The sequence below is a fragment of the Medicago truncatula genome, chromosome 1 (genome assembly GCF_003473485.1).
Source record: "Medicago truncatula cultivar Jemalong A17 chromosome 1, MtrunA17r5.0-ANR, whole genome shotgun sequence".
Lineage (NCBI taxonomy): Eukaryota > Viridiplantae > Streptophyta > Magnoliopsida > Fabales > Fabaceae > Medicago > Medicago truncatula.
In genome coordinates, this window is record NC_053042.1 from 50,638,569 (window position 1) to 50,755,932 (window position 117,364).

Here is a 117,364-nt window from a genome sequence, read left to right on the forward strand (position 1 = left end):
TGAACTTAGGAATAAGCGTGTGACAATATTACTCTAGCAAACAAATGATCAACATTAGTTGATTATCTAACAATAAAATTTGGTGACAACTAGGGTACCCATGAAAGAATGATGGGTAATTTATCCTAACAAATACATATTAGCCACATAAGCACATTTTTAAGTGGTATCCATGAACTATCTTGACCCCACCAACAAATTGCTCATTTTCATTGGTTGGTGGGTAAATTACCCACCATTCTTCAAAGGTAATCTAGAAAAAACCATAAAAACTTATCTTAAAGTTTTGTGTAGAACTAAGCAAAAATTTACAAAAATTTAAAATGGCGTTAAAATTGAAATTGACATTGAATTTGTTGTCGATGTCTTCAACCACATGCTTTTTTTTAATGATGAATGTTAATTGTTATGTTAGTTTTTTCTCTTTATCAAAACTCGAACCTTAGATTTGACTTAATTGTTATGTTAATTTTTTCTTTGATTTCTAACCTATGAATTTGACAGAATATTTTTTTTAATGTTTATCCAAGAGTTTTTGTCAAAAAAGCGAGTATTTTTTTTAGTATTAATATCATTTTATTGAAAGCAATGCTATATATTAATAATAAAGTGATAATATCAAAATTTTGTCAAAAAAAGTGATAATATCAAAACAAAATAATAAGTGAGTCTTCTTTACAAAAGATAAATCAATAATTCAATAATTCTCAAAGGTCAAAGATACAATTACAATAAACAAATATTTGTTTGTATATGTTATATTTATTATTCAAAGGTATATTCATGATTCACATTTATTATTATTATTGAACAATTATTACTATTATTATTGTTATTATTATTAATTATTATATAATGCTAATGCAATGACTTAGTTACACTCCAATCCAACTCGTAATGTTATTTTATTTTAAAAAGAATCACCGGTCAAATGCAAAATAACTATAGTCTCTATGAACTTATCTCAGTTCTAAGGACATTATATAATATATACAGAGACTGGAGTTCAAACCTCAGACTCCCCACTTACTCACACTAAAATAACAAATTTATAGTTATTATATGTTACTCCCTCCGTCTCATAATAAGGGAGCCTTTTATTAATTATTTTTCTCCAATAATAACTTTAATTAACACTACTTTCATCACTCACATTCAACATATTTTACTTTATATTTATGATAATGATAAATACACTAATACTTAACAATAACATTTAAAACCATTTTTATCTTACATTTTTCTTAATAAATATGAAATGAGCAAAAAGCTCACTTAAATTGGAATGGAGGGAGTACACGGGAAGAAAAAAAAGACAATGACATTTATACATAATTAATTATAGTAATCATTTATCATTTTTATTATGCATGCTTTTTGGTGTGATGCCACAACATCCACAACTTTGCAAGTGTGTAATCCTCGTGACGATACCTTAATGTGGTAGAGAAAGTTTTTTTGTTTGATACTGATACATAATTCTTATGGTTCTATTTATAATAAATATTTACGTAAGTAAAAAATGATGTATTTGATTAAGAATTTGGATCAGATACATTAACTTTTATCGGCTAAAATATTTATTATAAATATGACGGGGGGAGTAGTCCTTCCCACAGTGGAACTTTTATTATAAATACAACAAACATGCTTTGTACTACTTCTTGTAATAACATTATTATTACATAATACACTTTGCTCACCAGCTTTTCGATCACTTCAAGGCTTTCTCTTCTCTTCAAGCGGTAACGATTTGTTTCTCTCTATCTCTATTCTTCTTTAGTTTGTGATTCTCTTACTTTGACTTGTTATTGTTGTAGTTTGTGAATGTTGTTTAAAACTCGGCTTGGTAATTTTAGTTAATTTTTTAGACTAATTGTATAAAGCACAAGAAAAATAGTGTTATACTATACACAGTTTTCTTCTCCACTATTAGATTAATAAATTCCACCATATCTCACTCGATCCAATGGCGGAAATAAATTTGTGAATGGTACAACACTTACTTCACTTATGCACCATATAACTAGCTTATTTTTTCATATTTGAATGTTTGATCAAAAGAAACCGCATACAATGAACCCTTTTAGTTCCTCCTTTGCTTTGCTTTGTTTTGTTTGATTCTTTGTTTCTTTTGATGGTCTAATTATTCTATAACACTATGAGTGTCCAAGTTTCAATTTTTATAACACCCTTTGTGATTTCACTAGGTTATTTATTTCCATAAAAAAAAAAATCATGGCAATTCAACTTTATCGAGTATAGTTGATATTTACTTATAAATGTACAGGTGGATCAAGCAAAACAAGTATTTCTATACAAGGGGCCCATTGATAATATAATGGAACGGCAACATCTTTGTCATCAGTGATGTAGCTAACATTTAAAGAACTTTGAAGCCAAAATTATGTGTTTTTTTGTTTGTGTTTTTGTTTCATTATTTTTTTAAATCAATGTGTATGTTCAGACAAACTTCATATATGTCAAGTTATTGAGCATCTTTGGATCGACTCATTTGACCTTAATTATAGACATAAACAATTGCGTTTTTTTTTTGTTGAAGAACTTATGAAAACAACTATTGATGTGTTCATAAGTTGTTTTTAGCTTATTGCTTATATGTAAACAATTTCATTTTTGTTTTATCTTGCGTAATATAAATAACTTATTCATGGACTCATGTCTTGGATCTTTCAAAATTTGTCTCTAACTTAATATTATTTTCTTAAATTTGCCATTTTTTTATATTTATTTTCTCATTCTTATCATTTGAATAGACACTGGCGAGGAACAAACACATACAAAAGATTAAGATAATCTTGGTTCGTACTTGTGGTTTTAATCATACAATGGAAAAAAATGGGAAAGTATTAATGAATAAGTATGAGTTTGGCAAAAAATTAGGCCAAGGAAACTTCGCAAAAGTTTACCATGCAAGGGACCTGAGAACTGGTGACAATGTTGCAGTAAAGGTTATTGACAAGGAAAAGGTTCTAAAAGTCGGAATGCGAGTCCAAATTATGCGAGAAATTTCGATTATGAGAAAAGTTAAACACCCTAATGTTTTGCGCCTTTACGAGGTTTTGGCCACCAAAACAAAAATTTATTTAGTCTTAGAGTATGCCAAAGGTGGAGATCTTTCAGAAAAAATAGATAAGGTTCAAATCAATGAGAATCAAGCAAGAAAATATTTTCAACAGTTGATCAGTGCTCTAGATTTTTGCCATAACAAGGGTGTATACCATCGAGATTTGAAGCCTGAAAACTTGCTTCTGGATGAGAATGGTGTCCTCAAAATAGCAGATTTCGGATTGGGTACGTTTGTAGAATCCCATCGCCGTAACATAATGTTGCAAACATTGTGTGGAACTCCAGATTATGTAGCTCCAGAGGTTGTTCTTAGAAAAGGTTATTATGGAGAGAAAGCTGATGTTTGGTCTAGTGGATTAATCTTATTTGCTCTTTTGGCAAGAGGGTTGCCTTTTTATGATTTGAGCGAAAGAAAAATGCATAGGAACATCATACACGGAAAATACAATTATCCGAGTTGGTTTTCAATTGACCTAAAAAGACTGTTAACCAAAATTCTTAATCCGAATCTGAGTGCTAGAATATCTACTACTAAAATAATGGAAAATCCTTGGTTTAGAAAAGGATTGCATTTGAAAACCGTTAAAGTCGAAAGAGATGTTCCAGATGCGGCTGCAGATTTTGAGTCTGATAAATCTATTGAGTTGTATGAAAATGAAAGTGTTGTTGTTGATCCAAATCAAGAATCGGTTCAACCGAAATATCTTAATGCTTTTCACATACTTTCTTTATCTGCAAGACTTGATTTGTCTGTCCTTTTTGAGAGGAATGATGATGAAATTGAAGACATCAAGTTTACCTCCGTGAGCTCGGCCTCCTCTATCATATCAACAATAGAGGATATTGCACACATTTTGAAGATGAAGATAGTAAAGAATAATGGAGAGATGTTGAAGTTAGAGAGACTGCAGGATCTTCCAAAAGGGCCGCTTACCATTTCTGCTGAAATATTCGAGTTTGCTCCATCTTTCTTTTTGGTCGAGTTAAAGAAGTCGTGTGGTGATGCATTGGACTACCATAAGATATTGAATGAACACATAAGACCAGCTCTCAAAGATATTGTTTGGATTTGGCATAGTGAGCAACATCATAACATTAGCAAGATGGTGTCTAGTACATAAGACATTCGTTGATTTCGTGTATTTTGAATTATTTTCTTCTGTAATAAATTTTAGTATGATGATTGAACTTATCAATGTTTAAAGCAAAAATTTCAGTAACTCATTTTTCCATGTTATATACATCCTTGATTTTGGTACTTGAATTGTTTTTATTACTAGTTTCAGTCATGAAACATGCAAATTCAAGAAAAGTCTAGCCAAAACTTATCTTATTTCTTTGTTATGAATGTAATTCATTGTTGCTACATATACCATGTATGGCTGGTTATAAAATGTGACCTTTTCATTTTATTATGAATGGATGAATCAATGAACGAATGAAACTTTAAATATTTCACCAATAAGTCAATGCTTGAACAAACATTGCTTTAATTAATACAGACCAATTTGTTGGTGACTGATGGGAGGGGCAGTTCTAGAGGTGTCCAGGACTTTTAGTAGTTCAAGTTGTTGGTGACTGATGCATTTCCGTCCTTCTGTTTTTGTTGTATCATTTTGTGGTTTTTGCTGGTTTCTGTTTTGCTGGCGGTTTAGGCCCGGGTGTTTTTTTGCCTGCTAGTTGGCTGCTGCTATCAGCAGTTTTCTTTTTTGGCAGTGCTGTTTTCTGTTCTGGCGTTATGGCCGACACTTTGTATTTGTACTTCTTGTATATTTCGGTGTTAATAATATAAGCTGTTTCAAAAAAAAAAAAAAATAATACAGACCAATTGTCAATTCAACTTCCATAACTAAATCCAGATCACTAAATTTATTTATTTAGTTTTTGGATTTTCTGTGTAGTATATGGTGCATTCTTTAGAATGTTCAGGAATAGCTTTTCACATAATCACAACAGCATATTTTGTAAAAATTGCAACAGTAGTTATAAAATCCATATTTTTTTGTGTAAGGTTTAGGGTATATTGTATGTTTTGATGATCCACTAAATTTATTTTTCTGGGTATGGTTTGTTCGCTCCGTCTTTTTATTTGGTTGAGATAAAGAAGTCTTGTGGTGATGCATCGAACTAACATAAGATATTGAAGGCACGCATAAGGTGAGCATCGACAACACATCGTTAGCAAGGCGGTGTCTACGGTCTAGCCTTGAAGAGATTAATTGATTTCACATTTTGAATTATTTATGTTTATGGAATAATTTATTTTGTTATTTATACTAAATATTTCAATAAATACACGTTCTTTGGTTTTATTCCTTGAAATTTTCATACCGGTTTTAGTTCTGAAGCATACACATGTGGAAAGTTTAGCCGAAACTTATCTAGTTGTTCAATGATCAATGTTGTTCATTGATATCACATATGCGATATTTATGGTTGATTGTGAAATGCGACCTTGCAATATTGTTATCAATGAATGAAAGTTTAACTAATTTACTAATAAGCCAACACGTGCAAAATGATTGCTTAAATATTTACGGATTGTAGATTCAACTTTTGTTTTCGTTAATAAATGAACTCAATCTTGGTCCTCCATAATTATATTTCAGATTTTGGATTCACAATATGGTGCATTTTGTAAAGCACACAGTGGAATGAGACTATTTATGAATAATGAATTGCTTTTCACATAATCATAAATGCTTGTATTTTGTGAAAATCTCCACTGTTGGAAGTTTCATCAATTGATGCCAACCCCATATTTTTCTTTGTAAAGTTTAGACTTTAGGGTATATAGTATGCATCACAGCCCTCTTTTCAAGTTAGAGGGTAAGCTATTATAGCTTGAAGCTCTAATAAAATTTTGCCCTCAACTTGCAGCCATGCAAAAGGAAACGAGTAGAAACTAGAAATTATTTTAAGTTTTTGGCAAATGTCACGTAACATTGACACCCCAATATCACTCAAGTGACACCCATTAATTAGCCCGCTAATGTTTATACATAGTACGGTAGGAGTAATTGTTAATTTTTGTTTTGGGGTCCAAAGCTGGTTTCTCACTTTCTTGGATTTGGATCCCATACTTGAAGAAAATTGTTGTTGACACATTTCATTAGGCTGAGACACACAAGTAAAATACGATTTTGCCCCCTTGGCAGTTAACTGCCGAGGAATTCAAAAACCGGCTGCAGTTAACTGCCGAGGAAAACCTCATAGTTAACTGCCGAGAATTATGTTTCATCAGATGAAACAGCCACCTGCTCCCCCTACACACTATTTCATCATCAACTTCCATACCACTTTCATACAAACCCCAAATCCAAAAAAAAATTCATCAAATTTTGCTCCAAAATCATTCAAGCATCAAGCATAGGAGGTATCAACACACTTTTGACGTAAAAAAACAAGTATTGAGCATTTTAATTCGTTCATTTTTTGGCTTTGTTATGAGTTTTTACGTCAGTTTACGTAGAACTTCTGTCATGGAAAACCTCGGTAGTTGACTGCCGAGGAAAACCTCGGTAGTAAGGTACCGAGGAATATTTGTGAAAAATTTTCACAACGAAAAAATGGCAGCTACTGCCATTTTTCCAATTTTTTTTTTTTTTTGTTTTAATTCATTATGGCATTGATGTTTATGCAATAGTTAGTTGTTAATTGATATTTTTGTGTTGTTTAATTATAGTAATTGTAGAGAACGCGTAAGATGTTATGGGAGAGACAAAACCAAATTTTTTCGAATTTTCTGGAGATGTCAAACCGCCTAAGGTTGAAGCGAAACCAAACATTAATGGAGCTTCAAAATATGTTGACTCCGGTGTCCTCCCACTTCAAGCCCACGAAGTTGACACAGCTATGTTTTTTTTCAGACGACGTTAAGTTGAAAGATGGAGAAGAATTGCTTGAGTGGGCACGTCGTCAAGCAAATAAGGCGGGATTTACAATTGTTACACAAAGATCAAGCTTGATCAATCCAATGTTCCGCCTAGTGTGTGAACGGAGTGGATCTCACAAAGTGCCGGAAAAAAAAAACCGAAGCATGCGAGAACAGGCTCAAGAAAATGTGGGTGTTTGTTCATGATTAGTGGATATCAAAGTAAGCAAACAAAGGAATGGGGATTGAACATTCTTAATGGAGTTTACAACCATGCGATGGAGCCGACTTTAGAAGGACACATTCTTGCCGGTACATTAAAGGAGGACGACAAGAAGATTGTACGTGACTTGACCAAGAGCAAGATGCTTCCAAGAAATATTTTGATACATTTAAAGAACAAAAGACCACATTGCATGACAAATGTGAAACAAGTGTACAATGAACGTCAACAAATATGGAAGGCAAATAAAGGTGACAAGAAGTCGTTGCAATATCTAATCTCAAAGTTGGAGGAGCACAACTATACTTATTACTCAAGAACACAAAGTGAAAGTACTACAATCGAAGATATCTTTTGGGCTCATCCAACATCCGTTAAGTTGTTTAACAATCTTCCAACGGTTTTGGTTATGGACTCCACCTACAAAACCAACAGGTACAAGATGCCAATGTTTGAGGTAGTTGGGGTCACTTCAATCGATTTGACATATTCGGTTGGGTTTAGATTTGTGACACATGAGAAAGAGAAAAACTTTGTTTGGGTTTTAAAAATGTTGCGCAAACTTCTTACGTCAAAGATGAATATGCCTAAGGTGATTGTGACCGACAGGGATATGTCTTTAATTAAAGTGGTTGCAAATGTTTTCCCCGGAAGTTATGCAATGAATTGTTACTTTCATGTGCAAGCAAATGTTAAACAAAGGTGCGTCTTAGATTGTAAATATCCTTTGGGAAAAAAGGATGGGAAAGAGGTGAAACCTCACGATGTTGTGAAGAAGATAACGAGGGCATGGAAAGTTATGGTTGAAACGCCCACTCAAGAGTTATTTGCAAATGCATTAGTGGAGTTCCAAGATTCATGTAGTGATTTCCCACTTTTCAAAAATTATGCCATGACCACCTTGAATGAAGTGAAGAAGAAAATAGTGAGGGCATGGATAGACCATGTGTTGCATCTTGGTTGCAGAAGGGGTGAGATTTCATAACACAATAACATTAATCAATGTAATTCGAAATCATAAATTAACATCATAATCAGTCTTAAACAACATAGCATCTTTGATAAACAATTATCAAGTAATCGCAGCTTCAATCATAATCAATAACATATACATCTTTAAACTTGACAAATGCGACAATGCAACTTAGACACTTATATGCATGTGGTACCAATCGTCATCATAAGTATGAATATACTTTCATCGTGCGGAGGACAAAGCTCCTAATCGTGGTGAGGACAAAGCTCAATGAATGCTAATGCATGGACTCTAACAACAAAACATCTTAATCAACTTATCACATATACATCCAATAATTTGGAGTTCATCATCAGCTTATTCATAGACGTGCAACTTAGTTAAATAACATTTGCAGCATAATCAAATCACAACAGGTTTAATAACAAATCATTCTCAACAATTTCTTGATCATTCAACAATAATTCAAGTAAAGACAATCAATCCATATTTCATTTCATAATCTCTTAACAGGTCATAAAAACTTCATAGTTCACAGTCATTATCTTTAATAGGTCACATTAGTACCTAAAGTTCATTTCCTAACCAAACCAAACAGCTCAGGTCTCACAATCCTCAAAAGCACTCAGTTCTGGAAGTGCTCGCGAGGCGAGAGCATCTGCTCGCCATGGCGAGTACAAGCCAGAATCCCAACTAAGGTTGTTCCAGGTTCAATCTCGTTCTAAATCATTCACTAATCAATAGTAGGCACCTAAAAGTACTCAAAAGCATCTAAGGTTCAACTCAAAAGTAAAAAACTCAGAAAATGACATGCTCTTTGGTCAAGCTCGCTATGGCAAGTAGGGTTGCTCGCTGTGGCGAGCTACATCTGGTAACTCGCGAGGCAAAGGAAAAGGGGCTCGCGTGGCGAGCGATGAACATTCATCACTCGCGAGGCGAGGATCATTGCTCGCTATGGCGAGCGATGAACTTTGGCTCGGGCAGAATGCAGTTTTCACACGATTATCATCATCTAACATGGTTCTAAGCTTAATTTCACATCCAGAATTCATCCTAAACATATTCTAAGGTTATAGGACGGTTTCTACATCAATCTAAACAACTTTTACCGTTTGATCATCAATTTTAGGGTTTTGACCTAATTTCAAAACTTTTCTAAATCAATCCTAACTTTGTCAATTAATCATCAGAATTACAACAATCAATATTACTGAATTATTAGTCTCACCCTTACCTTGTTTGAAGAAAATCGCAGCACTCTAAGGTGGTTCTCCCTTCTCTTGGCTTTTTCTCCCTTTTTCCAAACTTTGATCGTACGTGCAATTGTTTTCTAAAAGCTAGGTCTATCTCTTATATACTTCTTCCTAATATCTTATCTTATCTCACTTTCTCCCCCAAAACTATCTAAAATCTCAAAACAGCCCTCAACTAAATATTTTTATTTTCTTTTCAAATTTATTTAACAATAAAATAAGTCTCATAATCTTATCAAATCACCAAAACACATCAAATCTTTCAAATCGACTTAAATCATATTAAATCAACAAAACTCACACATATATTATATAAATATAATATAATTGCCTAAACTCGATTAAATAAATAATTAAACGAAATTGGGCGTTACAACCAACAAGGTAGAATCGGCTCATGCTTTATTGAAGAAATATTTGGACAATAGTGTGGGTGATTTGGGTACTTGTTGGGAGAAAATACATGACATGTTGGTGCTTCAGTTCACTGCGATACAAACAACCTTTGGTCAAAGCATTACCGTGTTAGAACATAGATTCAAAAATGTCACTTTGTACTCCGGCTTAGGTGGTCATGTGTCTAGATATGCTTTGGACAACATTGCTTTGGAAGAGACACGTTGTAGGGAAACATTGTGCATGGACAAGGAAATTTGTGGTTGTGTTCAAAGGACATCTTACGGGCTACCATGTGTATGCGAAATTGCTACTAAACTCCTTGAAGAGAAGCCAATTTTATTGGATGAGATACACCACCATTGGCATAGGTTACGTATGGGCGAAGAAAGTAATGAAGTTGGTTTTTCTGTCGATGTTGAGTTGAAGGCTATAGTAGAACGTCTCAAGAAACTCCCTTTCGAAATGAAGCTTGAAGTCAAAGAGGGTTTGCGGCAATTGGCATTTCCTGAAACCACCATGATGTCTCCACCACCACGAAAAGTACCAACCAAGGGAGCCAAGAAAAAAGTGGACATTGCGAGGTCTAAAGGAAAAATTACATCGACTAGTCGGATCCCTTCTTCGTGGGAGGTTGTTGATTCCCAAAATCCGGATAGTCAACCGTCACCATCACCAACAACATCATCATATAAAAGAAAAAAAGGTGCTCGTCTTGGTAAAACATCACTTAACCCACTTCCACCACCTTCTCGGTATCCAAAGCCTAAGGCTATCCCAGTTATGAGGCCTATTGATTATATGTCACGCTTCATGCATCCATTTATTGAAAAAGTGGTGGATGTTATTGGCGATGGACATTGTGGATTCCAGGCTATAGCCGAGTTCATGAGCTTGACCGAACAAAATCATATCATGATTCGTACACTTCTTATTCAAGAGTTGAAAAATCATAGAGATGATTATGTTGAAGTATTTGCAGGTGAGGATCATTATAACTACATTTTAAATGGCTTACATCCTCCCGCAAATACAAAAAGTTGTGCACATCTTGTTGATAAGTGGTTGACTTTTTCGGACATGGGACACATTGTTGTTAATTATTACAAAAGGTGTGTGGTCGTGTTGACAAATCTTGAAGTTGGAAACTCATAATCTTTTTTCCCACTAAGAGGGCCGCCACTGCCGGGTAAACAAAATAGTCCCATCATGTGCCTTGGGGCAATTCCGAATCATTTCGTGCTTATTTATTTGAAAAATGGTTGTCCACTACCTCCATCATCTACGGAGTGGCACAATCACAAGAAAGAAGATGCGGTGACTTGGGAAGATGAGTATTTGGATCAACATGAGTTGTTCTGAAAGCTCATGGCTATTGAAAGTGGAAACAAAACGTCGAAACCACAAAAGTAGTCAAACAAAGCGGCGCCTATTTTGTTGGACACTTCCGAAAAACCAAAGCAACAATTTGAAGTTATTGCGGAAGATGAGGAAGATTCTAATTCACTTGATCTTCCCCAATCACTTGGTCTTTAATGAGTGATTTTTTTGTCGGTGTTAGTCCTTTTTTTTGGTAGAAATTACATCGACGTATATTTTGGGGTCGAAATTGTAACGCAAATTTTTTGTGGCCAATATATAATTAACATTATGTAATTTATATTGATATATATGATAATATGACTTTTATGTGGTGAAACTAGTGCAATACTTATTTATTCGTTATTAATGTTTACACATTTGATTTATTCGTTATTACATTTCATTTAATTTTGTTCTAATCTATGATTCTTTTCTTAAAGCTTTTGTCAAGTGAAACATGTTCGAGGTTGCAAAAATTGAAGGCCGTGTTAGGTACTCCGCTTTTAAAAAGACAATTAAGGTTATGATAATGCCGACGTGCTCTCTTGATGATTTGAAGGCACAACTTAACACTTATTTTGACCATCTTGGTGAAAATCAATATACACGTCACTTGTTTGGTCAAATGTCATGCATAGACCTAGGAGAAGATAGAGATGAATACACATGGAAAACGACAAGCTATATGCCTTGGCTTATTAAAGACGATAGCGACGTCGGATTTATGTTTCGAAATATGGTGGAAAATAATATATTATATATGTATGTTCGTTCCTAATGCAATTGTGATGAATGTAAGTAGGGATTTAATATAATGATGTGTAATGAATTGTAATGTGTTGTTTAATTATGGACACTTAATTATGGACACTTTGTAATGTTTTGATGAATTTCAAACTTTTGTGTAATTTGAATCAAATGTCTGTTTGATTTAATTATGGACAATTGTAAAAGATATTCTATTTTTCTTGTTTATGACCGAGTTTCAATGTTGTATGATTTATATTGCCTTTGGAAATGCTCTGATTTAATTACAAGTAAAAACTGACCGAAAAATAGCTTGAAAATGTTTTAGAATTATGCAGAACCCAGTTACTTTTCAATAATTACGTACAATTATTAATATCATAAACTCGGTTTCATGCCTTGTTATTTTTGGGATCCAGGGCTAGTTTTCATGGATTTGGATTTGGAACCATACTTAGCAATTTTCTCTAAATAAATCAGATGGTCCTCACAACACTGCACCGTGCAACAACGGTAGGAGATCATTTCTAAGCTTCCATCTATACTTGATTCAATGCAATGTTTTTTCATAGGTATTTTTATATTATTTTTTTTTTAAAAAAAAAAAAATCCAATTATTCTGATTTATTTCTCTCTTCTCACTTATCCTTAAAAGAAAAGGTGGTAATCTTAAAAGCTTGCGTGGTTAAGAAAAGTTTTGGGCAATTTTTGTAAAAATTTGGAGTATAGTTTAACCTAACCTGTTTCTTCGGATAAGTGTGTTTTTTCGGAGCCTTCCATTTGCACAGGTAACATTCTCTTCTTCTAAATCTTTGCATTTATTTCCCAAAAGAGGGTTGCGTATATGATTAATTAATGACTGAATAATTGCATGACATGACTCATAAAGTTGAAATTCTCTCTCTAGTTGCTGGTTTGTGGATGTTGGAAATTTATAAAGAAGCATGGCAGCTACTTTTGCAGCTAATATGTTTTCCATCACAAGTTCTGAAGGTATCAAAAGGTTTGACATTGAAGGTATGTCCTTACAACTCTGATAGTTCATACCAAAATAATTTAACTGTAAATTAATCCAAATAGGTTGTATCATTCAATTCAATTGAAAGGAAACAAAATAGAATAAATGTTATCATTCGAGAGTGGACAACATATTTGCACTATGGTATTTTTTTAAGGTTTGTTTGGATTAACTTATTTATGCTTATTATGAGAGAACTATGGAGACAACTTATGAGTCATGTCTATAAGCTTCTTTTTTTTTGCTTATTTCCATAAACTATACATAACAGTTTATGAAAACAATTTATAACTTATATGAAAACAGTTTGTCTTTATTTTATCTTTTGATATAAAAACAACTTATGCATATGCACTTATATGATAAATGGTATGCTATAAGTACTTAATTTAGTTGTTTATCCAAACAGAACCCTTGTGTCATACAATATTTATAACATGGTAAACTCAGTAAGAGTAGGTCCTTCGTTTATTGACAGCTTTTCTACAATTTAACAGATAAACTGCAATCCAGGTCTAATATTGCACAGCTTCCTCTCGAAGCTTCCAGTCGCAGACACCTTTCAATTAGCGTTGGCATTTCATTGGTTACAATAACATGTGGTCACGGTTTATCACCATTAATGGCTTGGGCCGAAGAGAAGTCAGCTAACAAAGAGGAAACCGATGATGGGGTTATTGGGGCCGTCAAATCGTTATTTGATCCCAATGAGAAGACAAAGTCAGGGAAAGTTTTGCCAAAGGCTTACTTAAAGTCAGCAAGAGAGGTAGTGAAGACACTGCGTGAATCTTTAAATGAAGACCCTGATGACAATGCCAAATTTAGACGGACTGCAGATGCAGCAAAGGAGTCGATTCGGGAGTATCTTGGTAGTTGGAGGGGAAACCAAACTGTTGCTCAAGAAGTATGTACTTCTGACTAAACTCAATCAATGAAAATCCAATGCCTTCACTAGCATATACGCATTTTGGTGTATACCAGTCTTTTCTTTTTGCGAATGCAAATATATATAATCATGCTTTGGATTGATCCCTTGCAGGAATCATACTTTGCTCTGGTAAAAGCAGTAAGATCTTTGGCAAACTTTTACTCAAAGGCAGGGCCATCAGCACCACTGCCGAAGGAAGTTAAGTCTGAAATATTAGATTATCTGAATACTGCTGAAGAATTTTTGTAGCAATCTTCCAGAATGTAGAAACCACTATTTCAAACCCCAAAGAACCAGATTGCATGGGAATAGTAAATTCTTTTGTAGCAAAGATACTGATCAAACTTCTGTCTTTCTATTCTTTTGTCATGTGAAATTTATTTACCTAGTTTTGGTTGATAATTACCCCTCACCTCCACCGGATGAAAATAAAAACCCAAGACAGAGAGGACTGCAGAAAATTGAGCCTCGTGTTTTACAGACTCTGCATACCATGTTCCAAATAAGTTTTGGTTCATGATAAACCAACTTCTCATCATCCCTAAGTTGTATAATAGGAATTTGTCTCTGCAGTTCCGTACAAATGATACTCGACTTACACTCTAAAATGTCTTAAGGTTATACAGAATTAGTATATCATGGATCAAAACTCACAATGTTTATACTATATTTAAGAGGAGCATATCAATCATTTAAGGAAGTTGTTTCACTAAGTGATGGGGCATGTAGTGTGAAACAATGAGGGGCAATTTTGCTCAATATATAATGCAGCACAATTCATCTACCAATGGAATGAGTGTATTGCTGTTGCAACACAGTAGCTCCCTTGCATTTTTTTAGCCAAACCATTTGATCGTTTGTTATACTTTTTTTTAATGAAAAAAATTCACTTTTAATATAAAATTAACTTCTTTAAAAAAATTCATCCGCCTGTTAAATAGATTTACTTAAAAAAAAAAAATGAGAAGCTGAAGACAATAAAAAAAAAACCGTTTCAAATCAAAAACATTTTCGAGTAGCTCCTCTATAAGATTCATTTTTATAACTGATTTTATTTTTAAAAAGGTGATATTATAGTAGTAATAAAAAACATAGTAGCTTTTTTTAAGGAAGAGTGGCTTATTTTTTATAAAAGAATCTCTAAATTATTAAATATCGAATAACTTTTTTATTATCTTTAACAAACAAGACCCACTAAAATCTGATTGAGAGGGAACTAATGATACTTTTTTTTTACTAACGAGGGATCTAATGATTTTGAAGTATGAAAATTGTTCTTTAGGCACCTACCTAGCAAAGGTGGAAGCATCAAAATAATCATATCATAGCAAAGACGCCTAAGGTTCCTGAACTGAACAAAGATGCAGGGACAAGAGCAGCATGTATGGGCTAGCAAGCTCCTGAGTTTTAAAATTAACATCAATCTTCCTAATCAAGTTCAAAATATTCTTATTGAAATGTCAAACTGATTCTCATGTGGTCCAAATCCTTATATACAAAGAAAGCTAACAAGAAAAGTAACTTGTAGAATAAATATGATTACAACAATGTCGTTTACAGAGACTAGGAATTTGTCACAAATGCTGACCCACAAGACTGGCATTTATGAGCCACGGCCATCTAAGGACCATTTTGATGCATATGCTTGATGAACTGCTGAGATCCGCTTACATAAGTTATAGCTCGACGCCTCGATCCAATTATGGATAGCAGCTGAAGATATTAACTACGCGACAGAACCCCTTTTGAACTGCATATTTGAGGAAATTTACAGTGTTAACAAAAAAAATTATAAATGTGAACGCAAAAGCATAAACAAAACCCTGATTTTCTAACTTACAATTATCAGCTAACTAGTATTAGTTAATACGATGATTGATATTCCTTAATTTATATTGGTGAGGGTATTCTACAAGTTGAACCAGTGATGTCTAGTGTAACGAAATTTAAACAAATCGTTACTGTTCTGCGATATGCTATAGTGTTGACAAATAGCGGTTATAGTGACACTACAACACTATAGCATAGCAAAATTTGAACAAACTGCTATTTTCCGCGATCCTTGATTGACAACTTATTTGAACATAACAGTCTCAGCAGATAATTTTATTTAAACTTGACTGTGGGAGTATTATTATTTTTCTTTCAAGTAAAATCGATTATTCAATCCGCAGAGTATAAACAAGGAATTGAATATTCAATACAGGAGCACCTATATCATCTTGTTGTAATAAAGTAACGAGGAGGAAAAATGTAAATAATTTTTACGTAACACGAACAGCATAGTGCATATAATCTAATTACAATCATCTTCATACAAAATTTACTAAAAAATACAAAAAATTGGTTTGAGAGATACTAGACCTTGGTATTGTTCCACGGCGGCGTGTATCATACTCCGTCGCTTGCCGAAGAGCCCTAGCAAATGCTTTGAAGGTTGCCTCAATAATATGATGGGAATTTGTTCCAGAAAACTGCACAAATGAATTCAAAATTGGAATAAAATATATATTAAAAAAGCATGGTCTCTGAAAACTGAGGCTTGAATATGCAATCAGTGCATGAAGAATGTAGAAAGAGCAGACCCTGGTAAAACATCCATAGCATTCAGCATATTTCTTTCATATGAAAGGCACATATATACTCATAAAAAATGCAATGACTATAACCGACTCTGACCTATATTCTTATTCTATGTATCAGTACATGTTGCTTAAAAAAAAATGTATCAGTACCTGTCGAATGTGAAGAGTCATGCCAGACGTGTTCACCAATGATTGGAAAAAATGCTCCACCAACTATAGACAAGGATATGCAGAGGACGCATGAGAAAGCAAAAATAATGAAGGGTAAAGGTGAAAGGAACAAGTAACAAGATAAATTATACACATCATTAAAATATATGAGCTATCCGTTTGAATATCAATAGTCAAAAGCTATATAAACAAAATTCAAAACTGAACCATGAAGTATATTTAAACAGACGTGTACTACCTGAGTGTCATACTTCCCGACCCTCTGAGTAGGTATGTTTAAATCATAACCAAGATGCGGTCGGCCGGACAAATCCTGGACAAGGTCAGGGAGGAAAGCTATAATGAAGCACAAAATACTGCTAGAGTGAACGAGAAAGCTATAATGTGATCAAGACGGTCGTTAAAACTTCCGAATTTCAATTCAGAAACCTTGTGAACAAATACTGCTAGAGTGAACGAGAAAGCCATGACACAAGGCAACAAGCTCGCAGGCTCGCCATTGATAACTGAACTTTCTGAGTCGCAAAATTTATTGATGTGGATAATCAACATGATAATGTATGGTTCTTAAATCGCACATGCAAAATCCATTACATAGTTTCAAAGTTTCTTCAACCATTTACAGATTTACTATATTTGTAAGCAAGGACAAATCATGCATTTCCCAACCCACGTTAACTTAAATCTTTAACAGAGAGTTAATGATTATAGCTATAAATAGTACGCAAATTACCAGAGAAACGTGAACTAATGCTTCATCAAGCGGAGCAGAGAAGTTACCAAACCGGTTAATACCCTTCCTATCACCAAGAGCCTGCAGCAAAGCCTGGAGACGAAGTAACAGAAATCTATGCTTTACTATGATGATAGATAGAGGCTAACACACTAAAAAACAAAGCTCTAAGTTAATTGAAAATTCCCACCGTGATAAGATTATAATCAATGTTAGAGTCGTTATGGTCAATTAGTTAAATTGCATTTTGCATAGAAAGGATGAAGTCCAATGCAAAGATTTAACTTCACACCAATCTTTAAACATGTTTAACATTCCAGGAACAGCTGTAATAAGTAGAGCCAAAAAGAAAAGAAATAAACAGCTCACTTAGCTGTTGGCAGTACCGTTCCAATAGCAAGAGCGACATCTTCATTTGTGTGATGGTCATCGATATGTGTGTCACCTGTAGCCTTTACATGTACATCGAACAGTCCATGTGAAGCAAGTTGCTGAAAAATCACAACCAAGTTTGTTCCCGTAAATGGTGTATCATCCATTCAATAATTTTAACTTTAAAATCCTGACAGCATTAATGACTAATTTTCAAGTTAAAAAGGAGACAAAAATAAAAATAAAAACCCTAATCAGTTATCATTACAATCTGATTCTAACAGTTCAGAACTTCTATTACATCCTAGATATATTCTTTTATAGACAAGTTCACCATTCATCCCATGTGCACCTAGCACTTCATCTAATATCTACATCTACTACATGATTCCCAATTCCCATCCTCAGTATTCTACTATAACAAAAACTCACAATGGAATAATACACATTATGGCCTAACAAGTTACAACGTTAAACGATTCTAAAATTTATTTTTGAATAATACACAATACCGTCGCATATAATCAATCACTTCCATTTATTTTAAATATTTATGGGTGACTAAGTGTCGGTGTTCGGTGTATGTGTTAGTGTTTAATAGATAAAAAATAACAAAAGCATAACATCAATTGAGTTGAAAACACTAACATCAAGCATATGATCAAGAAAGGGAATTCCAGAACTGTTATCAGCAACCCCAGTTCCATCCAAGTTAATTTTGACTGATACATTAGTTTCCTTGGTGACCCTTTTCATCTCTCCAATTCTAGCACCTGAAAACAATCAATCAAATATTCAAATTCCATTACAAAATCCAAAATCCCAGTAAATGAAATCAAATCACCCTCATAACAAGAAAAACCTGAGTCAATTGGGAAAGTTGAAGAAGTGCTGTTGCCGTTGCCATCCACCAAAGCAGCGGTGGAGATGTTTCTGGGATTTCGGGGATTGAGTGAAAAGATTGAAGCTTGAAAAAGTGGGGATGTTGGGACGGGTGTAATTGTATGAAAAACAGAAACCCTAGATGATTTCAGAGACGGAAATGGAAGATATTTTGGGTGCAATTGAGTTTGAGGTAAAGTCAGCTCCATTAAGATTGCGACTGTGAAATCAAAACACAAACCAAGAGAGTGAACAGATGCAAATTGTTATGTTATGGTAGAAGATCTTGTTTGTCAAGTGTCGTGTCGTACTACCACCACTAGAGTACTTTTTGGTCTTACTCTTTTGACAAAATTTACTAATATTAGGTAAAAGTTTTTGTAAAAAAACAAAAGAGTAAAAGTTGATTTAGTAAAAAAAATAAAAATTTACAATAAAAGAGCTCAAGAAGAAAAGAATAGGTAGTTGTAGCAATAAAAAAAATTGGTGAATAGAAAGGAGCCAAAGGCTCAAAATAGACTAAATACCTTTTTTTTTTTTTTTTACAAGACTAAATATCTTTATGAATACAAATTCAATCTTTTATAATTGGAAGAAACAGAAAATTTAGAACAACATAAAAAAATAAATCTAAATGAGTAAATTAATTCATACCAAACTTTGCAAGAGCGCTAGCCATGTAGATATTTGCTAACAGAATTAGTGGATAGAGAACTTAATGTGAGACGAGATGATGAAAAATATTTGAACAAGTAACACTCTCTTCCATCATTCTAATGGTTGAAAGACAATTGTTTTTTACAATGATTCGTTGAAATTTGCTTGATTAAAGAAAGGTGATGGTAAACACTCATAATTTAGTGCATCTTATCGAACACTTAAGAAAGAACATTGTAAAGAAAATCCATGACGATAACGAATAACTCCTTCATGGAAGCTTTACACACAAAATGGGTAACTGGTCCATCACAATTAATCTTAATTTAATTAACAAGAGAAAAGGATTGATCTCACCGATTGAATATGTATCTTCGCAAAATTATGAACTTCAAGGATACAGTTTTAATTGAGAACAAAATTACAACAACGGTGGCTCGATTGACAACCCTTTTGAATGAGATTAAGGGTAGATAGAAAATCAGCTTTAATACAAGTAGAACTAAAACTTTTCGAGATTACCAAATTATGGTTACGAATTTTTTTTCCAAAACTCTGCCATGGTAATTGAACAAATGCCAATATTTATAGAGAAATTTGGATAACTCTTACTCCCATTGTATTCCCTTTTTTTTTTTTAAGGACTCCCATTGTATTCTTATTTTCTTTCTCTACAAAAGAGGCGAGAAGAAGATTGTCCAAAAAAAAAATCACAAAATAATTGTACAAATATGATTAACTACGTAATTTAGAGTTTGCACTGAGTATTAATATGATGTTATATTATTTTCGTTCTTTTGAAAGTAGTTTAGGCTTTGGGTCATGAAGAAGAACAAAGAGAAAACGTGCTGATAGACTTGAAACAAAAAATCTCCCAGTTAGGTTCTAAATAATTATATAATCCACTTAAAATGGAAAATAAACTCATTCTAAGAATTACATTATCAGGAAATAAATATCTTGTATTCATCAACTGGAAGTTCGACCAGGGTCAGAAAACGAACATCCATTATACCACTTCTATCTATGGACTCACCGTCAAAAACAAAAACAAGTGAGACGCGTGATACCCAAACACTCCGAAAATAAGCACGCACCTATAGTTATTACCATGATGACAAAAGTACAAGAATTCATTCAAGATGACAGCAATTGCCGTTTTAATATCAAACATATTACCTTCATTACAAAAAAGTTGAAGAAACAAAAGCAAAAGCTCAACACCCAAATAAACCCTCCACAAAGAAAGGTCTTTACTTCTTACAAGCACGGTAATAGTGCATGCACCACAAATTTGGTTTATGATGTACACAAAAAATACTATTCAAACACATTCAATTTTAACAAGACAAACCTTTGAATGTTGGAGGATGCATTGGCGACCCTGGAAAAGGGAACATCACGACCAATTGGAGAGCTTGAGCAGAAGCGGATAACAATGTGGAGGATCAGAATTGGAGAAACATAGTTTCTTGGTACCATATATGACTCAAAACTAGGAAAGTAACCAAAAATATCATATAAAACAAGTATCTGCCTGCTGATTATATGTAATGAATTACTGTCGTAAAATAGTCAATTGCAAACAGGGCTTGAAAAGGAAGCCAAATTCACTCCACAGATTTTCAGATACAAACAACGAGAAGCATATATCATATATCATATATATAGTACACTCAAAGGATCTGCTTGGGTATGAAACTATGAAGGATGGGTGCACATTACAGGAAAACAGCTTCACCCGATGGACCCATATGGACACAACTTGAACCAAAAGCAACCTAGAAACATTTTGGCAGAAGAAACATTCATATGGAATGAAGTCAACTTAGAACCTTAAGAAATTCATACTTAAACAACAACGCAAGGGACCCGCTACTATTTCCCTTGAAATTTATATAACCTTTTCAGACTATCTAGATTAAAGCATGACATATAAGTTCCAAAGCCTTGAAAAATGGTTGCATATAAGGCATTGAATCTTTAAGTGAAAAATTGTAAAAGTTGCATGAGCCGTAGAACTGAAGACATCAATGATGTTAAACTCAACCATTCAATGCTTGGTCAGTCTCAGCACTATCACCAGAAGGATTTACGCCAGTTTCATCAAAATGCATTTCATTTGAAGCAACTTCTGTGTCCAAATGTGAATTCTTTTCCCTTTCATATGCAAGTTCACCATTCAAATCAGATCTTACCTGCAAGGAACTCTCACCAGCATGATTAAGAACAGAACTAGAGACATCTACATTTTCATCATTCTCTTTGGCATTGTTCCCCTCAGGAAAATTCACTAAAGGACCAGCTTCAAGAACCTCGACATGGGTATCATTCATATCAAACTCTTTACAAGACGCACTTTCCGCCAGTTGAGAATCCACCACAGGATTTTGGTCAAGACCTGGTGAATTACTGTTCATATCAATGGAAGCATGATTAAGAGCTGAACCAGAGACATCTACATTTTTATTATTCTCTTTGGTATTGTTCCCCTCAGATGAATTCACTGAAGGACTGGCTTCAACAACCTCATCACGGACATCATTCATATCAAACTCTTTAAAAGGCAAAGCATTATCCGTCACTTGAGAATCAAGCACAGGATTTCGGTCATGCCCTGGTGAATTATTATTCATATCACTTTCAGTGTGATCAAGAACTGAACCAGAGACATCTACATTTTCATCATTCTCTTTGGCATTGTTCGCCTCGGACAAATTCGCTAAAGGACCAGATTCAAGAACCTCGACATGGGTATCATTCATATCAAATTCTTTACAAGACAAAGCATTATCCACCACTCGAGAATCCGACACAGGATTTTGGTCAAGTCCTGGGGAATCACAATTCATATCAGTGATATCTTGATTAAGAGCTGAACCAGAGACATCTACATTTTCATTATTCTCTTTGGTATTGTTCGCCTGAGATGAATTCCCTAAAGGACCAGCTTCAAGAACCAAACCAAGGGAATCATTCATATCAAACTTTTTTAAAGACAAATCATTATCCACCACTTGAGAGTCCGACACAGGATTTTGGTCAAGCCCTGGTGAATCACAATTCATATCAGTGATAGCATGATTAAGAACAGAACCAGATACATCTACATTTTCATCATTCTCTTTGGCATTGTTCCCTTTGAACGAATTCACTAAAGGACCAGCTTCAACAACCTCAACATGGGCATCATTCATATCAAACTTTTTTAAAGACATATCATTATCCGCCACTCGGGAATCCGACACAGGATTTTGGTCTAGCCCTGGTGAATCACAATTCATATCAGTGATAGCATGATTCAGAACAGAACCAGAGACATCTACATTTTCATTATTCTCTTCGGTATTGTTCGCCTGAGATGAATTCACTAAAGGACCAGCTTCGAGAACCTCAACATGGGCATCATTCATATCAAACTCTTTAAAAGACAAAGCATTATCCACTACTTGAGAATCCGACACAGGATTTTGGTTAAGACCTGGTGAATCACAATTCAAATCAGTGAAAGCATGGGGTTTCCCCTCAGAAGCAGGTTCAACCATGTTCTTTACAGTAGTAGCTAGGTCAGAACATGCAGTTGCTTGACCCAAAGCTCGGATTTCATGACTATCTGAGTGATCCGATGGAAGACCATTTGTAGAAGTATCATTTGGCGAAATGAGTTGACATTTGGGTGATGGATCATTGATGGGAGAAGACATCGATATTTTAATTTTCTTTTTGAGTACCCCATGACTAGAATTAGAAGGAGAAGCACAGTTTTCTGAAACAAAATTAGATATTCTTTCCTCAGAATGAGATTTGGAGCACACAGTTCTGCCAGTTAAACCTTGATTGCTTATATCTTGAGAAGCATCACTACATTCATTGTTAATCTTATTGGCGAGATTGGAACTAGCATCCTCACTTCCATGAGGATCTTGCAAAGCGGGTGAATTGATATCTAATCCATTGACCACAGCAGGCTTAATAGAACCCACGTCTCCATTCTCAAATTGCTCAGCATCTGTTGGAAAAGAAAAGTGAAACAGAGTCAAATAATTTGCTGAAAATTGATAAATAATAAGTAAATAAATAATCAACTCCTTCACCGGTTGTATTACCCTCATGTTTTCCTTGCTCTGCTAGAAGCTTCTGTAACATATCAATGCCAGGGAACACCAACATATTCAATGACCTCATTTCTTGCCTAAGTGGTTCCTCAAGATGTGTGAAACCAAAAACTGTTGTCCATGTATGAACAAGTTCAGAAATTGCAGGAATTACCAGCTTCTCAACCTTCAATGAGCAAAGAGCCTTCCAAGAAGTGGAGATTGAGATAAGAGTGTGTCAGTTTCATAAAAAATTGAGATTGAGATATGAGTGTGTAAGTTTCATAAAAAATATACGCGAAAGGGCATATGCCAACGAAAATTGTATAAAGATATCAGATAAAAGAGCAAAGAAAAGGAAAGTTGTGAAGGTTTACGAGTTCAATGGCAGAAAAAAGCCGGCGGCACATTCCCTGATTCCTATATATGTGGCGAGTTCCAATGAATGGCATCTCTGCTAAATTAGTCCCATGGAACCTAAGACAGGATAATAATGACCAACAAGTAAGTTTACTTTCATTTTGCTCAGTAAGTAAGTGAAACAGAAATAGTTCGTACATTATTGTCCTAATCTCCGTATATAAAAGGGAAAAGGATCCACTGAGTTGGTTAAGTGAGGCTCTCCATAAAGTTTAGCAGAAAGACAAAATAAAATGACGACGGCGGATGCATAATACCTGATAGATGCTGCAGAAATTATTTCATCACCCCGCTCCAAAATAGCGGTATAAAAGCCAGTATAATTCAACCGACTGAAGTTTGACCTACAAAAAATAAACAGAAAATCCATAAAGGTTAAGAAAAATATATATGCATCTTACAGCAAACAATATCAAGAAAGTATTCATGCAGTCAAAATCATGAAATGAACCCCATGAAATGTATTTAATAATATAAGACAAACAAGGAAACAAAATAGTCATTTAAATAATAAAAGCTTGATGACCTAAGCCTCAGAATATATACAAGTACTACAAAAAAATGTGATATCACTGTCTGGAGGATGTATTTAACATATGTTGAACATAGTGCATGTATCAAGCTATCTAGATTTTAGACATACATAAACAGTTACAAGGATGGGCTACACACCCAATAAAAATCTCACTGTTCTATGCTAAAATCACACCCCATTTTCTGCATCATAAGAGACTAAGTCACCCAAGATTTTATCTGGAATACGATTGTTTTTATGGCTTCACAGTGGTGCGACATATGGCTGTTCTGAGGGAGTTTTGCCTATCCGATTTGCAGAGATTGGATAGCCTTGCTGCATCCTAGAACTTTTATGTGTTACCTTGTTTTTAGCATTTATCAGTTATGGACAGTATATTATATTCTCGAGCTAGTTGTACTTTTCCTCCTTTTTTTGAAAAATATTTTTCCTATGACAAAATAGCTGCATTGCATTGCAGACAGAATATAAAGCAATAAGGCATCACATACTGGAGGGGTAACCTTGGTGCAACTGGTAAAGTTGTTGTCATGTGACTGGAAGGTCACGGGTTCAAGTCCTGGAAACAACCTCTTGTGTAAAAAACAGGGTAAGGCTGTGTACAATACACCGAATGGTGGGACCCCTTCCCGGACCCTGCGTATGTGGGAGCTTTAGTGCACCGGGTTGCCCATTTTTAAGGCATCACATACTGATTGTTATAGAGCAAGAGTTAATGATTTAATTTCGAAATTGATAGAAATGGAACATCGAGCCTAATTATGAAGCTCGTGGCAGATCATTCTGCATGTGCTGTTATTTTTTAGCAACAATTAATGTACTTGTTATAATTTTGATAAAATGTTCAATCCCCTTTGAAACTACTTAAATTAGAAAACAGTGTACACGGAAATATTAGAAAGAAAAATGATAAAAAGGAAGCAGACAAACTATTTATACAGTTTTACGAATGCCAAAGAATATAACATGAGGCATTTCATGTACCAAACAGTATATGGTTCAGCCATAATGTGATTACTAGTTCTTACCCGCTATTATATAAACTATTATGGATTAAATTGATCCCACTCCTCCTATCAACAACAGGTAAAAAGCATTCGTCCATCACGGTCAGTGCAACAGCCAGCTTGGAGTTGCACTCCACCCTCTGGGTGACTCCCCTACTAGCTGCTTCCGAATCATCGTTTGTTCTACGAACAAGACACCATGTAAAGCCTGCATCAAGTTCATGCTTGGTACCAAGGTACTTCTTCAAGTTCTCAAAGAGCTGAAAAAGCATAAAGAAAGAAATTCAGTCAGGCCTTAGCTCTACAAAAGTTCACTTCGGTTTTGCTGCTTCTTTTGTCAACTCAGTAATACAAATGAATGCTCTGACATAAACTAGGGCACAAGAACATGCAAAGGGTACCTCTTTGCAGCTTTTTCCACAAAAGGAATGCTCTGACATATTGGAGTTGGCAAGAAGGGCACCCATGTCCTTAGTGCAGCGGTCATGATCTTAAAAAACAGAAGGTTGTGTATTAGACAAAATCAAACCGAAACAACAGAATGGGGCAGGGCAAAGCGCATATTGAATTGAACGAACTTCAAATCTAAACAAGGATAAGTTCAATACATTTTTTCTCGCACAAGTCACAAGTACGTAGAGCATTTACAGTTGCATCATCTTCTTTGTCAGTAGTTGCACTGGCTAGTCCACAAAATTTACAGGTGCAATTTGGACAACGCCATTCCCCAGGAGGGAGCATCTGCAACAGAATAAATGAGTTCCTCAGAATGAAAATAATCCTCACCAATTATGTTGCCAAACTAAGGCATCAATAACATCATTGTCGGTGATAAATTATTATAGTTTGTGGCACACTGGACACTACCTATATGACGGGACTCATTCAACACCCCCAGAAATAAAAATAAGAAATTGAATTATTTACACATCTCCTATTGATCAACCACAAATCCATGATACCATTCCAGGTATAAAAACTACTGGTGATTCTTTCATTAACATCACTTTCTTGACAATGACCATTCCGTTCCAAAATGTCATTAAGCAAAAGGTGCCCCAAAATACCAATTCTGAACATGTCCACTAAGATATATGGCAAAATATTATAATCGAATGAAGGAAAATGTTAGCATGACCCATAAAGAATAGTGCCGGGTTTTCACTCTCCTCCAGCTGTCTGAGCAACAAAGTTTCCAATAATGAGATTTGACCGGCTCTCTTCCACCAAAACAACTATCAACAAGAACTGTCCTAATAAAGCCCAACCCACCAAAGCTTTTTTTTTAAAAAAAAAGGAACCAACAAAAAAAAAACTTACAGAGATCAATAACTTACCCAATTAAAATTTGAAAAACCATAACATGCAGTATGCCCAAAAGCAAAATAAAATGAATACATACCTGTATATCCAAGCAACTCTGATGAAATGTTGATGGACAACCATCACAGCAGATCAAATCTCCTCCATCTCCACATATACCACAGGTATCATCATTTGGATCGTTACCATCAACATCTACTGAATGGAAACTGATTTTCCCAGAATTCTCTTGTTTTTCCCACGCATCTATCTGGCACTGTAGAAGAGAAACTCCAGAATCTAAATATATGTTCTGATATGGCTGAGGCAATTTGCTTCCTGCATGAAGCTCGAACTTTGAAACTGTGAGGATCTTACTACAGCAGCCACAGTGAATGCCTTCTCTGGTGATCCATCCCTCCAGCATTACTTTCTTCCTCCTGCGGTACTGAACCTTCTGACTTACCTGTACTACCCCTGAGTCAACCAACCAGGAAAGCACTGTTCGTTTGCCCGTATATGGAACAAAGTCATCGGATTCTGAATTCAATCCCTTGTTACGAACTAATAAAGTGCACCTTCCATGTTTTCTACTTTTCCTTCCATGTGGGTTCTGAGGGTCATTTTCAGAGAATGGTTTCTCAGTTGTAGCATTCTGGCTTTTAGAGCTACCACCGGTAACAGCATTTTCAGTCAATTTAGCTTTCATCGATTTACTTCCTTGTTGCTTGATAAAGGAGCTTAACTTGTCTTCATTGCTATCACTATCAATGCTATTCATGTGATGCTTTTTGCCAGAAGTTCTTTTAATCTGCCGTTCTTTTCCGCTATCAATGTCATCAATCCTTTGCTTCTTCTTCTTCATCTTCAAATCTTTCTCCATCTTCTTCCGAGTTTTCCTTGTTAATTGACTGAGCACATCATCAGCAATAGGAGCAAAAGAAGAACTCTCCCCTTTGGCCGCTCGCTCATCCTCAATCAATTGCTTTTGAAGTGCATCATAGGCCTTGATGATGGACCAATAAGCTGTTCCCCCAGGATTAATGTAAACTGCATCTAAATAGTCTCTATTCCTCCGTGGGCGATAGTCTATGGTCCAGCCTTTATTCAGAAGCATCTCCCGTATTTGTTCTCGTAGTTTCTGCTTTTCTGTGCCACTACCTCGCCTGATTTTCCCTTCACTTGACTTTGTAGTCGGGAGCTTGTCATGTACAGGAGTCTGTTCATTTTCAGAGGTTATCTTTTTTGATGGTGTGTGAGCTTTAATATTTTTTACTTCCAGATTCATTGATGTGTCATTGTCATCTGAATCCTGCTCCATTCCCTTGCTGTCCTCCTTACTTGACAAGGATTTTCTTGTTGTTATCTGTTTCTTCTCTGGCCTAACAAGTAAACCCTGTTTCTCAGCAGATTTTGTTTCTAAGTGTGATGAAGGATGGATCGGAACACTCCTCTTAGAAGTGCCTTCAGCCCTTAAACTTTGTTTGCTTTCTACTGGTTTACGTTGTTCATAGCGTTCTACTGACCCACCCACCTTCTTCTTGTTAACCATCACCTTCAAAACACCATTTTTTCCCTGAACCCTAATGGACTCGTCAGGTTTAAACTTCTCCTTCAACAAGGGCAGAGGAGGTTGAGTTCCATCCCTTTTCATCTTTATCCTACTATGTTCACCGCCATCTCCGGGATGCAAGCCAATTGCCCTGTTGTAATACGCTTTTTTCCTCTTATCCACAATGTGTCTGCTTGAACCAGTTTCAATTTCCCTATCAACACTACCTCTAGCAGCGTGCATTGTTCCCATAAACCTTCCCCCTCCTAAACCAACCCTGTCATTATCAAACTGCCTCCTCATCCTTTCCTTACCCACTCCATCATACTCATCAAAATCAAATACATCCAATTTAACTTTCTTCTCCCTCCTCTCCAACCCATTCCCCTCAACCATACCATCCCCATTGCGCCGAATCTGCTCCATCCTCTCCCTCTTCCTACTAATCTCCCCGCCACCAACATTACCACCACCACCTCGCTCAAGAGCACTCAAACTATTACAAACTCGGATTGTCTCCGGCCCAAGCCTCCTACCAGACGGCATCACTAACTCCCCACTCGATTCTGAATCACTCGAATCAACCTCCACCTTCACCTTTTTCCTTACTTTCTTCGAATCAAACTGCTTCCGCGAACTTGAACCACCACCACCAACACCGCCACCCAAACCATCTCCTTTCTTCCTAACAATCAAACACCCAGAGGAGCTTCTATTCTTCACCACAACTCCAGAAGGACTACCAATTCTCGTTCCCGGTTCCATCCACCCAACACCGCAACAAAACCTAATTCCGCAAAAATTTCATCACCAGTAATTAACCACAATTAAGCGCAATTGAGCACAAATCCCAAAACCTAATCCAACGCAAAAAAATAAAGCCCTAAATCAAAGTCAACAGAAATTTCCCAGATCTGAAGCAAAAACTAATCGGAGAAGAAATGGAAAGCAAATCGTTTCGATCGAGAATCTTACCTCACCGGAAAAATAAACGCCGATGAGTGAATCAATTCGCCGGAGAAAACAAAACTGATCGAAGAAGAGAAACGCAATTTAGAGAGAGAAGAGAGAGAAGAAAATTGGGATTGAGAATTTTGCTTTATAAAACCATGGTGCACTTTCTCTTTTTTATTAATTTTATTTTAATTTAATTATCTATTTATGCGTTTCTTTTTCGTTTTTTGTTTCTTCCATGGAAAATGAAAATACGGTGGTAGAATTTATTTATTTTCCCTCCGAATAAAGGAATTACTGGTGTTGTGGACGGTGGAGATGGTGACACGTTGTAATGTTTTGAGTTATTGATGACGTGGCGAGATCTAAAGAGTTGTAAAGTGGAGTTGGTGGCTGTCTCTACAGTTTTGGTCGTACTGGGTTTGATTGAGAAATCAGGAAAACCGAGGGAGGGAACTGTTTCTACAACTTGTGACGATGCTCATGTCTCACGAGGATTCATGCATGATGCGTGTCTCATGGAAGCATTTGTGTATTCTTAAATTGGTTTTTTTTATCCATTGTTACAATTTTGATAAAATATATATATATATATATATATATATATATATATATATATATATATATATATATATATATACATTTTTTTGGGTCAACATAAAATATATTATTATTACTAGCGAAAATGCGGGCAGTGCCCCATCTTTCCGCTATTTTCATTACGTTAACGTTTTAAAATTATTAATAATATTTTTTATGAAATTTTGATTCGAATTAAAACTTATAATTTAAATGTTTTTTGCTTTCAAGTTATAACAAACCAAGGTAATCATGATTATTTATTTCAATGACACCAACAATATGACAAAAAATTGTTTAAAAAAAAATAATATGACAAAAAATATAATCTAAATTCTTTTTTTTAATAACACCAACAACGACCTTATTATAGAAAAAAGTGTTTAAGGATATGATTGGAATAATGAAAAAGTAAGTATAAATATATTCATCTAGTTTCTTACACTTTTTAAATGATATGTGAAAAATAAACCATATATATATATTCATATCGTGTTTGTTATATTTTTAATATTTAAATTTATTCTTATCTATTTATTGGGGTTGTTCCTGTTATCAAAAAAAAGGGTTAGGATTTTTTTACTGATGCAAGGAAAATATGCGTGGGAATTTATTGTATTCGTGGAAAATAGTTAATATACAAAACAAATTAATGTTTTAAAAGTATTTCAAAGACTTATTAATTTTACATTAAAAAACAAATATGTGTGGGAATTTTCTTCAAAAAATAAAAATAAAAATATGCGTGGGAATTTGTTGTATCGGTGGACAGTTCTATATTTATTTGTTTTCAAGTCATTTTTTTTAAGAAAACAAATAAATTGATTTCATAGTTATCCGTAAAAATATATTAGACTTTTATCCATAATTTTTTTAAAAAATTAATTAATTTCATAGTTATCCGTGAATTTTTTTACTTGTGATGAGCATTATTCATAATTTTTTTTAATTTTTTTTTAAACAATTAAATTAAATTTTGTAAAATGACAATTATGCACATAAAATTAATGAGATCATGAGTTTTAAAAAAGACGATTATGAAATATTAAACTAGCCAACTTTTACAGCCCGATCTCATGCTAATTTGGCCTTTTATAAATAACCAATTTTGTCCATCAAGGATATCCCAATATAATACGTAATGCGAGTACCAAAATAAATAACTGGTTTTCTTACTAAAAACCAGTATTCAATAAAACATGATTTAAAACTGAACCGAACCATGAATTTGGCCATGACAGCATGACATGAAATAGGGATGGGAATAGGCAAACAAGGCCTGCCAAATTTTTTGAAGGCCTGCGGCCTGTGATATGCTTACTTTTTAGGCATGAGCATGTCCTGCTGAAAGCCTGCTAAGGCATGTTAGCCTGTTTAAAAGCTCGTTTCATATGAACATCTTTTAATAAGCAATGTGATCTAAGTTTAAATAGACCAACAAATTAATATATTAATTAGATTAAACTCTCTTTTACTAATAAATATGAGTTTTTTTTAGAGAATTTTACTATATATTGTATCATATTTCAATTCTAGATAATACATTTAAATATGCAAAATAATAATGTATACTAATAAGCTTAAATTATTGAAAAAGTTAACAAATTTTTATTTTTTTTAATTCAAAATACAAAATATAATATAATAATAAATAACATTATTTATATTTACATAGACCGGCCTAATAGACAGCCTTTTTAAATAAATTGGTCTGATCTATCCTGTCGTAAGCTGGGCCTACCTTTGCAATCAGCCTGAACTATTCTCATTCCTAACACAAAACACACGTTTGAAATAACCAAAATTTTCTTTCTTCTTTCAAATTGACAATACTTTGGAACATTTTCCTTCAAAAAAAAAAAAAAAACTTTAGAACATTTGACGCCACTTTCACCCATGTCAGTGTTGATGGAAACCCCAAAATCCGACACATTCGTCTATCTTCTACAATCCGCTATCAAATCCAGAGACACTGTCACAGGAAGATTCATTCACGCTCGAATCATCAAACACGGTCTTCACCTCAGCGTTTTCTTGATGAACAATCTTCTAAATTTCTACTCAAAAACCGCCTCTTTCAACGATGCACACCGTCTATTCTCTGAAATGCCACAAAGAACTACATTCTCTTGGAACACCCTTCTCTCATCCTATGCTAAAGGGGGGAACATAGAAACTGCACGCCGTTTGTTTGATGATATTCCTGAACCAGATTCTGTTTCCTGGACTACCATGATAGTTGGATATAACCAAATGGGTCGTTTTAATACCGCCATTCACACGTTTCAACAAATGATTTCTGATGGAATTTTGCCGACCCAGTTCACGTTTACTAATGTTCTTGCATCATGTGTTGCAACTGGAAGTTTGGATATTGGTAAAAAGGTTCATTCTTTCGTTGTGAAACTCGGGTTATCTGGTGTTGTTCCTGTTGCAAATTCGTTGCTTAATATGTATGTAAAGTCTGGTGATTCGTTAAGGGTGAAAGCTGTTTTTGATCGTATGAGGCTTAGAGATAAATCAACTTGGAATATTATGATTTCAATGCATATGCAGTCTGGTCGATTTGATGTTGCTCTTGCCCTCTTTGATCAAATGACTGATCGAGATATTATCTCGTGGAATTCAATCATCGCAGGTTACTGTCATCAGGGATATGACAGCAAAGCTTTGGAAACGTTTTCTGATATGTTTAGGAGTTCGTCTTTAAAACCAGATAAGTTCACGTTGGGCAGTGTTTTGTCAGCTTGCGCTAATCTTGAAAGCTTGAAACTTGGGAAGCAAATCCATGCATATATTGTAAGAGCTGATATTGATATCTCTGGGGCAGTGGGGAATGCCCTTATCTCAATGTATGCAAAATCGGGCGCAGTTGAAGTTGCTCGAACAATTGTAGAATTAAGAGGTACTTCTAACATTAACGTTATAGCATTCACATCACTTTTGAATGGCTATGTCAAAATCGGGGATGTAAACCCAGCGAGAGAGATATTTGATTCGTTGAAATGTCGCGATGTAGTTGCGTGGACTGCCATGATTGTAGGTTATGCACAGAATAGCTTACTCAAGGATGCTTTGGAGCTATTCAGATTGATGATTTCAGAAGGCCCAAGGCCAAACAGTTATACCCTAGCAGCGGTATTGAGTGTCTTTTCAAGCTTGGCTTCTTTGGATCATGGTAAGCAGCTTCATGCAATTGCAATAAGATTGAAAGAAGTATCATCAGTTTCTGTCGGTAATGCTTTAATTACCATGTACTCAAAATCTGGATGTATCAAAGATGCAAGGAAAGTATTCAATCAAATATGCACTGAAAGGGATACATTGACTTGGACTTCCATGATTATAGCTCTAGCTCAACATGGTCTGGGAAACGAGGCGATAGAATTGTTTGAAGACATGCTGAAATTTAACTTAAAGCCTGATCATATTACTTATGTTGGCGTATTGTCTGCCTGTACGCATGTGGGATTGGTAGAGCAGGGTAAGCGTTACTTTAATTTGATGAAAAATGTTCATCACATTGAACCCACCCATAGCCACTATGCATGCATGATTGATCTGTTTGGACGTGCTGGATTGATCGAAGAAGCATATAATTTTATAAAAACTATGCCTATTGAACCGGATGGTATAGCCTGGGGTTCGCTTTTGTCTGCTTGCAGGGTTCATAAAAATGTAGACTTGGCTAAAGTGGCAGCTGAAAAGCTGCTTCTTATTGATCCCAACAATAGTGGGGCTTACTCCGCGCTTGCTAATACTCATTCAGCCTGTGGTGAATGGGAGGAGGCTGCTAAGGTTAGGAAGTTAATGAGGGACAGGGAAGTGAAGAAAGAACAAGGGTTCAGTTGGGTTCAAATTCAGAACAAAGTACATATTTTTGGGGTTGAAGATGCACTTCATCCACAAAGAGATGCAATATACAGAATGATTTCAAAAATATGGAAGGAGATAAAGAAAATCGGCTTTAATCCGGACACTGATTCTGTATTACATGACCTAGACCAAGAAGTGAAGGAACAGATCCTCAGTCATCATAGTGAAAAACTAGCTATTGCATTTGCATTAATAAATAGTCCAGGGTATACTACACTGAGGATCATGAAGAACCTTAGAGTTTGTAATGACTGCCATTCTGCCATAAAATATATCTCTATGCTCGTCGGAAGAGAAATTATAGTAAGAGATGCCACACGTTTTCATCATTTTAAGGACGGTTCTTGTTCCTGTCGGGATTACTGGTAGAAGAAACAGTAGAATTTCATTTAGAATCTAGCCACATATTGATACAAGTAATTTACAAACGTATTGACCAGACAATAACAGAAACGTTAACAGGAGCATTAATTGGTTTCAAGTGAATGAATGCAAGAATATTAGAGTCCAGATGAAATCTCATATTTCAGAGTACCCTCTTAAGTTAGTCTGCAAAGGTTCTAACATTTAAGTGTTTCATATTGATTGTTGTTGAGTTAATATGGAATTAGTATTTGCTGATAGTCACCCAGTTTAGTTGGTAGGTTTGAGGTATTTTCTCTATAAGAGGCTTTAGAGCATTTTGATGAGCATTAAACAAGTATTGGTGTCGGGTTGGTGGTTCTATTTGTAAAGCATACAGAGTAATGAGATGGAAAGTTACTAGAAAAATAAAGGTTCAGTTACTGAATCCTGACTTTACAAGCAGTCTTTTACAAAATATTACTTGCAATTTTTATTTTTTTATCTAATAGCTTGCAAATGAAAAGAGCATACAAGTGCTGGAGCATATGCAACATAGCCGAGGTGCTCCCCCAACTATGCTGGTGTAGGACACCCTGCCCTTAGCTCACTTGAGGATCTTCTCTCGGGTGAATTATAACAGTATGATGTATATCATGTCTTCATCACCCATTGGAATGGATTATCAAAAAGAAAAAAGAATCGGTAAAGATGTTTGATTTACAAGTTTTTTTTTTTGGTATGACAAACCTAAAGAGCTACAACATGGACTCTAAGTGGCAGGTACATTGGACTCTACTTTCTACCTAAAGTACTAGTTTTTGGCTACCTTCTTTCCAGGAAAAAAGGATTACTTTGTGAAAGGTCTTGGTGCTATTTATGTGAAAGTAAGGCCTTGTGACAGTCACACAAATGGACTTAAAGGCTTTGGTGCAACCAATGCAACTTGAAAATGTCACGCTGAGCATGAATTCAAAGTCCTATTTACTGAGAATTGTTAAATATATCAATAATTTGTAGTGTATCTTGACATTTTCCTATTTTGAACAAAAATATCCTTTTGTATTTTCTTTTCCCTCACAGCCCTACCTTTCTATTTTCAATTTTATAATATACTTTTTTTCAAGGAATATTTTTGTCCAGAATGGAAAAATGTTGTGGGTAAACTCCAAATTGTAGGGGTGTGTTTAACAATCATCTATTTAGAACATGAAAATGTTGCCCAACATTAGAGGCCGTAAAGCTGAGGTTTCACTAGCTTGACCTTGGATTAGGAGTGTGCAAAATGTTTGGTTAACTTCACCAAATTAGTGAACTAGACCTTATCACATCAAAAAAGAAAAAAGGCAAAACTTACTAGCTCATAACTTGCCTAGATTTGAAAAGGATAAGTTTAGTTTAGGATACTTTAATTATTAATATTAGAGAGATACAAAGATGATACACGGCTGTCTGTAGTTGGTAAAATTATGGGTTGCTTTCAGTATTCATAATTGAAGTTTACTTGTAAAGTGTCACAATATGATTAATAACAAAGCAAGCACTTTACTATGATGACATTCATTGAATTTGTAATTTTGTATGGCCTATCCTTTCCCACGTTTCTTTTTCATTGATGCCACGTAGGAGTTTGTTGGCACTAAAAAATGTGGACCCATCCCTGCTTTATAGAGTAACTATTAATGGAGATATTGAACAGAGATAACAATATCTACAATCTCATTTATTTTGCCAATATCTACCACTCTCTTGAAGATATCTATCAAGTAGGAGATATTTCTATGAAGCAGCAAAACCACATGGCTCTGCCGCTAGCTGTTATTTCCAAGTGTTTACCCTTTGCAGAACACTGAACATTGTCACAGCAAAATCTGGATGATGTTATCCATTAAAATGGACAATAGTTATCTACGGAGTTGACTTATTTTAGCTTATCTTGTGACACAAGACATTGTGAAATTGTTTGGAAAGGTTATGAAAACAACTTATGACATGTCCATAAACTCTACATGATAGCTTATGAAAACAATTTCTAACTTGTATAAAAACAATTTAACTTTATTTTATCTTTTATTATCGAAATAATTTATGCATAAACACTTATACTATAGATGCTTAATTAAATTGTTTATCCGGCTCCCAAGGAACAATGTGTTGCTTCCTTTCTATAGACATTCCAAATTGCACAAGTATCTGATTACATGGTACATATATTAATAGGTGCATATACCTCCATTTTTTTTCTTTTCTGATATGACTTAGCTCAATACTCAGTTGGTAAGTGGGTAAAGTTAAGATAAATAATGGATAAAATCTTCTATATTCCAAAGAAGTCTATCAAGTTTTACATATATCAAATAAAGCACGATATCATCAACCAAGTCTAGCTACTTGAAAACATAACACTGTATAGTAGACGGATCTGCAATTCAGAAATTCAAGGGAAAACTTTGGTTAAATTTATGTTATAGTGTTAGTCTACTATGATTTACACATCTGACATTTTCTCATACCATGGGACATGGTATGAGAAAAAGGGTGCCAATAAACTAAATTACATCTATGGTAGTTCCAAAAACTTCCATCGCATCTGGAACATATTTCTTTATTGTAAACTCAAGCTATAAACAAAGAGACCCTTTCAAGTACAGTTACATTGGCACTCTCTTGTAATGAGAAAATGTATTTCCAGATTCTGTCTAGAGATCAATTGCATCAACCGGAAGCGAGGTCGCCCTTTGAAGCGAGTTTGGAAGCAAAGCTCTTGCAAAGAAATCCTTGGCTGTGACCATTTGCTCAGAATTGTTAGGCTGACTCATTTCATAAACATAATTCGGAATCATTTGGTCAGCCAAAGTGTTGCATTTCTCAGCATCAACTGAATAATGCTTCTTATAAGCCATAGACCTTAATAATGTGTTATTGTGTTGTATCTTCATGTGTGATACCTTAGCTGGTGGCCTCATAAATCCATCTTTTCCATGCTCTAATTGATGGTCTCTAAGCTCTCTTAACTGCATTTGGTACCTTACTTTGAGCCATCTCAATTCTTGCCTTATATCATTTTCATAGCCCAAGAGTAATAAATTTTCTGATGCTGCAGGGCTAGAAGGAGGCTTTTTGGTATTAACATCAATTTGGTCATCCACATTAACACTTCTCTCCTCTTCCTCCTCCTTTATGGTTGATATTTTTGATATGTCATGAGATTCATCGCAGTGTATATCTTTCAATCCTTCATGACGTGATTCATGTTCGTCTCGCTGAGCACAAATATCTGCATAATGAATGCCATTGGATTGACTTGGTGGTGCACCTTCTGTAGCAGTGTTGGCAGACCCTTCATATTGGTATGTGATCTCCTCGAATCGGCCGTGAATCGCGGCACATCCATTTTTAGAACAATGAAAGAATTGAAGATTCTTGGCACATGGATTATTTGACGATACATAATCAACCAAGGTATTATTTGCAGCACAATTAAGGCAGAAACTTGCACTTGAATCTTCCGGAATTTCGTCTATTATTGGTCCCCTTTTCCATCCTGGTACCAAAGTTGCAATTTCATTATCTATCATATTTGCTAATTTTGTTACATCTTGGTCAGTTATGTCAAGCTCAGCTACCATTTCAGATGCAACACTCAATGCGGTATCAGTCTCTGTGTCGAACGGGAAGTAGATGTTTCGAACTCGGCCTATTTAGAGGGATGAAATTGTTAAGTTGGTTTATGTAGCAAGTACAAAACCAAATGAGAAGAACAAAACAACACAATATGGAATAATCAAAGACTGAAACAAATGCAGTGGGAAAGTAAGAAAGAGAAATGCCATTACTAACCTTCCTTATCTGGTATTCTGATTCTCAGAAAGATGCCATCATCTCTTCTCCTACCTTTGATTGACGTGTCAACTTCATCCAAATTATCATCCTCTTCACAATCAAAGAGATCAATTTCACTTGTTTCAAAATCATCTTCGTAACCACCAAGATTATCAGTGTACACATTCATTAAAGCATTTCTAATGCTATAATTTCCATTCATAGGTTGCTGTCTAATTGTTGGTGTTACTTCATAGCAATCTCTTTGATACTGCAATTCTTTGAAGTTATATTCATAATCATCAATTTGGAGAAAAGGGTCCTTTAAGAGTTCCTTAGCTGAAAGTCTAAGGGATACAGTTGCTAAGCATTTCTCTACAAACTGCTTGACCTCTGGATCATTGACTTTGTAAAGAGATTCTGGCATCTTTCCCTACATAATAGGTATGCTGTTGGATTAGAGCCAAAAATTAACATAATTATATGTATAATCAATTATGGCCACTAACTGATTGTAACAGAATGTAGCAACCTATAACAGACTCTCAGATGCCGCAGCATCTATATGCTGTCTAAATGCTACATTATTTTGTTTGTATCAAAATGAAAAAAATACAAAGAGAAAAGTAAATCAAAATGAAAGAAAATGTTTTAGGGTCTTACAGAGACAACTTTTTTGTAAATTTGAGCAGGATGGTTGCATTCACTATAAGGATATTCAAAGGTGACCATCTCCAAAATGCACATTCCAAAAGAGTATATGTCAACCAATTCATTGTAATCCTCTTCATACACTTCTGGTGCCATAAACTCAGGTGTTCCTGAAGTGAAACAAGTTAGAAAAATAAGGAAATCTAGTGAAATAAACTGATATATTTGGCAGATAACAAATTGAAAAAAAAGGTAACATGTTATATTCATAGCTTGTGTTAAAACTAAAGCCTTTCATTTTGCTTTACGCACCAACACAGTGAACAGTCGATTTGCGGAGAATTGCAGCAAGGCCGAGATCGCCAATTTTGACTTCTCCTTGGTTACCATTGACGAAAATATTATCACACTTGAGATCTCTATGGATCACAGGAGGGTCATGGCTGTGGAGATAGACAAGACCTTCCAAAATCTGCCTGCACCAATGCTTAACTGCTCTGATGTTAACTCTTTTATGTTTAAGTCTATACCTGTTTAGACAAGACAATGAATATGAGCACACTCACATTACAAGCCAAAAACAAGGAGCTAAAATAACTTGAATATAAAGTCTGTTTGGATCGAAAGAGCTTATGAAAACAATTTATAACTTCTAGTTTATAACTTCTATGAAAATAATTTGGCTTCATAGAAATATCTTACATATAACCACTCATGTGATAAGCGTTAATTAAACTGTTTATCTAAACAGTTCCGAAAACATTGAAGAAAATTATACTGATGAAAAAAAAGGAGGATTAAACTAACTGTCTAAGAGTCCCAGATGTGAACATCTCAGTGACAAAGTTAATGTTTCTGTTGGTACTATCAACCCATGAAGTGTAGAACTTCATGATATTCTTGTGCTTCAATGTCTCAAGAAGATGAATTTCACAGTATAACCTCTCAAGGTCTTCAGAATTTTGCAAAAAATCATAAAGCTTTACTTGATTCCATGCTACTTCTATTCCTTCATACTCATCAAATGCTCTAAATCTGCACCAAATGAATATGGCCTCATGTCAAAATAATAATAATAATAATAATAATTAGTGAACACAAAATCTATACACTGTCTTGGAAAATACTAATAAAATGCAACAAATGAAGATTTTGTTTTGGAAAATACTAAGGTGAAAACCAAGAGATTAAGGATATGATACATACACTGTCTTGCAAGCTCCTTTGCCAAGAATTTCATTGTACTGTTAAAATGGAATTCAAAACACAGAATCAAAACAAAGAACATGTGATGAGAGTTTATTAAAGAAGTAAACAAAGGTGAAGAGTAAAAAGTGAGATATGTACTCTTCCATATCTTCCAGTAGGATCAACTTCTATAAACTCAGAGTCCTCTGCCTCAACACTTGCAGCAACATTCATGTTTTTCTTCTTATTATCTGTTATTTTTTTGCACTGAGGTTTTCACTTGCTCTTCTGTTAGTACAAGAGAGATAAAGAAAACTAGAAAAGAGAAAGAAGTAGATTTTTCAAAGTAAATAGAAGAGAAATTAGAGAAGACTTTTGATAACCAATCGCTCATGTTTTAAAATAAGTGTCGCTTTTAGATAGAAAAAATAAAAGCAGGGTTGTTTAAGTTTTTTCAGGCAAATTTAGAAAAAAAACAAAATGATTTAAAAAATAAAATAAAATGAATGGATATAACGGTTTTACAAAATTGACGTCATTAACATGACTACTTTCTCCGTCTCATATTATACATCTCATTATATTTTCATTTCAAATATTTTTTGTTATCAAATTATTTGTCATTTTATAACTACAAACTTTATGCACATAATATTAATTAATGGATAAAATTGAACTAAATTAATCAACGTGACTTTGAAAGAATGAACAATACCTATTTTTTTTTATTTTTTTAAAAGAATCTTTCTCTTTTTGAAAGATTTTAAAAATCTTCCTTGAAACACAATTTGTATGGACGGAGTATTTGGTTTTATGTGGAGGTAAGAGAGTGAGAGAACCTTAAGAAGGTCCATGAAAAGGACAAGTATAATTGCAAAGTGGAAAGTACCCTATACAACAAGGCAAAGATTTCACAAGGTAGGAGAGTGATAACTCATGCATGCATCCCCACCACGCTTGCCAGACAAAACCTGACTCTCTTTTTACATCTCATCACGAGCTGTAAAACCATTATTAATCTCTAAATGCAACAGCTTGAATTACATGAACCAACCATAGTTATTACTTTCCTATTTAACAAACATTTTATGTGGTGTTCTACCACATGAGGGGAATTTGGGTTCTTTGCATTTATGGAAAGATTATAGCTTTGCATCATTAAAATATGATAAAGAGTGAACACTAATAACAAGACACTCTTGATCATATTCTTTTTTGTTGTAACTTTTAAGAAATGGTTTAAAAGTTCACTCTTAAAATTAATTTTAGTATAATAGATTTATCTGATTTTGGTTTAGGTGAATCTGATTTTAGTATAATAGATTAATCTGATTTTGGTCACCTAAAGATGATCAAATTGATTATCCTTTTATTAATCATACATACATTTGAGTGAGAAAAAAAAAAGATGGTTTTTGCGAAAGAAAATAAAATCATCATGTTATCAAATCTTTATTTTACTAAAATTGACAAAAAGGTAAATTTTGTTATTGTATTGTAGGATTGCTGGTAGTGGGGGTCTACTACATGAGTCAGACGATAGTTGGATCAAAGCTTGCATCAAAAAGTTGGAGCGTGCGATGCTCTCCATGCGAAGATGTGGTGTTTGTACCTTGGTCTAAGAAAAGTATGGAGGGATAAGATTTCTCATCTTGTTGTGGAAAATGATTTCTTGATAATTTCAATCAGAGTGAAGTTTCTCCTACTTTGATTCGTCACATTTGTAAGATGATGACCTTAAGTTAACGAGTTAAAATTAATCATACTTGACAAGAGGGTAACCGAAGTGTGGTTTGGCCAACGAATTTCAACAATTTTAAAAATTATGTCAACTTTTACGTTATTGAGACCCCTCCTTGTGAATTCAAAGTCTCTTTTTTAAATGATATCTCCAGAGCTTCACTTCCTCGAAAATGTTTGTTTAGTTGTTTAATTTTCTTATCTTCTAAGCTTTGACCCTGTTTTGTACAATTTTTTTTTTTGTTAAATATGTTTTTGGTCCCTATAAAATTGGGAACTTCTAAGTTCAATCCTTACTTAATTTTAATAGGTTTTTTAGTCCCTACAAAAAAGAATTACTTCTAATTTTAGTCCATGTTACAACAAAGTTTGAAGGTTTTTTTTTTAGACAAGTTTAGAACACTATGAAAGGTTTATTTACTAAAATTTAGAATTTTTAACATAAAACGAATTAAATATGAATTTTTTAAAACGACAAAAGTTAAAGATAAAATTAACAAAATGTGGACGTAGAAATTAAATTTTGCAACAATTTTTTGCAGAGGAACTTTTAGTAATGTTCTTAACACGTCTGTAAAAAATTGTTCAAAAACTCAAGAGTTTAAACATATTTGAATTGAGGAGGGACTAAAGTGCAGAAATTTTTTTTTAGGACTAAAAGAACTATTAAAAGTAAGTAAGGACAAAACTTAAAAGGTCCTAATTTTATAGGGACCAAAAACATATTTAAGTTTTTTTTTTTTTTAATATAATGGTATTAATTGAAAACTTAAACAAGATCTAATCTGAATTAAAAAAAAAATCCAAAATTGTACGTAATAAACTTAAGGGTTAATAATGTTTTTTACCCTTATAATATAGGCTATTTTCACGCCCCTATAAAATTTTCGGTTTGATTTGCATTCTTGTAAACTTTTTTTCTTCCAAAAATAACATATATTATAGGGGTAAAAAAACACTATTAACCCTAAACTTAATTATGTCAAATCATGTTTGCACTAGGATATTTTTTTTCTTCACTAGTTTAGTAATTTTGATTTATTTACTTGTTTATTACGAGTTCTGTCTTTTTAGGGTTTTCCACCGTGTAGGACAAGTAGTCTACAGTATTAAGGAGTTTGGACCAATGATGTGAGGCGAGTGTAAATAATTGACTAAAATTCAGGTGAATTGCTGGCTGGCCCCATGTTCCCTTGCCTCAGCCACTGAGAGAGATAGAGTGGGGACCACTTCCAGAGAGATGCTCTGAAAACCGTTTATTTTGTTTGTGTTTTTTTTTTTCCTCTCTAATTTTGCCACAGCAACTTCTATAGAGATTTTTTGCAGGGAAAACTTGTATTGAGATTTAAAACAAATTTTTAATGAAATCTCCCTTCTCATGTTTCTTCGGTTCGAGCCGTGTTTGTCATCTTGAACTAAAAAAGATTTAACTAACTCATCTTCTGCGGTTCATAGTTCGATTGATCTCTCATTCGTTTATTTAAGCATCAATTCACCTTTGATTCGATAATAGTCCGTTTTGGCTAACAACTATATATATATTTTTTTTGGATTACAACTTATATTATTTTTAAGTGCGACGAAACTAACATTTTTTTTGTTCTTAGGTTTCCGAGAAGTGGCTTTGATAATACGAAGTTCAACCTAAAAGTAGATAAAGCTTTAAAAAGATATTTTCAAAAGGGAAATGCTAATCGGTGCATCCGGAGCACTGGTTAAGGATATGAAAAAGGAAATTATATAGTAGTTAATGTATTGAAATTGTGTAATTAATTTATAATAAATTCAAAAACAGTTTCCTTTTATGGTAATAATTCTCTTTTATGGTATGCTTAACCAGTGCTCCAGGGGCACCGGTTAGCAGGACCCTTTTCAAAATACTCAGAACATACATTTGCAATTTAAAACTGATATTTTAAATCTATCTGAAGTAAGCAAATCTTTCTTTTATGAAGTATTTAAATTATGTAATGAAGTGTCTTAAATTGATCAGGTCTCAGGATACAAACAAAACCAAGTGACTTGGACATTTAAGTGCATCCTATGTAGGCCTATGCACATGCCTGGTGCCCCTAAACAGGGTTTAGTGCCTAACATTGTGTAAGTGGACGGTGGCAGATTAGGCTAAAAGGATTATGAATTAAGAAATTAGCAGCTTAAAACCGGAATCTTCCATCATGTATGGCAAGCAATTTTGTAACTTTAAATACACTTTAGTTAAATAAAAACATCAAAAGAATACGAAATTAAAAAACTGAAAAAAGCATTTTTTTTTTTATTTTTATCATACAATAAAAATTGTATGGAATACTTCATCAAATAAAGTTCACGTGGATAACTTGGCAACATGGATGAGCAGAGTGGTTTTTGGCTGTATTGAATTTCTTTATGATTTCTCCAAAAAAAATGGTGCTTTATGTACAGCATATGATAATAATATGGGTTTGCCTCTTATAATATCATTGATTAATATTTTAACCATCAATAGTTTAATATCATGTGCATGGGTTAGAGCTCATTTCTACTAATTTGATCAATGTTCAGATCCCTTCACAGTTTTGTCAATATAAAAGACGTCTTTTTATGTTGAAGACTAATGGATCATTCACTTTAACGGATTCATATCCAAACTAATATTAGAGTAATGGTGTAATCTTATTAGTACCACCTCTTCGTTCTAGTTTCTTGCTTTTGGCTTTTGAAAGGGTATCAAAAGAAATTTCGGTGAAAGCAAGAAATCCCCTTAGAGAAAAAAATGTATTGATTAATTTATTTTCTTTCCGTTTGCTTCCACAAAAATACTATAAACTTGGAAGAGTCTTTGTCTTGAAACTTGTTTATTTTATACTTAAATTAAATATGTTGTTTTTTTAATAAATCAGTAAAAAGTTACTATATTTAGTTACTTTGACATGCACAATATTGTTTGTACTTCATCCGTTTCTAAATATAAACAAATTTTACTTTTTAGGTTCATTCAATTAATGATATATGTGGTCCATATTATAAATCACATACATCATTAATTGAATGAACCTAAAAAGTAAAATTTGCTTATATTTAAAAATGGAGGGAGTACATATTAGACAAACTCTAAAACAAATAATGTAGATCGATGTAATTTGAGAAACATTATTAATATTACGACTAATACCTCAAAATAGTCCTTGAATTTTGAAAAATCGGCCAATTTCGTCCCTGAATTTTTCGAAATATCAAATTAGTCCCTGAATTTACAAAATGTCAATCAAATTAGTCCCTCCGTTAATTTGGTCTGTTAACGGAGGTGACGTGTCACGTTAACCTCTGACAAAGCTTACCACGTCAGATGCCACGCAAGCAGGGACCAAACTGATTGATTTACACAAAATTTCGAAGGACGAAATTGATGGATTTACACAAAATTCCAAGGATCAAATTGATGGATTTTCAGAAAATTGGCAACGGCTCTTTTTCTTCTTTGTGAGTAACGGCTCTTTCTCCACTTCCTCATTAAGGACTATTTCTTCCCCAAATATATAAATTTGGAACCCTAATGTTATAATTCCTTACATAGAGTTCAAAATCCCCAAAATTTCTTCCATAAATTGATGTAAAATTTCTTCCCCAATTCAAAAAACTTAGAACCCTAATTTTTTTGATTAAATTCGAAATTTCTTCCCCACTTGTAGATTCAGTGTTTAGAATTGATGGGTGGTGCGCGGATGGACAAAAACAACTACAACAACCGGTATTCATCTTCAAGCTCTATGTACAATGATGATGTGAGAGAGCTTCAATGTTGGTGTCCTAGAACTTGTGTTGTAAGAAGAGCAAACACTGTCAATAACCCAGGAAGACCTTTCTATGCTTGCCCTCTGCATAAGGTTTGTTTAACAATGGTTATTTGATGTCAAAAAAAATTCAATCACATTGGTCCTTGAATTATAATCATATCCATCATTTCGATCCTCAAATTAATGAAAATACCATCAAATTGGTCCTTGAATTATCATAACAGAGATCAATGTGATCCTCTGCAATGTTTCGCCATCTTCTCAATGTCCCACAGGCATAACTGATCAACATCCATTTTCTCCCAAACACAAAACTCACCATCGACGTATTGTAGCCTCCGGTACTCATCTCGCTCTAAACAACCACCGTGATGCAAAATTACCATAACAGAGTCTTCCATCCTGCGAATTATGCCAACATCGTCAAAATCAAAAGCAAAACAACATAAAAAATGCAAATCAGACTTCAATACGAACCTCAACAAACCCTTTTTATAATTTGTTTAAATCAGGACGTGATTTCGTTCAAAAACGCAATCAAACACACAACAATCACAAACAAACAGCAACGAAACATGATATGAAGTTAAAAGTTGAAAAATAATGGCTAAAACTAAAACCAAAAATCACAAAAAAAACGGACACAAAATAGGGTCAAACGAACAAGAGTGAATGGAAAACAAAGTTGAATGGCTATACCTTGACAAACCACAAAATCTGACTTCAAAACCGAATCTTTTCCAAGGATGATCGCCGGTGATGATGATGATTTTGGTGAAGTGAAGAGGGTGACAGTTTAGGCGGGAAGGTGAAAGGTTAGGGACTTGTTTGATGCTTCTGAGTGAAAATGTGAGGATGAAAGTGAATGGTAATAGAAGGGTATAATTGAAAACACAGGAAAAAAGAGACTGAAATGTTAAATATCAAATTTTGACAATTTCCATCAGTTTAGTCCCTGTACACGTGGCTGACACATCATCACTGTTAACGGACATTTTGGACGGAGGGACTGATTTGATGGACGTTTGCAAAATTCAGGGACTAATTTGATATTTCGAAAAATTCAGGGACGAAATTGTCCGATTTTTCAAAATTCAAGGACTATTTTGAGGTATTAGTCTTAATATTACTATTGTTATTTTTATGTAAAAACAAAAAATATTATGACAGTTACATTTGTCTCTATTTTCACATACATATTTGGACATAAATTCTGGTGGAGAGTGATCCAATAGGATTTCTCCAGATGCCATGCCTAACTGTCTAAAACAAGATATTTAAAACTTCAAGAAAAATCCGATTTAAATACTCCATTTTTTGGACGATAAAATTAAATTTTCCATTTAATAATTGAATTTTTGCAGGAAAAATCTCGTGTTTTCCTAGGTTCATTTTCGTCGCTTGGCTTAACAGCCTTAAACACAACAGACAATACTGCTGCTGCCATGTTCGCGTATGTTTCACTGTTTTTTTGCGGACATTGTTTTTGTTATCCATGGATTAAAACCTGACTTATCTAGCGGAAGTGTTGCTTTCAATTTTAGGGGTCAGTCTAATTTCAGAAAACATTTTGTCTTTTATATGCTGGCTTTACTAACAAAATTATCATATATTTTCGGTTTTTATATAACTGTATACGAAGCACTATTATTTTTTAAAATTTATGTGAAAAATTGAAAATAAACTGACAATTATGTACCGATGAGTGTCAGATTTAGTCGTATGTATGAGTTAGCTGAAACTCGGGAGATGATGGTTACTAGTATGTTTTTCTTACAGTGGGAAGAGGGTGGGGAGACATGAGAGTGGCGAAGGAGGTTGTTTGCATAGTGAGAAGAGATGGTCGGAAAGTGTTGCACATTGCTTCGGCGTATTGTTTTGCAGGTCGAAGAGGCGGACCGATGACAATGGCTTTTGGATCCATCCAAAACTTATTCAAACAGTTTATCATATGCTAACAACTGCGGAGTTACCACTTACCCCTATTGCATCAAACTCTATTTGGCACAAATCAGCTCCTTTGAAGGTCTGTTTTATTGTTCGACGGCTTTTTCATAACCACATTCCGACAAACGACAATTTACTTAGACGCGACATAATTCAGCAAGATTTTGTGCTTTGCGTGAGTGGTTGTGAAGCGAAGGAATTGATAGATTATTTGTTTTTGAGGTGCAACTTTTTTGGAAGTATATGGCACACAATTCAACGTTGGATTGGTATAGTTTATGTCGATCCGTTATTGTTATCCGACCATTTCCGTCAATTTGGTCAGTTAGGATGATCTTCTAAAACTTTTCGATTCTTTCTATGTTTAATTTGGTTTGCTTGTGCGTAAATGGTTTGGAAAGAAAAAAATAGTACTTTCTCCGTCCCAAATTATAAGCAAAAAAAAAAAAAAAAAAAAACACACTTACTAAGTAAACTAAAACATAAGAATCTGGAGTAGTTTTTTGTGTTTTCGTTGAAAAAAGTTTTATAGGAAAATGTAAAAACAATTTTCATTGACTATTGGTTATGGAAAAAATGAAAGAGAGAGAAAATTGAATGTATTTACATTTAATTTTATGAGAATAAACAAAAGTTTTTCTTGAAAAAGATTTTTTTTTTAAAAAAACAAGATTAAATAGGGTAAAAGATTATATTTTTTGCTTATATTTTGGAGTAAAGAAAATGAGTTTTTTTTGCTTATATTATGGAACGGAGGGAATAAAATTTTTAAGGCTACAAATGAATCTTTACGACAATTGATGGATAGAATTTAACTACTCTTTTTTTCCGGTGGTTGAAAGCAATCAATGTTACTTTTTCTTTCGACTATCATACATGGTGACTTAGTCCTCGGGTCTGTTTGGGATTAGGCTTTTAGCCTTCCTTATTCTCTTGTCTGGGATTTGTAATTGGTTGTAACTTTTTGTATTTCTTCTTTGACTCTCCTTGTGCATGTTAGAATGCATTGTTATAATATATTCCATTTTTCTTATTAAAAAAAAAAGTAAAAAGACAAAAGAAAAAGAAAAAGTTTTTTTTACTAATAAATATATTTTTACTCTAAGTATAATTGCGGATTACTAGGACATTTTCTCCTAAGAAACCGAGGAATAACACAAAAAGAAAAGAGCAGTGTTATTTGAACAACCAAATGAGACAACTTATATGACAATTTTTTTTTCCTCTCTTTTCATTGGTAAAAAACAATAGAGAAAGAAAAAGGAATAGATTAAATAAGAGTATAATGTGAGTATGAGAGAGAAAATTATCAAAAAGTTGTCAGAAATATCATAGAAAATAATCTTGTAAAAAGAACGAAGAAAGAACATTTGGCATATGCATTGTCATTTCTGATACCCATTAAAGTCTCGTGATTATGTGGGGATAGTAGCTCGTGATGGAAACATAGAAAAGTTGATATAAAATAGGTGAATATATAGAAAATAAAAAATTGGTTACATTTGGATTATTTTGTTAGCTTGGTAATAGTGGAGGATTATGAAGTTTTGAATTTGTGCGAGGTTGCTAATTTTGTATGAAATTCATAATGGAATTGGTATTGAATTATATCAAATCTATTGGGTGAAAGTAAAAGAGAAAGTCAATGAATTCATGATGTCCAAGTAAAAAAATAAAATGGATATAGACTGAATAAAAAAGGGTGAATACCTTTTGTAAATTTTGGGAACTAAATTGTCTGATCCACACAGTTTTGAGTATCAAAATATTAATTGACTCTAGGGAATTTTGAGAGCGTATGTGAACAAAATCAGAGAAACTTGGGGTTTGGTTGAGTAACAAAATTTGATGTCAGTCATATTTATATTGATTGTTGTATACATTCATATATTTAAAGAGGATGAAATCATATGCTCTCTACACATGGCTACATTTTTTTATTTTTTTTCTTTTCTTTTTCAATATATAAAAAACCTTGAACACAATTTTGAGACAAGGACCAGGTGCTCGCAACATGCTAACAAGGATCAGTGCTTGTTACAACAGTGCTTGTTAAGTAAAATGGAGATAAGCACATGTTAGAAACCAGTAACCAGTAATGTATTTTGTACTGAATGAAATTGTTTTTTTGAGTTACAATTAACCAGTTTAATAACCATCGGTAAAGCACCTGTTGTTCGAGAGCCTGCCTTCTCCCTAATAACCACTATATGCTTTAAGTTTAATAAACCAAACCATTTTTCACATAAACCAGTTTGAGAGTGTGAACCGGTTCAAAATTGCTTTTCACATAATTGTTTTTGGACAGCAAAGAGACTTCAATATGCCGCGCAATACATGTTTGCAGTGAAGTCTTGCTCCTCCGATGGTGATAAATTGCAGTAATAAATGTATAGCCTCGGTTTTGAGAAAATTCATCAAAGGACTTGTTCCACAAATTTTGTTTTATCCTAATTTATTCAGACACAGATAGCAGTTATAACACAGTTACAAACACACAGTCATAAATCTAGGCAGTTACAGACCAATGAGATAGGACCAGCATCAATGTTTTTTGTGCCTAACATATGTTTGCTTAATTAGAGGCATGTTGCTAACATGGCCTTTTGGAGATGGCCTAAGAAGTTGATTTATCTATATTATTTTGTTTCTGTTTTGGTTCCTGACTTATTTGTTAAGTTGTTCAGACATCATATCGGTAAACTGGACATCTTCCAAGTGATTACATTTCCATTATCTACTCATTGAGAAACTATGGCATTCTCAATGTATACGCCAACTGAAGCGGGGAAGAAAGAGAAGGTCAAGTGCTGTCCATTTCATCCCAGCAAAGGTGTAGGATCTTCACCTTGTACATATGTTACTTATTGGATAACCTTCCAAAATTGCTTTCTCCATAACCTTTTCCTGATTAAAACAAAAGGCATTTTGGTTTTATAATTGCAAATGTTGGGAAATATAACTAGAATTTAGAATCAAGAAAAATCTTGGTCGAGTCAAAGCTTTGAAAACTTTTACTCTTCATGAATGTAATTAGTTAAATTTAACTTCAAATGGACAGATGCATAATGGAGACGAGTCATAAGTGTTTAATTTTTTTATCCATCCCAAGTCCCAATTCAAATGTGAAAGTAGTAAATAAATTTACCTGGATTAAAGTTGTGATCATCCCAGGTCCATCCTGCATTTACTCAAATTGAGAAAATCTTCACATAAAATTAATATAAATGCAACACCAGTATAAATTTACCACCTTAAATTCCTTTTTGGTCCATGATATATCCTTCCAGGTTTTAGAATGGGCTGATTGCCATTCTATTGGAACCTGAATACTATCTACATGTTGCAAAATCCTCAAGCTATCTGCAATGACATTAGATCCCAAGTTAACAAAATCAATAAAGGAGAGTCTGAAATCTTGTGTAGAATAAATAATTAAAAGCAAATGTTCATGCTTGCAAATAAGCTTGATATTTTCAACTGACGTATTAACGTGGAACAATAACTTTTTTAGACCACCACCTAGTGGCGAGTGAATGAAAGTTTAAATTTGTCAAAACCTTGGCCACCGATTTAGATCTAGCAGTAACTTTAGTGTACAGCTTTCATGAAACTTCATCAGTCACTCATATTTCCAAAAGAACATTTTGCGACGTTGAGTTCTCTCCTCAGTACAGACTAAAAAAATTAAATGAAAAGACAAAAAAGTACTTGTGATGAATGCTTCTTCCCAGATTTCATGTTTTGACCATGATGGAGCAACTTCTCGGCATGAAATTCCTTCACTCCTGCATGCCCTGTACAAGTGCAAATCATGCCCAGTCACATGATAAACAACTTGTTAGTGCTTTTATTTTCTATCCTATATAGATATTTCATTGGTCTAATTTATTTCTATAATTTGTGGGCTTCCACCCTCCATTACATCTTCCTGACAAAACAACATTACTAGTTCCATTTTCCCTTGCTAGGTACATTCTATGGCGAAGACAATTTCCTAGTATTAGTGAAAGCAAGGATCTCCTATGGACCTAACAAGCTTGAAGATTTTTTTTTTTTATATCTATGACACAATAATTTTAAGAATTCTATCATATGAAATAAAATAAATAATTTAAATCGCTCGGGAAGAGAATGGGAAAAAAATATGCATCTACATTTACACAAAACAAGATAATAAATCATCCGTAGACAATTCAAATACAACAAAAGCAAAAGATCTTTGTTCTGAGCCTTTTTGTTACCAATTTGAGATACTGAGATAAAAGCCCCGATTTTATACAATTGTTGAACTTTAGCCCACTGTAAATAACATAAAATTTTGGCAAATTTTTCTAGAAGGGGTGTAGTTCTTTTGTCGTCAAGGAAAAACATAACAGTAAAAAAACTAGATTATATTTATAACCAAACCATACTCAAGCACTAGTTGGCGTATTATTCCTGGAAGAACACCATCACTGATAGGAGCCGTCTGCACTTCAAAAGAGCTTTTATTTCCATAATCACACGGGGATTTCCCATCATCTGAATCCGAATCCTGATATGAAATAAGAAATGAACAATGAAATTTGTACATGCATCTGTACCATACAGAAATATAAAGTAAATTCCATGGCGCATAAGCTTATTTCATACAATGTGTCAACAAACACACACACAAAGCAGAAAAGTAGGAGAAACAAAACAACGATGCTTTATGATGTCTTGAGAATGTAGTTAACATGAAATGATTATGAGAATATCTTAAATTAATACTATAAATGGAATCTAAAACCAATAAAGTCTTGAAATGCAATGAGAAGTTGAGTCCTGATTTATTCATCAACATGACAATAAAATAATAGGAATTTACTCTGACATTTACCATTACTCCAATACTATTTGAAGAGAGAGGTTTTTAATGAGGGTCTTGCTAACAAACGCCCTTAGGGCACTTGCTAAAGATCAAACATGGAAAAATTTGATAACTTTCATGTAGAAAAAAATTGCTTTTTGATATTTCAATGTATTGAATGCAAAAATTCCAAGAAAAAACTTCCACTTTAAACTTCTTATCAAGTGCCTTAAGATCACTTGTTAGCATTTTCCTTTTAATAAATATAAATAGGTACGGTTATTATTTTCCACCAAAGTTATCTGAACTAGTTTTAGGATTAAAACAATTCAAATTTCAGAAGTCCTGTTTGAGTATTAAAGCAAGGACAATCAACCACATCTTTCTTTTTAACAAAACAATCCAAACACATTTAGCAACATCTTTTAGGTTCAAATCTTATGACGCAATACAAACATAGAGTTACCAACAAAAATGGCAGAGAATTCTAACACCAAATATGCTTCTAAACAATAAGCTTATAATTTGTGCTAAGAGATAAAATAAGGTTACCTTGCGGCAAACAACGAAAAAATTTGTTGCAGAACCTTCGAGTATTTGATTACCATTATAAGACAGCAACAATTCTGTCACTGATGGAGGTCTGAGCTTTTCCAGAGTCTTCCTAATCCTGAATTGCAGAAAAAAGTTGCATCTAGTAATTTGAAGGAATATCGATAATTATAGCAGCAAGAAAATTAGCACTGAAATTTGGTATCGTCAAAGGCAGTAACTTATATGGATGAGCGTAGAAGAGTCTAGTAATAGTTGCATTATAATTCAGATAGCATGATAAACTGACCTTACCCAATCTGAATATTTTGCAGCTGCAACGTTCCTCCCATAGCCCCCAACAGCCAGATGTTCACCATTTCCCAGTATACCAAATTGAGGAGGAACATAAGTCTCAATATGCACATGTACATCAAAAAATTTACTCATCTTTTCCTCAGATATAGTCTCACATGCATTCAGTTTCTCCAAATTACCAGTTACAAGAGTTGTAATGATGAGTTCCTCAGAATCAACCCTCTTTTTCAGTGCAAAGGGCAAGACCTTCTCCAATGAATCATTAACAAGTGTCTGCAATGCAAGTTTCCAAGCTGGCAAATTTGGTGACAATGGCTGCAAACTTACAGCATTATCAGATTTAAATATGAGTTGAGGTGCTAAATTTGACAGAATTCGTATAGATTCTGAAAGTCTTTTCATGTGCCTTTCCCAAAACATCAAGCATGAACCACTATCGTGAGTACGTGATGTTGTGTAAGCACCTGGACCAGAAACAAAGTTGATAAGTTTTATAAAGCGTTGAATATGTTTAGTCCCAATCGAGTTTACACTTTTTGTTTTTAGTCTTTGAACCTCTTTTTAGTCTGTACAAATTACAAAAGTGCATGTTTTTAAGTGTTTTGCAATTTGGAGAATTTGAAAAGTGGGTATAGGGACTACAAACAAAATTTGAGATAATTACAGGTACTTGAAACATATTTAGACCTTGCTTGGATAAACAACTTGGTTGAGCGCTTTATCATATAAAATGCTTATGTACTAGCTATTTCAATAACAAAGGATAAAATAAATCCAAATTGTTCTGATATAAATTATGAGTCGTTTTCATAAGCTATCTTAGAGAGCTTACGGAAATAAGTTGTAAACAGGTTATGGACATGTCATACATAGGCTGTTTTCGTAAGTTTTCTTCTCAAACAATTTCACAAGCGTTTAAGTCGGTAAATAAATTCAAATAAGTCAATCCAAACAGAGGCTTAACTCATAAGTTAACCAGGACAAGGGTTTACAAAGTATTTTGTTGGAATTACTTTACTAAATATTTGAATGTATTTAAGAACCTGGATGAGCTTCAAGAAAGACTTTTGCCGCAGGAACATCTGAGGTGTGTGAAAGGATGCCCTTACTGAAGAGATATCTTAAACTTGACATTGGTTTTATTATCTTTGAGGAAGTAGAGACGCAAAACACACTCTCACAAACGTTGACGTTCTTTTGAACAAGAGAAGCAGTAAAGTAGAGAGAGTCGTAGAGATGAAGGAAACTTTAACTATTTTTAAATCTAGGTGTCACTGTTTTTTCATTGGATATATTTAACAGATTACTATAAGTTTTCTTTAATTTAATTATAATGTTGTCTCATCTCATTTTTAATTGTAATTTTAAAGATTCCTTAAAAAAGTTATTTTAAATTCTTTATTAACATCATTTGGTTCAAGTGGTTAACATGTTACCTTAAGATTAAATGGTTTGTAAAAACCTGTGATCATTAATGGTTGTAACAATATTTTATCGGTTTTTACTTACATTTTGTTTGAAATTCGTCATAGAAATCAAACGGTTAATCTTAAGACAACGATTTTTTCTAACTATTTTTAATAAAATTATTTCTAAATTTTTGTAAGATAGCTTTCGTTATTGATTGTTCTATTTCACATATTAATGCAGTAAATAATGAAAGAAATTATTAAAGTTGCATGAACTTTAAAAAGAAAACAAAATAAATATAAACATAATCCTTCCACAAAAGTGGCAAATAAAAAATAATTGAAGCAGCAAGTACAAAGAGCTGGAAGTCATGTTAGAGAGTTCATTTTATAGTGGAGTTCCCAAACGGATGCACATAAAATTTAAAAAAGATATAAAGTGGGTGTACATAAAATGAAAAATAAATATTCGATTATTTTGTTAGTTTGGTAAAAGTGGAGGATTAGGAAATTTTGAATTAGTGAAAGGTTGCTAATTTTGTATGAAATTCCAAGAGGAATTTGAATTTAATTATTTTATGAGAAATTCAAGGAATTCAGGATGTTGGAGTAAAAAAATCGGATGATAAAGAACTTTGGAAGTGAAGTGAATACCTAATTCTAAAGATCATAGGAAATTTTTGAATATATATAATAGAAAATCATCATTTTAATTAGGGTTAATAGGTCTTTACCCCCCGTAATATAAGTCATTTCTGGTTTTTCTCCCTATAAATTTTTTATTTTGATTCACCCCATGTAAAATATTTTTGATTTGATTTACCCACTAATAGGCCAAACAAAAACCAATTTTATTTTTATTTTTCAAAAAATTTTCGTTTTTGTTTGGCCTATTAGGGTAAATCAAAACAAAAATATTTTACAAAGGGGTGAATCAAAATAAAATGTTTACAGAGCGGAAAATCATAAATGACCTATATTACAGGGGGTAAAGACCTATTAACCCTTTTAATTAAAACGTCAACTAATTTAATTAATATCAAAACCATCAATCTCTAAACTATCATTGATGGAGGAATTAAAATCAATTACATGTGAGCTCTTGCTAATCTTGAAATGCAAGCAGCATTACCTGTATCAGTTGCTCTGCCAACTTTTTCCCTTCCCAAACCATCAATCTCTAGAGAAACTTGAAGTCGTGAAATTCTGGTGTCCTTTAAACTAATACACCCTCGATATTGCATTTACTAACACAGATTAAATTAAGTGCTTATAATATAAACATTTATCATATATATATATATATGCGAAATGCTAATTACAACGAAAAACATGCTCAGAGTATTATCATGAGTGTTCAATTGATATTGTAGGAACTAGGAAATTATCTTATTTATATCCATTGACTCTTGTTGTATTCCACCAAAACAAGATCTAACGGTTGCCATGTATTTGCTATATATTCGTGATAGTGTGTCTTGCTAGTTGCTACAAATAGCAAGCCCTTTATATGTATTAAAGTCTTTGCTACAGTCAATGGTGAGCCAGAAATATTGTAAATCCCGGGCAAAAAAAAATTTGCAACATATTTATAGGGCGTACATAAGAAATTACAAGTAAATAATAAAAAATATAAAGAAATTGCCTAATTTATAGGAGTTTATATAAGAAATTCATAGAGATTTACACAAGAAATTGCAAAAAATTTGGCCCGGAGCCCGGGCGAGTGCCCGGGGTCGCCGGGCCTTAGAACCGCCCCTGGCTACAGTACAGTAGTATGTCATGTCGTGAAACTATCGGGACAATTTTCGCTATATGTAACATTTGCCTAAACTATTTATGCATACAGAATAGTCAAATTAATTTGTTATATACTATAAGCTATTTTCGTAAGTTATCTTAAATATTTTTACTTAGAGATGGAGGTGTGTTATTTGAATAGTCATTTACATTATAATTTATGACACAACTATAAATTAAAAAAAAAAAGTAGTTATCAACATGAAAACCAAAACAATAGATAAACTAATCAAATATGCAGACAAATGATCGCATATTGAAATGTACACCCTCCGATCACTAATATAAGTAAAAAACTACATTTTAGGTTTATTCATTTAATAATGCACATGGTCTTTATTATAGACCACATACATCATTAAATAAATGAACCTAAAATATAATTTTTTATTTATATTAGTGACCGGACTGAAAGAATTTTGAACTCATAAGGCATCAAAGACAACGTCGAGAAAAATAGCAATCATGCCGTGGAAGGTGGAAGCAAATTTCCATACTCCTATACTCCATAGGCAAGGATAGCTGTGGCTCTCGACACCATCTGCAAAGCCAAGGTCTGCAAAACGCGTACGCGTCGGCTTACCAATAGGGACTGGATGTGGTAGAATGAATTTGGTGTCAAATGCAGTTATATATAAAATATCTTGGACGCAATGTTTCTTTGGAGCGATGTGGGACTACAAGGCGTTATTTACTGTCCACATCCTTCCTTCTACTCAGCGCTATATATCATCGTATTCCTATTCTACTAAACCACCATTATTCTACGGTCTTCACTTTGCTCATTTTACTCTGATGATAAGGCTTCTACATTGAAATGATATAAAAGGCCAACATGCTGCTTTTGAATTGGTTTAGATTAGCCATCTAATTATCAAGAGTACACGTAATAACAGATTATATGTTTTATTTATTCTATGACCTTGAAGGAGGAAAATCAATTACGATGAAATGGATAACAAGGTTGTTGGTGTGACCCAATGTCACCTTTGTACTAATAGTTCATTGTCTGTTTTACTTTTTACATTAGAAGCATTGATAGTAGCTCTCAAAATTTTCAGAGGCAAGTCTATATTTCTTAAGAAAATAAAATAAAATGTAATCCTATGTTTCTATTGGTCATGGTAAGTTTCATAAAGTGAAGTAGCGTATAATTCCTTCAACAAAATAATTAGATTTGGTGTAGGTTTGAGGTCTAGAGTGTGCTCATTTCAAAATTTTAGATTCGAATACTATCCATGTCAATTTATGTGGAATAGTTCATACATAGTTCTACTCCAACTCAACACTTTTTAGTGGACGAGGAATTTATCTCCTCATATAAGTCATCCTTATGTTGGATACTGAGTTTTAAATAAATAAATGGATTTAAAATTATATAGTTAGATTATCCACAATGGTGGGTGCGTAATCTATTTCACACCACATTAAATAGGCACCTCCATTGTGGAGTAAAATATATGGATGCCTATAGAGAAAGGTGGCTATAGAAACACCCTCTCTCTGTTCATTTTTTGTTAATAAGACTATTTTAGTAAAAGTGTCGTGCTTTTAGACAACATTATTACATTTTTGGGTTAATAAGCATTTACTCCCTGCAATATAGGTCACTTTTGATTTTTCACCCTGTAAATTTTTTTTGTCAGATTCCGTCCTTGTAAAAAAAATTTGTTTTGGAAAACCCACTAGGCCAGCTGACTGTGCATTTTCGCAGATGTGGTATGCTGAGTCACCGTTTTCTGATGACGTGGCACGCTGACTGTATAATTTTTATTATTTTATTGTGTACACGTGGCATTTGTGATTTTTTTAAAAGAATAATTAAAAAATTAATAAAAATCAGGTAAAATGAAAAATAATGAAAAAATTCAAGTAAAATTTTTTAAAAAAATCTGGAAAAGATTAATATATATCGAAATTGTCGAAAAAATTATAAAAAAAAATCTGAATTAAGTTCATGAAATATTTTAAATTCCTGAATTTTTTTAAAATAATAAGAAAATATATTTCGAAATTTTTTTCAGGAACTTAATTAAGATTTTTTTTTTATAATTTTTTCGAAAATTTCGATACATATTAATTTTTTCAGATTTTTTTTTATTTTTCATTTTATGAGATTTTTTTCATTTTTATAAATTTTTCTAGAATTTTTTTTCGTTTTTTCTATTTTTATAAGAATTTTTTTTATTTTTCATTTATCTAGAATTTTTTAAGATTTTTTTATTTAAAAAAAAATCACAAACACCACATGTGCAAAATGAAAAAATAATTATACAATAAGCGCGCTACGTCATCAGAAAAAGATGACTCATCGTGCCATATCAGCGAAAATACACAGTTAGCTTGCCTAGGGGGATATTCCAAAACAAAACAAAATTACAAGGATTAAATCTGACAAACAAATTTTACAGGGGGAGAAAACCAAAAGTGACCTATATTGAGGGGTATTGATTTATTGTTTATAGTATGTATTATCAAAAGTGACCTATATTGAGGGGTATTGATTTAGCAAATTTGTACTACAACTCTTGAAGTCATATTTGTAGGTTTATTGATTTATTATTTTATAGTATGTATTATCATGGATGTTACGAGTTTATTCACAAATTTATCCTTTTGTTTTTTGAGAATTTATATTTTATCTTGTTTGAGACCAAGCCAAAAGCTCAATCCTCACGATCATAGTCAATTCATAAGTTGATCCACCTTCACAGTGAGATTGCTCTATCTTTCTCAAGAACTCTGATTCTCAGATCATAATATACTTTATCAATTTAAATAAATGAATATAGTTTATTTAGTTAAAAAAAAAAGACATTATTATGTAATTCATCTTATAATCTTATTATTTATATATACTTCTATTTTTTTTTAATAAATTTATATATACTTCTATACTTATATATAAAGGGAATATAAAAATTTATTGTAACGTTTTCTGTTTGATTTTTCCTTAGGGCACTTGTTAGCATTTTTCTTTAATTAAATAATTATTTTGAAATATTTATATTTTTATATAAAAAAGATACTAAAATTTCTTACATATTTTAATTTTATCATTTGTTTTACCATTTTAGTTTTCCTTACAATCACATAAATAAAATTGTTTAAATAACTTAATTTTTAGAACTTTTATTATTTTTATTGACAAAGAAGGCAAAGATGACGACTTAACACTAGTAAAATAATGAAATGGGAAATACTAACTCAAAAAAAAAACTCAAGGAATTAAAAATGAAAACATTACTTTAAAATTGTGTATTTATCTTTCTAGTTCATTAACATTACCACTTTTTGCACAAATGTTTTTTTTTTGAAGGAAAACGTTTTGTAGAAATTGATGATGGTGAATTGAAGTTGATGTCTAAGATTAATTTTGAACTCATTTATGGCACAGATGACAGCGTCGGAATGAAGTGGAAGTATGCGAGAAGAATACTCCCTACGTCCTATGATATAAGCAAAAAAAATTCATTTTCTTTGTTCTAAAATATAAGTAAAAAAGACAAACTTTTATCCTATTTAATCTTGTTTTTTTTAAAAGGGTGCTGCTAACCGGTGCCCCGGGCACGGATTAAGGAACAATAAAATTGATGAGTCTCATTTAATTTACTTCAATTAAAATGAAAAGATAGTCAACTTAATTAAAATAGGGAAACACTGTTAGTTACAATGGTGATCCTTCTACATACAACAAACGTTTCCTTTCATTTGTTTTTCTTTGGAACTCTTTGAATTAAATGCAAATTACATTCAAATTTTTTTCTCTTTCATTTTTTCCTTAACCAATTAGCCAATGAAAATTATTTATACATCAACGCCCACTTAAATCCAACTCTGTCTCCACAGCCAGAGGTTGCAATTTGACTCTGTCAAAGGCAATTATATAAAACATGTCCATGTATGCAATGTTTGTTTGCAGCGATGTGGGCCTACAAGTCTATTTATTTCTACTATATAGTCTCACTTCTGTCTCCACTTCATTTATTTTTCCTCTTCTTATCTTTTTGTGTTTTATATGAGAAAATCTTGCCAAACAAACTGCATTTTGATGCTGATATATTCCTTTCATTTTGATTAACAGTACAAAAAAGACCTATGTGGTATGAGACTGAATGTTGGCAATAAAGAGACAACTTTTATGTCACATAGATAATATTATTAAGATCAATAAGTGGCTATGCTAATAGTGCCAGTATTGTTGCGGAAATCAGTATTGAAAAATTTCAGGGTACAGTGCAGATTTATAAGACTTGCAAAATACCAAAAGCATGCAAGAAGAAATACAAAATTGCATGTAATAAATTTTACTGATATGAACTACTCATATGAAATTTATGTTTAGACTTGTTACCGAATTGAAGACATGTAATGGGAAATACAAAATTGATATTTACAGTACCTAAGTTATCTGATTATTCTGTACAGTATGTGTTTATTTTCAATTTAGGTTTGCGACATATTTATTTTCTTGGATACAGAATAATTTTCTCGTGAGGAAAAGTAAATACAGTCTATAATAACTGTTCTAGACCACCGCCTGGCGGTGTGAGTAAATCACAGTTCAAATGTATCAGAATTCAGAACCCTCGGATTCCGACATTGATTTAGAAGTAGACAACTTCATGATGCTTCATCAGCCACTCACATTTCCAAAAGAACTATTTAACAAAGTTGAGCTCTATCTTCAATAATATTCTTGAGCTATTATAGTTCACTGTAAATAACATAAATTCTGCTAAATACTTCTAGAACGAGCTATTGCTACCTCGCTGTGGCGTTGTTTGCACATGCTCAAGCACAAATTTGTTTAGTTTTTTCTTTTATAGATTTTTTCGTTTATTATTTATCTCTTTTCCCTTCAATGTACTACTTTTGAGCTCTGTCAAAAAACCTATGGATCAGAGTTGACCTCATATCCTATGATGTAATCTACTTCATTTGTGTCACCAGTGGTCATTGGAATAAGAAATTAAGATTAAACCACATTTTCTATTGTTCTTTGACAATAAGGAACTCATCCGTTTGGCGGCATCAGCATGAGACCATTTTTTCCCTTGAATTCCTTGAAAGGGACCATTTTGTGTGAACGTGTTGTAAGCTTGTTCCAATTGCTGGAAATATAGTCCAAGAAGCCTTAGCGTGGGCAACTTGGTCATAGAGTTGATTGTGAATGCTTAATTTAATCAGTTCTTATGATGCTACCAATACATTCTTTTGACATTTACAGTCAATAACTTGTACTAAAAACGTGCAACTCTACTTCTTACTTGCTTTTTAAGTTACTTTCAAATTCATTAATGTTAGATAATCTCCTTTACGTCTTACATACAGAATGTCCTTGTGCAAATTATTTACAGGGACTCCAGCTGATTGAACTTCTTTAGGAATGTCCTTGAAAGTGAAACTACTACTTAATATTGCATTTTCGAACACCGATTTTTTTTTTTTTGTGTTACAACTAATACAGAGTTTGATTAAGTGATTAGTATAAGCATTTATTATATAGATCGATACTTGCATATAGCATATTTCTATATCGAAATATAGTCATTAATTTTTTATATGCAGTAAACTATTTTGATAAGCTATCCTAAATATTCGTTTTTGGATATGTCACAATATTTTCACAAGCTCTTTCAAACAATCTTGCAAGTCACTATGTCAATAGGTAAATTAAATAATCCAATCCAACAATACATCAGAAAGTATTTTTGCCACAAAGATTTTTTTTAAAAAGCTAGGATGTTAATCCAACAATTGTGCTCAAGTTGTTAATGAGTTCTACCAATGACGAATAAGAGAACTTGAATTCTATTTTAAGGTGGAACAATAAAATTCTACTGTTTCTGTTTAGGGAGCAGTTTTTTCTGTTTTGATGCAGGGACCATTTCGGCCTGCTGTTTTTTCTTTCGGTGGTGCTGCATCTGCGCAGCTGTTGGTTCTGCTGCATCCGTGCAGCTGCTGCTGGCTTCTTTTTCTGGACCAGTTGGTTTGTTCTTTTGTTTAGGGGTAGTTTTTAAGGGGTTTTTGTTCGAGCCGGTGTTTTTGCGGCAACCGATTTCCCCTTGTATTTATGTTTTTTTTTCCACCCGAGCTTATTAATGCGTCTTGCACGAACTTGTTGGTTTAATATTTGGCCGTTTCAAAAAAAATAAAAAAAAGTGGAACAATTTTTTATCAAACTTTACTTACGTCTAGACCCAACTCTGAATTACCAGGGCTCATCTCCTTTGAGAATTGGAGAGTTAACACAAAAAACCTATGATGAAAATGCACTAATATGTAATGAATTTAATTAGTACACTCTATCAATGGACAAATAATTACGCATGCTTTCAACAATGTGCTGCCACATTATATAATGAATTTTCTATCAAACGACCCTGTAAGCTCGTTGAACAATCAGGAAACAAATGAGAATCAAAAAAATTAAAAATCAAGAAAGATGTAGCAAGAAATATCTCCACCTTCGGAAGCTTAATCTCTCATTCATTCAAACTAGAAGGGGAGTTATATAATACATGTTCATGTAAGCAATGTTTGTTTTCAGCGATGTGGGACTACAAGTCTATTTATTTCTACTATCTAGTCTCATCGCCACCAATATTTACAATATCCAAGTTTGTGCCCCTGATAAGTAAGTATCAATGTATCATAACAAAACGCACCCTCTTCTTGTCCTTTCACTTTTGTCTCCTCTACATTTATCTTTCATCTTCTTATCTTGTAGTGTTTCTATGAGAAAATATTCTCAAACAATATACATTTTGATGCTAATATATTTCGTAGTTTTTTTCTCGGAGTTTCATTTTGATTAACCGTATATAAAAGACTTATGTCGTATGAGACTGAATGTTGGCAATAGAGACAACTTTTATGTCACAACGATGAAATTCTTATGATCAATGGGTGGCTATGCTAAACAATTTTGGTTGCATCAATTCATGAATGGTGAGTAAATCACAATGTATTTAAATAATAATGAGACAGCTTTTTCCACAATCTGCTACCAACAACACTAGCATTTATTGACATACTGATTTACTGTTAATATAATAATTGATGCAGCAAATACAAAAGCCATTGTCGAGGAAATACTCATGTCACACAAGGAAGAGTGTGATATTACAGTTTGAGAAAAAATTGGTGGGTTTTTCACCTAAATCATCAAGCAGGCTGAGTGATGGTGATGGTGATGTCTTTGGGTGTGTAGTGAATAATTCGGGACATATAGCATTGCTCCTAGAGCTATGCTATACATAGCGGATTTTTTATTCGTGAAATTTCACGAAGGCAAATTCATGAGTAAATGAGAACAACAAAACTTCCATGTTCCGGAATAAATGGAAAACAGGCCTGATAGTTGTATCAAATAACCAATCACGTTTTGTCGCTATGCATTCATTATTATTTCATTAAAACAGAATATGAACATTTAAAATAGAATTTTGAACCATCAGCATTATACGATACGGGACAAAGAGACAGACCAAGATTACAAATAGAGTTGTTTTATATGTACAACCAAAATTGAACAACTAATGCAACAACCATTGATAATGTGAGAAGCACGTAAATTGAAATCATTAAAAATATAGTAAAATATTGCAAAAGAGTTATTGGTTGTACCAAAACGATGTTCATATATCATTGCTCTTACAAATATGGACTATGGGAAGCATATCTAACACCGTCAGAAACATTTCCAGCCATTTTATAATCCAAGTCCACCTCCTCTTCCAGCATCGTGTAAGTATACCAATAGGGACGGGATTGGTGTCAGTGGTTGTGGTGTGTTCAATGTCAAAATGCAGTTATATAAGATATCTTCAAGTATAGAATGTTACTTTGGAGCGATGTGGGACTACAAGAAGTTAGTTTAAATATGCGCATCTGTAATACTTCATTTGTATGGCCATCATTTTAGATTAGCCATCTACTCTGATGATGAGGCTTCTATATTGATTATTGAATAAGAGGCCATCCTTATTGAAATGATAGAAGGCCAACATGCTGCTTTTTAAATTGGTTTAGATTAGCCAGTAGTTATCAAGAGTACACGTAATAACAAATGATATTTTTGATTTTTGTTGTGACCCAATGTCACCTTTTGTGCTATTAGGACGATGTTTGTTTTACTTTTTACATGAGAAGCATTGAAAGTTGCTCTCCAAATTTTCAGAGGAAAGTCTATATATCTCAAGAAGGATATGCGATGATCATGTAGCCTATATTTCTTTCCTAAGAAAGTAAAATGTAATCCTATGTTATTTGTCGTGGTAAGTTTCATAAAGTGAAGCACCGTATGATTCCTTCAACAAAATAACCAGACTTGGTGTAGGTTTGATATTTGGAGTGTCTTTCTCTCAACATTTCAAGTTAAAATACTATCAATGTCAATTTATATGGAATAATTCATTCATAGTTTTGCTCTAACTTAACACATGTTAGTGGAAGTGGGATTGATCGCTTAAGATTTAACGGCCTTTTTGTTGGATACTGAATTTAGTGTTAAATAAATAAATAAAGGAGTTTGTTAACGATTGTTTTCGGGACACTCTTTAAACATTCTAAAATAAGTAATTATTTTTTTAAAAAATAAAATATTTCGATTTCCAATACATTCATTACACACGTTTTTACAAATACTTACTACTTAGGGTGTGTTTGTTTCAAGTTTACCAAATTTATTCCTAGGAATAACATTCCTTGGAATATAAAGATGAGAATTTTATTCCAAGGAATTTAGGAAAAATATGTTTGGTTAGCTTTATAATATTCCTAGGAACCATAAAAATAGGGATTATAATAGGTAAACTATTTATGAATTTATTCCCATCTCCATGGGAACTTTATTCCCACCCTTTTCCTTGGGAAATTTTTTCTATTCCCAGGAACATTTTATACCAAGGAATAAATTTTAGTAAACTTGTAACAAACATAGGCATATATATTTCTATCATTTTATTCCCGGGAATCAACAATTATAACTTGAAACAAACACACCCTTATGGTTCTTAAAAGTGTCCCGAAAACACTTGTTAACATTTTCCATAAATAAATAATTGGACTTAAAATCTTATTAGTTACATTAATCTTAGAAAATACTAAATAAACTTATTAAAGGCTGCTAGCACATTTTATCCAGTCATGAATTTGACATGTTTTATCACTTAATGTCATTGATCAATGCATTGTTTCTTTTAGGACAAACCGGTCATGAATGCATTGTTTCTTTGCAGCGATGTGGGACTGGTGACTACAAAGCGTTATTTACTTCTTCTACTCTCCACCTTCCATCCCCTAACTATCATCGTATTCCTATTGTACTACTCCCTCCGTTTCATAATACTTGTCTATTTTAAAGAATAATTTTGTTTTACAATACTTGTCACTTTCAAGTTTCAATGCAACATTAATTATTGTCTTGTCAATAATACCCTTGCATATTTATTGTAGAGAGAGAAAAAAATAAAATGAAATAATAAATGATTAAGGGTATTATAGAAAACACACATATTTTCATCAAAAATAACAAAATTTATTTGATTTCTTAGTTAGTACAATTTCTCCAAAATGGACATGTATTTTGAAACGGATGGAGTAGTATTTATTTTCCAATTCCTCGCAAACTCACAATCCGTATCTCTCTTTCTACAATTCACTTCACCCAAAGGGTGTGCCATTAATTAGCATTCCCACAATAATGGGAATGTCCCCAAACAATATACATTTTGATGTTAATATATTGGTATTTTGTCATTGAGTTTCATTTGGATTAACCGTATACTCCCTCCGTTCTAAATTGTACGATGTTTTGGGCATTTCATACATATTAAGAAATGTAATTAATATTGTGTGGGAAAAGGATATTATGAGTTGTTTTACAAAATTATCCTTAATAAATGATATGAGAAAGATAAATGAAAGAATTGAAAAAAGAAATAGTAATAAATAGTTACGAATATAATAGGAAAAATAACATTAATGTTTCATTGGTATTCTAAAATGACATACAATTTAGGATAAATATTTTTTCTAAAGTGACGTATAATTTAGGACGGAAGGAGTATAAAATCAGACCTATGTCGCATGTGACTGAATGTTGGCAATAAAGAGACAACTTTTATGTCACAATTTTGGGTGGATTAAGATAAGATATTGTTCTTGTATTTGGTCTCTGTAGCAACGCTGATTTTTCTTGCACTAGTGGTTTGTATTCCTATTGGTTTTATTGTGTTAGTTAACTATTTAGTAATTGGATAATTTCCAGTCAGAAATCAGCAGTTAGTTACAGTATTACTTGGCTTCACCCTATGCCTATGCAGTTTCTGGTTTTTTAAAGGCTAAAATATGTTTTTAGTCCCTGCAAATATAGCTAGTTTGGGTTTTGGTCCCTGGTAAAAAAAAATTTGAATTCCATCCCTACAAAATTTTTTGTTTTTTAAAATAGTCCTTGGACCCACTTTCTAGTTGATTTGGCTGATTTTTGCTTAGGTGGCAGATGTTGACTGTACAATCTTATACATGTGGCGCACATGTGGCATTTAACTTATTTTAAACATTTTTATAAATCAATTTAATTAAAATAAAGTTTGTTTGTCAAAATTAAAAAAAAATATGGGAGGGTTTCATTTGTCCCCATTCTTCTTCGGCAATCTTCACCTGCTCCATCACTCTTCATCTTCTTCATCCATGTATCCACCACACCACCCCACCTTTAGCCTTTATTCTCCTTAAATCAAATGGTAACAACAAAGACATATCAGTAAACAAATCAAATAGTCAAGGATCATCATCACCAAGTTCATCCCAAATTCATCATCACCTTGGTTCTTCCTCCCTCATCACCACCGTCACCGTCACCATCACCCGTCGGCGACCTCACCACAACCTTAATCCCCAAATCCGAATCCAATTGAAATCCAGAAAACGCAAATCTGCGAGAGACTCGATGAGAGATAAGATGTTGAACCTCTCTTAATATTCCTCGCTAACAACAGGTTCGTCGGTCTTCGAATCGAATCTGATGCAAAGAAGCTTTGTCTCTCCGTTTTCTCTTCTCTCTTCTCCATGGAATCAAATCCAATTTAAAGGATTGATTATGATTTGATGATAGATGTGTGTGTAATGGGTTGTATGTCTAGATCTGAGAATTTAAAATTCAGGGATGAAGATGAATGTGTTAGTGATGTTTATGCCCTTTTCTCTTTTAACACAGATAATTGGAGTTTATAGAATGGGTTGAAGATGAAGAGAGGGAAAAAAGCATGAAGTTCTAGAGAAAAGAATGAAGTTCTGGAACTGAAGTTTTGGGGGAAAGAAGTTATGGGAAAGAAGTTATTTCGGGTTGCATGGGTTTTCAACCGGGTTGTAGCGACCCGTCTGGAGGAAGAAGATGAAGTAATAAAAAGGTTGAAAAACGGGCTTGAAATATATTACCTGAGCCCGGCCCTACACGGATCGCGGGCTAAACGGGCCGATCCGTATTAAAAATTATATATTTTTTATTTTAAAAAAGTAATATAAAACACTGCTATAATTTTTTTATAAATAATATTTTTAATATGTTTAAATAATGTCTAGCACAAAAATTAATTGTAAACATTTTCGTACAAACGTCGTAAACTAAAACGACGAGGAAAATGATTTTAAATAAATTAGATATGTTATGGTTATAGATATTTATATATTCGATCTTTAAAACTATAAATAACGAAACGAATAAATATAATTTTATATTACATTTATATTTGTGTTAATTCATTGAATTTTCACTTTTGTTTTTTACTTTGATAATCAAATAAGTAAATAATTATTTGAAAAATATATATAATTTATAGGATTTTTTTTTGTTATGCGGGCTAACGGGCTACCCGCGGCCCATTCGGGCTAGCCCTAACAGGTACTGGATTTTTAAAGGCCGGGCTAAAAAGCCCTATTAAAATTCGGGATCAATATTTTAGATCCAAACCCTATATTTATTCGGGTTAAACGGGCCGGGCCGTAACGGCTCCACCATGCATACTTTTACAACATATTGTCATTTGGAATCAATTTATCTATTTGTGTTGATTTTTGATTGTAAATTGTAATTAATTCATATATAATTCTCATTAATTTCATGATTTGTTTCTTTCCAAATAATGTACAATACGATTTCAATCAATAAAATGATCAATTAATAAAGGCATTATTACATTATTAAGGCTTAAATGCAGTTTTTTTCTCTTATGTTTTAAAAATTTGAGATTTTGTCCCCTTATTAAAAAAATTGGTAATTTAATTCCTAATTTGTCTCATACTTTTATTTGTATTAATTTCATTTACTAATAAAAAGATATTATACTTTTAAAGTAAACAATTATGTGGATTTTTTTGAAAAGAATGAAATTTTCTCAGAAATAAGATGAACATGTTCATCATCTTCATCTTCTTCCTTTAAATCTTCATCTTCTTCAATTGGATCTTCATCATCTTCCTTGAATAAAAAAATTTGCGAATGAATTGATACGGCCCAATTAAATAATCAACATAACGAAAAAAGTGGCACGGCAGCAGGAAATCTAATTCAATGGTATATGTAAGTGCAGTAATAAGGAAATAAGGGAATTGAAACATTAAGTGCTGAAACCAATTCAATGGGATATGTAGCAACAATAAAAATTAATAGGGATTGGAAATTTGGAATTCAATTGACACAACAATGGAGACTAACAATAATTGGAATTAAATAATCATAAAACCAAAGTTCTCAAGGTTCTAAACGATGCAATAGCTAGCGTAAATGAAATAGAAAAAATAATTTAAATTAGAAACGTGAATGAGCAATGGCATCGTGAATGAGCAATATCAATGGCAGCGTAAATGGAATAAAGAGACAATTGAAACTTTGTATTAAATTGAAAGTAGTTTGCAGAACCTCAACTATCAATTTATTGTTCCTAATTTTTTTTTAAAGGAAGTTATTCCTAATTTAATTATTTAGAAGTTGAGTTTTGATTTTTGTGTTTAGAAGAAGATTTGAGGTGAACATAATAAAAATTTATGATATTTGGACATATATTTGTGTAGATTTTTTTTTTGATTCAAGGAAACGATGAAGATCCGAGTGAAGAAGATGAAGATTTAAAAGAAGAAGATGAAAATGATGAACATGTTCATCTTATTTTTGGATTTTTTTTATTTTTAATAAAAATATATTTTAAAAAATAAAATTATGTATTTTTTAGAAAAAATGAGAAAAAAGATTTATATGTGTTTTTATGAGAGATAAATGACTTAAATGGAAAAATAATAGATAAACGACCAAAGTGTTACAAATAAATAAGATAAAGGACCTCTAATATAATTTTGCCTTATTTTTAATAATGAAATATTTTTTATAAAAAGGATTATCCAATGTGGCTTTTATAAAATGGTTTATTTAAATATTTTTTGAAATAGAAGGAAGAAAAAGTCAAAAAGGATAAAGGGAATAAATATAGTGTGAAAAACAACACAATAACACTATTGATGTGTTTAATCTGATGGTTCAAAAAAGATAGTCTACGATGGAACATATTAAGCAGGTACACAATACATACCATGCAACAATCAGAACACATGACATGTGACGCATTATTATTGGATGTATGGTAACTTCATTGAAGAAGTCAATTGAATGACTTCACCATAGAATTTCCCTTTATTTTATAATGGTGGTATAAGAGGCAAAATTGAAAAAACAAAATGAAAGTATGAAGAGTAATGTGATATCCAAAAGAAATCTAAACCAGGATTTACAAGATTTTGAACTCAGCAATTACGGCACCAGGGACATCAGCGGCTAAAGATATAGAGACAATGCACTATGATGTGATGCAAAAATATCTGCAGCAACAATCAGAGCAAGAGACATTTTTGCACCCACGTCGTGTCACCATCTCCACCTCCAAATCCGGCAATGTCTCCAAAGCCAGCTGCCGCGGGATAAGACAGCATACCAATCGAGATGGGTCAGGAGTGTAGAAAGTAGTTAGAATATGGCATGGTTAAAGGCAGGTATATAAACCATGTCGATGTATGCAATGTTTTTTTGGAACGATGTGGAACTACAAGACTTTATTTATTTCTACAATGTACTCTCCAGTTTAAAGGCATTATTTAGTTGCAGTTCTACGATCGAATTGTAGCGTGGTGTCTGTCCTTTTAACCTTTTTGTTTAAGCATGACCAAAATCATCATTTTTTTTTTTTTTTGAATAAATGACCAAAGTCATCATTGATACAACAATTTTCCATTAGAAGTTCCACTTTTAACTTCCTTATCATTCAATTATTTTCTTTCTCAACCTCTACATATTGCTGTTTTCCCATAATACTGTTTGGCCAGGCTTTTTTTCGGTCTAAAAGCTACTTTAAAACAAAGTTAAAATAAAGCTTTTAAGAAAAAGGTTAAAGCTGTTTGATTTCTTTATTTTTTTTTTTAGTTCTAAAGTTATTTTTGAGTTAAAAGCTGTTTGGCAAAATATTGTACAAAACTTTGAATTTATTATTTTTTGGTGGTGTCTAGGGTTCGAACCCGGGACCTTGCATATATTTATGCATTGTCTATAAATAAAAAAACTTTGAATTTATTATGAATTAACATAATAAATAAAAAAATGTCTAAAATATTTTTTGAAGGGAAAAAATGTTTAAAATATAAAAGATATATTTTTACCAATACTATATTTACTCAATGACGTTTATTTTGTGTAACATGAATACAAATTTGTATCATCATATAAACGACTTGTTAAATATTTGAATATGAGAAATAATTTAAGGAGGCTCAAATAATAACATAAATAATATCAAAGTAGTTTGAAAAATTAAAAACAATAATCATTTTTTTTTAAAGACATAAATCATCACAAACTCAAACATTTCTACTCTCCATCAACGCAACTCCTATTTGATTTCTAACTTTATTCATGTAGCCTCCATCTTGCACTCTTCCTGAATTATATGAACTGATTTCTTCATTTTTATTGCTTTCTTCGTCACGCTCAATCATATCTATAATATGTATATGTGTGTATATATAATGAGAATAATTGGTTTTTTCTTTTCCAATTATACTCTGTAACAAATTTTGTTATAAGAATACCATATTTTTAGTGTTGGTCAAAAGGATAAGAATTTATATATATAATATTATATTTGTTACATTGCTGGTATCATTGAAAAAGATATGTTTAGTTTTTTTAATAAGAAAAAGATATGCATAGTTTGTTACAATACAAATGTGTAAATTATATATAAGTATAATTTTTTTAGGCAACTACACTTGTACTTTTAATTAAAATCAAAATTTTATAAAAATAATTATACGCATTACACAACACTAACAAAAATTATACGCATTAGCATAACAAAAAAAAAAAAACAGAAAGAGGAACATAAAGTATTACTCTAAACACTAATGCGTGTGTGTGTATTTCCATGGTTGAAGAAAGGGAATAAAAATATTCGGTGTCATTCATTGACAGCGTGAATACAAATATTTGCGTGGTTGTGGTGATCAAAAGATATTGAAATTAATATATAAGTGATAAAAAGATAATAAAATTCCTTAAAAAAATAGATAATAAACTTAAATGGAATCTCATTAAAAAATTAAATGGACCGGTTAAAAAAAATAAAATAAAATAAAATGGAAGAAAAAAGCGTATTGAAAAAATAAAACAAAAGGTTGCCGGCGGGAGTTGAAGAGAGGTGCTTGTGAAATAAATTGGGAAGAAATAATTTTTTGAAGTAGCATTCAACAACTTTTGGTTAAAGCTCATTCCATTCAATTTTAAACTTACCATCTAAAGCAACTTTATTATAAATTTATAATGTTCCTAAAGAGATGGAACAAAGAGAGATGAATTAATGTTCTTAAATCATATCATTTTACTTGCTGCTATTTGCAGCAAGAAAAAGTGGTATGAAAGTTACAGGATTTCGTTTAATTCCTCCAGGTGTGTGTGGTGTGTTTTCATGTTTTGGTGTAAAAGTGCAATTAAATCTAAAAAAAATTGGATGATACAAAATTTGAGACTATGAGTAAAAAGCCATGAATACCTTTTAATTCTTAAAAAGAATTGCTATATCCTACGACAACTAAAACCACGAAACCCACGATACAGTGGAAAACATGGGTGGGGTCAGTTTTATTTTAATTAAACAATAAATATAAATTGTTGATGGAATAGAAAAACTCTATGATAGTTGTACTCAGAATACAAAGGATAGTTTTTTTTCTTCTACGGAATTCATGAAAAATGTGTCCTTTTCACATTTGAGTTGCCTCTATTTATAGGCTGAAAATACCACACTTTAGAGCCTAAAACTTGTTCAAAATGGAAAATCAATTCAAGACATTTAAAACTATTAATAATATGTAATGTATGCATTATACAGTTTGTGATTTGTAGAATTTGACATTATGAAAATCTGATCAAATTAATTGATTTTATGGAATATTAATTGGTAATTCAAATCCAGTCATTGTCGACTCTAACTTTTAATTTTTTGTGATTTGTAAAATTAAGAATCAATTCCATAACATAGTCAACAAATTTTTGTACCCTAATAGCCTTTAACTTTAATTTTCCACGCTAATAATTTTTTCACACGGTAAACTATTTTTAAGGTCATTTTTTCACATAATATTATTCTACATGTAATAATTTATACAGTTGGTTTTTTTTTCTACATGTAGTAATTTGTATGGTCATTTTTACTATATATTAATGGTATTATATTTTTTACATTAAAATAATTTTTAGGATCGTTTTTTACAGGGTATTTTTCTACGTGTAAAAATTTGTACGACCCCCCTTTTTTTTTTCTTCAAGTGATTCTCAAGTTGTTGAAATTATTACTTTTTTTATGTTCAAATAAAGAATTAAAAAATAAGTTACACACCATTTAAAATTATGTCTCATATTTTTAATTTCTTACAATTACTATTTGTCTCCTATTAATGTACAATGATCTATATTAAATGCTACCTTTCCTTTTTTTTTTTTTGGTCAAGAAATGCTACCTTTCTAATAAGCTATACACTTGTGCATTGTGCCACTTGGCAATCGATAATTAAATTTCTAAATTTCCATGACACTAATTATAAAAGGCAAAAACATTTGCAATTGTATATAGTATAGATTTAACTATATATATATATATATAATCAACTGCTCTCTAGCCTTATAATATAAAAAACCCGGCTCACAATTTTGAGACAAAGGACCGGGTGCCTGGTATATGCGAATATTAATATACAATAATGCTCATTAAACAACAGACTTGTTCATAAAGTTGTTCAGATTTCATATCAGTAAAGTGGACATCTTCCTAGAGTTTACAATCATTACATTTTCATCATTTACTCATCGAGAAACTATGTCGTTGTCGGTAATCAGTATAACCAACATACGAGGGGAGGAAATAAGCTCAACTAAATCCCAGCAAAGAAGTTGGATCTTCATCTTGCACATATGTTATTTATTGGGCACCCTTCCAAAATCGCTTTCTCCATAACCTTTTCCTGATTAAAACAAATAGCAATTTCGGTAGTATAATTGCAATGTTAGGAAATATGGCTTAGTGCCTGTTTGTTTGGCGGTGGATGTGTACTGAACGTGCGTTTGGACAGATGCTACAATTTGTAGCTTCTATATTTTCACGTTTCAAGGCTCTTAAACGCACATTCGTGGTTGTCAAGCGCCAAAACAAACACATAATTAGAAACAAGAAAAAACTTGATTGAGTCAAAGCTTTGAAGATTTTTTTTATCTCAATGAGTGTGATTAGTTTATTCAAAATAAAGTTTAAAGACCACAAACTTTGTAAATGGATACATATATAGTGGAAGATGAGTGTTTAATTTTTCTTTCCCTACCCCAATCCCAATTCAAAATGTGAAAGTAATGCATAAATTTACCTGGATTAATGTTGTGATAATCCCAGGTCCACCCTGCATTTACTCAAATTGAGAAAATCATAACATAAAATTAATATAAATGCAGGGACAATAAAAATTTACCACCTGAAATTGTTTTTTTGTCCATGATATATCCTTCCACGTTTTAGAATGGGCTGATTGCCATTCTGTTGGAACCTGAATACTATCAACATGTTGCAAAAGCCTCAAGCTACCTGGAATGACATTAGATGCCAAGTGAGTTTTAGAGAAGACCAAAAAAGGAGAGACTGAAATCTTGCAAGTTTGTGTAGAATAAATAATTAAAAGAAATAGTTTAAGATTGCAAAAAGGCTTGATATTTGAACTCACAATCCAGTGTAATTGTAAATTAAATTACCAAACTCGTAGATAAGCCAGTAAATGCTAAGCAACTAGCATCTACAAGTCAGTACTAAATAGTTTTCTTGTGAGGAAAAGTAATTACAGCTTATTAATGTAGAATAGTTACTTTTCTAGACCACAGTCTGGTGGTGACTGAATCAAAGTTTAAATGCATCAAAACTCTCAGCCATTGATTTAGATCTAGGTCATTTTAGTGTACAGCTTTTATGAGGCTTCATCGGCTAGTCACATTTTCAAAAGAACTTTTTTGCAAAGTTGGGCTCTATTCTATCCTTAATAACACTTGTGATGAATAAATGAAAAGACAAAAAATACTTGTGATGAACGCTTCCTCCCAAGTTTCATGTTCCGACCATGATGGAGAAACTTCTCGAAATGGGATTCCTTCATTCCTGCATACCCTGCACACGTGTAAATCATGTCCAATCACATGAGAAAAACCTGTTTGTGCTTGCTATTTTCTATCCTATATAAATATGACATTGGTCTAATTTATTTCTATAATATTTGGACTTAACTCATTCACATCTTCCTGACAAAAAAAACATTACTAGTTTCATTTTGCTCTTGAAGTGAACATTTCTATGGCCAAGACAAATTCCAAATATTAGTGAAAGCAAGGCTCTCCTATGGACCTAGCAGGATTTGACGAATAGATTTATATCTATAACATAATAGTTTTAAGAATTCCATCATAGGAAACAAAACTAAAAATTTGTATTGATTGGGCAGGGGATCGAAAAAAATGAGCTCATCCACATTTACACAAACAAGACCATAAACCATCAGCAGACAATTCAAATGCAACAAAAACAAAAGAGCATTGTTCTCAGTCTTATTGTTAGCAATATGAGATATTGAGATAAAGTCCTGATTTTATATTATTTTTGAGCTATAGTTCACAGTAAGTAACATAAATTCTGCTAAAAATTTCTAGAAAGGGCATAGTTCCTTTTTGGTTGAAGAAAAACATAGTAGTAAAAAAATTAGATTTATAAACAAACCATACTCAAGCACTAGTTGACGTATTATCCCTGGAAGAACACCATCATTGATAGGAGCTGTCTGCACTTCAAAAGAGTTTTTATTTCCATGATCATATGGAGCCTTCTCATCATCTGAACCCCGATCCTAATATGAAATAAAAAGAAATGAACGATAAAATTTGTATGTGCATGTTTGCCACATGAAGAAATATAAAATAAAGTCCACAACACATAAGTTTATTTCATATAATGTCTCAACAAACAGACATACAAAAAGCAGAAAAGCAGGAGAATCAAAACCATTTTGCCTTGTGAAATCTTCAGAAAGTGAGCATCAAACGATCAAGAAAGCAAATGATATCTTAATATTTTAAACAGAATATAAAAAAAGAATATAAAACCAATAAAGTCTTGAAATGGAATGAAAAGGTAAATATTGATTTATTTATCAACGTGACAAACAAATAATAGGAATTCACTATGACATTTATCATAATCCAAAGCAAATCGAAGATAAATGTTTTCAATAAAAAGGTATGGTTGTTAATCTCCACCAAAGTTCAGTGCATAAACTTTAGCATTGAAACAATTCAAATTTCAGAAGTCACGCGGCTTTTAGAAATTAAAGCATGGACAATACAACCACTTATAGCAACAGATTTTTGGTTCAAATTTTAGGAGGTAATACAACCATATAGTAGTTACTAACAGAAAGGGCACAGAAAATTCTAGCATCAAATAAGCTTGTCAACAATAAGCTTAGAATTTGTGCTGAGATAAAATAAGCTCACCTTGCGGCAAACAACGAAAAAGTTTGTCACACAACCTTCAAGTATTTGATCACCATTATAAGACAGCAACAGTTCTGTCACTGATGGAGGTCTAAGCTTTTCCAGACTCTTCCTAATTCTGCATTGAAGAAAAAAGTTATACCTAGTAATTTGAATGAACACCAGCACTACAAGCAGCAGGAAAAATTATTGTTGAAATTTTATATTGTCGAATGCCACAATACTAAAGTCAAGACAACTCATTAAACCACTTTAAGCAAATAATAATGGAGAAAAAAATACAAACTTTCTGATATTGTACCTTAACTCACCAATATCCTGTTTTTTCTTATATGGGATTTAAGGAAAAGCATAGAAGAGTTCAGTAATACTTGTATTCTAATTCGGGTTCAGGTAGCATAATAAACTGACCTTACCCAATCTGAATATTTTGCAGCTGCAACGTTCCTTCCATAGCCCGCAACAGCCAAATGTGCACCATTTCCTCGAATACCAAACTGAGGAGGAACATAAGTCTCAATATGCACATGCACATCAAAAGATTTGCTCATATTTTCCTCACTCATAGTCTCATCATATATATTCAATTCCTCCAGATTACCACCAACAAGGGTTGTAATGGCCAGCTCCTTGGAATTGACCCTCTCTTTCAATGCAATGGGTAAGACCTTCCCCACTGAATCATTAACAAGCATCTGCAATGCAGGCTGTGAAACTTGAAAATTTGGTGCCAGTGGCAGCAAACTTGCCGCATTGTTAGATTTAAACAAAAGTTGTGGCGCCAAATTTGACAGAATTTGTATAGATTCTGAAAGTCTTTTCATGTGTCTTTCCCAAAATAACAAGCATGAAGCATTATTGTGAGTACGTGATGTCGTGTAAGCACCTGGGCCAGAAACAAACCAGGAAAAGATTTTACAAAATTTTTGTAGGAGTTATTTTACTAAATGTTTGAATGTATCTCAAGTACCTGGATTAGCTTCAAGAAAGAATTTGACGGGAGGAACATCTAAGGTTTGTGAAAGGATGCCATTACTGAAGAGAAACCTTGAACCTGACATTAGTTTTATCTTTGAGGATTTGAACGATAAAGTTTATCCTGTCTAACTCTCTTCAATGACAGGAAAGTTCCATTTGCACTGCAAAAGTTTTGATATAAGCAAACTGTATCACATGAGGTTCTCATTCTCCCATTATTGGTTAGCTACAAGCTTGATCCCCCCACCTAGGCTCTGTTTGGTAAAAAAAGCGGATACCTGAAAAGCTAGCTGATAGCTTATAGGCTATAGCTGCAAGCTAGCTTATTGGTCTTGCCAAACAGACCCTTAGTGACCCCATTAGAAGCATGTACTTATACACATACACATGACAACATACAAAATTTGGCACTGTAAGACACTCAATTTGGAATCCAAAATACTTGTAGAAATTCACATGAACGACATGAATTTATGTATCCCATGAACCACTTTGAAACCAAAAAATTATTCTCAAATGTAGAATTTTAGCATTTGACAGCAGCTATATAATGCAGTTAATTTTGGGAAATACAATAAACGAATTAAAGTTGGGGCAAAATAAACTTAAAAACTAGTAATTTTGATGAATTAAAAACCAGAAGCTAAATAAACCGACCCAGTAGGTAAATCTAATTAAACAAGCAAGCATATAGAGAGTTAAGTATATCGAAAGAAGTTAAAAATAAACGCAAAGATCTTTGTCTTAGAGATGAAAAGAAGTGAAGCAATACAAGAATGATGAGCGATGGCAAGAACAACGTCTAAGAGGACTGGGAAGAGATTACACTCCGGAAGTTTTTATTTATGAGTTTAGATATGAAAAATTAATTTGGGATTTATGGTAGACATTGGAGTTGAGAGGATGAATGTCACGACCCAAAATTCACAACCGTGACTGGCGCACAAACTAGAACATCCTAGTCCGACAAGCATATTGACGACTATAATTTAAGCAATTTTCAATTTGACTTAAAATGATATCCACTGAAATTTCGACAGAGCATCCTCTGTATTTTGAATATTTTCCAAGACTTTAATCCTGTACATATTTGTACATCTCAAATAAAACATTCCTAGACTCCAACTAGCTGCAGATACTCTGATTCAACATATACATAAACAAAAGAGACATCCATCAAAGAAGCCTACCAAAAAGAGTGACACGGCTGAACTTTGAGTCTACTAGCAGCTTCCTACTTAGCTGCTTGAAAATCTGAAAAAAATAGAAAATAAAAGAGTAAGTCACAAGGACTTAGTGAGAGACAACAACCACCACCAACTAGAAGGGAAACACACAAGGGCATGATTATTTATTTTTCTCAAATCGAATTTTTAACTTACAAGGCTAGTAACTGTATAAAAATATAATAAATTCACAATCAAGTGTATCATGAAAATTCATAAAACTTTGTAATTTTATCAAACCAAATAAGACTATATCAAAATTTCAATGTCGTCAAGAGGTGAAACCCAATCCACAACTTTAAAGAAAATATATAAATCAATTATAATGAAAAGGAATCGAGATAATCAAATCCAATAGAATATAAAAATCGGGCTTAATGAAATGGAATCAAAATAATCACTTCAAAGAAAATATAAAATCATATTCAATTTCATAATACCAAAATAATGAACTTTAAATAAAGTATAGAAATCTAACTTTGGTAAAAATAATCAAATGGGTGAATCGAGAACTAGCTCCATCTCGTTGATAGCCCTCTCCTCCTAATGGTGGCCTTTCCATGGGGCGGCTCCATCTAACGGATAGCTCTTTTCTCTCGACTCAAAACAAAGTGTAAAACATTTTCAATTAGGGAGTTTACCTCTCATTGATAGCCCTCTCCTCCTAATGGCGGCCTTTCCATAGGGGCGGCTCCATCTAACGGGGTAATTCTACCTAATTAAAATCACATACTAGGTGCACCTAGGTCGTCACAATTATAATCGTATTCTCAAAACAAAATTCTCAAAACGTCTCTAAAACCGTATTTCACAACATATAGAAACTATGCCAAAATATGTACCATCAAAACTCAATGGTGAATCTAATAATCATAAATAAATCAAAATTCAAATCCAATTCAAATCAATTACATATTAATATCAAAATCTTCGAAAAACACAAATTTCAAAACTATGCTTTACAACATATCAAAACTAGTCAAATCTAGTTGTAGGAACATATCAAAACTATTGCACACAATATATGCAATCAAATCTCCATTTCAAATCCAATACTTTATAAATCATAATTAGCGTCAAAGCGAGTATATATTAGGATCGAAAATTCCCAAAAACATATACCTCAAAACCGTATTTCTCCATATCTCAAAACCCATGTCATAGTATATGCAACCAAACATCTATTTTCAAATCATTTGCTCAATAAGTCATAGATAAATTCAAATAGAGACCATAATAATATCGATGACTTTAAACATAAGTATCAATGAGAAGAAAAATGTTCAAAGGGTGTGTTCCCCATTTTATAAAACACTTTAACATAGAAAATTATCAAAATATCAATAATATTAATAGTGAAAATATATGATAATGATCGTTATCAACTCACAGATATGACGAAAGAACTCAATTCCTAGTGATGCCTTTCTGAATGACCACCGGAGCAATTTCCACCGAATTTGAACATCAATAATATTTTCTCATGAATTAGAAACTCATTCTACCACTTCTCTAACTAGAGTTAACCATGAAATCCCTATATTATCCATTCTAACCTACAAAATAATTTCTAAACGAATCATCATGTGTAAATAAACACTAATTGAATTGTAAGTTGATAAATATACCTCAAAGAGTCTCAATGAGCAACTCTCACAATATGGGTATTCTCCTTCTACTTCAAAGCACAAACCCTAACCCCCAAAATTCTACCAATAGAGCTTGAATATGAAGTTGCTTTACTTAGATGATCAATTATTCTTAAGGATGATTGATTTGGGAAAGGAAGGAAAAAGAAATGGAAGAAGAGGAATGAGGGACAGAGAGCTAACGGGAGTGAGAGGAGAATGGAAAGGGAAAGTTATGTGTGTTATGTTTTTTTTTTTCTCCCACGTGAGTGTCTATTATTATTATTAATATTTCTCTTACTTGATTATATATATATATATATATATATATATATATATATGATAGATCAAATGACACCATGGTGTCAAATTAAATTTGACACCAAATCATAACCATTAATTCAACTTTAATCCAACGTCTCTCATCAATTCATTAAATGCTCACATGCTTGATCAAATGATCTAAATTTTAATTTTAAAAACAATTTATTCTTTCTTTTTTGATTAATTATTTACCAAAAATTCTCTAATGGTATTATTATGGTTTCTTTACACTATTCACTGTTATTTTTTTAAGGGCTTATCATCCTTATTTCTTTATTCCTATTAATTAGGAGACCAAATAACTTATTAAGCTTAAAAATTACTATTTAAAGTCCTTAATTAGTGCCCGACAACACTACTTAATATTTCCCTAAAACTTATTGCTTTCGCATGGCCGGATAGAATTATATAATTTAAAATTGATTGTTGAAATTATTCAAAAAAAATAAATTAAAAGTTAGTCTCACCAGTGTTTTTTATTTTTTATATTTTTAAAATCACTTTTAAGAATTATAGGTAATTTTGTAGATTATTATTGAAGCAGTGAAGTGTGAAAGAAATTAATTAATTGGTGGAAGGGAATATTAGCTTAAAGACATAACGCCATATTCGTACAGTAGTATATTTCAATTTTCAATTCCTAACTAACTCCCAATCTTTGTCTCTCTAGCTAGTCTAGTCATTCATTCATTCATCGAAAGGGTAATTCGTATTCAAGCAAAATGGAGGAAGGTAAGAATAACAGAGGAACGATCATGATCACAAACGATGATGGAATCGATGCACCTGGCCTCAGAGCTTTGGTTAAAGCTCTCCTTGACACAAATCTATACAATCTCCAAATCTGCGCCCCTGATTCGTACGTAACATAACGCTCTCTTTCATTTTATTCTTCACTTTCATTTTCATCAACCCTACGTCAGTGATTATGCTAAGCCATTATGGTTACTCTCACCCTATTTTACGAGAATCAGTTAATTAAGTGTATGTTTATGTTTGGTTCCGCTTTTAAATAGACCAAAATTGATTCCGGATATGTACAATTATTTTTTTTTAGTAGAATTGATTTTGCCTCCAGAATTGATTGATTCTATTTGAAGTTAGGATTTTTATTCTAGAATTGAATTTTACACTCATTTATAGTTTAACTCACTTTTACATGAATGTATCCAAATTCCAAACACCAATCACTTTACCTCCAACTCACTATTAGTCAGAATCAATTTACTCAAAATCAATTCTAGCAACACTCGTGATTTGTACTGTTATTTATTTAATTGTGTTAGTTAACAATTTCAAAATTGGATAATTTCCAGTGAGAAATCAGCTGTGAGTCACAGTATTACATGGCTTCACCCTATAGCTGCCAAGAAAGTTCACATTGATGGAACTACAGCCTATGCAGTTTCTGGTTTGTTTTCTGTTTTTTCTCCTTCTTCCTGATAATCAATGTGTTTTCTGATGATGCTGTTGATACATTATTTGATATATCTTTGTAATACTGTTTTTCATCGGATGAATTTCTGGCAGATCCCTTTCATTAATTTGTATTAAAAAATAAAAACTGTGTAACTCTACTTTTTAATTATTTTATAAGTTACTTTCAAATGCATTAGTAGTACATATTTTACTGTCTTACTGAATGTCCTTCCTTATGCAAATTCTTAACAGGAACTCCAGCTGATTGCACTTCTCTGGGAGTTTCCAAAGCACTCTTTCCTACAGTTGCTGATCTGGTATGACAGCCCTCTCCTTGCTCCTGCAGTTCGAGTTTTTAGTTTTGCTTTGAGTAATTATATTGTTGGAATGGACTCTTTTTCTTTTCCTTACTCTATCTGCTTCTTGTCGCCAAATGCAAACCATTTTATTTATTTTGCTAGGCCTTGAAAGGTGTTTGTAAAATTCTTCAGCATTTAGATTTTGTCCCTTATTTTCACTACTTCTGGTTTTTCACTTTCATTATTTTGTTTGAGATTTTATTTTTCTGAGAAATTTCTCACATATAAGATCTTTTTGACTAAAGCTACGCAAGATAAATAATTTCGTCCAGCTGGTTTCTAATGTGCCATGCATATTTACAGGTAATAAGTGGCATAAACATGGGTAACAACTGTGGTTATCACATGTAAGTAGTGTCTCTTTTCCCTCATCTTTTGTCATCTTAATACTTTTCTACTCAGAACTGCAAATTATCCCTTTACGACTAAAAAAAGCATGTTTGTGAAGAGAGAAGGTAGGAGGAGATGGGATTTTAAGTCCTTTTTATTTAACCAAAAGAGTAGTGGTATAGCTCAACTTCTGTATCATTAATCCACATCATTTTTGCGCTCATAATTGTTATGGATTGAGCTAAGGGGTGATGAGTTGGAGTTCCCGAGTTAAAACCCGGACGAAGATGAAAAATTATCTAACCACTAACACTTGCCATTCAAAAAAAAATATTGTACTGATCAGGTTCCCTTTTATGCAGTGTTTACTCAGGCACAGTTGCTGGAGCTCGAGAGGCATTCTTCTATGATATACCTTCTATCTCCATTTCATACGACTGGTATATTTGAAATGCTTTTGTGGCTATATCGCTGGATTATCTTAAATGTCTGTTTTGAATTGAATATTTAAGAGCTTTTATTAATATATATGGCTCATAGATTAATATCTGACCATTTGGGGCTACTATCAATCCAGGGTTAAAGGAAGGAGTAACCTAAATGACTTCACCCTTGCCGCGCAAGCATGCTTACCTATCATAAGTGCTTTACTGGTTGATATAAAGAACCAAAGATATCCTCAAAAGTGCTTTTTGAATATAGATGTTCCAAGCAACGTTGCAAATCAGAAGGTATGTTTTTTTTTTGTTTGTTTAGTTTAATAAATGTATAACAAAAATGAAATAGCCAGATAGCATTTTTTTTTTTTTTTTTGAAGAAGCAGATAGCACTTGTTAATTTGTTATGATTCAAAGGTTTATGATTAATCTGTTGTTCTTTTGTGTCTCCCAAAAGGGGTACATGCTAACTAAGCAGGGTAAGAGTTTAATCAAGATGGGATGGAAGCAAATCACCTCTGAGACGGAAGGACGAAAAATGTTATCAGATATGACCAATGCAGAAACAGCAGCACATGCAGATGTTAACGTGTCATCTATATCACCTGAAAGTCTTTTATTTGCAAGAGAAGTAGGTTGATTTTGCTTACTTGAAAATCTCTATATTCATTTAAATAAGCTTATTTCCACTATATTTTGACGAATTCGTCTTGTTTTAAACACTGATACACAGTTTAGACTTTTTCTTGAGTATGATGCAGTAAACGATTTTAATTTTGCAGGTAAAAGGTTCCCAACTTGATCATGATGATAGCAGTGATCATAAATCTCTGCAGGAAGGATATGTGAGTATATATAAATAAAAATTATTGGACAGTAAACAGACATAATACAGAGTGTGGCTAACATGATCTCGCTTTTTGTTTAGATTACTGTCACCCCTCTTGCTGCTATCTCTCAGGCAGAGGTAGATTGTCAAAACTATTTTAAGGATTGGCTACAAAATGTCTCAGAATCTCCCTCTTCATCGGCTCTATAATGCTGTAAGACATTTCATATGTTTATAATTTGCAAAAATTCACCAACTGATAAAAAACACCTTGGAATCTGGCAAATTTACTTAATTATAATTTCTAGCACACCTCCTCAAACTGGGGTCATATGCACCAAGCTTGTAAAAAATAGATTCAACCCGAGGTCCTCTAAGGGACTAAGCTAATATGTCAACCCATTGATCATTTGAACCATTGACCATTGGAACACTCTGATTTGCATTCTTAAGTATATAAAGAGTGCGCCGGGTAAAATATTACTTTATGAAAACAAGGGTATCACACAAGTTGTGGGCTATTCTAATACCGACTGGGCAGGTTCACCATCAGATAAATCAATACTATATTTCGATAAGAAATGTCATGAAAATTATAGCACCAAGTATCTAGAATGTGCTTTTCACATCTATAAATAGATAACCATGGCTCATTTGTAAACAAACTAGATAGTAGATTCACATCAGAGTATTGTGTCTTCATTGAAGGATTTGATCTCGTTACGGAGTAAGAAATAGAACATAGTTGAAAGGTCTAGTGCAGAAGCAGAATATCGTATTATGGCAGCATCAACTTGTGAACTCACGTGATTAAGACAAATACTCCTACAGCTAAAATTAGGAGACGTCAAGGTATTGAAACTAATATGTGACAACGAAGCTACACTACATTTTGCATCCAACCTAGTCTTTCATGCAAGAACTAAATGGATAGAGATGGACTGAGACTTTGTAAGGGATAATGTTTTTTCAGGAGAAATCATAACTGATTGTCATTTCAAATTATCAATTGCTTGGGATATCCTAAGCCCCTTAGATGACCTCGGGTTGAATCTATTTGTAACTTGCTGTGTATGACATATGTGCTCCAACTTGAGGAGGAGTGTTAGAATTACGTAAATCTATCCACACTCCTTTAATTGTACAACTTCCTATTATGCTTGTTAATATTCCTAGAGTTTACAACTTCCTAGGTTGGGCTATCAATTAGGAATTCAATGTATTTATTGTATTACCATTATAAGTACAAGTTGCGAGATTTGAGAATACATAGAGAATATACATTTACATAAATTACATATGAAAACCTCAATTTCAAAATTTTGCTATATTTTTTATATCCTGTTCAGTTAAGAAAAAAAATAGCACCTCTAAGATGACTAAATTTTGAACCAAGCCTGCACATAATTTTAAGGACATTACTAAAATTTTAATGATATCTTTGGTAGTTAGTACATTATCAAAAGTGTCATTTACATTGTGCGCCAAGTATTTGGCTGATATCGTATGAAGTGTGAACCTTATATCTCATTCCATACACTGCTGACGTGCTTGAGAAGGTTTTATGTCATTCTTTACTGGTTGTAATTATTTATCAACAAAGACACATTGTTTATCCATGAAAAAAAATCAGTAATGAAATCTAAAGCGCATTATGAGCATCCATCTATCATCTATGAACTTGTTTTCATTGTTGGTAGTGTAACTCTCATGAGTTAATTTTTTACTTGTGTTACAAACATATCACAAATTGTTCCGCAGCAGGTGTCTATGGATGGAACCAAACTTGTAAAGTTTTAATCATGCAGAATGTGAGCACCCAGTTATTCTTTAGGATAAAATTATTAGCAAGTATTCTTGCAATGCAAGTTTCAAAAGTATAAAATTTAGAAAATTGACATTTAAATTTTTTATGATAGGAACACAAAATAAGTTGATAAAATTGAAGCGTAACTCTGTTTTGTCAGGGGGAGAGAGGTGTTGGTTCGTGAGGCGAGCCAAAGAGATCATCACTTTGGGCTATCAGAGCAACCACACAAGTGAGTTGTATACCACATCTTCACCCAAAACTTTAAGACTTTGGGTATATAGGTCCTCTCACTTATATGTTGTTGAATCTTCACTTTTCCATCTAATGTGGAACTTTCTAACTCACACTTGACATACCAACAAATGAGTAGTGTGGGGCTTGGAACTCATTTATGGCTTAGCTGAGTCGTAGATATATCTGCCTTTTCTTAGGGAGCAGCTTTCTCCACCTACCACATTTCTAAACAACAGATGTTTTCGGAAGTGTACTTTCGGACAACATAAACTTTACGTTTCGAGTGATATTATGGAGGTGGAAAGTTCCTCTCTTCTCTTATTCCTTGTTCTTCTTGGTGTGAATTGTACACGTAAATCCACACTATCACAAAATCAATAATATTAATATCAGTATTTAATAGTACTTGATTTGAGCTTCTAAAATAGATGCCCAAGTGAATAGTCTTCTGAACCCATTACTAATAATTGATAACTCTTACATTGTTATAATCCTATAGAACATTGATTCAATTTTCTTTTAAGCTACAAAACATAAAAAGTAGTTATTTTGGCCATCAATTAAATAAGGTTTAGTGTTCATTTCAGTAAAATTGAACAAATATACTCTAATGTTATTCTCACTTCTTTTTTTGTAGGAGTGTTGGGAATGGGGGTGCTTCATATTTTTCATCGAGACTACATAGCTTCAAATTGGCAATAAGACTGGGTAGTAAAAAAGTTGCCCAAGTACCTATAACACTTTGGCTAAGAATCATGAAGAGACGAGAGAGTGAACAATTTTAAACTGATAAATTTTTGAGTGACATTCTACATTTTTATTGAACTGAGAAAAAAGACATGACAAGAAAATCAGAATTATTCAATTAGAATTGAGAAGTTAGTTAAGCTTCCTGGCTTGCTTATGATAGTTTAGCTGCTTCCCATATAGAGTCAAATGTCATATGAATAATACAATATCACATCGGCTCTTCCCTCTTCATTTTTATCCTTATGTTATGATTTATGAATGCATATTCTCTTCAGATTACTCTAGTTTTATTAAAAGTGACTTCTACTCAATCAGGTGCAAAAGAAATTATTTAGATTTCTAGTGATTTTGCTAAGGTATGCATGTCAGTTTCACTACTCCACGAAGGACTTTTTCTATGAAACTTGCTATGTGATTGAATCATGGGGCTAAATATCTCAAATTCATGTAACCTAATAGGTAATTTGAATGAGGTAACTTGAATGATTATTGCTTTTCTGAAAACTAAACTCATTTTCCTTGAATTTAAGCACAAATTTCATTTCATTATGTATTAGTACGTCAAAATGTGTAACAGGTTGGACAAAAAATACATAAAACTAATTGATGCAGTGTGTAATTCATGAATTACACATCATTGTAATTTGAATTGCACCATCCATAATCGTTCAGAATGCCGGAAAGGACTCATAGTTCGAGTTAGGCAACCCAAATTTGAATTATGACACAATTGTTTTTTGTCCTGAATTATGACAATTACTCCTAACGCCGGTTTTTTGTTGTAAAGTAATGGTGGTTAACTACCACGATTTTTTTTTTTGTCATTTTCATGTGTTTTTAAGAAACAATGAATGTGAGAAAAGCAACACTTGTTGTTCTCACACCCCTTGTTTCTTAGAAACACATGGAAAATCTAACAAGACTTGTATGAATTTCAATCAATAGAAAATAATGTGTTGAGATGTGTGTTAAGTATGTTTTAAGCATCACTCTTATTTTTTTAAAACTCAAAATTTAGAACTCAGAATTGGATGGCACCAGCTAAAAAGATACGAGATATCTCAAGCCAAAGATATCTCAACCTATATTGCGCAGCTAGTTCCCCACCTTCAAAACTGGCACCATCTCCACAGCCAAGGGCCAAGGAGCATTCCGCTAGAGAAGGGACTAGATCAGTTGTAGGCTGATTGATTGTGTCAAAAGCAGTTATATAAGATAGATATCTTCAAGTATGCAATGTTTCTTTGGAACGATGTGGGACTCTAAGGCCTTATTTCTACGAGCAATGATATTTGAACAACCATTTGCTAACAACTTTCATGACAATCTTATTTTTCTCTCTTTTCATTGGTCAAAAACAATGGAGAGAGAAAAAGGAAGAGAGAGAATAAGAATATAATGTGAATATATGAGATAAAGTTGTTAAAAAATGGTTGTACAAATATCATTTCTCATTTGTTTTTGTACTAAGCATTTTCTACTCTTTTCCAATTCCTATTCCTAACAAACTCACAATCGGTATCTCTCTCTACAATTCTTCATCCAAAGGGTGGGTAATTAGCACTCCATCAATTATTAATCGTTTCTTTCTTCTCAATTAAAAAACACATTAGCTCGGATTGTTTTCTGCTTTTCTTTCTTCCTCCGTATAATCTATCTTTATCACTGAACAAAGACCATTTTATTTATTTAGGTAGTCTTTAAAAAGTTTTTGTGAAACTTCTACATCTTTGGTCATCTTAATAATATTTTACTACTTCAAACTGCAAATTATTCCACTAAGTTACGACTTAAAAAAGAATGTTGATCAAGAGACAGAGAAGGAGAGGAGATACAATTTTAAACCCTTTTCTTTAACCAAAAGAGTAGAAGTATAGCTCAACTTCAGTAGTCATTATTCCACAACATTCTCATAATTCTACTGATTAGGTTCCCTATTATGCATTGTTTACTCGGGCATAGTTGCTGGAGTCCGAGAGGTGTTCTTTTATGATATACCTTCTATCTCGAGTTCATATGACTGTTATCTTTGCAATAATTCTGTCTCTATATTGCTGGATTATATTAAATGTTTGTTTTGAATTGAATTTTTAAAGAGTTGTTGTTAATATATGGCTCACATATAGTCATTGTATTATATCGATCATATATCATCTGGTACAGAAACTGCAACTATACTAGTATCCAATTTGACCATTTGGGCTACTATCAATCAGGGTTAAAGAAATAAGTGATCTACATGACTTCACCCTTGACGCGCAAGCATGTATACCTATCATTAGCGTTTTATCGGTTGATATAAAGAACCAAAGGTACCCCCAAAAGTGATTTTTGAATGTAGATGTGCCGAGCAATGTTGCTAATTATAAGGTATATATGGTTGCTTTTGTTTAACTTATGATGAAATGAATTAGGAATAATCTCTGGTTCTTCAGTTTCTCTCAAAAAGGGGTACAGGGTAAAAGTTTAATCAAGATGCGATGGAAGCAAATCACGTCTGAGACGGAAGGACGGAAAATGTTATCTGATATGACAATGCAGACATAGCAGCACATGCAAATTTTAACATGTCATCTATATCACCTGGAAGTCTTTTATTTGCAAGAGGAGTAGGTTTATTTCTCTTTACTATCATTTGAGGTGATCCATTGCCTGATTTTTTGTATAATAGATGATTGTATGAATTAACCAATGAATAAATTGAATGAATGGTGGATCGATGGATCAAATTGTCACCTGGATAGAGAACAACCATCATATCCCTCATGTCCCTCCCTCAATCACTTTTCATTTTGTCTTTTGAACTTAGAATTTGACGGAACCAATTATAGAGGTCCAGATGGTGTAGAACAACAACAACAATAGTTTTAGAAAAATATCTTGATATAGAATCAAGACCAACGTGTCCATCACCTTCTCAACCTCTAAAATCCAGCACCGTCTCCAGAGCCAAGAGCCGTTGGATGATATGACAGCATATAACTAGAGAGCATAGTATGATAAGCCGTGTCAAAAGCATTTATATAAAACATGTTTGATGTATGCAATGTTTCTTTGAAGCGATGTGGGACTAAAAGGCGTTATATCTTTCTGCTAGTATCAAGTAGCTATTTTTCAATTCTAATATTTTCATATTTTTCAATTCCTTGCCACCAATCTATACAATCTCCAAGTCTGCGCCCCTGATTCATAATGCACCCTCTTCTTTTCCTCCAACTCTCCTATTTATTTATTTATTTATCATCTTCTACTGGTTTTTTATTATAAATCTTCCCAAACAATACATTTTGAGTCTAATATATTGCTAGTTTTTGTTAATGTCGCAATTTTGAGTCTCCGGTGAGAAATCAGCCGCGAGTCACTGTATAAATTGGCTTCACCCTATAGATGCCAAGAAAGTTCATATTAATGGAACCACAGCCTATGCAGTTTCTAGTTTGATTTCTGTTTTTCCTTTTCTTCCTCCGTATAGTCTATGTTTTTCTGTGCTTTTGCAATTTGCATTCTTCTTTTATAGATTTTTTGGGTTATTTTTTTACCTCCTATTACAGAATGTCCTTGTGCAAATTGTTTTCAGGGAATTTCCAAAGCACTCTTTCCTACCGTAGCTGATTTGGTATGGTACTCTCTGTTTGAGTTTTTTGTTTTGCATTTTGAGTAATTACATTGTTGGAATGGACTCTTTTCTTTTCCTAACTCTGCCTGCTTCTTGGCTGTTTTTCATTACCACCAAATGCGAACCATTTTATTTATTTAGGTAGTCTTTGTAAAACTTCTACGACAATTCGAGGGGCATAATTTGGATCTACAACATTATAGTCCATCTCGAACCTTGTGTTTGAATGACTCATAGATTATTTTGAAAGAAACGAAGTTTCATTATTTAAGACAAGACAAAAAAGACTTGTAATCTTTCAACCTCAATTGAGTTCGATCACCGACATGTTTAAATTTCCATAATCAAATTCGACCATGTTTAATCGTTTTTAACCATATATCCAAAAACCCATATAAACTCGCAGAATGCACCATACTTGATCATGGTTTGTATGAGTTCGGCTCAAATATTTTGTCTCACCCCTAAGTGAGAGAGTATCTCCAATTATGCAACCAATTGTGAGTGTATTATGTAGAGGTTCACAATGCCACATTACTCTAGCACAACTCCTTCATTTTTAGTTCCAAACGTGCAACATTAAAAATAATATTTTATTTAAATATATTTTTCTTCATATTATTATTAATTAAATTAAAACTACTTTTTTCTGTTGAAAATGCTTTCAATTAATAATAGCATGAAGAAAGAAAAATATAAATTGATGATGGTGGATCAAAATAAACATCTGAATAAATTTCAAACTCATGGAGACAACGCGGTTGAAGAAGCCAAAAATATTCGAATCCGTCAAACAAAATCACATCTTTGGCCATCTTACACAGCACTATCTCCATATCCAAATCTGGCACCGTCTCCTCAGCAAAAGCTGCAGAATGTGACAGCATATCCACATGGGATGGAATTGCGAATAAACAATGTCAAAAGCATTTATGTATAATACATGTTGATGTATGAAATGTTTCTTTGCAGCGATGTGGGACTACCAGGCGTTATTTCTACTATCTACTCTCCACTCTCACCCCCAACTTGGCATTTGTTGTACTAAGTAGTATTTTTCAATTCCTTGCAAACTCACATTCAGTATCTCTCTATACAATTCCTTGCATCCAATAATAATAAGATGGACGATCACAATCACAAACGCACACTCTTGTCCTCCCACTCTTGTCTCCCCTAGTTTTCATCAATTGTTACAGTGTTGTGCTTTTTTATTAGAAAATCTTCTCAAACAATATACATTTGGATGCTAATGTATTGGTATTTTTGTCATTTCAGTTTCATTCTGATCAATCGTACATAAAATCAGACCTATGCTTTGGATTAATTCATGATTTTTCTGGCACCTGCGGTTGGTATTCGTATTTGTTTTATTGTGTTAGTAAACTATTTCATAATTGAATCATCTCTTGTGAGAAATCAGATGTTAGTCACGGTATTACATTGGCTTCACCCTATATCTGCCAAGAAAGCTCACCTTGATGGAACCACAGCCTATGCAGTTTCTTTGCTTTTGCACATTCTGACACTGTTCGCACATGCTCAAGCACAAATATGCCTGCTTATTTTCTTCTTTACTACTATATTTTTTGGGTTATTCTTTACCTCCTCTTACAAAATGTCCTTAATGTAAATCATTTACAGGGTATTTCCAAAGCACTCTTTCCTACCGTAGCTGATTTGGTCTGGTACTCTCGATGTTTGATTTTTTTGTTTTGCATTTTGAGTAATTACATTGTCGGAATGGACCCTACTCTTTTCCTAACTCTGCCTGCTTCTTGGCTGTTTTTCATTACCACCAAATGTGAGCCATTTTATTGTCATTCATTACTCCACAGCATTCTCATAATTGTACTGATTAGGTTCCCTTTTATGCAGTGTTACTCAGGCACAGTTGCTGAAGTTTGAAAGGCATTCTTCTATGATATACCTTCTATCTCCATTTCATATGACTGGTATCTATGCATTACTTTTTCGGCTATATTGCTGGATTAGTGTTAGTATAAGGCTCATAGGCATTATATTATATCATCTGGTAGAAAAGTTGCCAATCGCTGTCCTATTTGACCATTAGAGGATACTATCAATTCAGGGCTAAAGGAACGAGTAACCTGCACGATTTCACACTTGCTGCGCAAGCATGCATACCTATCATAAGTGCTTTACTGTTTGATGTAAAGAACCAAAGATTACTCAAAAGTGCTTCTTGAATATAGATGTGCCAAGCATTGTTACTAATCATTAGGTATGTTGGCTTTGTTAATTTGTTATGATGCAAAGACTTGAGATTAATTTTTTGTTCTTCTGCGTCTCCCAAAAAGAGGTAAAAGTCTAATCAAGATGGGATGGAAGAAAATCGGCTCTGAGACGGAAGGAAGAAAAAAGTTATTTGATATGACCAATGCAGAAACTGCAGCCCAAGCAGATTTTAACGTGTCATCTATATCACCTGGAAGTCTTTTATTTGCAAGAGAAGTATGTTGATTTTGCTTACTTGAAAATCTATATTCATTTAAATAAGCTTATTTCCAATTTTTTAGATGAATTCTTCTTGTTTTAACCAGGCTACACAGCTTAGACTTTTTCTTGAGTATGATGTAGTATACTATTTTAATTTTGTAGGTACGAGGTGTCCAACTTGATCATGATAATGGTGATCACAAATCTTTGCAGAAAGGATATGTGATTGTGAGTATATATAATAAAAATTATTCGACAGAGCTTAGACATATTGTGGTTAACATGATTTTGCTTTTTGTTTAGATTACTGTCGCCCCTCTTGCTGCTATCTCTCAGGTAGAGGTAGATTGTTGAAACCATTTTAAGGATTGGCTACAAAATGTCTCAGAATCCCTCTCTTCGTCGGCTCTATAATGCTGTAAGACATTTCATATGTTTACGATTTATATGAAATCACCAAATGATGAAAAATACCTCAGAATGTGGCATATTTACTTAATTCGAATTTCTAACACCCTTCCTCAAGCTGGGGTATACATGTCATATGCACCAAGCTTGTTACAAATAGATCCAAGCTTGGTAAATATGTCATCCAATTGATCATTTGAACCATGTGATAACCATTGGAAAAACACTCCGATTCACATTCTTAATTAATTATATAAAGATTGCACCGGGTAAAGGATTACTTTATGAAAACTAGGGTAACACCAATGTTTTGGCGTATTCTGATGCTAATTGGGCAGGTTCAGCTGTAGCCTGTAGATAAATCGATACTACATTTGTATTAGGAAATCTCATGAAAATTTTAGAACGAAGTATCTTGAATGTACTTTTCACACCTGTAAATAGGCAACCATTGCTCATTTGTAAACCAACTAGATATTAGGCCCACTTCAGCCTTCAGGGTATTGTGTCGTTATTGGAGGAAATTAGATCTCATTGCGGAGTAAGAAATAGAATGTAGTTACAAGGTCTAGTGCAGAAGCAGAATATACAACTTGTGAACTCATGTAGTTAAGACAATTACTCCAACAGCTCGAATTAGGAGACGTTTAGGCAATGAAACTTATATGTGACAATCAAACTATGCTATACATTGTATCCAACCTAGTCTTTCATGAAAGAGCTAAGCACATAGAGCTTGAATGTCACTTTGTACGAGATATGGCTCTTTCAAGAGAAATTATAACTGATTTTGTTGGTTCAAATTATCAATTGCCTGACATATACCAAACCCCTGAGGACCTCAGGTTGAATCTATTTGTAACAAACTTGGTGCATATGACATGTATGCTCTAGCTTCAGAAGTAGTGTTAGAATTAAGTGAATCTGTCCATATTCTTTTAATTGTACAACAGATCTTTAGGCTACAAAGCATCAAAAGTAGCTATTTTTGCCATCAATTAAATAAGATTTAGTGTCCATTTTACTAAAAATAAACAATATAATACATTTTTATTCTCACTTTTTATTTTGCAGGAGTATTAGGAAGGGGGTGTACTTCTCATATGTTTCATCAATATCACATAGCTTCAAATGGGCAATAAAACCTGGTGGTAAAAAAATGCTCAAAAACCTATAACATTTTGGCTAAGTATCACATACATGAAGATATGAGAGAATGAACAGTTTTAAACAGACAAATTTTTCAGTGATATGCTACCTTTTTATTGAACAGAAAGAAAAAAGACATGAAAAGAAAATCAGAACTATTTAATCAGAAGTTACTATTTATTCATCCTGGCTTGATTATTTACAATTTAGCATCATCTCTTCGCCTTCCTCTTCATTTTTCTCTCATGTTATGATTTATAAATGCCTATTCTCTTCAGATTACTCTAGTTTTATTAAAAGCGGTTTGTACTTAATCAGGTGCAATTTCAGTGATTTTGGTAAGGTATGCATGTCAGTGTCACTGCTACATTACTGTCGGGTGGCACGGAAGACTTTTTGTTATGAAAGTTGCTATGTGATTGAATGAGGGGACCTAATTTCTCAATTTTATGTAGCCTAATAACTTGTAATTGACTAAGTTATAGCTTGTGCTTTCACAAGTCAAATTCAACAAGGAAACCAATGTAAGAAACAACCTTTTGAACAACTTGAAACAGATAGCTTAACAAGAAAAAAAAAAAACAGAATTTTCCTTTTCCTTCTTTAAAATATCAAGAAATGCTTCTGTGACTACCCTGCCTTGATGTATGCAGGTTTTAGAGATGGCTGAAAATTGGTTCAGAAATAAAAAGCATTCTAGAATAAAAGAAAATGAAATCATAAATAAATAGTAAGAGCTTATAGCAGTCGCTTTAAAAACAAAATTTTAGAGTCATTATGCTTTGGAGCTACAAAAGTTAAAAGTAAAGAAAACACTATGTACTATGGACATTATAATTATTTGTATGTACATGGTGAGATTCTTCTCAATCCTGCAATGTCCCCATGGCCTTCATTTTTTCAATGGCAAAGAAGGTGAATGTGATTCCACTAGTATGGACCAGAGGACGTGCACATCTTCATAGGGGCAAGATTTGACATCTTCATATAGAATGTAAAGCCCTCTTCCTGAAATATTAGGAAAATATTTGAAAAATTAAGTATGAGTAGAAGGAAAGAAAATAATAAATTCAATGAATATAGAAAAAGAAAAGTATTTGGCATATTTCTTTAGTTAATTTAAAAAAAAACTGTGGTACTGGTATTGTTGGTTGATTTGATTGGTTCAAGAATATAAGCTTTAAGCAAAGTGCACAAACATTGTAAAAAAGAGAACACAAGTCATAAGCATATATATGTAAATAAGAATGCAACTATGGAGAGTGTAATTGAACGTACTCTTCTTTTGAGTTGAATTTAGCTTGAGCCATATTTTCTTCAGTGGAGAGAAAAGGGATTGCAGCCACCCCATTTGGTGAAGTGGTGTGGCTCATGCACATGAAGTAATGTGAAGGTAAATAACAAGAAGAAGGGTAAGAGAGATAAAGAAGAGACATTGCTTAGACAAGGGTGAAGATTTTGCAAATGTCAATTCATATTTTGTGACATTTTTATTGAAAAGGATATTTAATGACATTTTAAATTCCTTTGTATAATGATCATGAATTAAAATTTGTTGTTGGTACAGTGCCCTTTTCAAACATTTTATATCTTGTAGAAGAAGAAGCCAATTCCACCAATCAACTGTCCATTTCATACTTTTGTTAACCACAAAATAGAAGCATCTCTTGGTACCTATTTTATCTTTCCTATTGTCTTATTCTTCAAGATACAGTTCCCATGTTTTTCACCATCATTTTAACACATAACTTAGTGGTAAAAGGCACACGTTGAGAAGGTTTCTTGTTGTGACATTTTAGGTAGTCCTCTTGCATTTCAAGCAAGTATATGCCTCCTTTTTTTTTTTAGGGTCTCTCACAAGGCTTTGTGTCATATAAGTCCACATGTTTGGTATAGGGTGCCTTGTAAGAGTGAATTTTTATTTTTATTTTGGATTATCTTGCTGACTCAGAAATGGCATGTCCGTCACATTAACCACTTTTTTTTTTTTTTTTTTAGGAAAGTCGCATTAACTACTTAACTTTGGCTTTTCAAATAAATTACTTGACTGAGTTTGTTGAAAACTTGTGTTACTTCTTCATATATGTCTAACCATTAAGAAAAGAGTTGTTATTTTCATACTCAAATTTGCAAATAAATTAGATGATTAAGATAATTTAAATATATGGTTAATTATATTTAGTAAAAGGTTAATAAAAGTGGCAATAATTTACCGTATACGGAACATGATTTACCATAATTTTGAACTTATTATTAACCATAATTCTCTCACAGGGTTTTATTTCATACAAGTCCACCTGTTTGGAATAGGGTGCCTTATAAGAGTGAATTTTTGGGATTGTCTTGCTGACTCAGATTTGACACGCCACTAACATTAATTACTTGACTAAGGCTTATAAAAAAATATTACTTAACTCAGTAAAATAGAATAAAAATAAGGCAAGAGAAAATTATTCTTAGTTAAAGTGATACTAGTTATTATTTTATAAATAAATATATGAGAAAATTTGAGTTCTATTCATTTAGGTAATGAAGTCAAATATTTATCATTGAACTGACATTTTATAGAGAAAATTAACCGATTTTGTAAAAAACTTGTATTACTTCTTTATATGCATAACTAAGAAAACTATAAAATCCCGTCAAAGAAAAAAAAACTACTCCTTCCGTCCCTAATATAAGACCCTTTTGAGAAATTTTTTTATCCCTTTTTATAAGACCTCTTTGTTATTTCTAACTGCATTAATTATTTCTTTACATACATGCCCCTATTTATTATACATCTTTTTCTTCAATCAGCAATAAGTAGCATATGGAAAATATAAACTAACTCTCTCTTTTAAGGATAAAATTGTAAAAATAATAGTGATTACAAACAACTTTAATACAAATATCCGCTTTCTTAATTCCCGTAATTTTAACAAAAGGGTCTTATAATTAGGGACGGATGGAGTATTAAATACTTTAACGTTTAGGAGAGTCCCTTTTAATAGTATATATGAAAAATGGAAAGTCTAGAGAGAATTAGAACGGTTGTTGTTCCCATTCCAAATTAAAACATGGTCCAAGCATCATCCATAGTTTCCATATGTACCGAGAAATGTCTATTAATAGGTTTTGGTTAGACCAATTCATTTACCAAATATTACTATGAAAATCGAAATTCTGTACCTATTCAACACAAATCTCACCTAACACTATTTGTTACACAAATATAAAAAATTCACTATAGAAAGTACTCTTCCAAAAATTGAAATACTATTTATTTATATTTTTAAGAGTAAATTACACTCCCCTCATGTTCAGAGGAGGAGTCACAACCGACATCAAGATGCAATAAATGCTAATAAAGTATCTCACGTTGGTAGTCAATATCCTCTCAATTTATAAAAATAAATTTAATATGCAATTTGAAAAGAGATAGACTTGAAAAATAGGTGATGGGTATTCCACCATCATTAATTATTTTTTATTTTGTGTGTCTTTATCTTTCTAAATGAAAAAAATTATAAATGAATAGGATCATAACCCGTCAATATTACACTTACATTCTTTCACGATATAAGTAAACTTGTTATCAAGTATATTAACCTTTGCTGCTGAAAAATAAAAATCACATTTCTTCAACTTTAAAACACTTTCATATGCTGTATTGTTTATTGTATTCAAAATACAATTTTAACTACAATAAACATCAAATCGGAACTACAGGGAAACCAAACAATTGGTGGAAAATGAATTGTGTTTCCCACTTAATGAAAACCACCTTAAAAACTACAGGGAAGATTCTGCACATCAATCTTGGCCTAAGAATTATGGTCAAATAATTCTCCACATTATTGCTGTAACTAAAAAGGAAAGAAATACCATCAAAGAAACACCATCAATCATAATTTTACTATTGTTTCAAATTATCCAGAATTTTAACTACAACAAACATCAAAGTGGAGCAAATTTTGGTTTTTAACCCGTACTATGAAAAACCAAACAGCTATCTGGAACAAAATTCGATTTTTGTCACTATTAATCAGGTAAGAAAAACCAACTAACAGTGAAAAAACAACTTGAATAGGATCTGACTGAGTGACTGTGAGAAAGGCATTAAGTTTGCGGTACAATTTCGAATCTTTACAAAAAGAATTTTCCACTAATGGTGATATTAAGTTTCTGAGGTACACTATTCACTATGCGACCTTTGGTTGAAAAGGTTTAATGAGAAAAGGAACAAAATGACCTCTAATATATTGTATATATGTGTGTGTGGGTCATTAATCTCAAGTGTGTTGAATGTTGATTAAAAAACAACACAATATATTCAACCTAAAACAATGGGGTTTCATGGTGGGTCAAAGTTTCTGGTGCAGTCGAAGTGTCTCAGAATTATTCACTGGGTCATCAAACTGAGCTCTGTGGACAAAATAATGGCCTGCTCCAATTACATTACCACTAGTACTAAATTAAAATGCAATAATTAAAGTTGTATCCAACCAGCATATGATAATGGTGGGTTCTCAATACTAATTACCTTACCTCTTTTGCTTTTGCAACGGTTGGTTATCAAGTTTTTCTTATCATGCCCAATGAGAAAATGTTCATAAACTAAGAACCCTACTTAGAAAGTACTACCTTAGCTTCATTCACAAATAATTGTTGTCCTACATTTTTTTTTCCCACACAGATTTGAAAAATATAACTAATTTAAGGATAGATTCTCATCGTGAGTTTAGTTCAGTTGATAGGAACAATACATAATATATGCAAGGTTCGGAGTTTAAACCTCGGTTACCACCAACATACCTCTAATTAATACTACTAACTTGTCTTGAAATATGAAAAATCAAATTTAATACGCATACAAACAAATGACAATTTGGTAATATTAACACATAAAATAGACACATTAATTACACTAACCCACTTTTCTAAAATAGACCACTTTTCTTAGGAGGGGGAAGGGAGGGCATTGTTCATTTTTATTTTGTAAATTACGAGCAATGTAAAATGTTTTTTCAAAATAAGTTAAGTGTTTTTGAAATATTTTATGATCATTTATCATGTTGTTAATTAAATTTTCTAAAAATCATTTTATAATGTCCGTAATTTAAAAAAGAAAAGTTAGTCTTCCCTTCCTAAACCCTTCATCCAAACACACCCTTAAAGAATTTGAAAAAAGCAAAATGGACTTGCATACCGAGATGGATGGAGTAGAATGAAGTGAGTAAATTTGATGATGATGTCAAGTTCTCAGTTTTCCCGTTAGACATGCCACAAAAGTATAATATCCACGTCAGATTCAATATTTCACTTTATACAACGATATCACTTATTTATGAGCATATATTTAGCTCACTCACACCATCCTACTTTAATCAAATGTGTTTCCTTTATTAATAGCATTAAACTAGTTGTATAAAGGTTGACAAAATTAACATAATTAAATTAGTCAAAGTGCTTTTCATTTTGCAAAAATAAAATGTACGAAGGGATATGGTGTGGTTTAAGTTCAAAACAGAAACAAATAAGTGGTCGAAGAAGTCTTTAAGATCACAAAAAGTTTATCTAGACATACTTTTATTTTGGTTACCAAACTAGACATACTTGGGCATATGAACAACCTTTTTAAGTTTTAATAATAGTGTAGTTACCGTTGATTAATAATTCGGTGTCTTTGCGGTCGTCGCTTTTGGATTAGATTTAAACTTTCAAGTTTTAAACTTCCCTTTTTGAGCTTACAACTAGTTCATATACTAGTATTTTTATTCAAAATACTGGTTCATATATTTGCTTAAAAGAAAACTAGCTCATAGATTTTTTTTGGTGTTGTCCAGGATTTGAATCCCGGACCTTGCATATATTATGTATTGTTCTTACCAATTGAGTTAAGCTCACGGACACGTTCGTAGATTTGCTGATACAGATGTACTGTACATCATGTACACGATATTTAATTAGAGATAAATCTGTTTATATTTTAGGGTATTTGTTAGAAAATCATATATAAGTAATTAAGTTTCCTAAAAAAAAGAGTTTTGATTTTCTCTGGTTACACCCCTAAAATATCTGTTTACACTTTACAATTTTATTAATATTTTACCATAATACTAAAATAATCATTCGTTCCATATTAATTAACTTTACAAATCTTATATTTTCTACAAATCCTATATTTCCTACATTTGTTTTTGGAGAGGGTTTTGCTACATGCTTTATTACGGTTGTTTATATGAAATAAATATAACTTATGAATCTAAAAATATAACTTATAAAACGACACATTTCAATGCATAAAATACTAGATAAGATAAGACCGTACATTATCATGACACTTATTAACTTGTTTTACAAGAAAACCAATGAAATTCTGCCAAATCCTTGTTCATATTAGGAAGCTAGTTTTTATTTTTATTTTTTAAAAGAGCTAGCTTGTTAGTATTATCATAGCTGCTTTGACCTATTTCCATGTGATTTGTAGTTCGAAAGATAAAGGAATGCATGCATGATTAAAGAGCACATTACTTAGGGTTTAAGTCATGGAAAACCAAGTCCATTAAGGATTATAAATATATTTTTTGAGAGCATTATCAAAGCATCACATAAACAGTCTAAACCTTAAATTTTATTATTGTACTCAATGCAAGTACACTATTGCTCGTTTTTCCTTCAAATTTTTTGTTGACGTTAATGACAATTTCATTAGTGATAAAGACATTTTGAGGTTCCAGCATAATTCAGATTCTTCTCTTTATGATGATACTTTATTCTAAGAGGCTACGATGATACTTGTAATATATTTTGATTTTATGAAAAATGACTGTAGTTCCTTTCAAATCTCTATGGTAGTATGTATAATTTCACGGGTTTTACTAGTTCGAATGAACATTTTAATTTTCAAGTTTAATCCATGTCAACCCACATGATTTGAGTATTTTTAAACATTGTAATTTATAAGTTCAACACTAATCAACACATATGATTTGAGCATTTGCTTATTTGGGTAATGAGTTTTAGATTTCTTATCATGAACTCATTACTCAACATGTTGTTGTATATATTTTAAAAAAATTCAACGATTTTACACTAATAAGATCAAGTTTGAACCTTTTGTCAAAAAAAAAAAGAAAAAAGATCAAGTTTGAACCTTCACCCTATTTAAGCCTGAAATTAGAGAGTTTGACATATGAAAATTAATTACACTACGTTCATTGCTAGAAATTTCAAGGCTTTAGACAAGTTAAATACATTGAATATTGTTCATCAAACTTCTATCCGTTAGATGACTTATGTTGGGCCTACAACGATTAAATGATTTTGTTTTTATCAAGCAAGTGGACATATATTATTATAATCTAAAATATACTTATAGTCAACGGCGAAGAACGCGTGACCTAACGGTCATATTGTTACTTCCTAGGGTTCCACCACCGCTCCCCCAATCACATCCAAAAACCTTTCATCGTACTGGAAACGGTCATCTCCCACATCATCCTCTGTCAGACATCCATCTTAGCGCAAACAATCTCTTTTATTGTCCAATTTTGGACTATCCTTTTTATCATCAAAGGTAACATTGTAACATTTTTTCCTAATGAAGTTCTTTTCCTTCAAGCTTCATTATACCTTCAATGGTTTGCGTTTATAGGATTTATTTTCACTCTTTTTCTTACCTTTAACAATTTTTATATTATTGTTTTCTACATGTTGTTCTTTATGCGATGATCTTCTATGTTTACTTCTTTGCTCACTTTTCCATCTTAATTGACATCAACCTGATGAAACATAACTAATACTAAAGCTAAGATTCTTATCTGGAATCCTTATCAACGTTTCACAAAATTACTTTTGATAAACCTACGATTAATAAAAACATATATTCAAAATTAAGAAATAATCAATAACATCAAGGGTCAAATCCTCAACGGAAAAAAATAAACTATAAAACAATTAAACAATAAGTAATTTCTTCCAACATATTAGAAATAAACAACTAATCTAACTGAACATGAGGAGACTCTGAAATCACTAAAAGTGTGTTTGGATGGGGAATATTTTGAAGGAATTCAACTACTTTGAGGTGAATTCAAACAATAGAATTTGACCCCTCAATTTTTTCAAAAATGACAATTTGACCCCTCAATATTTTTGAAATTTACAAATTGACCCTTAATTTCAATTTTCAAATTTGGCCCAAAAAAATAAAATTTATAAAAGTTCCCCAATAATAGGACATTGAAATTTTTTATTACTCCACCCAAACAAAAGTAAAATATATAAATTATATTGCATGCAACACATTTAATTGTAATAAACCAAAAATTGATCATTCAAAATTTAAACTACATAATATATAAAGTCGATCATTAAATACTTAAATAACATTTTACGCTTTCTAGATGACTTGAAATCATCAATAATTGACTCGGAACTAATACATTCACTAATTTTCCTTTCAATTTAAACTGACATGTTATCTGCTAGAAATCAGGTTCCATCTTATCTCTCAATTTAACATATATAATGAACAAGAATAATTAAAATTGACAAAAGAAGTAAAGTTAAGTGTATTAGACAAGAAAAGTGGGTTTATTAAAGCATCATTTACAATTTTGCCAAATTCCATGATATAAATTTTTTTTTTTTTTTTAAGATTGGGGTGGGGTGGTCAAGGGTCTCCCTTGCCATCCCCTAGTTCCGCCACTGACTATATAGGTAGTCATTGCTCAAATAAATGCCAATCTATCAACCATCATCTCCACACAAGAGACCTCCACACTCAAATAACCCTGACTCGTCATTATCCGAACCATAACAAATAATTTTAAGAAAAACATTAACAAGTACTTTTAAAGTATTGTTCAGAGAATGAAAAGAAGACACTTGTGTATAGAAAATGATGTATTTAATTATTACTTAGAATTCGAGTTGGGTCTACCTTAATCTTACAAAAACGGCTTATAAATTCATGTTCAAACATTATCTCATCTAATATGAGACTCTTTAGTACAGCTCCACACTCTGGACAATACTTTTGAGCACTTGTTAGCATGTGCCTTCCTTTTGATTCACCTTTGCAATAGCGGTTTTCATAGTTGCTGTTTGAATTTATAATTAAAATATAAATTTCAAAATTTCCTGTTTAAAATATACAGAACCTATTGACCAAATATATATATACACACACAAAACGCACATCTCTTAACTTTTTACTAGTTTTACAAGATGTGGGGACTGGGGAGTACATCATTTATGAGCCTTGTAGTATCCCTGTGTCGCAGAATGAATTCTTTCATACTTCCTTATTTATTCCATTATCATTCTCTCAAGATGGTAATGGGAAACCTCATAATCTCTGTCTCACTTCATAAAAGTAGACATCTTGGCCCTACCATTCTTATTTTGGTCAAAATTACACGGTCACTTCTATTATTTTAGCAAAATCACTGTTACCAAAATCTTCAACACAAGGGATCAAAACTACTGTACTACAGACTATAGAGGAGAGAAATAATAGAAATGTGCACTTTGAATTTTAAGGATGTAATGATTCAATCATTATGTGGTTTCTAGTTAAAAAAAGTGGTGTGTGCGCAGTGCGCTGTGAAATATGCATCGGTCATTATGTTCACAAGGGAGAAAAGTAGTGATTCAAATTTTGAAATAAGAGAAAGTGATCAAAAGATTTTTATTGCTACATTGGTTATGGGTAGGTGTGGATGAGAATAAGAGAACCTACTTTAGTAAAATTTGGTCACGTGGATGGGAGATATTTCAACCAAGTATATATGAATATAATGTCTTCCCCAAGAGTCTTGCTAGTTAGCTCAACTAATTAGCCAACTTAAGTCCACATGCATATAATATTATATAAAAAAATTATACTTAGCCAAAACTTTAATTATTAATAAATTTAGTACAATATAATTCAAATACTATTAGTTTTTTACTTGTAGAATCCAAGTGTCAATTTTTGTTAAAATAAAATAAAAAATGTTTAAAAAGGAAAGAGAGAGAACAGAATCTATGGGGATATTTGAATGAGGACAAACAAAACAAATGTAACACTAAAATCCACCTTTACTAGTATTAATATAAGTAGAAAGGGAAGCCAAACTTGCAACTTTATCTTTGGAAAACACAACTTAGCAGCCTAAATGACGCTTTAGCTTGGTTAATTGCTTTCCATCATCCCCACAAAATGTACTGTATTCTTTGTTTTATTTTATCCCTCTATTGATTCTGCAATCTTATTTCAATATATATTGACTTTGGCTTTCGAAATTGGGCTACGTACTCCTAGACACCCAATACTAAGGGTTGATATTTACATTTTAAAAATTTGACATGTAGAGAATGTCTTGGGCATCATTTTCTTTGAATTACTTGTTGGTGGGTCACCGCCGTAAGGACAACGGAGGTTGAACTTCTATGAACATGGGATTTATTTTTTAGTGTTTCATTTATTATGTGCAATTGTGTTTTTCAAATACTCATGGTAGGACAAGTATCAAGGTTTTGACTTACGGAACTAAGTTAATTTTGTGTGTTTTGAACTATGTTATCCGTGTGTGTGTTTCTGCCAACACTGTTTTCACTAGCATTAATTTGTCGTCCAAAACCCTGAGTTTGCAGTAGATCCAGTGAATTATTATTATGCTTATTTGTTTCATTCATTTTGTATGCATATATGTACATAATATTGAAGACATGGTATTTTAAGTAGAAAATAGGAAAAATCTATCTAGATTTGGTATCCACTGTGCATTACTGATGCATCAATCATGAAAGAAACTAAAATGATTCTTATTCATTCAACAAAAATTATTAATAAACAATATACATAATATAGCGGTGCATTCAAATGAAATGATTTCATACAAACTATACACAGAGTGTTGAGTACAGAGGAAAAAAGGGGATATGGGAAAAGAAAAGAATTTACCAACATAGTAGTACGAACGTAGATGTTAAAAAGAAGAGAAGGAGAATCTCCTATCAAATCTAAAACAGCAAACGGTGATGGCAAATGAATATTCCATTTACCCCCCAATGTAATAACAACAATGTCACACTAGAAAAGGTGTATTCACCATTTTCTACTTTCTAAGGGAACAACAAGCTAAGTCACAGTTCACAAAATTACAAGTGGTGAATAATATAGGTAAATTGGAAAAATATGTGACTAGCTTGGTCTATTATTTTTCCAATTCAGTAACAAATTTACTACAAACAAAATCATCCATACTATTTTTTTTCTGTAAGACATAGACATTAATCATAGGCTTATCCCGCAATATCCGTTCACGTGGCTGAGTAGTGTTTGGACTCTTACTAATTTACATACACTTAAATTCTTATGATCGCATTTTCCAAAAAATGTGATAATAATGTACTTGTTGTTGTTGATGTAATACTCTCCTCTATAGTCCTTCTCCTATTCAGCTTAATATATCCTTCACTGCAGCCTTTTCATTTCCCTTCCCCTATCTGAGCTGCTGCTCCTGCTGCTGCACACAGCACTCTCATAGTCTTCCACATCATTATTGAACTGTCGCTATGAAAATTCAATGCCCAATACTGCTCCAGGAGGGAAATAGTTGTATTTGAGCTCTTTGTGATAATGATTTCCTCAACCCTGTTCAAACAAAAGGATCAAAATTGAGGGGTAAAATAGGTAGCAAAATTATATTAATAGTTGTGTTTTTGTATTAAGAGTTAAGACTGGCTGTGCATTTCTAAGTGTTTATTTAGTATTTACCACTAATGTGTGCCCTTTTTATGTTCTAAAAGTAGCGGATCGTACACGTCTCCTGCCTTAGCGAGTTTTTCTTTTCATGTTCCCTCATATGTGGATCCTCATGGGGATCCATATCGACATAAACATGAAACCACATTTCTATTATTTTCAATTAAATGGATAGTAAAAAAAGTAAAATGCAACTTTTAAACAAATAAAATATTGCAACATTACTGTGTCTTATGACAACAATAAACATCGTGATTTTTTTTTTACACATATATTGTTTAAAATATAAATAAATATAATGTATGATCTATGTCCTGGAGCTTCCCTTCGAAGGATTATCTCCCTTACATCAAATATATTCTCTTCGCAGAGTCTTTGAATTTACTGATATTTAGTATCTGACACATCTTAATTAATATGATTATTTATAGGGAATCTATTTGAAACCAAAATAGATTATGAGGAATATGAGATGGAAATAGTGTTTAGAGTGGTTATAATAAGAAGAACTTTGAATTACCGTACGACTACGACTGAACTTTAAATTACTAAGACTTTTTTCTTCTAAAAACCGGAGGGTAAACACAAAAATAAAACTCCGAAAATAAACTAAATTTTGGTAATAAAAAAGATTTATGGATTTCGAGAATCCATTTCCTTTGTCAAATTTATAGATAATTTTAAGAGTTAGAAATAATGTTATACCAGTCTTGAATATGGGAGGTTAGGTTCGAGCCTCAACTAATGACCTTGTTTGTCTTATGGTATTTGAATGATTACCTAACTTTAAGACTATTATCACTAGTACTTGTTTATAATTATATGGATGGAGGAGGTAGTAAAGGGGAAATAGGTGCAACATCTAGCCCATATCCCTTTCAAATATAAATCCTAAGGTAAGACAGGTAATTATATACGAGTACTTAACTTAAATAGCAGAATAATAATATAGCAGAAAGTCGGCGTTTTCCGTTATGTGGGGACCAGCCATTTTAAGACATTCATTGACCTAAAGTAAGAGCACTGTTAAGTAAAGTCTCAAGTCTCAACTCACTCAAATGGTAACAAAACAAGTGTTGACGTTTTCAAATAAACACTTTATATGTAACGGCGTTATAATCAGTCGTTTCACTATAAATAAAGTCTCCACAACTTCTTCCTTCATCACATTATATACACATTATTCATTGCCTCTCTCTCTCTCTCTCTCTGCTGAGTTATTGGCAGAAAAACCTCGTTCATTCATATTCATATGATAGATATTTAAGGTTGCGTGAAACAGAAGATTGGAATAATAGTTCTCTTGTTGGTAATAACTAATTATTACAAACTCATCAGAATTTTTTTCTCGAAATGGGGAAGAAACTTGAACTCCTCAAAGACAAGGAAACTGCTAAAGTTGAAGCTGTTCTTGAACTCATCAGAAAACAAACCCCTCTCACTGTCAAACAGGTACACATATTTCTTTCTCTTATTATCACTCTTACTCAAGTGCTTAAACTCAAACTTCATTGTTTTTTTTTTTTTTTTTTTTTTTTGTTGTGTGTGTTTATAGGAAAAGTTCTGCAACTATGCTTGTGTGAAACGGTTTCTGAAAGTGAAAGGAGATAATGTGAAAAGAGCTGCTAAACAACTAAGAGCTTGTCTTTCATGGAGAGAAAGTATTGTTACTGGTATAATAATTCTTCTTCTGCAAGTTGTTCTTTGTTGTTCCTTTAACTAGAAAAGTTTTTTACCCGTTGTGAAAACCACGCCGACTTCTCTTTTTGTGTTCTCTCTCTCTCTCTCACTCACCAAAGAATCTTGCTTTTTCTTCTTCCTTTGAATTAAGCTTTAAAAGTAACAATATACACACCACTCCCTATACTATACTATACTATACTAGTAGTTGTAATCATTATTCCACTCTCTTCATACCTCTGAAACCCCACAAAGAATAATATCTTTTCTTTTTCTTTTTTTATTGAAATAATGTTAGCAGTATGTTATGTAATTTTTAATGATGGGTTTTTGTTTTTTTGAAAAATAAACAGATCAATTGATAGCAGATGATTTCTCAGCTGAATTATCTGAAGGGTTGGCTTATGTGGCTGGTCATGATGATGAATCCAGACCTGTTTTGGTAACCTTCATTATTCTTATTTTGAAAATTTATGTTTGTTTGTATGATTTGAAGGTTTTGTTTTTTTCTGAGTTCAAAAGTGTGTGATTTGAATGTTTTGTATTTTTCTGAGTTCAAAGTGTGTGATTTGAATTTTTGGTTAATTGGTTTTGTTAACAGATTTTCCGCATGAAACAAGACTATCAGAAGTTGCATTCTCAGAAACTGTAAGTCACCAAACACAAAGACAAGAATATTTTCATTATTTTCTGTTACTATCATTATCATATCTATGAAACTAAACTATGTTATTTGTTTTTTTCCTTTTGTAATATTAAAGGTTCTTCACTCGTTTATTGGCTTTCACAATGGAAGTGGCAATTTCAAACATGCCAAAAAATGTTGAACAATTTGTCATGCTTTTCGATGCAAGTAAGTCCACTCCATAATGACATTTGAAACAAGAGAGTTAGGAAAATGACAAATAAGTTAAAATGAGGAAGTGAAATGAATTACTAGTAAAATTTGAATGAAACAGAAAAGATTGAAAGATCAGAAACAATAAATGAGAGAGTGGAGCAGGCATTTGGAAAACTATGTTTGTTAGGATTCACCGGCAGGACCTGAGGGAGCACACAGAATGTGTCCGGAGTGCCCCTGTTGTGTCACAGACTCAACCTTCAATTAATGTATACTTACAGTACATGTTAGAAAGGGTATTATTGGGAATTGTACTCATTATTGATACATTCATTCCCTATCACAATTGGTCTATTTCAATCTTTAATGCTTCCTTAAATTATGCTATTGTAGCTGTAACTTCAGAGAAACAACACAACCCATGATTCTAACTTTTTTTTACCTTTTTTCCACTACTCTTTTGTAAATTGAGTAGTACCATATCACCCTTTCTTTATTAATTACTACATTTAACTAACCATGTTTAATTGAACTCATTACATTACAGGCTTTTACAGATCAGCATCTGGATTTATGAACTTGTTGTTGGGAGCATTGAAAATTGTGGGTGAGTACTATCCAGGACGGTTAAGCAAAGCATTTGTGATAGACCCTCCATCACTTTTTGCATACTTGTGGAAGGTAAATAAACACAATTCAAAATCTATTTCTAGTACTGTTTAGCCACTGCCAGTTAAAATCCAATAACAACACTATTTGCTGTCTTGTTTGTAGTTGTGTTGGGTGTGCACTATCACTATACAATGTTGCATTCTTTCTAGTATTGTCAATTTATCATGTGCATGTTTTACTTTTGTTTGACTATCAACAACAACTACGCATGTAACTGGACCACTCTCGATCTCTGTTAAGGTGGTCCAATCCATCCAAGGATATACTACTTGCTCTTGTTACATTACTAATTAAATATGTATGTGTGCATGTACTCATGCAACAAAAGCACCAATTCTCAACAATTTTCTTTAGGATTTTTGTTTAATAAAATGATTGACTTGTTGTGTAAGATTATCCTTAAATTTAAACTCAACCAACCATATAATTATCTAGCTATGGGAGTACACTATTGTTTTGACTTTGCAACATTTTAATCTCAAGAAAGGGGAATTGTTCGTTGATAAAATCAATCGTGTGTGGTGATGTGCAGGGTGTTCGTCCATTCGTTGAGCTATCAACATGCACAACAATAGTATCATCCCTAGATTTCGAACCATCAATGGACTACAACGACTTCTCAACTTACCCAAGAGCCTCATCACTCAGATTCGATCAATCAACGGCGAAGATCGGTTCATGCTCATCCTCACGCTTCTCCTTCCAAGTCTCACACCAACTCGACTCACTGAAACCATGGTACCTTAGCCTAGGAGGAGACAACACATCATCCTCCAAAGTAGGACCCACTAGCCCATCCCTTACACCACTCAACGCTCGCTCACTCTCATTCGCTTCACCAATAGCACGCAACCCACTGGGCCCACCAGCTAGCAGGAAGGGGTTGTTCCCTTCAACACCACTGCCGCAGAGAGTGACTACTGCTCCTAACCGGACTACGGCGGCGTCGTTTCTTCAGTCTCCGGCGACGTTTTTCAGGCGGGATAGGGATAATGTGAAGGTGGAAAGAGGTAGAGAAACATTTTTGGCGTATGTGAAATTCTATAGAAGGGCGTATGATGAAATGGTTTATAGGTCAAAGATGAGGCCCCCACTTGGTGGATTAGTCTCCATTGTTTCACCTCATCTTAGACGCCGTCACACTCACCTTTCTGTTTCTCAGCGTTTCTAATCAAATATACACCACACCGCAATCAACTCAACTCAACTCCATCAAACATTTTTTTTTTTTTTTTTTTGTTTTTCTCTTATATTTCCCAGTACATATATTATTATTATTATAATATAATTGAATGTACTAGATATCATATCATGAATTGGTTAAATTGTTTAGTCATTCTCAAATATTCCAATTTTCAAGTACACTCGTGTGTGTGTGTGTGTATGCTTGGTTTAATTAATTAAATTCAATGTCAACAAACACTCGATGTTAGAGTGTATTAAAAAAATAACGACGTGCGAGAAGGGGTGTGAAAGGATGTGCCTTGTGTAGTTTATTTTTGGCAATGGTATTGAAAGAAGGTAGCGTTGTCGAAACGGTGATTCAAAATTACTATTGCACATTGGAAATATTTACTGTGTTGTGTAATGGAGATTAGTATACTCAAACGACAGCGTTGATCTTTGTAAGTTTGTTCTTTATTTTATTTGCCTTTGCCTTGTGTTTATTGTTTTAAGGACGAAAGGAATCTTTTTGTACATGATGATAGTATAGTACTATACTACTACTACTACTACTAATAAGGAACGAATTTGAATTGGAAATTTGGATACCCTTGAGATTAAAATAAGGAAATTAATACTATAGTTTATGTTTGAATTGGGCTGTACGATGTAAGAGTTGGTAGGAATATGTGTCGGGGTTTGGTTGTCTTAGCAATGAGAAGTCAAAGCTAGGTAGCTAAGTTGGAATAGTGTGTAATGTATATTGGTAAATGGGAAGTGAGTGAGAAGTGGAAGGAAAATGAATGAATATTATTGTATAGAATAATAATAGATACGGTGTCGTATGTTGGAGATTGGTGTTCCTTGTCCTATATCATGTGTCGTTTAGGAATCAAGGTTTCTGTTACTCAAATTGAGATGATGTTAGCTAAATTGGGTTGGGTTGGTTTCATATGAACTTTCACATCTCCCTAATCTGGGCTTTGTAATTTAGCCCGAGATTCTGCTACTGCTGCATCAATAACTCTGCCTGTATTTGGATTATGTTCTTTGTTTGGTTGTGTGTTTCTCATTGTCCTTTCCTATCATGTTTTTTTGGAGCCCTCCAATTACAATAACGACACAGAAGAAAATACATCTACTTCTCTGATCTCACCTTATAACATTGTCAACCCGTGTGTATTGGATTGGATATTGGATATAGCCACTTCACTTGAGAGTATAGCACCCTCGATTTTGAGTTTTGGGGTCAGACTTCAGAGGCATACCATTAATTCAATAAGGGCACTTGAGAGTAGTAGTACCATTCTAGTGTTTCTTTGGTTCTCATAATTCTAATCTTTGTTAATATTGACCTAAACCTGTCCTTAGGATAGAACACATGTAGTCGTCACACCATTGTTAGTAGCAATACCATTTCATAGATCAATGTGTATTTGGTTAGCTAAAATTGATTTTAATTGAACTCATCTTGTAAAATCAATTTTAGATAAGGTAAAGTGACTAATGGTAGAATACATTAATATAAATAAAAGTGAGTTGAATAATACAAGTATAAAATCACGTTTTGAGGAGAAAACGGAATATTATAAACTTCAAGCTAAACTAATTTTAAAGATACAATCAATTTTAATCGAGAACAAGAAGCATACAAAAATCTTTTTTTAATTATTTAAAATCATTTCTTACCATGAATCTAAATATACCACTCAAAATTATATGTACGTCTAATTATAATAAATGATTGAATATGTAAATATTTGATAGAAAACCAAAATAAATGTAACTTGTTAAGCATGTGTTTGATAAGTGGAATTCTCGCGGCCGAAAATTGCATCTGGGTTGAATCTACAACTTTGATCTTTAATTTATCGACAAGATAGTGTGGATATCAATTATTTACAAGTTACATTTATTGAAGAAGAAAAAACTCAACTTTTTTTTTTGCTTTCGCACCGGTTTCCAACCCACCAAAAGTGGGTGGCTAATCCGGCTCATGCGTACTGATCAAGTGTTGTTCCCCTGCGAATCGAATCCGATATTCCCTGAGTACGTTCTTGGAAGGAGCTCCTTGTCACCTGAGCTCAAACAACTTGGTTGAAAGAAAGAAAAAAAAATGTGGTTGAAAAAACTCAACTTAAAAAGAGATAAAACATAGGAAAAGTACATACTTAATGATATCTTTGAGCTTGCAAATTAATTTTGTAACGATGAATTAGGCGAAACCCAAAATGTAATGTTCATTATGCTACTACTTTGGCATGCACAATTATGTCAGAGTGTACGACGAAACATATTCTCTTATATTACGATGAAACATATTATGCTACTATTTCCTCCGGTCATATTTATATGCAAAACACAACTTTTTAAATTTATCAAATAATTAATGTATTTGGTCATATTTATAGATCAAATACATTAGTTATTCTATGAACCTAAAAAATTATGTTTTGTTTATAAATGTAATCGGAAGAAGTATTTTCTTTTTCTTTTGAAGGGATCATATTTTTACTAACTAGTAGGACACTGTGCGCAAGCGCATGGGATCACGAGTTGCACTCAGTTTTCGAGATACGGCGTAATTGTGTTAAATTTGAATAATATTGAATGATATAGCTGAAGAGAAATATGAAATTTATAAATAAATTTTAAAATTGGGTACCTGCGCGTAATTTAACGATCCTTTTAAATTTCGAAACTGGATACCCTGTCTAATTTTTATTTTTTTTTGCATGATAAATTGTTAGTTGACTAATATTACGATTAAAAACAATAATTTTTTAATTAATTATTATAAATAAATAGAAAATGGTGTGAGTAGAGTTTTGAACTCTATCAGGCCCAACACCAATATTATGGCGTCTTAAATAAGTTTAAAACTTAATGTTTAGCATTATTTTGTTTTTGTTTTCTTGAAAAAAAAGGAATAAGAAATTACTATTATTAAATAACTGTCCCCAATAGTCATTTTTACAATGGTTTCCGAGGAAATTTCAAGCTCTTATCAATTCTTTCTTTTGTTTGATCTGGTCATTGTCTTCTTTGATTGCTTTAAGATCAATCCTAATTAGCTGCACATATTATATGTATGAACGATATATCAAACGTACACACTTCTTCTTCTTGTTTTTTTTTTTTTTTTGAGAGAGTACACACTTCTTTTTATTATCTTTTAATGTGATCTAAATTATTCTATGTATTTAGTTTTCGACCGTCGTTGAACGGTTACTAATCTCCGTCAAAAACATGTTAGGCACATAAGTTGAGTTCTTTCATTTCAACTAAATTTTCTTCATACATAAGAGTTGGAGATCGAACTCATAACTACTCTTTTAAACGGATTAAATCTCTTGCCATTTGAACTAATTAAACTACTAATATATCCATCCAACCCAGCTAATTGATCCGCTCTACACCCCTAAAAAAAAGTTGATGCGCTCTACAAAATAATTATTTATGGATTCAAATTATTCATTTCATATTTGAACCAATTATTATGATTGAACTAAGTTTTCTAAGGCTTAAACTTCGGTACCTCACACACCTTGAGCTTTGTCCTATGAATAATATAGATATTAATATCCATTTTGGTAATTACGTATTTAAAATTAATTTTGATTCAAATAACATGAATTTATAAGAATAACTTTTACATTTATAAATCTAAACATAAATCAATTCACATTCAACTCACTTTTAATTAAAATCAATTCTATCAAAATCAATTCTCTCCGTCGCTAAATCAAACACACATGTAGTAGGTCTTAAAGACTTTTTCAATCTCTGAAAGCTTGATCTTTTTTTGGTTCCTAATGTTACAATTCAATTTAGTTTATGACTTTCAAAAAGATCCATATGAGTAGAGTTTGATAGAGTTATAATGAAATTGGAGGTCTAACTCATCCTTAAAAACCGGTTCATAAGGTGAGGATTGCCTCCTTTATGCCGTCACGTCCAGCAGCACTCTTTTGGCTTGGTGCGTGAATCGGTAGGTGGCCCTTGAATTCGACAGGCTCTGATACCATAAAGAAATTGGAGGCCTAACTCATCCTTAAAAATCGTTTTTAACCGGTTCATAAGGTGAGGAGTGTCTCATGTATATAAACTCTTATCAAGAGTCTTATCTATCTGATGTGGGACATGGATTTTTTCCAATACACCCCCGTCACGCCCAACACTCTTTGGGCTTTGGTGCGCGAATCGGCCGTCACGCCCATCATCACTCTTTGGGCTTGGTGCGTGAATCAGTAGGTGACCATTGAAATTGACAGACTTTGATACCATAATGAAATTGGAGGCCTAACTCTTGATAGGAGTTTATATAAAGGAGACAATCACTCCTCGCTTTATGAACCGATTTTTAAGTTTGAGTTAGGCATCCAATTTCATTACCTCCAATCATCACTTACAATATATGAAAACAAGATACTACCAAAATTACTTAACTACCCATACCTAATTTTCTTCCAAACTTTTTCTTTTACAACTTTAGGGTTATTTTTGTCAAATCCACTATCAAAACCCACTTTACGAAAACTCACTTTCTCACCTTTCTTTATTTAATAATAAATTTTTCTCTCTCATCTTTCTTTATTTATAATAATAAATTTCTCTCTCTCTCTTCTTTATTTATTTAATAATAAACTTTTTTCTCACCTTTATTTTTTAATAATACACTTTTCTCTTTCAATCTCACTCTCCTCTCTTATCTTTTTCTTACCAACTTTCTTCATTTTTCATTTTCTCTCTTTATTTTCAACTTCATTTTCTCTACTAATTTTTAATTCGGTTTTACTAACAAGTTTTTTTTTTTTTTTTTAATAGAGGAAACTAACAAGTGTTGTTGTTATAGCAGAATATGATTTTGTATTTTACGATAACACTATTATATAATACGTTAATTATATTTTTTCACGGGACACATATTAATATTTTTCACACTCAAACATATTAGTAAATAAAATCTATGATTATTTTTATTCATTAGCTTTTTTCATATCGTCAATACTAAAACAAGAACAATATTATAATATACTTTGATTAATCATACTTCAATTTTTTCTGTTTTTTTTAAATGTATCACTAAAAAACCCGTTGGAGTGTACAATTGTAACACGAGACCCATTTTAGTAACTACAACGAGTGATCAATTTTTAGTATTTTTTAAATATCTCTAATTAAACACCACGATTGCCTAAGTTTTATTAATATATTAATAAAATATATGTGAGTGTATGGACTATTAATAAAAATATATATGAGTATATGTTTGTTTTATGGGAATATATTAATATATTCTTATTTCTGAAATTTAATGGGAATTATATATTGATAAAATACAAATGAGTATATGAACTATGTTTTAACAAAAATATATCTCACTATATGTTTTTTACGGGAATATGTTAGTATATATTTATTTATGAAATGTATTTTCATTTATTAGCTTTTTTAATATCGTCAATACTAAAACAAGAACAATATTATAATATATTATGATTAATCATACTTCAATTTTTTCCGTTGTTTTTTTTAATTGTATCACTAAAAAAATCAGTGGAGTGTCCAATTGTAATACGGGACCCATTTTAGTAACTACAAACGATTAATCAGTTTTAATTAATATTTTTTTAATATCTCTATTTAAACACCGCGACTGCCAAAGTTTTATTAATATATTCAAAAAATATATGTGGGTGTATGAACTATTTATTAATAAAAATATTTATATGTGAGTATATGTTTGTGTTACGGGAATATATTAGTATATTCTTATTTCTGAAATCTAATGGAAACAATATATTGATAAATATATATTGTATGGACTATATATTAATAAAAATATATATGACTATATGTTTTTATCCGGTAATATGTTAGTATATGTTTATTTGTAGAATGTATTTTCATTTTTTTAAATATCGTCAATACTAAAACAAACAAAAAAATTATAATATATTATGATTAATCATACTTCAATTTTTTCCGTTTTTTTAAATGTATCAATAAAAAACCCGTTGGAGTGTACAATTGTAACACGGGACCCATTTTAGTAACTATAACGAGTGATCGGTTTTAATTAATATTTTTTAATCTTTTAAAAAAAAAAGTATTTTTTAATATCTCGATTTAAACATCGTAACTGCCTAAGTTTTATCAATATATTAATAAAGTATATGTTGGTGTATGGACTATATATTAATAAAAAATATATGAGTATATATTTGTTTTACGGGAATATATTAATATATTCTTATTTATATTGATAGAATATATATGAGTGTATGGACTATATATTAACAAAAATATATCTCACCGTATTTTTTTTACGGGAATATGTTAGCATATGTTTATTTATGAAATATATTTTACGATAACAATATTATATAATACATTAATTATGATTTTTCACGTGATGCTTATTAGTATTTTTCACACTAAAACATATTAGTAAATAAAAACTATGATTATTTTCATTTATTAGCTTTTTTTGGTTACTATTTATTAGCTTTTTTAATATCGTCAATACTAAAATTTAATATATATTTGTTCATATTAAAATTTAATTATTTTATCCCCGTGAGTTTAGTTCAGTTGGTAGGGATATCGTATTTTATATGCAGGGGCTGGGGTTCGAACCCCGGACACTCCACTTCTCGACAATTAAATTTTGTGTGAGCTCTAGCCACTAAACTACTTGACAAAAACAAAAAAATTATTTTATAATTTTTTATTTCTACTGATTAACATTATTATGCTTTAAATACTTTACATATTTTCACTATAGACAAAAAAAAAAATCACTCTGCCATACCATACAGCGCGGTGAAGCCCGTGCTACAGCGCGGTGAAGCCCGTGCTACAGCACGAATATCTCGATCAGTTTCATTAAGTTATAGATTTTTTTGAAATATTCATAATCTCAATGATCTATTTAAAAGTTCTCTAGAAAATCAAAAACCAATTTGATGTTTTGCTCAAAAACTCAAATATCACGTGGTTCGCTGGCTATTGAAGAATAACATTCTGTCGTCAAAGGTAATTAGATATTTAGCACGCTAATGATCACATTGTTTCACTGTAGAAGTTAAGCAATCAAATTAATCATTTATTCTTGTTGTGAACGTAAGGAAAAACATATACAGACTGTACTATTCCCTTCTTTAATTTTCCATAACAACGAAAATTAAGTCAATGATCTCGGTTTTTTATTTTTATTAATTAATTATTAACCATAGATGACT

At 32.6% G+C, this 117,364-nt stretch overlaps 10 protein-coding genes and 2 long non-coding RNA genes across 30 annotated transcripts; 6 read left to right on the forward strand and 6 right to left on the reverse strand.

The window, feature by feature from the left end:
• The first annotated feature begins 2,793 nt into the window (after positions 1–2,793).
• On the forward strand, positions 2,794–4,211 carry LOC25485212 (CBL-interacting protein kinase 2). The gene has a single exon (XM_013614390.3). It carries the CDS (start codon positions 2,850–2,852, stop codon positions 4,209–4,211), a length of 1,362 nt encoding a protein of 453 aa, XP_013469844.1. The 5' UTR covers positions 2,794–2,849.
• Positions 4,212–12,552: 8,341 nt separating this feature from the next.
• LOC25485214 (photosystem II D1 precursor processing protein PSB27-H2, chloroplastic) lies at positions 12,553–14,272 on the forward strand. Of its 2 annotated transcripts, XM_024770298.2 has the most exons (4): positions 12,553–12,709; positions 12,829–12,938; positions 13,437–13,843; positions 13,979–14,272. In XM_024770298.2, the coding sequence occupies exons 2-4, from the start codon at positions 12,866–12,868 to the stop codon at positions 14,114–14,116; spliced, it is 618 nt and encodes a 205-aa protein (XP_024626066.1). In that variant the 5' UTR covers positions 12,553–12,709; positions 12,829–12,865; the 3' UTR covers positions 14,117–14,272. The 2 variants fall into 2 exon arrangements, with proteins under 2 accessions (XP_024626066.1, XP_024626071.1); XM_024770303.2 differs by lacking the exon at positions 12,553–12,709 and having other exon boundaries at positions 12,811–12,938.
• Positions 14,273–15,229: 957 nt separating this feature from the next.
• Positions 15,230–18,933, reverse strand: LOC25485215 (imidazoleglycerol-phosphate dehydratase, chloroplastic). Of its 2 annotated transcripts, XM_013614394.3 has the most exons (8): positions 18,591–18,931; positions 18,377–18,501; positions 17,743–17,847; positions 17,357–17,449; positions 16,862–16,936; positions 16,603–16,665; positions 16,232–16,341; positions 15,230–15,617 (listed from the first exon to the last, which is right to left on the reverse strand). In XM_013614394.3, exons 1-8 carry the CDS (start codon positions 18,817–18,819, stop codon positions 15,590–15,592), a joined length of 828 nt encoding a protein of 275 aa, XP_013469848.1. In that variant the 5' UTR covers positions 18,820–18,931; the 3' UTR covers positions 15,230–15,589. The 2 variants fall into 2 exon arrangements, with proteins under 2 accessions (XP_013469848.1, XP_024626062.1); XM_024770294.2 differs by lacking the exon at positions 16,862–16,936 and having other exon boundaries at positions 18,591–18,933.
• Positions 18,934–20,379: 1,446 nt separating this feature from the next.
• LOC25485216 (uncharacterized) lies at positions 20,380–29,370 on the reverse strand. 3 transcript variants are annotated; one of them, XM_024770241.2, is made up of 9 exons: positions 29,153–29,370; positions 26,726–28,964; positions 25,932–26,064; positions 25,725–25,813; positions 25,345–25,583; positions 24,039–24,125; positions 23,739–23,838; positions 23,374–23,566; positions 20,380–23,276 (listed from the first exon to the last, which is right to left on the reverse strand). In XM_024770241.2, exons 2-9 carry the CDS (start codon positions 28,940–28,942, stop codon positions 21,313–21,315), a joined length of 5,022 nt encoding a protein of 1,673 aa, XP_024626009.1. In that variant the 5' UTR covers positions 28,943–28,964; positions 29,153–29,370; the 3' UTR covers positions 20,380–21,312. The 3 variants fall into 3 exon arrangements, with proteins under 3 accessions (XP_024626009.1, XP_013469849.1, XP_039685896.1); XM_013614395.3 differs by having other exon boundaries at positions 26,726–29,034; XM_039829962.1 differs by having other exon boundaries at positions 26,726–29,370.
• A 2,060-nt stretch (positions 29,371–31,430) lies between these two features.
• On the forward strand, positions 31,431–36,231 carry LOC25485217 (pentatricopeptide repeat-containing protein At2g22070). Its single transcript, XM_013614396.3, has one exon. The coding sequence runs from the start codon at positions 31,607–31,609 to the stop codon at positions 33,953–33,955; it is 2,349 nt and encodes a 782-aa protein (XP_013469850.1). The 5' UTR covers positions 31,431–31,606; the 3' UTR covers positions 33,956–36,231.
• A 125-nt stretch (positions 36,232–36,356) lies between these two features.
• LOC25485218 (probable serine/threonine-protein kinase WNK9) lies at positions 36,357–39,998 on the reverse strand. Its single transcript, XM_013614397.3, has 7 exons — positions 39,749–39,998; positions 39,608–39,645; positions 39,209–39,436; positions 38,714–38,931; positions 38,414–38,571; positions 37,769–38,183; positions 36,357–37,625 (listed from the first exon to the last, which is right to left on the reverse strand). Exons 1-7 carry the CDS (start codon positions 39,821–39,823, stop codon positions 36,628–36,630), a joined length of 2,130 nt encoding a protein of 709 aa, XP_013469851.1. The 5' UTR covers positions 39,824–39,998; the 3' UTR covers positions 36,357–36,627.
• A 9,430-nt stretch (positions 39,999–49,428) lies between these two features.
• LOC25485219 (uncharacterized) lies at positions 49,429–53,990 on the reverse strand. The gene is made up of 8 exons (XM_013614399.3): positions 53,779–53,990; positions 52,728–53,199; positions 52,439–52,556; positions 51,468–51,589; positions 50,764–50,849; positions 50,306–50,415; positions 50,201–50,233; positions 49,429–49,959 (listed from the first exon to the last, which is right to left on the reverse strand). The coding sequence occupies exons 1-8, from the start codon at positions 53,867–53,869 to the stop codon at positions 49,897–49,899; spliced, it is 1,095 nt and encodes a 364-aa protein (XP_013469853.1). The 5' UTR covers positions 53,870–53,990; the 3' UTR covers positions 49,429–49,896.
• A 19,180-nt stretch (positions 53,991–73,170) lies between these two features.
• Positions 73,171–80,157, reverse strand: LOC25485220 (uncharacterized). Of its 5 annotated transcripts, none has more exons than XM_024770340.2 (11): positions 79,896–80,157; positions 79,658–79,823; positions 78,232–78,295; positions 77,034–77,202; positions 76,475–76,949; positions 76,064–76,181; positions 75,296–75,417; positions 74,602–74,678; positions 74,008–74,117; positions 73,903–73,935; positions 73,171–73,506 (listed from the first exon to the last, which is right to left on the reverse strand). In XM_024770340.2, the coding sequence occupies exons 4-11, from the start codon at positions 77,122–77,124 to the stop codon at positions 73,444–73,446; spliced, it is 1,089 nt and encodes a 362-aa protein (XP_024626108.1). In that variant the 5' UTR covers positions 77,125–77,202; positions 78,232–78,295; positions 79,658–79,823; positions 79,896–80,157; the 3' UTR covers positions 73,171–73,443. The 5 variants fall into 5 exon arrangements, with proteins under 5 accessions (XP_024626108.1, XP_024626096.1, XP_024626087.1 ...); XM_024770328.2 differs by having other exon boundaries at positions 74,602–74,687; positions 79,658–79,804; positions 79,896–80,156; XM_024770319.2 differs by having other exon boundaries at positions 74,602–74,687; positions 79,658–79,818; positions 79,896–80,156.
• A 659-nt stretch (positions 80,158–80,816) lies between these two features.
• LOC11417330 (5'-nucleotidase SurE) lies at positions 80,817–86,698 on the forward strand. Of its 8 annotated transcripts, none has more exons than XR_003006976.2 (12): positions 80,817–81,078; positions 81,536–81,630; positions 81,891–81,955; positions 82,301–82,344; positions 82,690–82,767; positions 82,905–83,058; positions 83,222–83,395; positions 83,547–83,609; positions 83,693–83,807; positions 85,355–85,404; positions 85,513–85,632; positions 86,275–86,698. XR_003006976.2 is itself a non-coding variant. In XM_024770357.2 (10 exons), the coding sequence occupies exons 1-9, from the start codon at positions 80,942–80,944 to the stop codon at positions 83,801–83,803; spliced, it is 921 nt and encodes a 306-aa protein (XP_024626125.1). In that variant the 5' UTR covers positions 80,817–80,941; the 3' UTR covers positions 83,804–83,807; positions 84,302–84,861. The 8 variants fall into 8 exon arrangements, 2 of the variants coding, with proteins under 2 accessions (XP_024626125.1, XP_024626113.1); XR_003006980.2 differs by having other exon boundaries at positions 85,561–85,632; XR_003006978.2 differs by having other exon boundaries at positions 85,358–85,404.
• Positions 86,699–90,759: 4,061 nt separating this feature from the next.
• LOC25485222 (uncharacterized) lies at positions 90,760–94,204 on the forward strand. Of its 4 annotated transcripts, none has more exons than XR_005643877.1 (8): positions 90,760–91,354; positions 91,648–91,807; positions 91,882–91,958; positions 92,096–92,248; positions 92,325–92,478; positions 92,626–92,691; positions 92,767–92,881; positions 93,946–94,204. It is a non-coding gene; the product is annotated as an uncharacterized lncRNA (long non-coding RNA). The 4 variants fall into 4 exon arrangements; XR_005643879.1 differs by having other exon boundaries at positions 91,648–91,686; XR_003006992.2 differs by having other exon boundaries at positions 90,760–91,807.
• Positions 94,205–94,740: 536 nt separating this feature from the next.
• LOC11418294 (uncharacterized) lies at positions 94,741–95,441 on the reverse strand. Its single transcript, XR_003006989.2, has 2 exons — positions 95,299–95,441; positions 94,741–95,028 (listed from the first exon to the last, which is right to left on the reverse strand). It is a non-coding gene; the product is annotated as an uncharacterized lncRNA (long non-coding RNA).
• An 11,484-nt stretch (positions 95,442–106,925) lies between these two features.
• Positions 106,926–110,312, forward strand: LOC11417706 (phosphatidylinositol transfer protein 3). Its single transcript, XM_003592354.4, has 7 exons — positions 106,926–107,212; positions 107,316–107,433; positions 107,794–107,882; positions 108,042–108,088; positions 108,202–108,293; positions 108,829–108,962; positions 109,486–110,312. The coding sequence occupies exons 1-7, from the start codon at positions 107,114–107,116 to the stop codon at positions 110,122–110,124; spliced, it is 1,218 nt and encodes a 405-aa protein (XP_003592402.1). The 5' UTR covers positions 106,926–107,113; the 3' UTR covers positions 110,125–110,312.
• The last annotated feature ends 7,052 nt before the right edge of the window (positions 110,313–117,364 follow it).

What these genes read in the sequence shown, in the direction of transcription:
- LOC25485212 (XM_013614390.3), top strand. Translation starts at nt 2,850, where the DNA reads ATGGAAAAAAATGGGAAAGTATTAATGAATAAGTATGAGTTTGGCAAA.
- LOC25485214 (XM_024770298.2), top strand. Translation starts at nt 12,866, where the DNA reads ATGGCAGCTACTTTTGCAGCTAATATGTTTTCCATCACAAGTTCTGAA. An exon ending in CAAAAGGTTTGACATTGAAG is followed by an intron (nt 12,939 to 13,436) that starts GTATGTCCTTAC and finishes ACAATTTAACAG; the next exon opens with ATAAACTGCAATCCAGGTCT. An exon ending in ACCAAACTGTTGCTCAAGAA is followed by an intron (nt 13,844 to 13,978) that starts GTATGTACTTCT and finishes GATCCCTTGCAG; the next exon opens with GAATCATACTTTGCTCTGGT.
- LOC25485215 (XM_013614394.3), bottom strand. Translation starts at nt 18,819, where the DNA reads ATGGAGCTGACTTTACCTCAAACTCAATTGCACCCAAAATATCTTCCA. An exon ending in TCGCTCTTGCTATTGGAACG is followed by an intron (nt 17,450 to 17,742) that starts GTACTGCCAACA and finishes CTTCGTCTCCAG; the next exon opens with GCTTTGCTGCAGGCTCTTGG. An exon ending in TCGGGAAGTATGACACTCAG is followed by an intron (nt 16,666 to 16,861) that starts GTAGTACACGTC and finishes CCTTGTCTATAG; the next exon opens with TTGGTGGAGCATTTTTTCCA.
- LOC25485216 (XM_024770241.2), bottom strand. Translation starts at nt 28,942, where the DNA reads ATGGAACCGGGAACGAGAATTGGTAGTCCTTCTGGAGTTGTGGTGAAG. An exon ending in TGACTTGTGCGAGAAAAAAT is followed by an intron (nt 25,814 to 25,931) that starts GTATTGAACTTA and finishes CTGTTTTTTAAG; the next exon opens with ATCATGACCGCTGCACTAAG. An exon ending in TTTTTTCTGCCATTGAACTC is followed by an intron (nt 23,567 to 23,738) that starts GTAAACCTTCAC and finishes ACTTCTTGGAAG; the next exon opens with GCTCTTTGCTCATTGAAGGT.
- LOC25485217 (XM_013614396.3), top strand. Translation starts at nt 31,607, where the DNA reads ATGTCAGTGTTGATGGAAACCCCAAAATCCGACACATTCGTCTATCTT.
- LOC25485218 (XM_013614397.3), bottom strand. Translation starts at nt 39,823, where the DNA reads ATGAATGTTGCTGCAAGTGTTGAGGCAGAGGACTCTGAGTTTATAGAA. An exon ending in ATCGACTGTTCACTGTGTTG is followed by an intron (nt 38,572 to 38,713) that starts GTGCGTAAAGCA and finishes GTTTCACTTCAG; the next exon opens with GAACACCTGAGTTTATGGCA. An exon ending in TTTACAAAAAAGTTGTCTCT is followed by an intron (nt 38,184 to 38,413) that starts GTAAGACCCTAA and finishes CCTATTATGTAG; the next exon opens with GGAAAGATGCCAGAATCTCT.
- LOC25485219 (XM_013614399.3), bottom strand. Translation starts at nt 53,869, where the DNA reads ATGTCAAGTTTAAGATATCTCTTCAGTAAGGGCATCCTTTCACACACC. An exon ending in CTTTCTTGAAGCTCATCCAG is followed by an intron (nt 53,200 to 53,778) that starts GTTCTTAAATAC and finishes TTTCTGGTCCAG; the next exon opens with GTGCTTACACAACATCACGT. An exon ending in ATACGCCAACTAGTGCTTGA is followed by an intron (nt 50,850 to 51,467) that starts GTATGGTTTGGT and finishes GCACTTGTACAG; the next exon opens with GGCATGCAGGAGTGAAGGAA.
- LOC25485220 (XM_024770335.2), bottom strand. Translation starts at nt 77,124, where the DNA reads ATGTCAGGTTCAAGGTTTCTCTTCAGTAATGGCATCCTTTCACAAACC. An exon ending in CTTTCTTGAAGCTAATCCAG is followed by an intron (nt 76,950 to 77,033) that starts GTACTTGAGATA and finishes TTTCTGGCCCAG; the next exon opens with GTGCTTACACGACATCACGT. An exon ending in GGAGGAAGCGTTCATCACAA is followed by an intron (nt 74,118 to 74,601) that starts GTATTTTTTGTC and finishes ATGTCATTCCAG; the next exon opens with GTAGCTTGAGGCTTTTGCAA.
- LOC11417330 (XM_024770357.2), top strand. Translation starts at nt 80,942, where the DNA reads ATGGAGGAAGGTAAGAATAACAGAGGAACGATCATGATCACAAACGAT. An exon ending in CAAATCTGCGCCCCTGATTC is followed by an intron (nt 81,079 to 81,535) that starts GTACGTAACATA and finishes GATAATTTCCAG; the next exon opens with TGAGAAATCAGCTGTGAGTC. An exon ending in AACAACTGTGGTTATCACAT is followed by an intron (nt 82,345 to 82,689) that starts GTAAGTAGTGTC and finishes CCTTTTATGCAG; the next exon opens with TGTTTACTCAGGCACAGTTG.
- LOC11417706 (XM_003592354.4), top strand. Translation starts at nt 107,114, where the DNA reads ATGGGGAAGAAACTTGAACTCCTCAAAGACAAGGAAACTGCTAAAGTT. An exon ending in CCCCTCTCACTGTCAAACAG is followed by an intron (nt 107,213 to 107,315) that starts GTACACATATTT and finishes GTGTGTTTATAG; the next exon opens with GAAAAGTTCTGCAACTATGC. An exon ending in AAGTTGCATTCTCAGAAACT is followed by an intron (nt 108,089 to 108,201) that starts GTAAGTCACCAA and finishes GTAATATTAAAG; the next exon opens with GTTCTTCACTCGTTTATTGG.